At 41.6% G+C, this 144,179-nt stretch overlaps 5 protein-coding genes across 12 annotated transcripts; 2 read left to right on the forward strand and 3 right to left on the reverse strand.

Moving 5' to 3' along the window:
* Positions 1–13,381: 13,381 nt before the first annotated feature.
* On the reverse strand, positions 13,382–21,706 carry tbx18 (T-box transcription factor 18). Of its 2 annotated transcripts, none has more exons than XM_053888041.1 (8): positions 21,353–21,706; positions 19,935–20,097; positions 19,715–19,816; positions 17,518–17,689; positions 17,276–17,443; positions 16,521–16,585; positions 15,308–15,402; positions 13,382–14,688 (listed from the first exon to the last, which is right to left on the reverse strand). In XM_053888041.1, exons 1-8 carry the CDS (start codon positions 21,576–21,578, stop codon positions 14,165–14,167), a joined length of 1,515 nt encoding a protein of 504 aa, XP_053744016.1. In that variant the 5' UTR covers positions 21,579–21,706; the 3' UTR covers positions 13,382–14,164. The 2 variants fall into 2 exon arrangements, with proteins under 2 accessions (XP_053744016.1, XP_053744015.1); XM_053888040.1 differs by having other exon boundaries at positions 19,935–20,100.
* Positions 21,707–23,706: 2,000 nt separating this feature from the next.
* On the forward strand, positions 23,707–55,959 carry LOC128746842 (hormonally up-regulated neu tumor-associated kinase homolog A). 4 transcript variants are annotated; one of them, XM_053844204.1, is made up of 12 exons: positions 23,707–23,835; positions 24,498–24,622; positions 49,705–49,827; positions 49,892–50,061; positions 51,922–51,977; positions 52,051–52,189; positions 52,272–52,399; positions 53,621–53,756; positions 53,843–54,020; positions 54,620–54,706; positions 54,770–55,016; positions 55,086–55,959. In XM_053844204.1, exons 2-12 carry the CDS (start codon positions 24,539–24,541, stop codon positions 55,760–55,762), a joined length of 2,025 nt encoding a protein of 674 aa, XP_053700179.1. In that variant the 5' UTR covers positions 23,707–23,835; positions 24,498–24,538; the 3' UTR covers positions 55,763–55,959. The 4 variants fall into 4 exon arrangements, with proteins under 4 accessions (XP_053700179.1, XP_053700177.1, XP_053700180.1 ...); XM_053844202.1 differs by lacking the exon at positions 23,707–23,835 and adding an exon at positions 23,853–23,973; XM_053844205.1 differs by lacking the exon at positions 23,707–23,835 and adding an exon at positions 23,956–23,973 and having other exon boundaries at positions 24,498–24,617.
* A 3,847-nt stretch (positions 55,960–59,806) lies between these two features.
* selenoi (selenoprotein I) lies at positions 59,807–68,178 on the reverse strand. Its single transcript, XM_053887796.1, has 10 exons — positions 67,981–68,178; positions 64,878–64,946; positions 64,027–64,135; positions 63,631–63,705; positions 62,704–62,966; positions 62,538–62,646; positions 62,199–62,247; positions 61,946–62,126; positions 61,699–61,878; positions 59,807–61,631 (listed from the first exon to the last, which is right to left on the reverse strand). The coding sequence occupies exons 1-10, from the start codon at positions 68,035–68,037 to the stop codon at positions 61,524–61,526; spliced, it is 1,200 nt and encodes a 399-aa protein (XP_053743771.1). The 5' UTR covers positions 68,038–68,178; the 3' UTR covers positions 59,807–61,523.
* An 838-nt stretch (positions 68,179–69,016) lies between these two features.
* ost4 (oligosaccharyltransferase complex subunit 4 (non-catalytic)) lies at positions 69,017–69,435 on the forward strand. Its single transcript, XM_053843710.1, has 2 exons — positions 69,017–69,169; positions 69,313–69,435. Exon 1 carries the CDS (start codon positions 69,017–69,019, stop codon positions 69,128–69,130), a length of 114 nt encoding a protein of 37 aa, XP_053699685.1. The 3' UTR covers positions 69,131–69,169; positions 69,313–69,435.
* A 20-nt stretch (positions 69,436–69,455) lies between these two features.
* Positions 69,456–82,546, reverse strand: agbl5 (AGBL carboxypeptidase 5). Of its 4 annotated transcripts, XM_053843705.1 has the most exons (18): positions 82,334–82,546; positions 81,302–81,455; positions 80,237–80,434; positions 79,984–80,155; positions 79,733–79,899; positions 79,488–79,665; positions 79,238–79,416; positions 76,772–77,294; positions 76,536–76,705; positions 76,331–76,466; positions 76,045–76,262; positions 75,265–75,455; positions 74,614–74,787; positions 72,132–72,265; positions 72,005–72,057; positions 71,735–71,916; positions 70,484–70,614; positions 69,458–70,402 (listed from the first exon to the last, which is right to left on the reverse strand). In XM_053843705.1, exons 3-18 carry the CDS (start codon positions 80,422–80,424, stop codon positions 70,355–70,357), a joined length of 2,844 nt encoding a protein of 947 aa, XP_053699680.1. In that variant the 5' UTR covers positions 80,425–80,434; positions 81,302–81,455; positions 82,334–82,546; the 3' UTR covers positions 69,458–70,354. The 4 variants fall into 4 exon arrangements, with proteins under 4 accessions (XP_053699681.1, XP_053699680.1, XP_053699682.1 ...); XM_053843706.1 differs by lacking the exon at positions 81,302–81,455 and having other exon boundaries at positions 69,456–70,402; XM_053843707.1 differs by lacking the exon at positions 82,334–82,546 and having other exon boundaries at positions 69,460–70,402; positions 75,265–75,452; positions 81,302–81,901.
* Positions 82,547–144,179: the final 61,633 nt, after the last annotated feature.

The raw sequence follows: 144,179 nt of genomic DNA on the forward strand, positions 1-144,179 counted from the left end.
ATGTATGCATTAATATCTTAAACATCTGAACACCGGACTTAAATGAACTTGTGGTGCATGGATTTGAGGCGAAACGTCTATGCATGTTGAAGGAAAATAACCTTCTGATGGTGCTCCAGATCCTCACCTGGATAACTTCACTTCACTGCATGTTCCGTTGGTAGCCTGAGTGTTAGTGGAGAGGCCAGTAGGAGGACCTGGAGAGTGGGAGATTAAAAGCCGATTACTTGTCTTTGGCGCCGGTCCTCACAGAGTTGAAAGTGGCGAGTAAGAATGCCTGGAAATTGAGTCATTTTTGCCTTGCAATTTGAGGACAGGTGTGAAGTGGAGACGTGGTGGTGGGTTCTTATCAGGTCAGAACTGTTCCTGGAAAACACTTCTTATCAGACCATCTTAAAAGCAGAAATGTAAACACTGCTATATTATCGCTACACTGTTTGTTCGGATGCTGCAGCAGCCAAACGTTTTGCATATTTTCTTTGAATTGTATCACACCATGCAATGTGAAGGGTAACCAACCCTGAAGAAGCCTCACCTTCACTTGCTCACAATGGCTCAAGCAAGACTTACACAGAACTGTGATGAAGCTGGGGGATAGATCATCCATCAGAGCTCGATTATTTGTGAAACTTATGACATGTTTTTTTCCCAGTATATAGAGCAGAAAGAGCAAAAATAGTTTGACCTTGCATTCCGCTAAATTGTCGGCTCCTTTCCTGGTGCCACTTGAAAGAACAGGTATAGGTAAATAACCCTCGAACAAAGTGAAAGTCGATGTTTAGGACCTGAATCCTTGTGCATGGAAGTAGCCTAAAGGCATGGTACCAAGGCAGGCCATCCTTGTTTCTCCCAAACACACACTTTCATGAAACAATGGCACATTCATGAGCTATCAGAGTGACACTTTAAGGAGGCGGAGCAGCTGCAGGGAGACGTCTTCCTGTGCAGATAAGACAGGCACATGGACACTATGGCTCATGCGCTCAATGAAAAAGGAGCAACAACACTCTAGCTTTGCAAAGGGTTGTGTTGCAATTTCATAGCTGTAAAATTGTATGTAAATGCTTTATTATTATATATACACAGTTGTATATGTGTGTGTGTATAAGAGATGAGTATTGGTCTGGTTTATATAGAGTAATTTAATCTGAAACAAAAATATTTAATATCAGCATTTAATGTTGATTTCTCAATTGCTTGCAGACTAAAGGATAATTTTGCCTTGTGCTGTTGCAAAGTGGTACCTTTTATTTATTTCATTTTTTGTTTTTATATTTTAAATGTATATTCATTTTTTTCTTACTTCAATTACAATTTCTACTCTACTACTATTATTTTATAATTAATTTTATATATTTATTTATACTACTTATATATATATATATATATATATACTTATATATATATATATATATATATATATATATATATATATATATATATATATATATATATATATATATATATAAAAGCTGGTGAGGCCATTGCTTTACGTTAACATTAAGTGTATAATTAACATAAATAGTCAAACATTGTTCAAAGCCATGACCAATGATGACAGATTCACATTTAATGAAGTCAGAATGTCAAGTTATAAAGCATAACTGATGGCCTCGATGATTTATGTTGACAAAATCTGTCCTCTGTAATTACACCTGTGTGAGCGCATGTCCGTGTGTGTGTGTGTGTGTTTAGCTTAACTGGCTCATTTCCGCTGGTTAGAATCTGGATGTTTTTACAAGCTTTAAACTCCTGTGGAAATTCAATCCATGCTTCCTTTCTTCAACCCTAACAGTCAAAATACACTTGTTTAGACTTCATAGGGATTGGAAAGAGGGGAGCCTGGGCTGGAGCAGAGTGAAGGGCATTACAGAGGGAGCCTGGAAAACACATTTTATACGGAATTCAGAGGACGTTTTATTGACTTTGCTAATGTGTTTCAGCAAAACAACGGAATGCCGCAAACATTACAAAAAATATTTGGATCTGCTCTGGCAAATTCTATGATCTTTTTTTTCTTCTGATAAATGCAGTGTTTGAGCCTAGTCTAGAACACAAGCAGTCAAACATCTCACCACTCGCACTACAAGTCCCATACTGGATTGTACTGCATTACTTGAAGGTCTATAACAGATACAAGATAAGGCTTTTATTAAGTTCATATTCCTGATTAAACATGACAAATAAATTAACTTTAAAGTTCATATTCCTGATTAAACAGGACAAATAAATGTACTTTTAAGTAGTGGATTAATAGCCCTGAGAGCATGTACTTGTATTTTATTCAACGTTGATGCTGCATACTGAATTATTAGTACAGGATCATGCCATCAAGTACCACAATATTTGAGTGAATCAGTATTCACAGGAATAGGAACTGTGGAAAATGGATAGATGGATGACTCTGAAGTTTGAAGCAAGAAACTTTTCTCATCACTTCTATCAGACCTCTGACCATTTCAAATGAATGTCTCTGCCACCACCCCCCCAACATAAAAACCCTACATTCCTATGTAGCATATAAAGGGATTTTCATTGCGTCTTTTCAGGCACCCAAGAAATGGCTATTCCAGTGCAAGGAGAGCCTCGAACACTTGCGTCCCTACCCTTGCGTCCAGATGTAAAAGCATCATCTCCACGACTAGAATAATCTGACTCACAGGTACTAGGTTTCCTCTACTCTTCTTGACCCGTCTACAGTGAGACCTCCTCACAATGAAGCAGCAACATGTTGAAGTCTGACAACGGCTTGCTCCCACTGTCACCACTGTTCTCCATTTTCTATTTAAAACAAGCAAACCAGACTGGAGGAAACTCCCAATGAACCTCGACCCACTGAAAGAAATGTGTAAATATGACCCTGTCTGGACGTTGTGGTGCGAGCAAGCTGCCGCGCCGTGTGCTGTGGGGTAAATTAAGCGTATCACAGACTAATCCCTCTCCAGGGTCATCTGCTGGGGTCAGGCCTAAAAAGAGAGAGGTCACAGCAACATCCGGCTCGACACGTTAATGGCGGCTTCATACTGTAGTTCGGGGAGTGAGCAAGACGGAGGGGATTGTTCTGGCTTTTGTAACACCAGCATTGTCTTTACATCTCAAAGAGAGATTACGCTAAGACAATGACATGATGGGAGGCAGATGGTCGAGTATTGATGATCGGCTTTTGATCACTCTTATTGATCAGTGAGAAAGGATTTACTGTATTCAGAGGCAGGCGCTTAAACACACCAAAGCAGCTACTGTAGCCCACGAGGGACAAGCTGAAGCGTGTGTGTGCAGCAGTGTGTGACCAGTTAGCAAGGGCAAGGATTAACACACACACATTGGTACATACAAGCAAGGACACAAAAATCCTAAAGCTATTTTTAAATCCCGTAGCTACAGTTAAAAACATTTTGCTATTGTGTAAACACATCCTAATATGCAGTAACCCTCCGCTTAGTCCTGTTCAGATATAATGGGGAAAAACTTAAATGGTTTTTAAAACACGATACGCAATTTCGAGTCCCTACTGTCTACTATAATGATACTACTACTACTTCTACTGCTATTATTATTATTATTATTCATAGTAGTAGTAGTAGTAGTAGTAGTAGTAGTAGTAGTGTGAACTGACTTATCGGCCAACAACTTGAACCATGCACATGAACATCGACAGGGTCGCAGAGAAAATTCCTCAACAAGGCGAAGAAGTGAAATGGATCGGACGGACTCCGATATGGCAACGTCTGAAGCTTTTTTTCCAGTAAACTTCCGCAGTAGATAAAGAGCTACAATTCAGCCTCTCTGATAAACCTGCCCTCGGTCTCCACCTGACTTCCACCGGGTGGAGACCTGTTCAACAGATGAGGCTCACTAAAGTGTTATTTGACAGAGGGGTGGTTGAATAACTTTGGATCGATGCTATTGTTGACTGCGGTCTCATTATAAGACATTCATGAAAGAGAATTTTTACAACTTTTCAACAACGTTCTGCCAGTGTTGCGTGACCCCCTGAAGAACTCATGTTTTACTGTTGACACATCAACAACCTCCCCCCACATGAAGAAAACCGACAGGCACTAAAGCTAAGCCGGCCTTCAAGGACGGATCTGGATTGTTTGGCAGCAACCACTGGAGGTTTAATGCTGTAAATAAAAGGGGTAATAAAGATCTAATGATGTGATTTAAGGTATGACGCAATGGAGGGTGAGCTGCAGCGTGATTTAGAATATGTGCGCCGCAACTTGTGATGAAGCTGGTCGGGAATACTGATCTAAATCTTGAGCTTTTTGGAAGGATATGATTGGTGGCGGAGTTGCCCGACGGCAGGGAGGCAGGGTGATTGACAGGTCTACCTGGGTGGCAGGAGGCAGTGACAGCTCTGTCACTGTGGAAACAAACACTGGCTCTGGCTCAGCCAATGAGGGCCCGGTCTGAGCCCCGGGGATCCATCGTAACACATGCTGAAGGCCCAAAAACACATCTCCTTCTCTGTGCTCCGCCAGTTCAATGTGTTTGAGTTTATTTGTGTCCGAGCGAGTGTGTGCGCGCGAATGTGTGTGTGTTCTCTCTGTGTGGTGTGAACTTCTGTCGACACCGTCTTTCGGGTCGTTGACGTCCATGTTATGGGAGAGTTCTTCTTGGACCCGCGCACAATTCACATGGAGGTGTCGGGCGTCTCATTGTAACGCAAAAACAAATAAATGAAGCTTTCCACACCAGCGGTGGATTGGAAGAAGAGGTGGGACATGGAGGCGATTGGAATATGTGGCAAATGTTGCATTAAAGAGGAAGTATTTTCTATTGTTCATATCTCTTCCTGCAAAAAAAAAGCTATGAATGGGGCAATCATTTTCTTACAACAGGTTTATAAGAAAACAATTTTCAGCTTCCTGACTAGAGTGAAGCGATAAATATGGCCAGCAGGGGTCATAGAATGGCACTCATTGCAGAAATTTTTTTTAAAAAATCTTGTTTTTGTTGTGAGTTCTTGTTGAAAATTTAAAAACAAAAAAAAAATCCCTCTAGTTTTCCACTAACCACGAAGAAGTCCCATCCCCTTTCTTCCTCGAAAACAACCGGTGAGATCATCTCTTTGCCGTAACACACTGTGACAGAATAACTGAAAAAAAACTTGACTCTGACTGACAAATCACAATCCAGTCGATATGAACTGCTTCATTGATAGGAATAGAAGATGCGTTTACAGTTTTGAATGGTCCACAGATGACTTGACGCCCATTTATGCTCCCTTTACATACAAAATTGTACCTGTCTGTTTTAAACGTCACTGCTCACGTGTTCTTTATGTTGCTGTTGACCAATATATCCACCAGGGGGAGCAGCACTGAGTCAAAAGTTTATGAGAACAGCAAATTTGAAAACCAACATGGCGACTGTGGAATAAGTATTGATAATGTACCTCGCACAAAAGAGAAAATGGAGGCAGCGTTGTAGGAGGCGGTGGTTGGTGAGGCTGTTAAATATATCGCAAATGGAGGACGGAGAATTTCTGTCTTGTTCATGTCTCATTAGAGCTACGTATCAGATAGTAACAGCAACACTGCCCCCCATGGTTTCTAGTGGTACTGCTCCATTTGGTCCGTATCTGTAAGCTTTGCTGAAACGTAGCGTAAAGTAGGAGACTCCGCGCCACCCAGTGTGCAATTCAAGATGGCTTCCCTTAACGTAAACAGGAAGTAAAGTTTTGGATCAAACAAATAAACACATTTGTGTTACATCGTCTTCCTGCTGGTTTTCTAGTTGCAAACGTTTTTATGTGGGTAGGTAAAAAAAATAATGATCGCAGTGAAACAAATCTTCAAGAACCTATTTTCTGAGCTTCTTCTACCTTCTTTATCACTTCAGTTCACTCCTTCTCATGTCTCTGTTTGTGTCACTTTTCTTCTTGTTTACGTCTCTTTCTCCCATGTCTCTCTCACATCTTGCCCAACATCTTTTTCTCTCGCTCTACGGTCGTCATAAATCGCTCTCTTGTTGGCTGTTGAAGTGTGAGGAATGGCGGATCTGATGGTTTCTCACAGCTGTTGCAGGCTCTCCCAGGTTCACCTCGCCGCACTGCCCACTGTGGCCCTGGAGCTCAGACGCCCAGGCAAAATATACAGAACACCAGTAGGGTTTTAAATATTTGAACCTCTTTCATGTGCCCTGTGCTTGTTTAGTCTTGTCAAATAATCGAACACATTTTTGAAAAGCCTCAGCCTTGCTTGGCAGCGCGAGGTGTTTGTCATTAAAAACAGCAAAAATGTTAGCTGAGACATTTTTGCTGTTTTTAAAATGTTATTATTGCAAGTCGAGACTGGCATCATGTGACATCAAGTTTCACATTGGCAGTTTGCAGAACAGTCAGATGTGGCGTCATAAAAGCGGCATTAGGGGCGTCATTCTGGTGTTGTGGATGTATCTTGGTTGTTTCAACAACAGTTAATCCAGATGTTAGTTACTGTGTTAAAACATCTTTGTCATAACAGTGTTTTTATTAAAATATTATAATAAAATATATGTTAAAATTTTTTGTATTTGGTATCAAATATATTTTCTTTTAAATTGTTTTGGTTTCACCGATTCTTTTTTCCATGAATATTTGTGACCATAATGGAGGATTTTAAAATATATTCAGGCTGTAGTTGTTTTTAAGTAGGGAAAAAAATGTACATAGTATTGTTTGCTGTTTTTTCAGAGCACAATTTTGGTACATTATAGTAAATTTTAAGTAGAAATTATTACAGAAAATGTGATGTTTATGGACAAAAAAGTACCTTTGACCTGCCTCATTTATTGTACAGATTTAAACCGATTCTGAAAAATAAAAGTATACCTGCAGTACTTGATATCTAAACCTTGGTATCTCTGATAAGTGAGTCACGTTTCCTCAGATTGTGAATCCAATTGTACCGTGTTTATGTGAAGATGGTCGACGTGAATGTTTGATGTCAGAGCCCTGTCTTTGCAGCTCGTGTCTGGGGGTCCGTTGTCGTATGAAGACGCAGTGTCCTGTGTCAGCGCGGCCTCGCGCCGCATTGCTAAATATCCTCTTGCCATTCCCCAGCTCTCAGCAGACGCTCACTCACAGGCACAGCCTGCGGACCAGCGTGATCTATTGCTGAACGATCAATGATACGATTCCGAAAATAATGCAGTTCATTCTCGCTATTATTAGCCAAACTTTAATATCAAAAGCAGCAGGTGGTTCAAGGCTGATAGGAGCGGGTGAAACTATAATATTAAATTCAAGGATGACATTGTTATCACGGCAGAGGAATAAAAGGCCAGTGACCTTTGTCTGTCTCATCCGCTCTTGTTTACTCCCCCCTTCACTTTCCTCCCCCGTGACTCTCCGCCCGCCCTCCTCCATCTCCTCACCCCCGCTGAGTGAATAGTGATCATGTCTGGCGTTTCATCGGCTCTTTGCACTTCTCGCCTCTATTAAGATTGATGGGCTGCTCGGCTATAAATGAGCACGCTAAGTCTTGGGACCATTCATACACACATAGTCTCAGAGACGCACATGCACTTTTCCGATTAGCTGGCGAGTGTGGAGGCTGGGGGGCCTTGAAGAGGCTCTATTTTGGATGTGTGAAAGGTGTGTACATGTAGACACACAAACGCTTCATTCAGTGTCTTCTGATTTAAGCATTTAATTCATTCATTAAAATTGGGGGAATAACAATTTTTAAACCCTATTTTTGCAACATTTGCAACAAATGTTATTTACTTTTTTCCATACTTAGAACATTTAAATGATCTTTTTTTAATTTTTTTTCTAAAATTCCTTAATATTTTATTGACCTTCTTTTATGTAAAAAAAAAAAACAGATTTAAAGTGTTTAAATTGAGAGTTGTTGGAATTATTTTTTATAACATTCAGTATTAAGCCATTAAAAAGGAGGTCAGAAGGACATGAGATGGAGGTACCAGGTAAAAGGAGAGGATGAAGACAACCAATGAGGTTCATGAGGACATGTGGTGTGACACCGGGGTGGGGGGTGATCCAGATAGCTTTAGGTGGAGGAGGTTGAACTGCTGTGGTAAATTACATGAGGGTTGATACCACCATTAATACTTGCTTCAGTTCCACAGCAAATCTATTGGATGAAGAATACTAAATTACTGTTGCATTCTGCTTTAAATTTCTGCCTTAAATAATTTAATTTGTTTGCTACGTAAAAACAATTATCAGTGGACAGTGTCATGGGCAAAAGTGGCTGCAAAGATCAGGTTTATTCAACGCAGTCCTGTTTAGGTTCAGGACCATTCAATTATCTAATAAATATAGAGTCTTTCATCAGTAAATGGTCTTTTTTTGAGGTTGTCCTGACTGAGCATAACTTCATTCTTTAAGCGCCAGAGTTTGATATCACTGTTTATAAAAGGTTGTAGCTTGAAAACTGTTCGAGAGGAAGACATACTTTAAAAGAGAAGACTGTTCAGTCTGACCTAAAGTTCGAGATAGAAGTAAATTCATTCTTCTCATTTGTATATGACAACAGATGTTAATCTATGAGAGATACAGTGGTACCTCAGTTCTCGACCACAATCCGTTCCAGACAGGCGTTCGAGAGGCGAATTGTTCGAAATCTGAATGGATTTTTCCCATTGCAATGAATGGAAAAAGAAATAATGCGTTCCAAGCCTTAAAATAGGCTTTTGTAGGAGTGAATGTAGAGTGTCTGCTGCAGGTGCGCTGTTCCTCTATGTGTGTGGCCGCTGCATGTGGGAGGGGTTGCCGAGTGAGTGACGTCTCTCCAGAAGTGAAGAGGTGCCCGGTGCGTGTCCAGCTCTGAATGTGCGCTTCTGTGCAGTCTGGCTGTGACAAAGTCATAAACCAAGTCACGCTCTGTCCCAGACTCGCCTCATCCCTGTCTCCAGCCCACAACAGGACATCAAACCCTGGAGTGAGCGCTCCAGCCTCGGAGGTGTGGAGAGCGAGCGCCTCCCCTGAGACACTCTACCACGGTCCAGTGTGGAGACAGGAAAGGTTTTACATCTCAGTATGAAGAAAAAACAGTCAGTAAATGTAGCTAACGGGACACGTCTGCATACAGAGGCTGCGTTATACACAATAACAAAGCGCGTCGTGGGTCAGCTGATCGGTCCATGCGGCTTTTTCGGGGGCGTTCGAGTTCTGGATTTTCGTTCGAAATCCCAAGCAAAAAAATCTAGAAATTTTTGTTCGAATTCCGAGACGTTCAAAAACCGAGGCACCACTCTCAATACTCGTCCTCATCTTTCAAGCAACAGTGATGATGGCTGGTCATCAACACTGTCGTTCACAGTGGGACCATGAACACCACTATCCGCACTGTATTTTCTCCTAATCCCTTTCTCCTTTTTTTCAGTTTTCAATTTAATCCGTAACTTTCATATAAACATGCCCTCAAATGTTGCTCATATTGATGTTGCAATGACTACATCAGACTTCATATTTGCAGCTTGGCTTGTTTAAACACCGAAACGCTGCCTGTTTCTGACTTCAGGGTCAACTGCAGTCATGCTTCAGTGTTAGCTACCTAAAGCAGACATCACCCGTTACTGAACTCAAATTATCAAAGCACAATTATTTCTCACTTTATATTCCTTGAGAACGCTGCATACAGCTGCGCAGCACATCTTTACTTCATAATTGCGAAATAATTATGGTTCAATTTAACTTTTGCTGGTTTCACTGACGCCTGGCGACGATTCTGCTTTTTTATGTCGCAGTTTCACTTTTTCCTTTCGACCGCGTTTATAGCCGTTCTGGTTTCTGTTACGATATGATATTGACATGTTGTCCGGTTTATACGCCACAATTAAAAACCAGAGCTGAGCACTGGAACACAAGTCATATTCCAGACTTGTTTTGGGCACCCTTGCTAAGCAGGTGTTTTCAGCCCTGCTTGAATTCGAGTTCCCAAGCAGCCCTCAGCCTTTAAAACTGTCTCCCTAAGGCAGCTGTGAATAGCAGCCACAGATCACATGGTTAACGGAAAGACATTTACAAGACGTGGAAGAGCCTTTCCTTTCATTTTGGCTCGACACTCTGTCTATCAGACCTTCTCAGTAACTCTCACAGGCTCAGCATGGTACATACTTTTAAATCAACCCTTTCAAGTGCTGATGTGAGAGAAGTGTTGAGATACGAAGTGGTTGTTGCCTTGGATATAGTTTGCAATAATATGCCTTGATTTGTCTCAGCAGTCGGGGGTCAGAGTTTCCCGCTGTCTAGCGGAGGGTAAAAGGAACCTGCACAGCTAGCGGTGGAAAACGGCTGAGCAGAGGAAGATTTGATGACAAAGATTTAACAGCTGTAAAGGACACCCCGAGCCTACGATTCTTGCAACTGTCATCAAATACCCGGCAGGCCATTGACGGGTCACGCAGTGACAGCCGAGCTGAGCCTGCAACATCCCCAGCACACCCACTATACCCCCCTCCTTCCACTTGTCACCAACTGAAGCCCCCCCACAGCACAGGTGCACCTTCTGGATGAGGACATGTACAAGCTGCGGTCCCAACAAGTTCACTGAACCAGCTTAGTTTGAAAACCTGAAGAACGTTTTGTCATCGTCCAAACATGCCTCAGAATGAATGTATGCTCATGAATGTTTTTTTTTCCTCCTCATGTAACCGTTATGAAATAAGGATAAAAAAAAAAAAATAGATTCAAACCATTGGCTCTCAACAACAACAAGAGTGTCAAGTGTTGCAAATGTCTGGTCATGTAAAAAAAAAAAAAAGTTGCTCCTAGATGTGACAAAGCTTTGAAAACAACACAGTTTTCAGGGGATATATTCCCTATTTATATTCTTACACAAATATATGAAGTGTTATGTTATAATACAGTGAGTATATTGGTTTGCAACACAAACTTTTTTTCAGTTGTTTTAACCACTATCTGTAATTCCATTATGCTGGGCTTGTTTTTGCCTCCAGGCAGCAATTTTCTTGGCCAAACCGTCCGTTGTGCTCCAGGAAACTTTCCTGCCTCCACTCATCATGACCTCACCTATGAAGTGCGCAGGTTTTATGCTCCATCATGTACATCAGACCACAACTTCACCTCCAAGTATTCATAGCGCTCACGCAGGCCACTTGCATGTTAATGGAGACTTCCCTCCTGATGAACCCAAATACCACGCTGCTGGCTCGCAATGCTATTACGAACCACTGAGTGGAGAGGTCAGGGTTAAATGTTTCATGGGGATGAAGTGCGGTACGACAATGACACAATGGAACGGGAGGCATTTTAAACCCGACACACCAAGGCAGAGCATAGCGCAGCTTCATTTTGTTAAGTCAAACGCAAGATGTTTTCGGTTCGACGTCCGTGTACAAGATCTCACTTGATTCGCCTGTGCAGTATGTTGTTGTCATGTGATGTTTTGAATCCATCTGTTTTTCACAAACAACTTATAAATATAATAAACATAAATATGACATTATAGTAAACATCAGACTAGCAACCTCATGCTGTTTTGAAGCTTTAACGCCAGGGCCTGACACTTGTTCTTGGTTCGAAACAAAAATAAAAAATATAAAATTCGGTCCTGACTTGTCCATCAAAAATGACTTGGTAGGCCAGACTTGGACCTCAGGCCTTGACATTGACAAACCCTAGCCTGAAAGCCACTAAGCTAATGAACTCTGAATCCATCTCTGAAAAAAAATACATTTTCTTATAAGAAATTGAACAATGAAGAGCAGCCAGCCATCCTCAGTTCTATTCAGTTAAGCTCTAAGCTCTTAATGGCATCTGCTAAAATCATCCTGGGCATTTCTAAATAAAAATCGGCCTTACTATTGCATGCCTTGAACGCACCCTGCCGCTGCTTACTGACACCCTCCACCCTCTCCCTCCTCCTCCTCCTCCTCCCCTTCAACGACCAGATAGCGTGACAGATCTGTCACGGCGACACCTGGTCATACACAAGTGTTAATGTCCCCACCTCAGCTGAGAACCAAGGGGGCGACTGTCACCATGCAGGGGTACGTCTGGAGGCAGATACAAGTGTGTTTCAGGCAGGAACTAGAGAGCTGGTTTAAAGTCTGTGGGAACCTTTTTATGTCATCGGAATCTTCTGTTTTAATCTATGGCTGCCTTTACTTTACTTCTATACCTTTGACTTTCGCCGTTTGCGTGTGTGTGGTACAGATGCACCAGGCAGGGGTCCCGTCCCCTGTCACTCAGAAACAACAAGGCAATCATTCCTGTGTTCTAAAATAAGTCCCCCCCCCCCCCTCCGCCTGCCTCCTCTGCGCTTCACATGGCTCATCTTGTCAGTACCTCTCACCTTCAGTCTGACAGGAGACGAGCAGGCAAGAAGTAGCCGTGGAGGAAATGAATGACGGCAGGGGAGAATCTACTAACTGTTGGGGGCAAAAGTGTGGAATTAGGTCGACAATAAAACAGTTAAGAGGTGGCAACCCGTGATTTTACCAGTGACACCGTTGTCATCACCCTACCCACCTTTTATTTAATCTTATATTTCAAAATTGACTGATACGCAAGAGAGGCACCTGTATTTCGGTGAGACTCCTTCGTCCTTGCTGGCGATAGTTTCCCATTCCATTACCCCCGACAGGGTTTCAAAGGAGTTGGTTTGTCTGTCCAAGTTCAATATAACTTTGCCGGAAGCTTTGGATGGAATAGGTGAAAATTTTCAGGAAGATGTTTCCATATTGGGGCTGATCCGGGTCACTGTCTGGATCCTGGGATTTTTATTTATTTTATTTTATTTTAATGACATATCATTTTTGTAATTTAACAGCAAGTTGTTCTGGTTATTTTTGAAAAAAAAATTATGTTCAATACCTCGAGAAGATTTTTTCTTGACAGAAATAGTCCAATAACTTCAGATGTTTGTGAATGTTTAGAGACTACACTATGAAGTTAGAGCTGGAGGTAAAAGACACTTTGTACACGTAAACAACATTAATATTAGAACCCTAACTAACTGCATTACTATCTTTTTTTTTTTCTTTATTTCAAATCTCCATGCCAAGGGACCTCTTTGGGAGGTACGTTTTTGGGTCCAAGTGAACTTTGAGACAGTGAGGTCACGCAGCTCTCAACCACCTGTTGCAACACAAGCACACAAATGCACGAGCGCACACATATTCACACCTTCACACCCTCCGTCTGCATCCACCACACACCCTTTCTCATGAGAGCTGCCAGTTGGGACGAGGTGGATTTAAAGAATATTTTTGCTGATGTGTTTCTTCAGTGTAGACTCCTGTGTGAGTCATAATTATATTTAGTATCATGAAATGCTATGCCTCATTGAGGAAAGATTTCCTGTCACATTTCTCACTTTTCTGTTGCAACAGCAGCTCTTGATGAGATCAGGCTGAACGTTCATAAGATACAACCAAACCTTCTAGCATGGTTATATAGATTTTATTTGCACAAAAACACAACGTCCTTGACCATCGGCTGTGCTACAATAATTTGCAAAGCGTTCCGTCCAAGTTCAAGGTTGGCCCTTGAGCTCCTGACCTGGTCTAAAGAGCAGAAGCAGGTGCATTGGGGTTTTAAGTGCGAAGGGTCACAAAAGCCCTTTATATACACATCTCTTTCCCCCTCTATATACAGAGTCATCATGTGCAGATATGTAGCTGGCACATAAGGAGATGACATCAGCAGCTGCGTCCATCATACTCCTGTCAAACATATGGATCAGTCCGTCACTCATCACCTCTGCTGGCCTGTAAGTCACACCCTGTGTGTTGGCCGATCTGAATATGCAACAGTCTGATATTGAATAACGTCTGTTAACTTAGTTACAAAGTGACAAAGCCAAGTACATGTTCGATATGGGAAAAATCAGCAACAAAACAACGGTAAAGTACACAAGAAATGTAATGAAAGTTGGCTTCATTTAAGTGTGAAGGCCTCTGCAACGGACGGTCATTGACCAACTCTTATTTTTGGGTTTAAGTTGAGGTGAAAAGTTAAGAAGTGCTTTGCCATCCAAGTGTCCCAAGTCTTGTCCCTGGATTTCACAGTTCATGTTTATCCACTGGTCTTTGATGTGGCGATACATGTCTGGTTCGGATAGTCCTTCCAAAGTTCCCCATTCTTGCATGTCCAGGGTCTGAATTTGTGTTCAGCACTTGAATGATTTATTCACAGAACGTTCTGTCTTCCACGTCGTGACAGCTCTGTCCAGGGTCAAATTCAGCTCATGTGAGCTGTGATCTGCGAGGTCCCTCCTCCGGCCTGGCTACCTGCCAGTCCTAAAGTCCGAGAGTCAAACAAGAAGCCCTGCTGTCCTCCGCTGATCAGACCCAGACTGTCCGTTAGCGTCCCACTAGGAGACGAGCCAAGGAAGGGACTCTGGTGAGTGCCAGCGGCGGCCATTTTATCTGGGCTGGCTGCGAGGCGAGGGGAGGAAGGGAATGTGTAACCGTACAAGCTGTAAGGTGGTGTGTGGAGGCGAAGGCCAGCGTAGCCTTGCGCGGTGGGGTTTGAAAGGTAGCTGAGTTGAGACGCTGGCAGAGGCAGGGAGCAGAATCCTTCGCCGTCGTATGCGGAGGAACCTCTTTGTGGAGGGAACGCGTCTGTCGGGCTGCCATACCGATGGAGGGGGTGCGTTGGTCGGCTGCAGGTGTAGTCAGACGGACTCAGAGGGCACACCTGGAACGGTGAGGAGCATGGGGAGGTGGACAGCAGGTGTGATGCTCCATGAGCTCCCTGGACTCCTAGAGGAACAGAAAAAAAGTTCAGTAAAACTTAAACCGGAAGCTCAATTCAATTCTTTCAGATTCCTTAACCGCAATGATTTATTCTGACTAAGACAGAATATTGTGGATAAAATGGGACAATAATCAAACACCGAAATATCTTTTTTTTTTCATGTGTGAGACCACTGACAGATGTAAAAATAGAACTAGAAAGAAAAGGCAATTTATAAGATAACCCTGTCCAAAAAAACTTCAATTTAAATATGTAAAAACTTTCATACGTAGAAAACAAAATGATGGTTTCAGAAAAAGTCGCGGTGCATCTGAGCTTTGACAAAATGTACTTGTAAATCTCTCATTTGTCTGAGTTGGAGCGGACCAATCCTTACGTCCTGCTCATAAGGTCCAGGGCTTTTAGATTAATGCTAGCAGATGTCCAATGATGCCCCCAACTGTACTCACATAGACACATAGCTTTAGCGTAGAAGTGCCTCAGATGAGAGGAATGTAAGCCAAATGTTGGCGTTTAACATTCAGATCTTAAGACTGGAGGATCTGCAATTATCCCCAAGCCAGCTTTGAGGTTCCAAAATAAAGGCACCGCAACGGGAAGTCAATTCTTTCACAGTGACTGTACCTTGTTTTGTCATGCCAGGGATGTCCTCAAACGTAAGCGTCCGCAAAGATGGACGCCAAAAAGCGTAAGACTCCACCAAAGCTTCCAGACCCATCCTGCGGAGGACATGGAGACGTCAGCAGCGGCAGTAAACACATCACCAAAGGAGCAGGTAGTTTTGCTAGACGCGGCTTTTGCTCCTCGATCGCGGGTCATAGATCAACACCAACCGCCTGGCGGCCATCTCAGTCACTTGTGGGGCCTCTCTTACTGTTGCTATGGAGACCACAGGTAATGAGGGGCATGGACGCCACGTTGCCATTGGCTGCTGGCAGCCGGGTGCTCGGAGGTAATTGCTTTCACACGGCTTTTACAGGCGAATCAGGACGAAGGAGCAGGAAGCTGCAGCAACGATTTACGAGGTGGGACTCCCTCTCCTTCCAATCTACATCGCCCCCTCCTTCTTTCAGTGGGGCAGAGGGCTGCTGTGGCTGGGTAATGCAAGTCCTCTGTTACCCCTTGTTAGCGAGAGGATAAAAGTACTCCCCCCGCCGGGTTGTAGCTACGGTGATAATTTAGACAAGATGCCCGGAGCGGCTCTGTGAGCCTCAAAGCAGCCAATCGGGGCCCAGGTTTGTTTAGCAAACTGCTTAACTCTTCCTGTAATATTTAAGGGTAGAGTTTTTGGGGGCCTTACTTTGAAAGGGTCATGAGCTCTGAGCGATCGCCCCGTCGACTTTCTCAAATTTTCTGTCTCGCACCACCCTTAATGATTTTTGTGAGGCCTCCAGGGAGGAGCTGTTTGGAGACGGCAGGGGTTTTACTGCTGTGTTGGTTTAATGCTGTGTTTATATATGTTTAGAAATGTGTTTATACAGATTTTCCTTGGGCCACTCACGACTTTTATTATTTGGCTGTTGATGTTTATGTTCCCGAGGCCCGCTGGAATCTGATGCTCCATTTGGGTTGGCCGTGCAGATGCGTCACTAATTCAAGTGAAACTATACATGCCACATCTCTAAGGTTTCAATCCAGGACAGATGTAGGTGCCTTTAACACATTTTGCCTCGAGGAAAAAAAATAAATAAATGCGTAGCTTTGCTCCCCATAAAACCCGAGCGGAATAGCCGAGACAAAAACCACAACCAAGCCAGGATATAATGCAGTCAAGCATCCCACATTACTCCTAATGCACTAGATAATGTGAAAATCTCTGTGGTTGAAATGAACTCACCGGTTTCTGCCGGAGTCTCTGAAGCCTTTGGCGAACGGGTTTCGGTCGATTTTCAGCCTTGTTATCTGAAAAGCAAAAGGGAAGAATGAATGTTCACCCTCCAGATAAGTTACGGAATATACGTGTTTATATAACCACGTTAGTTAAAGCGTGATGAGTGTTTCCGAGCTGTGGGTGGTGGCGAAAACCCGACTCTCTGACCCGCATCTGACGGGACTTTTATAGCAGGCGCTACGGTGTTTTGAACACTCGTAGGGTCCACACACATAAATGTCACTCAGCACCGCCTATAAAACTATTGAAACTTTTACCATCTTAGACTGGCCCCAATTAAGTGTCAGAAGAATGTCTCAACTATATTTATTCACCACAAAATAAACAACATAAACAGAAAAATAAGTCCTTAATGAATGTATCAAATAGTATTCAACAGCCTCTCAGTGTGTTTCACTACCTACCAATAAAGAACAGTCATTCGGGATTATCACTGTTCCAACACTGATGGACTGAAATGTGCTAAAATGACACTCTTTGATTTAAAAAAGAATTTATTTAATTGAGGTGAAAAATAATTTGAAAGTACGGGGGAATAAAATAAATAAAATAAATATAGCATAATAATAAATGAACTAGATCCAGTCAACTGTTGGAGTTATGACACCAAGCCAAACAAATAAACAGAAAAACTTTTTTTTGAGTTGCGAATCATTTTTGTTCAATATGCTGTGCTATGCTGTTTAACTTGGTACCCTTACCTGTTGGTTCTGGTAGGCAGTAACAGTTGTGAATACAGTTTCGGGGAAGGCGAAGGTGCGGGTGCCTTCTCCCGCAGGAATGGCTCTGACGGGCGATAGCTCCTCTCCACACTCCTTGCGGATCACGTGGACCCGAGGCTGGTACTTATGCATTGAGTGAAGGATAATCTGTGTTTAAAAATAAATAAATAAATAAACTTCTCTTGTGAAAAGCCAATGAAAGATCATGGAGCGCAACTCACGTGTCCCTGGTCGTCCAGTTCATTATTGGTCAGCTTGAGTTTGTCAAAACTGACCACCTGCCGCATCCACGTCTCCCCCGAGGCAGGAGAGTCCGGGTGGATGTAAACTCTAGGAGGGACTGGAGAGTCTGCGTTCCCCGCCACCATCCACTTAGAGCTGTGGTACACGTACCTTCAACCAAAGTGGAAAGGGCATTTTCATTACTTTTGTTTTCCATCTCCACTTCAGAATCCAGTCAAACCCAACGAGACCAAGCAGTGAGGATTTATTGTGGAGTTCTTTTGCGTCCTCACTCTCCTCTCGCTGCTCCACGTTTTAACAGCTCCACCAATATCATTAGTGGAAGTGCCAAATGTGGCTGAAGTGGGAACGATGTTAATGATCTGGTTGTAAACGGTGATCACGAGGTGTTTATCAACTGGGTTTGTACTGCACATCATGTAAATAACTGGATTGGGACGCATATAAAGGTTCTCCCTGTGTTTACAGACCAGGAAATTACAGATGATTCCACTCTTGTTCACCATTTAGGAAATGCAGTTTCACACAACAAGAGTTTTCTTTAGTTTTTTTTTTCTTTTTAAATCAATGATGGATCCTTCTAAATAAAAACCATGTAATTATTATTATAATTATTTGGAGTGAGATGTGATCAAAAACATAGTTCAACCTGCAACACCTCAAACTTCCTCCTCCACATCTAATGAAAGCATAAAGCCAACCACATGCTCTCCGCCTCCACTTGTAAGCACCAGCTCATTTTGACACCTTAACCTGCTTTGGAGGATTTTAAAAAGCCGCCTCCGGTTCAGGACTAATTAGTTCCTTTGAAATAAAACCAGCGCCGTACCGTCAGCAGCAGAGGAGGAACGGCGTGTCCTGCCTTGTCACTCAACGCTGCCACTAAAATAGTCCCGTGTTCACATCACAAACACAAATGACAGACTAGCGCGTGGTGTGATGACTCGGCTGCACTGGCACTTTAGCACGGACGGCGTGTTGCTAGCATTGTAGCATTTGCCGCTTCGACCCCTCCTGGTCCGGAGGAGCTTATTTACCCAAAAGTCAGTCCAAATGGACGACAAAACCGCCGTGATGAGAGATGTTGCCACAAGCCATTTGTGGTGACGGAACTGGGATTGTACAGTTGCAAACAGAGGAGTTGATGGCTAAAATAAGACGCCATGATGATGGAGATGTCTGTCATAATCCTGCGCCAGCATTCTTTGCTAGCTAATGTATCATGAATCCAATTCTTTAATCACAACACAACTTTGTTATGGTTAAATACATATATCTTGAGATCACTTATATTTTGTTTATTTATTTATTCATTTTGGTCATGGTCTGTCCCTTTAAGAAAGGATTTTAAACCTTCTAACTGGCAAGGTTTGTCCCATCTGACCACATGAACAGTTCATTTCAAAAGGAGAAAATATTTCGATTTTTTCACTCTTCGTGTTACCGACATGAGACCAAAAAATGTAATCCTAATAATCCAGTTTAATCTGCAAAGTAAAAGCAAATTGGAACAGAGATAAGTGAAAGTAGAGAATGAAAAAACTCAAGCACAACTGTGCATTTATGACTCATCCTCTTGACACAAATCAAAAATAGATACATGCATATAAAATGTCTTTGATTTTTTTCTATGGTGGTCTTCGCACCTTTGGCCTCCAAAACACTAGAGCCACCCCTGCGGTTCGCACTTTAATAGTGCCAAATGTAATATCGGGAAAACGCATAATAAAGTATATTAATTTCTCCATAACAGCAAAGGTCAGAATTTAATCGATTTTAATAGGAGAAATTCAGAATTTAAGATTTCAAAAATGTATCTGTATGATGCTTTTCAAAACGAAGCATACGGAAAACATATCAGGACCTTCACTCCAATATAAACTTTAATATTTGAAAACACTCCTTAAACATAAGAGTTTTGATTTTTGTTTTCTAAAATAATGATCGCGCTATATATGTATATATATATATATATATATATATATATATATATATATATATATATATATATATATATATATATATATATATATATATATATATATATATATATATATATATATACAGCATTTGAATTTCAACAAATGAATTTAGCGTGGGATTTTGATATAGTCTCTTCTGGCGCCACAGTCACGTGCATGCGCGGGACCTCCACATGCTGTCCAACTCGCTTACCTATATCTCTTGTTGTCCACTGGAATTATGTCCATGGCGATGTAGTACTGTTGATGTGGGTCCAGGCCTGAGATCTTGACACGCATCGCGGGGAACATCCGCCTGGTGGGGAAACCAAATAAATCAACCGAGGGCCATAAAGTTTCATCCGCGGCGTGAATCCGCCGAAATCATTTCCATTTTCCCAACTATCCATGTCCATTTGACACCGTCTACTTGCCTTCCAGCCTTGGTGATGATCATTTCTGTCCCGATTTCGTGGAACCGCTTCCACAGGTCTGATCCTTGGAGGTCCACCCGCGTGTCCTCTGCGCTCCCGGTGACCGAGGCCGCGCACTCAGCGCCGGCCTGCGGACTCTCCAGCAGCGCGTCGTCGCTCTCCGCTGCTTCACACATAAACACAAAATTATCATCCAAGCCTTTCATTTCAGCCTTGTTGTCGCTTAACGGCTGATCTCCATGAATTAACGACAGTTGAGCCAATAGTCCTGAAGTGAATGCGCACATTTAACACGCTTTTGCTGTTTTGCAAAACAATTTCTTATCCGTTAAATCGTAGCTCACCCTTTAATAAATCTATTTTCCTCACGTCAAATGTGAATTTACAGACATTACACTTGGACCTCAGCGCAATGTGAATATATTCTTAAATTCGTGGGGGCCAGTGGGTTTAGCAGCATCATCTTTCACGCCACTTTTCTTCGTCTTTACGCGCGGCTAATTGGCGTGTTTATGATGGCAACACAACTCATAAAGCTTCTCACATTAGCTACACTGGCAGGAATTGTATTTACAAGGCTTGATATTATTTTGCATTCACTTCAGTCCACGCTTGCATTTGAGAGTTACACTCAGCGTATTGAATGACTAATGAGAATATACTGCCAAGATATTTCACTCCACTGGAAGTGTGATGCGGAAAACACGATTTGATCGCGCAAGTGAATTGATTTTAAAAGCATAACATCACGTCAAGAATTAAATAAGTGTGTTCATGTGTACATAAAGTGACTTTAAAGTACGCAAATTTCATTTTATTTCCCTTCATACTGCTAAGTTCGATTTTTTTGCGTCATGAAATAAAAAGCTTTCAAGGAGCTTGTGGGATTCTGACATTTCTTTTTTTTTTTAATTTGGAAAAAAAAGCATTAATACTTCGTGTTCTGAAAACGAATACAAAAAACAGCAAATATTGTAAGCTTCTAATACACGTAAAATATTTTTAATATTAGCTATGTCATTCTCCTGGTACATTAAGTCTTCGAACACGCTGAAAAGAAAAACATTCATGTCCAAAATGCAACTTAACCAAAGGTTGATTTTATTCTAGAATGGAGTCTCCAAAATATAAGTAAATGGAAGCAGGTGTCTTTGGGGTAATATACTTCTGTATCAATTCCCAAAACGCGTAAAAAGATCATATATTTAACATTTTTGTTTACGTTTTTTTTAGAATGATAAGTGCATTTTTTATGAAGCTGGATTTTCGTAGAGTTGAGAAACTCAAAAAGGCCTCGTGGTAAAACTAGAAAAGGAAAGTGAAGTATAAAGAGATAATTTTAACATTCGAATTTTCATTGGCATAATATGCATGCGCCATTTGGAGTCCAAGCAAGCCTTTGGTTCATCGACACTTACTGGATCCGTTACTGGCAGAGTCCACCGGGTCGCTGCCGAACACTCTCTCAGCTCTCGGCCGGGGACTCCCCGTCAGATCGGCTGCCTCAGGGGCATCCTCGAACTCCGGAGAAGCAGCGTCCTCCTCGCTGGTTTTGCGCCGCTTCTCCGCTCCGATCAAGGCTTCCACCGAGAAAGCGTGCGCCTTGACGCTCAAGACGCACGGCGACCTCCGCTTCTCTGCCATTTCCCCCGACGACGTTTAACTAAAAGGTTATTCACTGAGTGATTCTTGGAAAAATAAATCAAATAAAGCTCGACTCTCTGTCCTCGTTTCCGCGCCCGGGACGTGTTGGTAAAAGTCCGTTATCCGTGAGCACCGCGCGGACTTTTGGGGGAGTGTAAACACCCCGAGCTTAGAGAATAGAGCCGGGGGAAGTGGAGCTGCCAATCACAAAGTAAGGCAGCCAATCGGGAGCGACCACAACCCCCGAGGAACCCTCTCCACGTCCCGCCTTCCGCGGGGGTCGCCTTATGTGGTCAACCCAGAGAGCTGGTGAATGAATCATGTGCACAGGCACCAGAGCGCGCGGTGCGTTTTTGCGCAGCATTGTGCGCATTTTCACACACTGGATCGACATGCTCCGCATTGCTGCACCCAAGTTCCTCGCGCACCTTTTTAAACAGTCCCAAAAACGAATAGTTAATATCCAAATATTGACCTCAGATATGAGTGGCCCTCCTTATAACACTATTAATGGCTTTAATTCCCTTTGCTGTCCTGAGAACAAGATACTCCTGAGATTATTTCATGAATCTAAATCAATGCAATATGCTGCTTAGTTTTTCCTATTTGAAGTTTCACATCAATTCACTCGCTCACGCGCGCTGTCGTTACCGTTGTTGCACTAGTTTATCTATTTATTAAATTATACAAGGACGCTGATTTGTCCATAACTTATGTCTCACCAATACTGTAATTTTAAAGGCTTCATTTTAGTGTACATTATTTTAAAGCTTATTTAATTAAAACAAAAATGTATTAAGAAATGATATTAAGAAAAGCGAACGATTATGTAATATTCTGCTTATTGCTGGGGCTAGTAAGAATAATCAGAATAATTGCCACTGATGATCGCGAGATTATGACCATTATAATGTAGCTTTCATAATTATTTTATTATTATTAATATGACAATATGGTGATTTTTTTTCGTTGACAGACGTTTAAAGCAATTATTTGAAAGCCGTAATGAAACTATCATAAGAACACTTATAAAGTTGTTTTTCAATAATAATTATTTAAAAAAACCCTGGTAAACTGCAGGGTCACCAAGATATTCCCCCCCAAAATATCCGTCGCCGTCTCGTTTTACTGGATTTCGCGCTACATCGCATTCCTGTCAGGATAGTATTGAATGTTTAAATTAGTGCCATTAGCTCCTTCCCATCGTGGTTCCATTAATATTGCTCCACTTCAGTGAGTCTGAGCTGCAGGCCTCTGGTGGATTGTTGCTTAAATAAACACCATGTCTTCGTCGTTTACAGGCTTTCATTTCACCCAAACGACAGGAGAAACAGCCCGCGAAATGTTTCCGCGTGGGTTATCTGAAGGACGCTGAAAACGTCAACCACGTCACATGGGAATAGATCAGACCACCACATTAATAACCACTTTTCTGTTTACCCCATCACACCCCTGAGTTCTTTTCGATCTAGATGCACTCTGTTATTGATAAATCCTGCATTTTCCGCACGTTTCTAATACATTTCAGCATTTATAAATCAGTTAAAAACACAATGGTATGTATAATTGTTATTCAATTATAATACAATGATAATAATAATGTTATTACAATACGATTCTCACTCATTTTAACGAGGTTGTTAATAATTAATGATAACACAATAGACATATGAAATATTATTCAACGTCATAACAATCTACATCCATTGCTAGACACATTAGAGAGGTACATCTGTGTAAATGAGATATATGATAATTTAGCATTAAAACAATGAATCAAAAGGCTACATTATTTACGACGGAGCGTCATTTCGCATGAATTACATCAATAATATTATTCAGAGCGTAGTACTATACATGTATTCTTGCGCTAGCTTGTTCATAATAACAATCTGGAATTACCCACTATATCATATATATATATATATATATATATATATATATATATATATATATATATATATATATATATATATATATATATATACACACACACACATATATATATATAATCAATTACACTATCAAGCAATTAAATACGGACAATAAAAGCACGCAAGTCTGCGCGTGCACAAGCAGGTGCGCCCGCCGCAGCCAATCGGAGTCGCGTCTGTTTGAGTCGTCGCGTAGAAGTAGTCCGCAGGAAAGCAGGCGTGTAAACCCCGTCGGGCGCTGAATAGACTGTTTATTAAAACACCTTTGACATTATTAGCTGCCATCTTTGAAGACGCGGCGCTGCTGCAGCGTTGCACTCTGGGTAAATCACTGTTAACACTTCTTTCGCGCCTGCTAATGGCCACGTGGCCTCCTGCCAGGCCTTTTATGGCGGAAGTGGCACCGGCTCGCGTGCGTGTCTGCGCGTGTTGTTTTGTGTGGACCTGTTGTTGTTTGTCAGGTGAGTGTCTGTTTTCATAAATGTGTGCGTCATCATTTGTGTGCAGCAGTATGCCTGAATGTGTACACACAAGCAGATGTGTGTCTTTGTTTATAGCTAGCAGGTGTTTTGGATTGTGTCTCTAATAACGCATCGGTGTGTCGAACTTTTGTGAGGAACTGTTCCGTTTGCTGAAACATAGATTGAGTTGTGCATGCGCTTGTTGCATTGCAAGAATGCCTGTGTTGTTGCCCGTTAATGTGGGCGTATGCCCAAATGTGCATAGCTGTGTTGTGTTCAAGCAGGTGTGTTGTTGTGCATCAACGTGTATGTTTGTACAGATGCAGGTTTGTAGCTGCCAAAATGTATGAAGAACTTTTTGTGTTACTCCACGTTTGTGTCTCAAAGGGCAACTTATGCGTGTAAATGGAATTCTTTGTGTGACTGTGTTTATGCAGGCGGATCTAGTATGGTTGTGAGTTGACTCGAGTGTTTCATTTTAGAGGTGTGTAACCTTGACTAAGGCATCTTTCTGGTGCCCGCAGCTCATCCCGAAGGTCTCGACTGGGACACATTAGTGAAGCTCATGTCCCGCCAACTCTGCGCGAGCGGCGCCCCTGAGAGCACATCCTGCTTGTGCTGGCCCGGAGTTGCTCCCCATCCAAGTGAGGTGACCCCTGATCTGCTTCATAAAGTTAACCTGCCAGTGAAAACCTGCTATTTACAGACGTGCTTGATAGAAACTGATGGATCTTTGACATTTATTGAATCTTTTTATGGGCCGGTTCTGGTCGCTGGACGCTGCTTACTCAGGCCCTTGGTGAAATTCGGATGTTATTCAAGTTTAACCTTGTGCCAAATGCTCTCAAACCGGACCCACACACAAAGACTTTTCAATATACATCAGAATGTTTTTGAGAAACAATTTGATGCTAACAATACATGGATATCAAATCTAATGTAGCATATTTATAGATGTTAATATACGGATTTACTTGTATTTATTTGCAGTGTATGATGTCTATATATATATATATATATATATATATATATATATATATATATATATATATATATATATATATATATATATATTCAAAGTGTAGCAAAGTGTCGCAGCCTGAAAGTGTATCATTTATAGTTCCCCACAAACTATTATGCATCAACATGCCATTTTTATTAGTCTTAGCTTGTGGGTATATTTGTGAAATGTCATCAGTCCAGGTATGTAGGTATCAGACCAGGTATGTATTTAAATTGTGTTCTCTTGATACCAGCAATGCAGCAAGGTCCACTCGCACACAAGAGGCTGAGCATTATATTTGGAGAGAGCGCTTCCCTAATCTGGTGCAGGAATGTGATGGCAAACTTGGTTATCGTGACAAATTTCTAGTCTGGCTGTTTTTTTTTTTTTTTTTTTTTTTTTTTTTTTTTTTTAACATACTTGACTTTTTGTGCTGGTATTTGAGACTCTTTTGTTTTGAAAAATCAGTTTTTTGTATGTATATTGAAGTCAAAGAGGTGAAACTGAAGAAGAGAATGATAGCATGTTTTCAAATCCAATAGCATAATATTATTCCTCAGTTTGTTGAATATAAAAAACATACAAGTCCCCTTTAGATCTTGTACAGTATATCATAGAAGAAATTTCAAAGTGCTGAGATCCGAGATGGTTCAACATTAGTTTTTGGGTGTGCAGAACAGCACAGGTGCACCTCATTTATACTTCTAAAGTTACTTGTACTGTATAAGCTCTGGCTGTTTTTTAGTGGTGGGAGCATCGAACACAAACTTCTCATGCGCTTTGTGTCACAATTAAAGGCTGGAATATTTCAGGGGGAAAACTCATGAAAGACTGAGAGTGCCTGTCATCTAATGACCTCTCACCTTGGTTGGCCAGCAGGTGTACTGAAGTAGTGGAAGTGATGAACAGTGTGACATTGTGTGCAGGTGCTCCTAAATGAAACCCACATGTCGCCATCAGAGAGTGATGTATGAGCTCTGAAAGGCTTTTTTTGTGCTTTTGCAAGTGTGTTTGACAGTGGATGTGAAATGACTTGATGCTGGTTTCCATGGCTACACACTTGAGGTGTTTATCTTCAGTTGTTGTTTTGCAACAAAATCTACAAGGTCGTTCGTGTTATCTCAAGTGGAGTGAGATTCAGTGCAGAAAATGCAATGTGTGCATGTTGAAATCATCTGTTTGACAAACAATGTATTCCTGCTTGTGTTTGCTGATATCTACACTGCATTATATCCAGACTGTGCTTCGGCACATATGAGACTGTCAATCAAAAGTTCAAATGAACCTCCCACTTCAATTGTGTTGATCCGAATTTGACGGTTGTGTGTGCTTTCATTGCTTCTTAGCTTGACCAGCACTGTGCTCTTGGGTCACACTATTGCAGTAATTGAGTAATTGGTTTCCAAATACGGAAAACCAATACAAGGACAAATTCAGTCTTCCCAAGTACAAGTAACAGCCGACTTCCGACCGAGATGGGTTCCGACCAACCAGTCGTAAGTCCGATTGGACATAAGTGGAATGCCATTCAAAATAGCCGAGGCGAGGGTTATAGATGCTACTGTAGTGGTAGATGGCTGTGTGAGAGTGAGATGCTGGGATACTGTGCTGCCGTAACTGTCGGACATGGTGCCAGACAATAAAAAAAAAAAAGCATCTGCAGGCTGTGGTTGTAAGTACGGGCGGACGTAAGTCGGATGTTACGTGTGTCTGATTTAGTCAAGAAGTTAATGGTGAGGACATTTGAAACTAAAATGTTTTGAGGTGTTTTTGCCCTAGGCGTAAAGTGAATGTATGAATATGAGTGATGTGTAACTGGTGCATTGTAACCGAGCAAGAGAACACGGGCTCTCATTATGTCACTGCTGCTTTCTTCTACGTTCAAACAAGAGGTGTGCTGGACGGGGATTTGGCCAAGCAGGTGTTGTTTTTATGGCTTTCTCATCAAGCGAAGTAGAGGTGAAAACATTCTCTCCTTTTCATAACCTGTGAAACCACATGAAGCCCAAGTGTGTGTGTTTATTTGTGCACGTTGGGTCATTAGTGGAGAGCTTGTTGCGTTTAAGGGCTTCTTCTTCTTCTTTTTTTTTTTTTTTTTTAAATATATATCAACTTGCTTGTTTGCATCTCCATGTCAAATGCTGTTGAAATGAACTATGTGATTTCTTGTCTGTATGAGATGCTGGTGGAAACAATGGGCAATTGTATTGTATTGTATTTGAGCCCTGAAGTCGATGTTCTTCGATGGTCCCCTTTGTCACCTAGTCTCATTCGAGCACAAACTACTAACAAATGCAAAGCTCATCCTGGAGTTTCAAAATATCAATAATGATAAAGAAAAGCGTCCAGACATCTGCAGCTCGTAACGGTCGTCTCAGGCCAACCCCGGCACACGTGCCTCTTAAAACAGCAGAACAACGGTTATTTTCATCTCTCAGATCTTGAGTTTTATTCCTTTTTCTCTTTCTCTGGCTCAACTGGAACCGTTTAAGTGTTTTTTAATCAAAGAACAGAGTCGTTAAAAATGAAAACTGGCGTAGCAAGAGGTCCCGCCTCCACCCCTCCAACGTGCAGCCCATCGCTAACTAGCATTTAGCACGGCTTTCTTTTACAGCTGTATTCAAGGAATGCCAAATCAAGTCCAAACATGCTCATGTATGTATAGAACGCGTTTTATACTGTGACTGAAATAGTTTCGTTTCTTTGCGGCAGTGCTGGTTGCTATTTTCGTGGATTTAATTGGTGGTAATGAGACAATTTTAACCGTGGAGGGAGAGAATCCATGCTAAATGAGACGGGGCGCAATCATCAAAGGACCAGGAAGCTATAACGCTCAGTGTAAACATACACGCCCTTTTATTTACATCCGTTTGTGTGCATTTTTAGACACCACAAGCTGTTTATGAGTTCCATGTTCACTTGTGCCTCATCATTCATGCTTCCTTTAAACCAAAATTATACGTTTTCACTTACTGCCTTCGACGTTTTAGTACTTTATAAAATAAACATCATATACAAGACACAGCAAGATCATATTATGGCACTCGAATTGGCATCTCCTTTTTGAAGAGAAGCCATTGCAAATGTCCTCCATTTGTCACGATAAAAGGAAATTCCTTCATGTAACAACAAGTGGGTCCAAATCCTTCAGATGAACATCATTTCTAGACCATGCCATTGTGTGGTAGGTGAGCCCAAGTCCAGGTTGTAATATCTTACCATGCAATGTAGATTAATTATATTCATAAGCCATTGTAGAGCTTCCTAACCCTCCAATCCCATAATGCACTGCAGCAATTAAAAATTGTCAGATGAAAAAATGAAGTTTCACATTGACCTCCTGTAGGTTGTGGTGCATTGGTTCGATGCCGTTCCATTTGCCATGTGTTGCTCGCTGCTGGGCGATATCAGTGAGATTTTAAAGGGCACCATTTTTTTGGATAAATGTAGGGAAATGATATTTAGTCAATATCTTCAACAGTGAAAGGTCTAACCAAGTTGTTTAAGAACTTAAATTACCATCAAAAGTTCAGTCATCCAACATTACTGATGGGCCTGAAAGATTATTTTCCTCTTTTTCCGTTCACATTGACATTGCAATGTAATAGAATATGATAAAAAAAAAAAAAAAAAACACAATGTTGCTGCTGAGATGAAGTCAGCTCCTCAACACTGTGTCTGCACCAGTCACAGAGGCGTGGCAGCGTGACCTCAGCAGTGCAGCACCACCTGATGTCCGACTGTCTGACCCAGGGCTCACGTTTGCTCTTTATTCAATCGCTTTCCTCATTGTCCATCAAGCGTTGGAACTCTGCCATGGTGACACTTCGGCTTGAAGTGTGGTCCAAAGTTTGCTTACAGTGTTGAACTTTGAAAATGTACATGAGCCACTTCGACTGGCTCCTTGTCGGGGCGATCCATTGCAGGCAGAGCCCAGTCTAGACAGTTTGAAGTTGATAATTATACTACATGTTTACAGATCTTGAAGTAACTTTCTATATCATTCCGCCATGATAAAGGTTTTTCTATTAACAGTTCAATAGTAAAATAAGTTACTGAATAAGGCCTGTGAGCCTCTCATGACTCTTAAAATACTTCTACTTTACTTTTATTTCATGAAACATTTCTTAACATAAGATGGACTTTTGCTAATTTTATACTACTACTCCTACCTTGCACTTGAAGAGATAGAATTGAGCGTACTGTTGTCAGTACTTTACCCGATCGCCACCTTGCGTCAATTGTATATAAATCGCAGGCATATTTTGATGGATGCACTTCTCCTTGTACGTCCGTCCATCTGTGCATGTGTCTCTCTTTGTAGCCTTTCACCGCAGTGATACAGCCTGGGGGCAAAATGTGTTTTTGATACCGAGTCTCTTCCTCTCTCTGCATGTCTTTAATACTCTCCCTCTTCCCAGGATAACAGGGTCACAGCATGGAGACCTCGATGACTCCACACCTGGAATAACACCACCCAGAATATCCGCTCCACTCCGCCGGTGTGTGTCTGTATGTGTGCGTGTGTTGCATGAATGACACAAAGAAATTGAGTCTTGTGGTTCAGTCAAGTCATCAGTCTGGCTAATTTTCTCCCTCTGTCTCTTTGACACTTACTCAGGGCCAAACCAGCAACTCTGGTGCTTTGGTCTGAAATATGAAACACCCCGTGGTATTTGTTGAGTGGTCATTTGTTCTGGTTTGCTCACGATAGGCGATGTTTTAATGCGCGTTCTCACAAACCGGCGTGCGTCACTGCCCCTGCTCCTCCTGCGCTGTGGCGTGAGTCACAAAAGATGAATGGAAGGGAGGTACGCATGTTTTGATATGGGTCAGTAAAAGAAGGCATGAAAGTGGGAACCAGAGGTCCACCGGAAATAAGAAAAAAAAATGTATCATCCACCACGAGTGTAACTATAGCTCTCGACTTCACCAAGCTCTTTCCCCTTCTCACTGTTGGAGCCTTCTTCTTATCCTCTTTTTCCACCATCACTCCCTGTTTTTATATCCGTCGCTTTACTCTCTTCCTGCTGATCTGTGCCAACCACCATGAAACCACCGCCACATTAGAGCCTTTAACTGGCATGGCCTGGCATCCTGCACAACCTACACGTTATACCCTGGTAGCCCACGCTCACACACAAGCCAGCATGTCTTATGAATTCATAACTGAACCGTATATTAAGGACTTGCGGAGCCTTTCCCAATGCTGCCATGTGTCACCGCGGCTCCGTCTCAGCTTGCAAAGAGGTCGACTGCTTTGAATGAATCTCTGCTTGAAAAGCAACGGTTGAAATAAACTGAAAATGGTACAAACGCTCGAACAATTTACAAGGAAATGGTTTGGGCTGATGTTTATTGAGTGGAATATTATGGTTATAGCATTTTCTTCTTTACTAGTCTGCGCTGGGACAGAATAAAAGAGGTTATTTTTGCTTTGAAAATTTATGGCCTATCTACATCCAGTGGTAGTTAAATAGCAAGTCTGCGTGTCTTGGCCCATGTGCTCATCCATCAACCGTTTATCATGTCAAGGATATTGACTTCATTTCGCCCACACACCAGTTAGTCGTGTATTACACATCCATCATCAGTCAAGCCATTTTCCTACACTGTCATGAGCACTAAACCGTTGAACAGTCACTGTCATTTGAGCCATAATAATCACCTTTCACCACCACAACCACTATGTTCATCTGGGGTGTCAAATTCTTCACATATGGAAATGCTATACACATGGGCCAACAAAATTAACATTTGCTAAGTTGGTTGGTGTTGGAGGTGACCTGTGTTTTGCGTATGTAAATTATTGTTGTATCTCCAGAAATAAATACAAGTAACATCCGACTTACTACCTGCTCGACTTACGTCCACCTTTACTTACGACCGCGGCCAGCAGATGCTGGTCAGCAGATTTTTTTTTTTTTTTTTTATTCAGCGCAGCACATAGCAGCCAGGCAACACGTACGACAGTTATGGCAGCACAGTATCCCAGCATCTCACTCTCACACAGCCATCTACCACTACAGTAGAAGCTATAACCCTCGCGTCGGCCATTTTGAATGGCATTCGACTCACGTCCAATCTGAGTTACGACTGGTTGGTCGGAACCCATCTCGGTCGGAAGTTGGATGTTATTTCTTGTAGGCCACCAAACTACTTTGGTCCCTACACCTCCAGTTTGATACTTGTTCCTCATGAATGTTACTTGGATTGTCTTTACCTTCATCGCACAGTCTAATCCATTTCGCCTTCATCGCACTCATCGCAGTATTATTACTCATCAGTATTATAATATTCATGCCATCATTTTAAGCAACATCCTCTTAAAATCGCCACCCACCGCATGAATATCATCTTGTCGAGGTCATTGTCACTGTTATACATGTACGTTTTGTCCATTGGTGCTTCCATCATCACTTTATGATGCACTATGGATAGTGCTAATTTAATATAGCTTTTCTCACCTGTCTCTTTTCAGCACATTCTGCATTGACTTTTCTCTTCCAAGAACCCACTTCAAGAGCAGCTTTCTGATGCATAAGAATTTTAATCGTGCTTTAAATCTGCCCTCCGAGGAAGGCTTTTACACCCCTCCATTTCATCTGGTCGTTCTGTTTGCTTGTTGAGCGCAGTCAAGCGTGACGTTTCGTTGTTCGTCGAAAATAGCAGTCAGCATGTCGTAAGTGTGGCCGCTCTGATTCTCTTTAATGAGGTCTTTTCTCCTTCACTTATTGTTTCTTCACAAGGATCGATCAAAGTTTCAAATCTCGCCCGCTTTCATCTCGGGTTTTTATCCGCATCCACAGCGAGGAACGTGTTAGTTTTATGTGCGTTTGGAACGGGCCAACTGGCCTTGTGATGTCCATGCCAAAGGATGACGACGCTGTTGCTGTCAGACTTCGGCTCGGAACCAATTCGACCGGGTGAATTAGGGGGAATAAATAAGTGTAAAGAGGAACATGTGATGGAGAGATGCAGTTTATCTGTCATTACCATTTGCTTGTGTCGCCCCGCGGAGCGAGTGGAAGGGAGGAAGGGGCGAGCGTTTGCTGTGCAGTTTAAGCACGAGGGATTTTTAATGAGGGGTGATCTCGGCAGGTAACTTCCTCTCCTCCTCACCCTCCCACACTCTCCACCAAGTGTGGGGGGGGAAGCCCATCTGGTTGGACTAAACAGCAGATTAGCACATTAGCACTGAAAGACGGGCAGGCAGGCACCACAAAAAAGACCCGAGTTAACGTATGACATGGGCGCACATGCTGGACGACTCATTAAAGGCAGACATAAAAGTTGCACTAAATTAAAGGCAAACTCCATCTGCCTTTGTCAACAGATGGTGAAAGTTCAGCTCACAATTACAGCCCCGACACAAACCTCCACTGCACATATCTGAAAAGGTATCATTTGTTTTGGACTAAGGAGGACTAAACATGAGCCACATCCAGGAACTCAACATGCACCCTTTTATACACAATAATCAGAAACCAGCACGACTACGTCTCCGCAGATGTTTCTGGTTCCATCTGGCGAGCTTTTTAAAACATTCAGGACAAAGACGTATGTCATTAAACACATTGAATCAGATGTGGTCTGTGGTGTGAATTGCAACAAATACCTAATAATCCATGTTTTCTGCTCTTGACTTTTCTTGGAAATGCTTATTTGCTCCTTCGTCTTTTGTAAATACCTTGTTGCTCCAGAAATTAAACTGGTAAATCTTGATATCAATATGTTTCTTGAGCCGGAACGGGTACATTTCACTGCAGTGGAATGTACAAACTGCAATATACTGTATGTGGCCCCAGTAAATCTGTAAACATTTCTGCGTAGTTTAATTAAAATTTCTCATTTCAACCTGGATACATGAGAAACTCAACAAACTAAGTATTGCTTCAGTTGTAGTCCCTGCAAGCACTGGAGGATATATCTGTAATGACATTTAACACCACATAAAGGCAATATAATCTAATATACCATCTGAAATCAAAGCAGCATTAGCAAACACAGTAAGTAGCATTTTTACCACGTCCGAATCCATAAAAAATAAACAAACCACATTCCGTATATGCTCTGGTGTTGCAGTGACTATTAGTAACAATAATAATTTTTATTATTTGGTCGCCATTTAACTTAAGTTTTTTCATTGAAACATTCCAATTTGATATCAAAAGGCTGCAGCTTGGAAATGATTTAAAATGGACCCTATATTTGGGATGAAGTAAAATCACTCATTCACCGCACTGGTCTACAAGCCGCGGGTGCAGTGTTGCTGTCTGTGCCACAGAAAATGCATGAGGATCACTTCTAGAGATCCTCTAGTTCTACAGTAGTTTTGAAAACGGGGTCCAGCATCGAGACTGACTCATGAAACAATCTCTGCAATGTTCTGAACTTGAGTCAAATCTGAACTCCTCAAATCTTATTTACATTTAAAGTTGATCGTCTCTGTTGGCAGGCAATAAAATGCTTGTGATGTCATCGGTTTGATGTGACCAGGCTCAATATTTTTGCCAGCATGATGCTCTTTAGACTGTAAAAACTAGGGATCCTCCGAGAGACAGGGAGAGCACTCGGTGGAAGCAGCTGTTCTCAACCTTTCTCAACCTTTCATGAAAGTTCCCACTCTGGACATTTGCAAAGGTTCAGATTCAGGTGGCCAAAGAACGCTGCATCTGACACACACAAAACGGCAGCGGATTCGGTCACGGTCGATTCCGCCTTAAAACGACACACGAGAAAGGCTGGTCATTTGGCTCGGTGAAATGAATGATTATTTCTTGAGCAATATGCTTCGTGTTCCGTATGTCATGCTCAGACCGGCGAGTAACAGCTACAATTTCACTTTCATGAGCACCAGAAAACTCACAGTGCTTCATCAAGTGCTAGTGGTTTAAATATCGTATTGAATTTGTGGCGTTGTTTTTTAATGTGCATGTGCTGCAGGATGCAAAGTTTACATGACAGACTGAAACAAACTCTGCAGTAGACATGTCGTTGCCACGCGGGTCGGCAGGGAGGGAGGAGTGGACGCATCATAAACCGTGGGCGGTGCTTCATCAGAGCGCCGGCTGTCGCATGATCGAATTTTGTGATCACCAATGACAGATCACGCCGAGATCAGCCTTTCATAATCGGTATATAGTCGTAACTACCTGTAAATCAGGCTCCTTTTTTTCAGCTGGACTTGTTTAAATGCAGCAATATGTTCTGTTGCAATTTTGGCACTCAATGTGGTAGTTCTGACACTTTCTGCTAGAACAGAGGTGGGCAATTACATTTCCAAAAGGGCCACATTAGAAAATGTCACTATTGTGAGGGGGCATCATCAAAAGAAAGACAGCGATGACTACAAAACATATCCCAAATATGTACTTGAGTAACAAGGACAGAATGCAAGTAAGGATATTAAATGTAACTATGCCATGAAACCTGTGGACATATTTCATTTCACATGCGTTTATTTGAATATAAATCTACATAACTATAGACAAGATGTTCAACATAAAAATGTATTTCAATATATATTTTCAATATTCCTTCAGTGTATTTTGAGGGTCAATATCGTAAACATATCAGTTATAGTTTTAGTCTGACGTCAAGGGCCATGAAAACACGGGCACCGGGTAATATTTTTTCCTTTCCTTTCCCCAATTCTGGGTTTTATTTGCCATAATATGAGCGGATTAGAAAGTCAGTCCAACTTTCTTAATAAATCTGGCTTCTATTTTAATGAGAAATGAGGGTGATTTTTCAACCAGACTATAGCTCCCATCTTGTCACAGTCCTCGGTGTGAAGAAAGGTTGAAGCTTGTCACTGATTCTCTGGTGAAACATCTCTGGCCATGTTTTTATGATCGCAGCAAACCAAGCTGTGAAAAACTACAAAGCTGCCAGGCAGAAGTGTGAGGGAAACTGTGTGTAGGTGTTTAAGTGTGTGTGTGTGTGCACGCACTAAAGTAGATCTTATTTGCAAAAACGTGGAGTTAGGAGCTGCTAAAACAGTCACGTCTGAAATCACAGCTGTGTGGAGCTGTAAGAAACACATCATCATCTGTGCTGCTGGTGGTGGCCAGAGTTGGTGGGGTGGGTCCTGCTTTTTGGAACAGGTCCCACCTGAGGTCACACAGGATCAGTGTTGTCTACTATGACTTAACCTTGTTGGAGGTCAGCTGATGACTCGCAACAAGTAATATGCGTTCAAATTAGTTTGAGGATTTACGGTGAAGTGGTGGAAGAGCCTGTGGGAGGAGTCAAGTATTATGCCTAGACCACAGGGGGGATGCAAAAATGGTGTGTAGACATCCGTTCTGGGTTGTCCATCAAGCAGTCCAAGATTTGTTCTGTCACCCTCACTGCACTGAGGGAAAAGTTGGCATAGCAGTGGTAAAAGGGAAGCCATGAGAGTGACTGGTGCACAGTAGAAAAGTAGGGCAGAGCAAAGTCCCTTGAGGAACTCCATGTGCGGAGAGGTATCCACTCCGTTTTTTTTGAAAGTGAGCTGTGGTCTGAGGCACCTAGATGTTGAATGGTAGAGCTCAGGGTCAAACCCAGCTTTTCAGGGATGACCACAGACAGGTGCTCGGGCAGTTCCTCATTCACGGCAGGAGGGCAAGCGTGATGCATCAAACAAAAAACCAAACCAGAAATGTTATGTAATTGTCTTGCAGCTGTGTGTTCACACACACAATACACTTCCGCACTAACCTTTAATACACGCCTGTGTCACTGCAGTCGGACTACACAAGCCACAGTTGTACACCACTTTTACGACCTCATTTTTTCTCAGCCAACGAGGTGTGCTATTAACAACATAACACATGCTTAATGAATGCGCACAAACTCACACATGCCCCAGTGTATGCAGCCCGAAACGCACAAATATTGCCAGACACACATGCAGAAACACAAACTAATTTCACCAGGCCGTTTAAGCCTGCGCTAATGAAAGAGAGCAGAGTTTATTAGCTCTCTTTAACAGCCAACACCCCATATACTCGATCACATTCACACAGACGCACACACAGAAACACATGGGCGGGTGCGAGGCAAAACAAAGATGTTATAGATGTGCAAGTCAAGAATTAGAAGCTGGAAGCTCTGTGAATAATCACCCTTAATTCCATTTCCTGTTTGGTCGAGGGGGAAGTACCGGTGCCATCCAAGGACTCATCTGGATTCCGTTTGAGTCCCGCTGACGGCTTCACTGCCGGTACAGCCAACTGATCATGAGAAATTCTCATTATTCATTTGAAACATGGGAATCGGGCTAGATGACTCATGAGGGTAAGCTAACCATGGTTCCCCAGTCCTTTTTGTGGCAGAGATGTAGGTTCTCAGTCGGAGTGACGAGAGAGAATGTCATCGCAGGGACAAATCAAGTTTGAGACAAAGCCACAGAGGGCAGATGTTTGGACGAAGAATGTTGGAGAGGGAGATTCTAGGTAGACCGCTATTGAGATTCATCGATGGAATAAAGGAGGACAAGACAAGGATAGGTGTGACTAGCAAGGATGATCAGAAGGTGGTGTGGCGCCCTCTGTTGGGAAGAATTTATTCTGTCACACACCGGGTTCGCCCCCTGCTGTGCAGCCTCGCGCCTCTGCGCATCAGGCAATGTCCATTCTTGCTCTTTAGCTGGCGGCGCTCTGCACAAAATAGCTGGTTTGTGACTCAGGACGAAGCCTGTCTCAAGGAAGTCGACATCAGCCACGTGACAGCCGCTCTCACAACACGTTGAACAAAGTGAGAGGGATTACTGACAATCGAGAAGATTTTAGTCAGTGAAGTACCGATCCAGACGTCGGAAATGATCAATGAATAGTCTGGTGTACTTGAGTAACTTGGGGAAAAATCAGTGTCTTTGCACTTTGCACTCCTCATGCAAACAGTTGCTCAACTGCGAGATCACAGCAGTGGAAACAGTTACTGTGGCACCTCCCGGCTGCACACTTCAGTGTTCAGAGAGTTCTTAAGGTTGTTTTTTGAATGATGTTGTCCACCCGGCATTTATCATGTTAGTGTGGAGTTGCGCTGTACACATAGAATTTCCTGAGACTAGATAGATAGATACTTTATTAATCTCTGAAGAGAAATTCCCCTTTTTTTTTTTTTTTTTTTTTTTTTTTGACAAGGTGCAGCTCTCCAGCCGTGATCAAGTCCACGGCCAAAACCCGACTCGCTCTTGTTCACATCTTGGACTTCTGAGCCGAACGCGCAGAACCCGTAGTGTGAAAGTGCCCTCAGTGTGCCAATGATGTTTTTCACCAACAATTGAAGTTGCACAAAGAAACACTGTCCTCAGGCCACAGTGTCACTATGACAAAGAAGTGTTGAGTGTTTTTCTCTGCGTGCGAATAGACTTTATAGCAGTGACAGTAATCATTGTTTGTTGGCCCTGGCAGCGTCATTTACTGTCCAAATTAAAGCAGCAGAAATCACCGCAACAATGGAGAACAGATTTTCACCAGCGTGCCTTAACAACACTGTCTGCTCATTGCATGAACTCACAAATACCAACGGCACAGCTACAAACAACTCTGCAAAACCTTTGGGGCGATCGCATCAGAAAACAGGTTGTAATTCATAATTGTTCTTTAAAGTGTGTGTATAGTTGTAGTCAGCAAAAGAAAACACACCCGCTGCTCCAGTGTGTTTCCTCTCCATAAAAAGTAACACTTAGCACTTCATTCTCAAGCACTTCTGACAACTACACACCGGTTTGAGTGAAAAACAGAGAAAGAATCTCGAAAGAAAACAAGTGAGGAGGGGAAAAAAAATGCGGAAGTCTGCTCAGTCACCAGAGAGAATTGAGTGAAACTTTTTTTAATTACTTAAATAAATTCAGTCCCTCAAATTAGGTGGGGAGGGGGTGAGGGGGGGAGACCGGGAGGTGGATTTGAAGTGTTTGGCGTGGTGTTGGGAATATTTTACAAGCTGCACTAATGGCTGTTCTTAAAACACCGCTATTAAGAAACGGCCGTAATGTTGTATATCATGGGCGATTATGTTCACACACACTGGCTTACACAGCTAAACACATTCTCATTACGCACACTTGCGCGCACATGAGCCGAAAGCAATTATACGTGTGCTGGTCCGACACCTTTTTGTGTAAATAGTCGCTGGCCAAATAAACTCCTCCAGTGTAGGGACGCACAATATGTGCATTGATTCTTGCGCAGGTGAGCGTTTGGAAAAGATAATGGATGGGTCAGTGAAAGGTCTGGTGACTATGGAGCAGAGCTTTAGCTTTAGCCTGCATGGCGACTGCATCTAGCCACGGAATCAGAAATGGTGCAAGGACAGTAAAAGGCCGCGCTGGGTCCAATGGAGGCCACTGCTCATTGGTGCATGTGGAATAAATGTTTTTACATTTAGTGCCGCATGTCATTGATGGTTGTATCACTTTGACTCCATAGTAGAAAACCCATTCCCGCCCAATTCAATGTTTACTGCTAGTTACGCTCTGTAAGAGACTGCATTGAGAATGAGTCTATTGGGTCTGTCTTCATGATGGATCTAGCTAACCCCCCTGGTGTGTTTTGCATGGTGTTGCCCACTTTCCCTGTGTCTTGGTACGAGCCATGGGATGGAACTTGATCACTAATCGTATTGAGTCAAACTCTTAACTATCCCGTGATACCCAACACCCATTCCACCACATACAACAGGCTCAATCCCATTCTGCACCGACAGCAGTACTCAGGCTCTTGCGCCACTATATAATGGTCTTAAATCCCCACAATTTATCGCCAGAATACGAAATGATGGACCATGGTCCACATCGCTTACCCCATCCAACACCTTGTCAACCTTTTTTTTTTTTTTGGTGGGGGACACCTTGGTGTTTGTGAGTCATAAACTCAAAGTTAAACTTAATATTTAGCCTGGATGTTAAACTTGACTTCTCTGCAGAGCATGTCTTCCCCACCGTATCCCCCGGGGATGAGCTCCATGGTTGTGTGCTGCTGTGTAGAGAGAATAACTGGCTGTACATTTTGTGCTATATACCCTATAAGATCAATAACTGTTGCCAAAAGAGTGCTGCTCTGTAGTCCGCTGTTACTCCTTTCTGGATGACATGATAGATGGGGAAAAATAATTTTTTAAAAGTTACTTTTGAGAGAATGAAAGCACTCTCCCAGCGCTGCAGTTTCAATCCTTGCTGTTAGCTTTTTGTTGACGGCAAGTTTTTGGCTGACAGGCGCTTTGTACAGTTTAAATTCAGCTTAGTAAAAGGTGAAGCTGTGCTCAAGAATTTTGAACTTGGTACACGTATTATGTTGATTTTAAAGTGAGATTTAACATTCAGTCAATTGGGATAAACCTCAGTTGCATCTCAGAATTGGCCAATATAGTCCATTTAAAGCGGTAAATGTGTATCTTTGTTTACATTGTCTGAACCCCTGACCTTCCTGGAATTGACTGAAGTCCAGCTACAGTTTCCAGTGGGATATTGCTGCAGAATCCTGACTTCCGATGAGAACCAGAACGTGCCATGAACTCTAAAAAGAGGTCTGACTCCATCACAAAACTGGGCTGTTTTAAGATGCAAGCTGTTAGTCTCATGAGCTCAAAACAGATATTGGTCTTCACTTCACATTTTGTAATAGTTTATCGCGCGGGTCAATATGATATTTGTCACATCTGTGAGGAGTCAAACGTGTCCATAAATCCATTATTGCAGTCAGTGATTGCGGAGACTTGAGCATTACAAAAGCCAGACGTTGACGTTCAGGCATTAATTGCTGGCGATATAAAAATGATGGAATGAAAACCAAACAAGCAGCGCAGTAAATAACCATGAATGTGTTTTGCTTGGACTGTGACTTTGCCTCTGTGAAAGCTCCTCAAACTCCACACAGTGATTTCCTTTTTGAATGGCTCTTGCAATAAATGTATCGTCTACCTGTTGAAAACGCAGCGAGCTGAGGAGAGCGTGCAATGCTGCCGCCGCCACCGCCGTATTTCCTCTCGCAGCTTCTTTTTTTCTTCTTCTTCTCTGCAGCCTTCTGGCGTGGCAGTCAGTGGAAACGGTCTGATTGTGTTTCTAAGCTTCAAACCATGAATCATGCATAGATGAGAACAGAAGGGCTGGAAATATTAAGACATCTGACAGTATGGAGCTGAATCTTTTCTTTGTTATTGTAGGCGCCGTGGCTCATTCTTGGAGGAAGTGGCAGCCATTGTGGTCAGCTGCTTTTTTGTGTGTGTGTGTGAGCGTGTTTAGAGTGATGATTGAGGGTGTGACCAGTGAACTGCGATGTCTTTTTCTTTTTTTGGTACTCAAGAGCATATTGCAATGAAGGAGCGTTTTGCAAAAATAAATCGATAATATATCGATAGAAAATGTTTCTGGTAAACTTGACAATATCTTTGACTTGACTCTACTTTCATATTTTTTTTTTTATTTTCGTACATTTTTGTGGTGTTTTTCTTCAGTTAGATGTCATATAATGTCAATGTATTTCTGGCTAGGAATCTAAATAATTTTAATATTTATTTTGCTTTTATTATAATTAGTAGTGACATTGCATATTAAATTCGCAAATTTAGCAAACACCTGTGACGAAAAGAAAAAAAAAAAGCCGTATGTTATGTTGATATTTATTTTGTGTTTATTTTTAAAAAATTAATTCCCCCAGCTTTAACTGAATTCCTAGTGGCCATAGTTCATGGCTGAAACCTTGTTTTTTTTTTTTGTAGTGTTGTAGGGTAATATTTATTATTAGGTTTCTCACTTCACTTTCATTGAGAGCACATTTTACATTTGATTTTAATAAAAATATAAATAATGGAGAGATAAATAAAACAATAGAAGTTTTGTTTATAATACATTACAGGGACATCAACCAAAATATGCTGATGCCATTGTAATTGGTACCACTGTCAATTATGCAACATATTTTTACAAAAAAAAAAAGGAAGTAGTATATTTATGTACACATGCGCCCACACTAAACACACGTCCCGCCCCCCCAGTTAAGCATCCAGCTTATTAAAGAGAAATGTGGAGCAGATTTCTGAAGTTCTGTGTGCGACACATCTGGCCTGGCCCTTCAGGAAACGACTGGTTCACTTCACTCTTGTCATCACCTTCCAACACGTTTCTTTCACATTTCAATTTGGGAGCGGCGCAGCAGGCAGCTCCAGCACACACACACAAACACAGACACGCACATGTAGAAGCCCGCGTAGACACATGTAGGATCCCACACAGACGCACCTCTGCACACATGTGTCGAGACACACACACACACACACACACGGTCCACATTAGCAATAGTAGGAGTGCACTCTCTGCTGATCCAAGGGGTGGGCTCTTTTTTTTCCCCCTTTTCTTTTCTGTATTTTCTGCTGTCTTTCGCTCTGCTGTCAGTGCTTTGTTGACAGAAGAAAAACCTCTAAACCATCCGTGACACAAACTCCCATTTCAGGCTTGTGTGGGATTAGTGGTGTGTGCTGTGCAGAATCTCCACGAAAGACATTTTTATGCACATATATTGTGTGTGTGAGTTGGCCCGTGCGAGCGTTTGAGTGACAATGCTTTACACACTCTGAGGCGTCTTACAGTCCAATGAAAACAGGTTGTGTTATGAAGTTAACTGGACACATCAGATATTGAAGGCTGTGCTCTCCATCTGTTTTTAAAAATACATGCTAGTAAACCGTGTTAAACTCAACTATCAAATAGGTCTCATAAGAATCTGTGAGTGGTCACTTATAAACCTTTCTGATGCTAGTGAATTTAAGCTACAGCAGGTATTGTCGGTACGTATTAAAACCTCTGTGATGAATGTCTCCTCTTCACGTTCTGCTGCCAGGATCTGAGGAATTCAGAAGCTTTGCCTTTTGGCTCAGCTCTCTCTTTAACAGACTGACTGAAGATGCTTAGTTATCAGTCTCCGCCCCTCCGTCCTTCACCCCTTTATTAACAGATGTGTATTAATATGACTGAAAAAATGCTCATTCATTCTTTAATCATAGTCTTTGTTGTCAGGTTGGAGGTGTGGTTCAACTCATTGGATGTCGGTAACATCAGCAAATCATCGAATAGCTACAATCTTCAAATGTCCTATGTTGATGCATGCACGTTTCAAAGGAGTAAAAATCTCTGTCTCCCCATGTAACGCTCCATGCAACAAGGATGGGACGAAGAACGGGTGAGAGCTTCTGTCTGAAATGCGCAGTTTGAGGCGGTTTATCCACACAAAGTGACACATCACGCTAGACAGAGCAAAGGATCCCCATAACCTCCATTTTTTTCCTTTTCGTGACATGCTTCCCATGACGTTCAGGATAAATGGAAATCACTTGAGGTAGCTGCTATTCAGTGGCTTGAGAGTGTGTTGTGCGAGCAAGTTATGTAATGCTCCTGTCCCTAGGGCTCATAGCAATATGTCATTTGCTAAAATAATGTATAGAACTAAGGGGCAGCACAGTGGAGCAATACTTAGCACTGCTACCTCTCTGCGAGAAGGTTCACCTCTCTGGGTGGAGTTGTTTGTCCCGTGTGGGTTCTCTGTTTTCCTCCCACAGACCAAGACATGCTCACTAGGTTAATTGGAGACTCTAAAATTCCCCCCAGGTGTGTGTTCCCTGTGATCGACTGGTGACCCGGGTGTAATTCAACCTCTCGGCCAATGACTGCTGGGAAAGGCTCCAGCACTCCCCGCTACCCTGAACAGGACTAAGCAATGGTTAACTTAATATGTGGTAAGAAAACTCACTAGTCTGTGGTTTACAGAAGACATTTTGTATTGTATTTGTATTTTCTCCATACTGCGATGCTGTTGAAGACCAAACAGCCAATAGGGAGCAACCTCTTGCTGGTGGAGGAGATGAGCATAACACAATTCAAAATGACAAACAAGGTTTTCATTTCCAATGACTTTAAAGTTTGCTGAAGTAAAAACTATTTTCAAATGATCACCAATGATCACATGTCAAATCCCCAAAACTGCTCAGTATTATGACGCTAAAATAAGATTTTAAAATAACTTTTGGAAGGTCACAAGTCAAGTTTAGGTTCCAGTTTTACTTTCTCTCAGAAAAAGAGAGAGATGCATGAAAATGTTTTCCAAAGTCATGTGGATTCCCTTGCTGATAAAATGTCGACAAAGTGGTTAGAAAGCCTGCATGTTAAACTGAGGCATCAATATTAAGTCCACTCTTTTGGGTAAAAATAGGAGCATTTGCATGAAATGCAAGTCAACGCTGAATCCAAAATACAACACAGACTGTCTGTAGAGTGTCATTGCTTATTTATTCAGAAAGTTTGGCTTCTGCCATTTCTACTCATGAAAACAAAGACACCCCTCTAACTCTTTAAGGAGGTCTTTGCGGCATCACTTTTGGCCGAGTCCTCAGCTGGAGAAACCAGATATGGTTGAAATATTTCAGGGCTACAGCGGTTTCTCTCTGACTCCGGCTGCTACGGTGTGGGAACAGTGAAAGTTGTTTAGTAGCGACGCGCAGTCATTTCTAATCATCGGTGCTGAAGATAAACCGTGGAATCCACCGCAGCGGCGTGGATGTTGATATGACGGCGGGTGTCGCTGACGAACACGATGTCAAGAGGGATGAGCCCAGAAGAGCTAGATCTAGATCTTCTTTGTTTGTTTCACTATTTAATTCAGCTCGGTTTTATGATTATGCAGTTGCATGTTTTCTCAAAACGTGAGCAGAATAACAAATGGTAATCCTGTAACAATTCAAGCTGTGTCGGACAAACCTGAGGCAAACTGGAGTTTTATCGCAGGCCAAGTTTATCTTCTTCTAGCGGTGATATTTTTGTAGTCGTCTGTAGCTTCTTAGTTTGACAGCACTAATGTTTCCTGCCCCGCTCCAACTTTTGGAGATGCTGCTTAGGTAGGATCTAGCTGCCTCCTTTGTCTTGAGAGGAAGAGCCCCTTCTCTCACCTGCCTTTCACCTCAGTTATTCAACCAGAAGAGTTGGAGTTTCCGTGGCTGGTGAGGTCGCCTGCTACCCTTACACACCATAGATGGAAGGTCCAAAGAAAACTACAAGTCAAATTCCAGCTGATGGATGAACGCTCATGTGCGGTGTCTTTCTGACAGACTATAAACTGTATAGTTCCGATGTGCCTTATATTTGATCAAAAAGCAGGCGAGCTGAAACACAACTTCAGTTGAAATCGCCTCCCTCCCAATCCATCACTCCTCCACTAATGATTTCCCAAAACGTGTTTGAAAACAAGTGTTACATGAGAAGCTTGTTTGTTTGCTAGATTTATAGGCGGTAAGAGTGCGATCTTGTAAATCCAGCCTTTAATGGCTGACCAAATTTATGTTCCTCTGCATCCAGACTTCCCATCGTGACTTCAAAAAGCATGTTGTTTTAATGTAGAGGGACTGAGAGAGCGAAGAAGTTCTCATCTGCTGTGTTGGATTTATGTCACGCCTTTTACATGCAAATGGTTTGTTTTTCTGAAACGGAATAGCTGTCTAATATGCGGGGAGGGAGGGGTCGAGTGTGAGCTTGTGCAGCTGGGTGGGAGGTCCACTAGAGGGCAGTCAGGGGTAACAACTTGGCTGAAGCAGACACTGGTTCCATGCTTGGATTGTTTAGGTTGTGTGTATGTGTGCCCTGCAGTGAACTAGTGAACTGGAACTGAACACTATTTAGATGATACACAATAACGTATGGGATTTGCTCAATACAAAAATTAAATTGGAGCTCAGAAGTGTAGCGATAGCTCTCCACTCTCAAATAGATGGACCAACGTTCAACCCAAGAATCTTCTTTTAATTTCTGTTTTCTTTTGAAAAGAGTGATGATTCATAGGAAGGAAGTTACCAAATCCTGTGTGGAAAGTTAGTTAATATTAATATTAGATGAGATATATGATAAAAATGTTATAATAAATAAAAATAAATGACTTAACTAACCTTGAATGTAAAAAGTGTCTGATATAAATTGGATGTATTTAGAGGAAAAAATATTCATATAAAAATATATTTATATATTTAAAAAGGAGGTACATGAGTGTTCGTATCCTATTAAATTAAAGTGTCTGTACAAGTTGACTTATAATGTGCATCATCTTACAAAAGGCAATTGTTTCCATGAAACAAAATAAATGTTGACTTTTTCCGAACGACTTTGGCTCCACTTCACTGTTCATTCGAGTGCCACATTGTCACGTCCCTCTGCCTTATTGAATGGGTGACCGTAGTGCAGGATGGAATGACTATGACCAGTCGGTGCCAATGTAAAATTCTGTCGCTCTACAGCTTCTCATATTTCCATCTCGCGGAGAAAAACACTTCAGCCCGTTTTATTACATTCCAACCTGGTTTGTTATGGACTCCGGACAAATGTGGACATAAACGACTTCAGGGCAGTAATTCAGGTTTAGTGGCTGCTAAAACACCCCGACTGTCCAGTAACATTCTCTTGGACGAGTGAAACTAAGTGTGTGTTGAGGCTTATATTTGTGTTTGGATCAAACCCAAAAACAGATATTTAGTAGCAGTGAAAGGGATTGACAGGTTTTTTTTTTTTTAATCGCCAGCTGGATTTTCGTTGGCTGTAAATCTGTGTCCTGCTGTGGCACCACTGCCATTTTTAACGTTTCTTTCTCTCGCTAAAATGAAAGGAAAGACAAGAAAAGAAAGAAACACAAAGTGGGGTGGGAGGACGGGAGGGTACTGTCTGTTCTACTGTGGTTTGGGGAAGTAATTTGGTGTTAAAATATGCCTTAATGGTTGCTGGGGATCCATTTATTACATGCAGGAAGCAGAAAGGGGGGGTTCTCTTTTTCATTTAATGTGACCGCCAAGATGCTCGCCAAGTCCTACAGGCAAGCCAGCATTCCTCTGTAGCAGCGCAACACACACACACACGCACACACACACACATGCACGTTGTTACGCCTTGGTTGTCTGTGCATGTGTGTAAAATGTAAAGATTCATCTATTAAACAGACCTATTGGCGCGCAGGATCACAAACCTGCATTAAATGGCACACAGGGCCAGACTGTGGTCTCTCTGGCAGTGTGAATGACCTTTTCTGAACCATGGAAACACGCACACTCACACAGTTCTACAAAACATTGAAGAATGTCAGCGGCGAGGTGGAAGCCTCCCGAGGTCTTATTAAACCACATTTGTTTTCCCCTCGCTCTGCTTCTCACTCATCCTGTCCCTCGATATAGTTGTTAGCTCGCCGCTCATTTCCTCTCCGTCATCTGTCACTTTTTTTTTTTTTTCATGCATGGTTGGTGCGGACAGCTCCCTCCACCCATCGCACGGCCTTCTTCCCTTTCTTGTCTCCTCCAGTGTCCAAAGCGCAGCCAGGGACAAATTGACATGCTTTCGTTTCAGTCAGGGAGGACGTGTTGACGCTCTCGCACTGGTCGTGTTAAACCTGATCGCAAAACGGGCCAAAATCTTGTGGTTGCAATATCAGTCTGCCATTTAGTTCTTGGAGGCTCGGTCAAGCATACTTGTCACTGTTTTTGTCCTCTGTTGCAGAGGTACCTCACCCACTTACCATCCAATTCCCCCTGCTTTAACATCATGTGAAGTCCCACATAAAATGGTCACTTACCAATTGGAGCATGTACATCAGACCTGACCAACCAGCGGCTCTTTCCCCAGTTTCATGCGGGCTGGTCACCAAATGAGCCGCCGAACTGGCTGCGATTTTTGTCAAGTTGCTGTTGAGATGATCTTTTAAACAGGAAATGAGACGAAAAAGTAAGAGGTATTCTGGCGAAATGTCAAAATCGAAAACTTTGACTTGTCTTTAACTTTGAAACAACACGTGCTCCAAGCACCCACCCATGAGCCACGTAAAAAATATACAAGTCAAATAAATGACACACACATTTCTGTGTACACCACTTGATTTTTCGAGGTGGATCAAGTAAAATGTATGAATTTGAAAAATACGTGCACAAGAGACATACGCCGGATTCGAACCAGCAACCTTGTGACACACAGGGATGTGTTTTAACCACTATACTGCCACTAAGTCACTTGACTAGCTGTTCAGGTGAGCCTTACAGCCTTTTGTATTTATCGGATGTGGCTCTTTTCAGCAACACAGTAAAACAATGTGGCTCTTAGCCTCTGACTGGTTGGCCACCAATGATATACATTGCCAAAAAACAAAAACACACACTCAATTTTGGATTGTCTTGTTAGTGTTTTGGACTGTGGAGACAGAAGCCTAAGTAAGTGAAGACCGTACAAGCGCCAGCGAGAACCGGAGACCCTCTTCCTCACTGCCCCATTATGACTTTATTTATTGTCAAAGAGTCCAGATATTTTACGATTTGCCGCCTGTACGTGTGAGATCAGAACCCCCTGCCTGGTCTCCTGGTCCAGTTTCACCCCTCTAACCTTTTCTTTTCTCACATTTCACCTTAAATCAGAATGAATGATCTGCAGGGGTTATTCTTGTGCGTGCATGGGGTTAAGTTACACGGCGGATATGCGGCCCTATCCCCCTTGTCATCAGCTGAGTGGGGAAGAATTGACCGGCGACAAACTTGCAACCTGACCCTGACGTGCTCAGAGGCAGTTCTAGTTCAACGCTGGCCGTCACCATGTTTCATATTGGAGCTCAGCAGTGTCGGCAGATGAGCTGCCGGAGCTACTTACCGCGTGCTATGGTTGAGTAGCATGAACCGTCTCATGGTACTGAGCCAGTCCACTTAAAGGTCTGAGTAGATGTGCTTGAACAAATCCCTCAAATCCTTTGTGGTGTGGCTGGTGGAGGAAACTCATGCATTCCATGGTAACTTGTGCTGCAATGACTATTATAGTATAATCGATTGCTCGATAATCGACTGCTGAGTCTCCGTGACCATTAGAGCAACAAACTATTGTACCCACATTAGAAACATGTCAAATGTTAAGTTTCCAAACTGCACTTAACACTCTTTTTTACTAGTTTTCAAAAAAAAAAAAAAAAAAAAAAAAAAAAAAAAAAAAAAAAATATATATATATATATATATATATATATATATATATATATATATATATATATATATATATATATATATATATATATATATATATATATATCCTATTTTAATCTAGTTTAATTTTAATTATTTATTTTTACTTTTATTGTTATTATTATTATTATTTATTTTATTCTCTGTGTGATGCTCTTCCTGACTGCTGGAAATGTGAATTTAATGGCGGGAGTCATTCCAAAGAGATCAATAAAGTCTAGTCTAAGTCAATATATATTTAAAAATGTACGGAGGATAACTGCTTCTAAATTGTGTTTTTGGAAGTTCTGTGTCTTGGCAGTGGCCCAGTCCAAGGCGACTCCTGTCTGATACGGTCTGCATGATACACGCACAGCAGAACATGTATTGGCAACCAATGGTTCCACACCTCAATCCACGACGTTTGTTTGGTGATGCAAGTCTTCATAATGATATTTAACTCACCTTTGGAATGAGCGTAAGCTCCACTGTGTTTAATAGTAACTCATTTGCATATTGTCAAGGTGACTGGTGCGTTTCATTTCCTTGTGAAAAGTCTGGTCTCAGACTCATCTGGGCAGTAGGTAAGTGTGTTGGAACAAGAGCCACAGAAGTAAACCAAGAAGACTGGATGGATCGTTACTGTGTAACTCAAAGTAAATGGGTGCACCTTAGTGTGTGTTGGTCGGGGAGGGAGGGGCGGGGGGTGATTACGGTGTAGAATGTCCTTCGCATCGCTGGAACTGACCTGAGAACACAGCGGTTAATGATCCACCAACCAACAGAGAGAGACAGTGGGAGAAGCAGTGTTGGAGCAGGAGACACCTTGAAAAGAAGACGCTAACAACAGAGGAGACCGAAGGAATAAAGTCGGGGGGAAGATGGATCTTTTATTTTCATAGCTGTCTCAAGTGAGTTCTTGAGTCTGAACTTTGAGTGAGAGAGCGGGAGCCACATGGGGTCCAGTCCGAGATGCCAGCTGCTGGACTAAAGCCCAAGCCGGAGGGCATGGTGGCTGAAGAAGAGGGCGATGGAGAGCTGGAAGTATCCCAGTGGGAGACACCTGTGGTGAAGGATCGCCGGCTTTTCCCGGCTCTTAAGGTTCCCAAGGAGCTGCTGAGAAGTTTTCCCCACACCAAAAGAGTGGGACCCTACCTGGTGGGCAAAATGATCAACAAGGGGTCGTTCGCAAAGGTGATGGAGGGATTACACATTGGTACCGGAGAAAAGGTTGGTGTGGACCTGTTCACTGAGCTTGTATCTATTGTCATGTATTTTCTATTCAGTCTCATAAGCCTCAGCGAGTGTGTGTGATTGTGTGTGCATGCTTGACACCGTCCCTTCATCGGTCACTGAGGCTCTGACCCCGGCGTGTGTACACGACCTGGTTACCACGGTGATGGCCAAACTCATCTCCGGGGTGTTCTCACCTCTGCTGATGCGTGGGAGCTGCTGTGGAAGAGTGTCAATATTCATTTGAGCTATTTAAAGGACTAAATGTATCACTTGAATAAGGGTTCATAGCAAGTTCACTCACGCAGTAGGTGAAACAAAAGGATGGCCACTAACACATGTAACATTATGTTTAAACCGACTATAAAATGAGCAAAAGCTATCACTTTTCAGTGTCTCTGTTAACCCCCAAAATATGGAGGACTTCCTTACTTTCTTCCAATATGTATTAGTCATGCCTTCATGTTTCAATATTACACACCTGCCATACAGCACATCATCAAATATGTTGCATGTTCAGGTGGCCATTAAGGTGATCGACAAGAAAAAAGCCCGCCAGGACACGTATGTGCTGAAGAACATGAAGAGAGAGCCCCGAATCCACCAGATGATCCGACACCCTCACGTGGTCGTCCTGCTTGAGGTCACTTTAGATATTTAATATCCAACTTTACGAGCCCACGATTGACTCCTGTGGATTGTGTCAGACTCTGGAGACGGAGAACAGCTACTACATGGCCATGGAGCTCTGTTCTGGAGGAGACCTGATGGACCGCATCTGTGAGAAGAAGAAGCTGGAGGAAAAGGAGGTGCGGCGCTACAGCAGGCAGATCCTCTCAGCCGTCGATCATCTGCACAAACACGGCATCGTACACAGGTACTGACAAGGCACTCTGAAAACTCCCATCTATATGAAGCAATAGGATATTTTGATTCAAACTCGTGCTCCTTTCCTTAAATGTGCTGTTGTTTTGTTGCTGTTTACTCCCCTTCTGGCTCACTGAAAAGGTCTAAAATATGGCAGCGTTTTTTGCTAAAATTTCTGCGTCTTGTCTCCAAAATTGCTAAACATTTTTTTTCATACTTGGTTTGATATCATCACCTCAAAAACATGTGTATAGTCAGACCTAGACTCTAGAATGCCATGTTAGTCGACGCTTCAATTCCTCCTCCTCCTCTTCTTCTTGATGGTTCATGGGAAGGAATTTGTTTCAATTCTTCAAGGCGTGTTTTAGGGACACAGTGCTCCCGGCACAGTTCATTTTGGAAATCATTATTTTCCCTCCCAGAGGCTTGCAAAATTGGTCATGTGATTCGATGACTGAAGTGAAATGAATGGCGTGATGGAGATTTTTTTCCAACATTTGTCTTTGAAAGTGACACTAGGGATGTTTCTAAACAGAAACATGGCTCACTTTTTAAGCTTATCTCCATGTGGAGTCACGTCTTTTCCTCTACCTTAGACGTTTTCAGTAAAAATGACGCAGTTTCCAGCAAAGAAAGACAGCATGGCGCTGCTAGCACATTAACATAACCTATAACAAACACACAAATCAACTAAGAGCGCTGTAAAGACGGTGAGCCAATGTTTTCAAATACATTCACTTGGGGATCCAGTTTCAAAAATATCGTCTCCAGCCTCGAAAGTCTGTCAGATTCTTATCGTAAAGCGAAACTGCGAGGTATGCTAGTAGTTTATGTGAATTTTCCGGTGGAAGTTGAGGTTCATGGAGAAATGCACTAAACCCATACCGTCGGCACTTTCACAGCACGTACAACAGGAGCATTTTAGACCGAGAAAAGTCGTAAATTATGAGTCTTTGAAAATAATATTTCTTATCTTATACCGTCTGATCAACGCCGCTGCTGGTTCAGGTCTTTAAAAGACGAGGAAGAACGACAAAATCTGGATGGTTATAGTGTAAAAGTCAAAGGTTTTATTCTAGTGCCGTTGACCGAATCCTCATCTCGCATACACAGAGTCACACTGCAGCCACACAAAATATGCGCAGCACTGGGCTTCAGTTTAAGACTTTGGCTCCTCTGAAGGTGGGAATGTGATTACCAGGCAATGATCTCATCATCCTGCGCCGGCGCCATGATTCACACATCATCACAACATCATGGACTTCCTCTCTAATGAAGTCCCTCAACGACGTTGCTCTCAAGCCTTCAACAGCACCTCGCGCTCGCACACTCTCGCCGCAGACCCACACCCCCGTGATTCAAGTGAGAATGAATGGAAAATTTGCACTTGAACGCACCTCCTGCCACACGCATTCTTCACCGCATCCATTTTCTCTGCGACGAAAAAGTCCCCGCTCTCGTCGTCCTTTGAACTTTGGATCTGTTGTTTGAATGAAGGCAGATGAAAGGAGCATGGCTGATTCCCAGGACGGAGTTTATAGGGGATCTCTCAGTTCTAACCACAGATTTTCATTTAGCTTGCTAGTTTTGGAGGCGACAGAGTGATGGTGGTGAGCGTGGGGCGTTGCACTCGGGCAACTTTTCCAGGTGATCAGAAGAAAATCCTTGTGCTGCTGAAGATTAACATTGGAGACTTTCCTCTTAAAAGTGTCCCTTTTAAGATTTATAACCTCTAACCTTTTTTTGGTCTGTTCTGACCCCTTCTCATCTGGCTTTCCAAAGTTACCCAGCGAGGGCTGTGGTAATCCCCACAGTCACATAGCACCCGAAATAAAGGGCTCCAAAACGACTCTTGTTTTTCCTTCTACAGAGATTTAAAGATCGAAAACTTCCTACTGGACGAGCAAAACAACATCAAGATTGTAGGTATGTGCCTGCAGCTCAGTGACGAAGGGAGATTTGATTTCACTCTGATAAAACACGGGGTGCCACTTGACAGATTTCGGACTCAGCAACACGCTAAAGCCCGACTCTTTGTCTCTGGAGCTTCTCACCACCCAGTGTGGAAGTCCAGCCTACGCTGCTCCTGAGCTGCTCGCCCACAAGAAGTACGGCCCCAAAGTTGACGTCTGGTCCATGTAAGAGACGATCTATCGATCTGCCCTCCTGCATCTTATCTATCCTTCCTGACTCTTTATTTGTTCCGTGTTCCTTCCTCAGAGGTGTGAGTATGTTCGCCATGTTGACCGGAACTCTGCCTTTCACCGTGGAGCCGTTCAACATCAAGCAGCTGCATCAGAAGATGGTCAACGGAGAGATCAGCAGCTTCCCCAGCGACGTCAGTAAAGGTAGTTTCTGCCTCTGCAGTGAGGAATCCAGACGTCAAATCCCCCTTCCTCCAGTGACTCAATGCCACGTTACAGAGGTGCGATGTGACTCCAAACAAACAGGGCTCTTGTTACTGTGCGGAGAACCAGCTGAAACATTTACTCAATCTAAAACGTCCAGTGTCTGATCCCCCAAAAATCGGATCAATTCCATATGTACCTGTTGAAAGGGGTTCATTTGAGGTCCACTACACTTAACATCACGATCTGTTATATTCTGAATAATACTGCAATATTCTGAAGGATAAGAGACTTCAGTGTAATCTGGATTATGAGCATCTGCATTTATTATATTTACAAGACATGACAGGTAAAACTGAAGTTAAAATGGGAACAATAACAGTTTTTAAATTTTTTTTTATTTTTATATTCCACCAGATAGATTCATCGGTTCGCTAACTCTTTGTTGTCACTGTCTTGATAATAAAATATTGCAGTTGAGACAAGTATGAATAGAGGGAAAATAATTTTATATGTGTAACATTTTTTATTGAATAGATTTTTTCAATTTTGCATTGTATATGTTAAATATGTTCACTTTTTTTTTATTAAAATAGAATAATCTATAGACAACAAAAAAACAGTTGTGAAGATGCATGTAATGCCCTGAACATAGTAAAAATGAATGAGAGCAGCATCTCTTCAAGAAACCAGATCATATGGATCTTAAAAAATGGTACGAGATTTATTTAAAATATTAAAAACGCAACGTGCATCTTGTTTTAAAAGAGTGGGGGCATATTTATCTTTAAAATGATCCATATTTAAAAGTAAATAAATAAAAAAATAACCATTATTTGGTACAGAGGGCACATAGATATTAATAATTTAGGAATGATTTATTCAGTATGAACACGACAACCTAGTCTTTAGGTTGCTCCTGTTGGCCCCCGGCTCTGTGTCGCTACAGACAAGTGAGACTCGAGTTTCGATCTGACACCGCTGAGTTTATCAGAAACCACCATCTGAAGTCAACGTCTGCTTGGCCGTTGCAGGACAGCTGTACGAATCAGGTTGAATTAGTTTTGTGATCCGATTTCAGCGAGGCCACATGACACTGGGTTACTCCAGCCTCTGCACTTTGTTGGTGGAGTCCTGTCAACCACCTCTACCCTTGATCAGTTCACACATGACGGAACATGAGTTTTTTGTTGTTGTTTTTTTTTTATCCTGAAATGAAAGGCGCTGCCACGTTTGTGTTGTCGCTGCTGGAGCCCGACCCGGAGAAGAGGCCCAGCGTGCGAGCCGTGATGGAGCAGAAGTGGATCAACGAGGGCTACACCAGACGACCGCTGCACACCGTCTCCCATAAAAACAGGTGAGGTCGTGTGCCCCCCCCTGAGTTGGTGACACGCTTTGAGAAAATGTTCAGTTAGTTTGCTTCAGTTCCACTTGTTTTCACAGGTTGTGCCCGGAGGAGCTCAATCCTTCTGTGCTCTCGTACATGACGGAAACCATGAGCTACTCGCTCTCTGAAGTCGTGCAGACGCTGACCAGCAACAGACCCTCCGCTATCATGGCTGCGTATCACCTGCTGCTGGCTAAGATCAAGTGCAGCCAAAAAGCAGTCAAGCCCACGAAAGTGAGTCGCCACATGGAAGTCAGAGAGATTTTCGATAGGTTTCCTGGCATTTTGGCAGTTCATTTTTAAAAGTATCTTTTTTTATTTTATTTATTTTTATTTATTTTAAGGGTTCATTGGGAACTATATCTCTATGCTAGAAATATATATATTTAAAATACAAAATATTTTCGATAATGGAATTATTTCCTGAATTTATAAGACATTAAATAGTCTTTATTATTTCTTTAAAAATGTCAAATTTTGCAGGTGCATGTATTCCTCGAGTCAAAATGGAATATTTAAAATGGCAGCAAAAACGTCTAATTGAAATATGGGGACAAAATTCAAGAATTTAAGATTACATTTTAAAATAAAAGCAACAAAACTATACATAAATAGAATATTTATATGAGCTGAGAGCCTCCGGTCACATGCTTGCCTGTTTTGTCAGCACCTCCCAAGACAAGCCAAGATGGCGCCCCCCATATGTGGTCAATATAAGAGTAAAAGTAATTGAGCTCATACAGTTCTTTACTTGTTGGTGATGCCAGTGTGAAAGCACTTGACTTCACTCTGGCTTCTATGCTGCTGAAACCCTTCTGCTGTGTCCTGGTCAGAAGCAGGAGAGCAGTGACTGGAGTCTGCCGAGTAAAAACACGTGGAAGGAAAAAGTCAATCCCACTGAGACGAGGCATCGGCACCAGGTTCAGCGAACTTTTACACGGATGCATTAGAGGGGTTTGCCATGTTTTCTCTGCTACTTGCAGAATGAGCCGATGAGCGCGAAGAGACCGGCTCGAGGGAGGGGCCAGAGAGCGAGGGATCACTCGGGCAGCCGGAGGAGTGAGCAGAAGAAGGAGCCTGTGGAGGACCTTGAGAACCGGCCGCCTTCCCCTCTGTTACCTCAGCTGCAGCACTCCCCCTCGCCCGCTCTCCCCCCTCTCCTCCGCTCACCTTCACCCGCTCCTCTGTTTGAAGTCGAGGAGCTCGCCAAAGACCCTGTGTTTCCCGACGGTCAGAGCCGATTGAACCCCTCAGAGCTGCGCCCCATCTCACAGTGCTAATGCCTTCTCTTTCCTTCAGTGTTCGGGGATCCGGATCACGTCCGTCTCTCCCCTCCCAAAACCTCCGTGTCACAACTGTGCGACTCAGCTCCGTGCCAAGTCCCGGCCGAGCCGATCCGGGAGAACAGCTCCGCTCGACCCTCCCGACACACGCACCTGCTCAGGACCACGCAGTCTGACGGCGACGCCGGGCCCGACTGCTTCACAGACAACCAGGAGAGTCAGTCCCGTCAGCTGGGCATCAGCGAGCGCCTGGAGAAGCTGCAGACCTTCTACTCTTCAGACAGGAGTAACCTCTCTCCCCGGATGATCCTGGAGGCGGCTCGGCCCCCCGACAGACACCACCTAATGGAGATGAGTCCGCCTTCAGCGCCGCTTCCACGCCTGCGAAACGTTGGGCGTGGCAGGAAGGTGACCTGGGTGGGGCTGGGTCGCCCCGGCCCGCCCGGCCTCCTGGTGAACGGCGCCAAGCCCCCCACCTTCTCCTCGCAGAGACAGCACACTTTGATCATGAAGAGCCTGAGGCAGGAGCGAGGAAAGAGGAAGGACTTGGTTGCAGCAGGAGGAGCAATAAAGAGGAACTCCATCCAGCTTCAGTCTTCTCTTCAGCCTCGAGTGTCGGACCTGAACCTACCGCTGCTCCCCGCCGCGTTGCAGGGAAAGGCTGATCGGAAGATTCATGGTATGGACTACTGACCAGCACAAGCACAGAGTTTTGTTTTGCCAAATCTCACACGGTCATCCGGGAGAGACTCCTCTGGATCAAGAGACAGTTGCAGCGTCATCCAGGCTGGGAGGAGAAAATGATCTTGATCCTCTCAGAAGAGTCATCTCTTCCCTGTGGTCGTAATATAGCTGGTCCTCACTCACCAAATGTGTCTCTATGGTGACAGTTGTACGTGCCAAAAACATTTTTACATGTTCAAGTATTTGCAGTATTGACTGAATTAATGTGAACACTATTAAAGACGCAAATGATTCATTCATAAATGGGACGTCTTCTTTTTCTTGCGGCTTCTCCCTTCAGGGGCGGATCATCTTCCTCCATCTCACCCTGTCCTCTGCTTCCTCTTCTCTCAAACCTACAAACCTCATGTCCTCCTTCACCTCCTTCCTCTCCACCTTCTGCCTGGCAGTTCCAACCTCAACATCTTCCTATCTGTACTGTCTCTCTCTCTCCTCTGTACATGTCCAAACCATCTCCATCTAGCCTCTCTGACTTTGTCTCCTAAACACCTGAGCACCTGTGCTGTCCCTCTGATCTACTGCTTCCTGATCCTATCCATCCTGCTCACTCCCAGAGAGAAGCTCAGCATCTTCATCTCTGCTACCTCCAGCTCTGCCTCCTGTCTTTTCCTCAGTGCCACTGTTTCCAAACCATACAACATTGCTGGCCTCACCACCCTTTTGGACACTTTCCCTTCCATCCTTGCCGACACTCTTTTGTCACACATCACACCTGACACTCATCTCCAATTATTCCATCCTGCCTGCACCTGCTCCTTCACCTCTTCCTCACACTCTCCATCACCCTGGACAGTTGAGCTTAAGCACTTAAAATCCTCCACCTTTTTATATATATATATATATATATATATATAAATATGTGTATGCATATGTGTATTTGAAACGATGAACAGAACTTAAATTTGCAATGTTGCATTCTCTTGAAGTGTTTCAGTATTAGTATAATATATAATAAAACTATCAACACTTCACAGTGTAAATTCCGTTACATACAAACTATATGTTTGAAATTGTTTTTATAAAATTTATTCGAGAAAATTGAACATTAAATAAAAACAAGAATCACTGTCAGGATTTCAATCTTCAAGCTGCCATGTTCACATTTTTAACAAGCTCCTTCAACGCTCCCGACCGAGCTCCTGACCTTCCGTCCGTCTTATTCCGCTTCTCTGTTTCATTTCTGCGTCACTAGTTTTATACCGTTGATATTAGCGTGTGCTGTGTGGATGGAATCTGGTTGCTGCTAAATAATTCGTGCTGCTACAGGACACTGCTTGTGGGTGTGTTTGTCATGTTCAATATGGGGTCAGATTGTAGCCACTCAGGTGGATACAACCCTCAGCTAAAGCTAACCGTCCGCATAAAAGCTAGCCGAGCAAAGAAGTGAGTTCCATGCGTATGAGAGACATTAAAAGTTATGAGGATATCAAAACAAACACAATGGAAAAGCAGTGAATAATGCATGTGTTGCTCATGGACTTTGTCTTCCTCCGAAAGTAACCTGATGGGGGCAAAAAATATTAATGTAACATATGCTGCCAGCCAATGGTGAGGACAAGAAAATGCATACCGCCACTGCTTTGGCGTCGACTGAGCTGTTAGAGGTGCTAAAGAGGAGACTAGTAGTGGAAATAAAGTGACCTTTTTTCATGAATATTTATCCAGATTCGGCAAATATTTATGCCAACAACAGTGTTTTATCAGTCATAATGTTGGTATTGGCTAACCGTGCTGGTGGGCAGTTATATAGGTTTTGGGTCAACGCGAAAATGTATAACTTAGTTGACAAGAAATGAGGAGGAAAATAAGACTATCATGCGCATCCGCTGCCGTCATATGTGCACAGTTGGGCTCACAGTTTGTGGCCATGTTGAGACGCCCCTCAGCAGAATGCATTTTTTTTACATATTGTGCCAAGTAACATACATTAAACTCCATCTTTTCCTCTCGCAACACAAGGATTTCTGAGTGAGCCTCGTATATTTGGAGTGAAATAAAGAATTATATAACAAATGGAGAATATTAATCTGAATTATTATTTGTTGTACAATTGCCAAAGAAGAAGAGGATGTTCTCCAAATTTCCTACAGATTTGGGTCAAATATTTTTGTTATTTTCCCGCCATTCACATACATATACCATTCTAAGTCTTTGACCAACACTTCTCTGATTCAGAGATAAATAAATAAAAACAGTACCAATAAAAATATATATATATGACAACATAAAACCCATCAAAAGAAAAGGCAAAATAAGTGTCTACTCTGGTAGTTAAAGGGTTACAACTTTGTTAAAACATGCAATAAAAAAAAAATATATATATATATTATTTCAATTTTCTGTGTTTAAATTTATTTCTCCCTGAGCTAGTTAAGAGTCCAAAGCTCTGCAGGGGTCGGTGACCTCACCTGTGACCGAGGTTGAGTTCTGTGAGAGGCGTGAAGGAAGACTCCCGTCCAGACCCTTCACTCTATATTAACCTTGGTTCAATTCACTTTGCTTTGCATCTAATCCATGGCAGATTAGAGGTTATTCTCTGGTTTGATGTTTGAGTGTTATGTCATGGCACAGTGGAAAACCATTGGGTAAAAAGTAAACAGATCCATGCGGTCACACAGGGGCCGGAGGGGTCACAGGTACGGAGCACGTGGGATGGAATGGATGGTGTTTCTCTGTTAGCACTTCAATAGTTTTGGGTGTCGCTGAGAATAATCCCGACGTCCGTCACGATGTGTGTTTGTGTCTGGCGGAGCTTTGTCCCGGCGTGTCCTGTTTCTAATGATGCTCATCTATTATTGAGCCTCTCTTTGCGGGGGCGCTGCTGTCCAGTGGCTAACTGGCAGCCAGTGTGCGAGTCATGGGGCTAAGTGCCACACAAAATGTCCAGAAACATGAGCCCAATTCTGTTTTATTGATGCCACCTCTGATTAACTGTCAGCTGAAGATCCACACCAGTTCATTCGCTCAAGATTCAGAGACTGAAGCCACACAGAAGAACATTAACATTTCTACATGACTGCTGTCATACTGGGATCTGCTCAGCTGCTTTTCACACTTTATTTCACAACCACTTTCATACTTTCTGCTGACACTTTTTCACTTGTCAATTGCCTGTCCTTGCATGAAAAATGTTCTACAATAACTCAATTGAAATAACTACAGATTCACCGTTTTGTCAGACTTGTTCACTGCCTTCTTATGGAAGTTACTGTTATTTTCCTTTTGTCAACACTGTTTCACGCTTAACAATCACACTTTTTAATTCTCTGATCGTGTAAATTCATTTAAGGAAGATGCTTTTTCCACATATCTATATATAATTTACTTTTATTTTTATTGACAGAATTATTAATGTTACTTCCAATGAAGAACAAAATCAGATATGTCAATATTTCTCTGAATATTTAAATACTTCTTTTTACATTTTTATTTTTCCAAATTTGAAAGGGATATTATATAACTTAAGAAATAAAATCTACTTCTTGAAGTTTCAAAAACATGATTATATATATATATATATATATATATATATATATATATATATATATATATATATATATATATATACAGTATATATATTCAATTCTTGTTTTCTTCTTATTGTGTTATTTTCTTTAATTACGCTGGGATCTTTCTTCGTTAATTCAACAAAACATTCCAACTTTCCTACTAATTAATTTTTATACTTCATTTATTTTTTGCGCCAATCATTTCCATGGTATCGTCTTTCATACTCCGCCACTCACGCGGTTCAGTTTAAGACGTGAGCCTACAGCTCCCTCTGCTGGTGATCATGATAAACACAGAGCTAAGTTGCATTTCTCTCGTACTTTAAATCAGCGAAACGGGACGTGTATCATTGTACTAGTATAGTATTCGGTCGTTGAACTGCAGACCTTTACTTTCCGCACGTTTTTTTTTCGATAAAACAAATGCTGGCTGTATAGAGAGATGAATTTCCCACAGATGCAGCCCATTTATGGTTAAAAATTCTTTATTTTCTGGATCGTCTGCTCTTCAACTCGCCAAGATCGACATGATAAATATCGTCACACATGACAGTGCAAGTCAGAGCAGCGTCACACAACGATATACTCAAACTGAACTGCTTAGTTCATCGCTCCCGGGTTAAAAAACCAAACAAAAATAAGGTCAGACAGTCCTTCACAGATGATTTTCCTTTACTGTTTTACAAAATCCATCAGATCCTTCTCTTCATTTGGAGGTATTTCAACATACAGGTCCTTGAGAAAATAAAACTATGAAAAAAAACCTTCAATAATGGATAAAAATCGATTATGGACAGACCCCAGAAACAGCAAGCAGAGCACCACAGGCTACATTTGTTCCCTGCTCAACCAGTCCGGAAAAAAAAAAAAAAAAGACTTTTGACTTAAAAACAAGACAAAACGGAAATGATAACTGTATTTACAAACGTCCACAAATGCACAAGTATACTTCCACACAAAGACACGGGACAGTGCTCACACTGAAATATCACAGAAACTTCAACGCCTTCACAAATAATATCAGGACATTGTTGCCGGTTTCATGGGAAGAGAACGGAATCTGAGCTCCACCAGTGTCAGTGGTTTTTATCTAATAACAGATGAGAACCTGGAGGTGAACAGTTGGAGCAGAAGCAAGACATTGCTCTGATCTCAAGCCTTCATCTCAAACTTCCTCCCCCCCACACACACACACACACCGATCGTGACATTGATCTGCACAAACAAGATGGCTGTCAGATATGGGCGATAAATACGAGAAGCCGGAGCTGCTCACAACAGTTAAACAATAGCGTAAAAGAAGTCCGACGACGGGAGTCGACGGGCGCCGGCGACATTTGCGTTCTGCCCGACCGCTTGTTCCCTCAGAGTGGGTCCGCTCCATTTCTGGCTTTTGGACTCACTCTTCATTCAAGCAGCGCGGCAGCGCCGCACGTCGCCATGGCAACAGAAGATAAGTCCCAAACGAATCAGCCTGAAGACGCAACACCTCGGAGGAAAGTTAGAAGGCCATTGCTGTTACTTAAGGAAAAAAAAAAAAAAGAAAAAAAAGTAGTAGTCCTGGCCATACTTTTCAGATCACCACACAAGAATGTCCTTTGCTTTGACAGTGCATTCATGACACGCTCACTTTAGTTTGAACATAAAACCCCCGTACCTCTAAACAGACACAATTATCGGTAAAAATCTCTGCACAGATGAGGCCAAAATTCAAGTTTTGACTAACTACTTGAGGCATTCCTGCTAGAATAAAAATGAAATGGCATTTCCCAAAAGGCAGATTATACATTCATAATGTGAGTGCACCTGTGTGTGTGTGTGTGTGTGTGTGTGTGTGTGTGTGTGTGTGTGTGTGTGTGTGTGTGTGTGTGTGTGTGTGTGTGTATCAGTGGCTGAGTTTTGTAATGTCAAATGTTACATCTGCGTGGAAGCAGAAGACTAAAGCATTCGAGTGCGACTAGCTCATGAATGAAGCACATTTCCGTAGGAAACAATTGCACCTCATTGGCTGACGGACGAGCCAATCGGAGCGCTCGGCCCCGCCTCTCAGAAAGCAGAGGCGCCTGCGTAACTGGGTCAATGTTAGGGAGCAGTGAAGGGCCACAGTCTGTTCCGGGTGCGGCGTCCTCACTGGTGGAGGGGAGGGGGCGTGGTTTCCGTGGCGATGAGGATGAAGTGTTGGTTGGCAGAGGAAAGAGTGTCTACACCTCTGCCGCCTTCAGGCCGACTCGCTCCTCCTCCTGTCAATCGCTGCTGGGCTTCTTCAGTGAGAAGGCGAAGATGTTGAAGTGGTGGCTGAGTTGCTGCACCTGTCGACATATGTGTGGGTGAGACGCCAGGCGGTCGGTGGAGGACGCGGTCGCTGTGCGTTCTTACCACGGAGACGCCGTAGTGAACGTGCGCCAGCATGACGGCGCTGGACCACAGGTTGAGCAGCAGCAGCTCGTTCTCCGCCAACCCCGTCACTGCCAAGATCACCACCCCCGTCATGGGCAGCAGCAGCCAGCTCAGCGGCTGGCAGCGTGTGTTGCTCATCTGGCACACGATCAGCTTGCACTGGCAGCAGAACACCCAGTTACACACCTCCGTCTAGACCAGCACGACGATGGAGGAGGACACTCACCGTGACGTTGGCGAAGGCGGTCCCCACCATGAGGTAGAACATTCTGGGCTGCTGCTCCAGGATGTCGGACGGAGAGAGGGTCACCCACGCCGTGGACAAGACAAACAGGAGGACGGGAGAGAGGAAGGGCAGGAAGGCTTCGTACAAACTGCCGTGCTTCAGAGTGTTGTTGCGATACGCCCTGTGGAGGGAGGGGAGGCGGCCGTGAGGACAACCGCTGCCGTCACGCTGGATCTTTGACATGTCAACTTACTTGAGGACGTTGTAGAGGCTCATGGGTAATGTCACAGCAAACGAACAAGCTGGGGACAAACATTCAAGTATGGATTTAAATGCATTGCAGACCTGACCTGAAATACTGGCCAAAACTAGTGATGGGTCCATGAGGCTTCATGAAACAGTGTCCTGATTTTCAGAGGCCACAAGATGGCACTGTCTGCTGTAAAAGGTTTGGACTTGAACAAATGAAACCCCACATAATTTCTAAACCAAGAGCGCCATCTAGTGGCCGCGGAAGATTACGACCGTGTTTCACCAACATTGCAGTACTGTTTCATGATACCTCAGCTACCCGTCACTAGTAAACACTCACCGATGATCATGAAGGTGAACAGGTCTCTGTAGAGGAAGTGAAAGAAGATTGGCTTGTACCAGGTTTCCACTCCGACCACAGCAGTGACCAGGTACACCAGAGAGATGGTCTGGAGGGGAAACAAAAGCCATCACCTGCCCAGCTCTCTGGACTTGCAAACACTTACCACTTGGCTGATGTCGTATCCCCAGGGCAGAAACAAGATTCCCGTGTTGTATTTCTCCCAGTGGGAGAGGATGAAGGAGAACAGCACCACCCACAAGATGTAGTAGAGCGTGACCACTCCCACGCCGCTTGCTCCTCGCCCGAATATTGAATAGACGGTGGCCACGAAAAAGATGCACGCCCAGCTGTCGAGACCGTGGTCGAACAGCTCCCCAAGTGGTGTGGAGGAGTTGGTGCGGCGAGCCTGCTTCCCATCGACCCCATCTGAAAGTATTCAAGCAAATTATAGGTTGATCTGACAATGAAAATAACCACAAAAACAATGAGGAAGAGGACGAAATTGAAACATAATTCTCATGCAGTTTCATGACTGAGGGTGGAAAATAGGGCTGCGACACATTTGACTATTAAATTAGTTGTGGGCGGGGTCATAGGTCTTCTAGTAATGACATCATCAGAGAGATGGCTGAGGTCACATGACCATAGTTATCTAAAACATCGAAACTATAGGACCATCACAGGACTTCGGCACCACATTTTGAGTCAATGAAATTCAAACCTGAAGTTCAAAAACACATACTTAACAATAGACAATACATTTATATTCATATTTTATTTACAGCCATATTACACATATTGCTGTGTTCCTCAATCCATACAAGTCGTGAAGATAGTTGGTGACTATAAAAATAAATTGTCAGTTGCAGCCCTAGGTGAAAACAAAGGGAGGCTGTAATACCGAAAAGTGCCACTTCATAAAAGCATTACATGTAAAGAACATTGACATCATTGTTTGGTTTATTGAAGTTGATAATATATGCTTGCTGAGACGCTGAATGCAACGTTGGAAAAAAAAAGAAAAAAAAAAGAAAATGGTGGCCGCAAGAACAGAAAACAACCCCGGGAGACTGAGACTCATTGAACTCACCAAGTGTATAGGCCAAAAAGTTGAAGATCCCTGCAGCAACCCAGACCCAACTAGGCACATGTTCATGTCCTGCAGCTGCGAACACAAACAACAGTGACATGCAGCAACAGACCGACACACACATCTGAAGGCCGGAGTCTCAAAACGTAAATGTTCTGAACTGTTAAAAAATAAGTAGCAAGCACAAACTCAAAACATATCTCAGATGAGCAACATTCTAAAAGAAGAGTTCAGCATAGTGTTGGGCATGTGGTTGGTTAGTAATTACCTCTGTCATGGTGCAGCGAGTAATGGACTTTGCCTTTCACAATAAAACGTGCAAAAATAGCATCCTACAGTTTGTTCAGTAAAAGCCTTGATGCGACAGCCACACAAATAATTTATGGATGAACATACCTGAGGCAGTGAAGTCGAAATCGTAGAAGGTCAACATGAGAAAGTTTAACACCAGAAACATAAAGCCTGTGAATGTAATAAGATTTGGAGCCAGCCATGTGGGCAGGAACTGTTGGGAGACACACAAAGACGAAAAAATAAAAACATTATTTCAATTAAAAATGCTACCAAAAATATGCAACATAAGATGAACATCCCATTATGATCTTTAGATACTAATACATAAGTCACGGCAAAGAAGATATTTGAGTGACTTCACTATTTGTCTGTGGGGTTTTCTACAACCCTCCCTTTAATGCAATACTCATTTACATAGTAGCCCGACAATCACTGCAATAAGAGTACAATGCTGTGAATTATGGGGGAAAAGGACTGACTATAATTCAAAATAAATAAATAAATACAATGAGAGGTGTTGTAACAATCCAAGTATTTAAACTGGACAAGAAAAAAAGTTAAGGTTAAAACATTTTAATTCAGGTATTTCAGAGCAAGGTCAACACAACCAGCTTAATATGGATGACTAAAGCAGGAAATATACGTACTGTATACTCATGTAGGTTTCATGGATGGTGGGTGAGGTTTCATGAAACAGTGTCCTTATTCTCAGAGGCCACCAGATGGCATCGCCTGCTGTAAAATGTTTGGACTTGAACAACTAATTCAATGAAACCTCACATCATTTCTAAACCAAGAGCGACATCCAGTTGCCACTGAAAATAAGGACACTGTTTCATGAAGCCTCACCTACTCATCACGAGTGTGTAGTATATTTCCTCATACCTCATCAACCCATCAGTACAACAAGTGCCACAAGTGTACATGAGGTAAGTTGTGCAGGTTTGTCTCACCTTCACTACGAAGTTCCAAAAAGGATGCATGACATAGACAGACAGGGGATTGGAGTCCACGGCGCTGTACTGCAAAGACAAGCGGGATGGTGTTAGCATTAGCAACCTGATAAGGTTAATGAAGTCTATAATACCATGCACTTCATTGATGTAATGTACTTGGTTAAACAAGGCAGGATATGGTTATTTGCTGTGTGTGTTGACCATTTGACTCACTCGGATATTATTAATATTATAACAGTGTAATAACCTTGAACTCAAACGGCATACTTTTTTATCCACCCTAAACTTGTTTGAGTTACTATGATAGCAAAGCAGCATAGTAACCCCCCCCCCCCCCCCCCCCCCCCCCAAAAAAACAACTCAACATAATTCGTATGAAGATGCAAGTTGCATCATGCAACATACGCCGTTGAAATGCAAACAATGTTTAGTTGTGCCAGTGCACCTTGGCATTTAAAGACCATTCACAGTTGAACTCTTTTTAAGCACACAGTCAGAATGGTCAGGTTTTATGGCTAACCTGCCATTAAGTAAACCCTGCTGTACTCTAAGCAAATCATGCTATTTGTCATGTAAACAATCAATAGTGCGATTGAACTCAGACACGATTTTGAGCAAGAGAATACTGAATTCAAATTAAGATGTCAAATAAACCAATATTGAAGCACTTGCTGTTTAGTTAGCAACATGTATTCAATAAATTCTGCATCAAAAAAACAGCAATTTCCTAACTGTTTTATCACAATTGTCTAATAAATCATGTTATATTTATTTTTATATGAAAGAATTTCTTACTGATTCTTACTTTGCTTATTCTACTTTTGTGATACAAGCAGTATTCGGCAAATATCTAGCGCAGCTACACCAGCGTCCCTCAAACAGCAACAATTGTGTACAGTGAATATCTGAAAACTGACTACTTTGTGCCCAAAAAATGTATTGAAACAGTTGCCCTTTCCTGATCGCAAACAATCTCCTTGGGTGAAAATCCATTACGCTGCGTGCCCTCATGTGCTTTTTGGATGCTCTCATGCTCATTAACAGCAAATAAGTACTGGCTTTAAATCGTTGTTTCTCTGCCCAACTAATCTTCCTCAAGCAATAACAGCATTACAGTAAGCAAGAGATAAATTCTAAATAGAGCTCAGTGTGAGGCACTTTCCAGATCATCTCCTCATCACAATTCATGGACAGTTGACAAGTCAGCAACAGTTGGGTCAGGAGTTAAGACATGCAACTATTCCACTTCTCACTTATGGCACTGTGTTCCACGAACACGAACAGTCGACAAATACTTTGAATTCTACACCTATTACTTCTCTCATTTGATGCACAAGTGACTCCATCAACAAGGGCATTGTCCAGTCAGGCCTCATATATGAACATGCTGGTCCGTCTACTGAGAGGGATGTGTGAACTGTGCCACACTATGAACCAGGGACAAAGCTATACATGCAATACTGAGACCATATATGTTGATATATACTAATATAAAGGGATTTAATCAGGAGTGAGCAATTACATTTCCTCAGGGGGGGACTGTGAAAGAAGTAAAGGGCAGTCAAGCCAAAATACTGAAGGAAAATAGCTATGAATTGAATGTAAATTTTGTCACTTAAACATAAAAGAAGGAGAATATAGAGAAAAGTGTAATTACTTCATGACACTATACAGTGGTACCTCGGTTTTCGAACGTCTCGGACTTCGAACAAATGGGAGTTGGAACAAAAATTTTGATTTTTTTTTTTGCTTCGGATTTCAAACGAGTCACAGGGGAGGTGCTCGCTCTCCACACCTCCGAGGCTGGAGCGCACACTCCAGGGTTTGATGTCCTGTTGTGGGCTGGAGCTGGGACAGGGATGAGGCGAGTCTGGGACAGAGCGTGACTTGGTTTATGACTTTGTCACAGCCAAACTGCACAGAAGCGCACATTCAGAGCTGGACACGCACCGGGCACCTCTTCACTTCTGGAGAGACGTCACTCACTCGGCAACCCCTCCCACATGCAGCGGCCACACGCATAGACGAACAGCGCACCTGCAGCACACTCTCTACATACACTCCTACAAAAGACTATTTTAAGGCCTGGAACGCATTATGTCTTTTTCTATTCATTGTAATGGGAAATATTTATTCACATTTTGAACAATTCGCTTCTCGAACGGCTGTCTGGAACGGATTGTGGTGGAGAACCAAGGTACCACTGTATGCTTAATATATCACACTTTATTCACATTTTATGAGAAGATACTCTGTATAAATCATAAAAGTTGGATTATCCTGGTAAGGTAAATTACTTCAGTCATTTATTTCTTCTATTTAATTAGTACCTTTAGTTAATTATTTCATTAATGAACTATTAACAGCAGTAGTGGAAGAAAAACAGACACAAAATGTGGGGGAAACTAATAATATGATAGAATTCAAACACTTCAGTATGAGTGATGAAAAAGGGAACATTTCCTCCTGAGGGCCACAAAAATGCAGGCAAAGGGCCACATGTAGCCCCCCCACGTCGGGATCAAATGAAGTGATGACATTTTGGGTGAGAAAATGCCTGTACTAGTTCACAACTCATCATTTCAAGAATGGCTCAACCTATTTTCTGTCTTCCAGTGAACAGGGTAAAGGGGCAGAGGGTGTGGTTGTGTCAGCAGTGACAAATAAACTTCAGTTTCAATTCATTCCTTGCATGTCTTGGAACTCCCTTCGGTATGTATATGTATTATTACATTACAATTTGCTCATTTATAATTCAAGAAAGGTGAAGTGTTTGACGCCTGCCAGTCACTGAATTGCCCTGAAGCACACATGAAACAATGACACATTACCTGACCATAGTACTAGGCTTCAAAAGCGTACAGAGTTGTGTACTATTCATATGGTTTCGGTTTTTTTTCAACGGGAATTCCATCAATTACGGACAGTCGCTGGTCATGTAGCAGCGCAGGACTCAGGTGAAACTACGCTTACATCGGGAAATTGTATATTTTAAGTTCCATGGGCTGATAAATAACCAGGAGCCCATACATGAGCACATCGTGACAGCTTAAAGACACAAGGTCCAATGGCTAGTTGCCTGCTAGCTGGGGCAACCCACCTTGTATTTGTCGAAGCCTGCAAGCTGCTCCTCAGTCACGTACTCGTAAAGAGCCATGGTGGCGGTGTTCGGCTCTTCACTCAGGCGAAAGGATTCGTTCTCCCTGGGGTAGTTGAAGTCTCAAACGTTATCTCCCCGGTCGACACAGCATCTAGCTTAGCCGCGCCGTCGATCACGCCGGGTTATGATGAGGCGACGGTCGTGCCACTCCTACAGCTGACTCGGGCTCATTACCGCCCCATCTGGTCGGAATGGTTCATGGCATCGCGTCATCGTATGATTCCGAGGCGTGACGCCGGATCGATACATACAAATTTTGTGTTCAAAATGTAAAAAAAAAAAAAAATACATTCATGACTCGTTGATATAAAACTTTCCGCGTTCATGATAAATCGCAATGAGCTGACGTTTTATAAAAAAAAAAAGAAAGAAAATGGGGGAAAAGAAAAAGACATGCAACTGAGACACATTGAGAAATAATGTTAATATAAAAAACGTTTTAAATAAAAAAAAAATGCATTTAACAAATACTGCGATGATCGTCCGCTTAAAGTGACGTGGCCTTCCTGTGTAACCGGAAGAGACCGTGTCACTTGTGCCTGCAGAGGAGCAGCTAATCGTTTCAGCTTTTTGGAGCTTAAAACTCGTCAATCTCAGACAGGTGCGTAACAGTCACATTTCTTATAAGTTGCAACAGCTATGTCGTTATCCTTAGTAGTTGAGCTCCTGCGATTTTTGTCTCATTGACCCGTCCGTCTCACTTAGCATGATAGCTAGCTTTCTGTTTACCTTCTCAGTCGATTCATGACGGTTATTATCACGTTCGTACTGAATAGCGGTTATTGCAAATGCATAAATATAAATCCCGTGATGCTGCCAAGTATTGACATTTGTCAGATTTAGCTTCCTAAAAAAAAGTAGAATCTGTTTGCATGAGCTAGTTTAGTATATCTCACTGTTCTAGATAAAATATGAATGTAAATTTAAAAAAGATTGTTCTAAAGAATTCCATTGATTTCTCAACATCCTTTTCAGAATGGTGACGGACGTGCAGCTGGCCATATTTGCCAACATGCTTGGTGTGTCTTTGTTCCTCCTGGTTGTGTTATACCACTATGTGGCTGTCAACAACCCCAAAAAGCAGGACTAGTCATCCAGGGTGTCTTCCTGAGGACGACTGCAGATGCAAGTATGTCCTCACCTTGTGGAAAATATCCTGCATTATGGCCTATTTTGTTGTTGTTGGTTGAAACTACGATAGTCTCTTACTTACAGACATGTTTTGGTGAGGTTTTACTGCATGTACGCTAACTGTATTTTGCCCACCTGCAGGTCAGATGGGGAAAAGATGCTACCACCATGGAACCAACATTCCAGCCCGTCTTCGTTGCAGATTTTCATTGTTAAAATTGCACATTAGGTTTCTTTTTTAAATAAAAAAAAAATGCCACACTACTTATTTGCAGTCCAGTCATTCACATGATCAAATTTCATACACCAATTTAAATTAAAACACACTCGTTGAAGTTTATTGGTTCCGAGTCAAGTTACAAATATACAGTCACAGTTTCATTTGGTCGACATGAAACATATTTTTCCTGGTTTCCTGCAGTAATTCCATTACATAATTATACATACAAAGGTTATAAAGGACCTGCCATTATATTGGTTCACAGCCATCAAGGAAGTAATGTGAATAATTCCATCGAAACATGATTCAAATATTTGATGCTAATGTGGTTCAGGGAAACTTCACGTGAACTATCTTTCAGCCTCAGTATTGCAAAAAACCATTTTAAAAAATAAAAACACAAAAATGTTTTATTTAAAACAAAACCATATTAAGACTTAAAAAGGCAAACTAGATAGCGTTCCACCTAATATATCCCTTTATCACTTCAAATACATCACAAAAAATATCTTTAAAAATGTACACCTAAAGTTGATCAGGATTTGAGACATGTCCTCTTAAATAAAGCCTCTTAAATACAGACACACACTAGAGTTTCATAAACTAATATGCTACAAGGTGCAAATACTTCCAAAAGGAGTGACATAGACTACAAACAATATATCTGGATATGCTGTTGAATCTGTGTTTGGAATGTGCTAACCAAGGTGCTCGAGTGCTTACTAGAGATCGATAATGAGAAAACGGGTAGTACAGTACTTTGTTACAGAGTGAACAGGAGTAGTTCAATGTAAAATGCAATGTATGGTATACAACAATTAAAATGTGGATTGCGAGTTTCTGTCATTGTGCAAGGCACTTGACTCCAAGCTACAAGTCGACTGGAGGTGGGAATGTCACACAATCTCATACTGAATAAATCATATTGCGCTCCTGTTCATGTCACCAAAACAGATCTGTTTCTCAAGCGCTGACTTGCTCAGCCATGGGCAGCAGCGGAGTCTCCACAACCTAGACGCAGACATTTAACAGTCATTTGAATTATTCATGAACAGCATGTCTTTAATTCATTAAACATGAATCCATGCTCACCTGCTGCAGTTTCTCCTCTTCCTCTGCTGCTGGGTTGATGCCATCATTTTCATAGTAGTGGAAGCTCCCCTCAGATGTCATCGTGGCTACTTTAGGGCCCTGCTTTTTGGCGGCCTCCTTTATTGATGTGCCTGGTAGTTTCAATATTTTAGGTTAAGCAGGATCTTCGTGAGATGTGAGCCTGGTCTTTGCAGCCTCTGTACCAAATTCAGTTCTTATCCAACTTATTCAACAGAACTTGAAAATGAATAAAAGAAAAAAAAATCTCCACTCGACTTTCAGTATAGAATTATTTTTTACCTGGTGAATTTTGAGAAGAAACTAGCATGATGGTCCGCAAAAAGCTACTGTCTAACCTGAGACCCAGTTGAGAGACTAGACCATACACAAACCAAGTCTAAGACCAGGACCCCGGGTGGGCCTGAGACTGACTTGAGACCAAGACACAGACTAAACTGAACACTGAGTCTGTGTCAAATAGACACATGTTTATTTCTTACTGCAAAAGGAACTGTCATTTTTTCTCCAAATAAATCAAGAACTGAAACGCTATGACTGGAACAAACTAGCAGTTTTGTGTTCACTCAGGTTTCAGTGTTGGTCTAGGTCCTTGCCTCAATAATTGGTCATTGGTTTCACCTCCGTCTCTGGCCCTCAAAGACTTGGTCTTGGTCTTTGCATACTCTGGTCTTGGGTGGGATGAACTCGACTACAACACTACTATAAATACAAAATGAGCTAGCACATGTAGCCAAAATATTACTGTTGAAATCCCAATAGATACTAAAGAAGAAGCTGTAGGTACCTCAACATTTTAATATAATAGTTGAATAAATTCATATATATATTTATATACATATAATATATTTTTACACCCAGGAAAAGGCCACTAAAAGTAGCATTGTGACCCACTTTTTGGTATCAACACACCAGTTTAGATCGAATTCACCCACATAACAAATGAAACCTGATGTTTCAGTCAGCACTTTACATACTTTTTTAAGACCTTCTGCTCAAATTTCAAGTCAGAAACTGTGATTTTCAATTCATATTTTCAACTGGAGTTTGGTTGTATCAGCAGGACTAAGTCAACTGGACTGCTTTGAAGCTTGAAAACCTTTACTGCAAAAAGCTACTCCAGTTCTGCTGAAGGTTCAGTAGACTTTATGAAATCCTACGTAATACCACCAGGGTGGATAAGATTTGAAACCAGAGTACCAGAGTAGTAGTAGTAGTAGTAGTAGTACATGCCTGTTAGCGTCAGTTGATGATGGAGTCCTGGTCTGAGTAGCTTCCAAACTCTCATCGTGGCTTCACCTTTGCACGGGAGCTGCTTCCGGCCAATCAGAGGTTTGCTGCCTGGAGTTGAAGGGGTGTCCAGTGACCCTGCTCTCCGGACGGGGATGCGGCTTGAGTAGGGTTGTAAATCGCACCTTGAAAAGCAGCAGGAAATTTTGCTGTGTTCAGTCATCACCCAAGTAAAACTGACCCAAACATCAACTCGGTCACCAGTGGACCTACTTGCTAAACTTCACGGAGGAAAGGATGTGCTCAGGGCCCAGCTCCTTTGCAGTCTGCCAAAAAGATATATTGTGGAGTTTAGACCTTTAAACGCAAAATAAAAATACCACACAAAGAGCGGGCTGACCTCTTTTGCCGGCTGATGCATGTTTTTAAGATTCCGAGCCACTTTGCCAACGCGTGGCGGACGCATGGGAAAAGATGTGCCGGGCCAGACTGTTGGTTTGAGTCCACCTGCCTGAAAATCTGGACAGCTGTTGCCTGCAAACCAAACGATGTCAATAGTTACAACATAAAAAAAAGAGAGAAAGAGAAGAGACAGCCCAAAACACTACTTGCAGAGAAACAGGCAACAACAACAACAACACAGCTGTACGCCCCAAAACCATCTTTATTCCATCTATAAATGATTGGGAATACAAGATACACACTCAAGGCAGGAACTAACCAACAAACACGGGAAGTGAAAGCTTGGTTCATAACAACACAGATGGTGATCAAGTTCTCGTGTGTGTGTGTGTGTAAGTACAAGTTAGAGAAGCTCAGAGCTGCCAGCTGGGCAAAACTGTTTTTGGATCTGCATCACATTATTTCTTGATATTATCACGTTATAATGTGACATGGGATCGATGAGAGCTACTGAGAAATGGGGGCCACAGTGCAGGGCTCCTCAAGTCCTCAAACGCGGCTTCTCATACTAAAATGAGGGTTGATTTACACGGCAACTGAGGACGGTACTTTTGTGATGTTCATATGACACAACGGAGATTTAAGAAGCACACAAGCAGAAGGTTCTGATGCCAAGGACAGGAACTAGTTTAGTAGAAACTAGACCTCGACCACAGTAACTGTCAATTACAGGAATTTAATTGCCCCAAATATGCCTCTTTTAATTCACTTTCCAAGCACATAATCACAAAATACTGTGAGATTAGGATGAAATGAATAAGATGAAATGTAATAAAACAACACGATAAGTATCCTGTAATAATAACAACGTGATGTTGTTTGTCATGTTATTTTCTGAAAAGTATCAGGAAATAGTGAGACATCACAAAATAACATGATGTCATCACAATAACTTGATATTTTTACATAACAATGTGATATTATAAAACAATAATGATTTAATATCACAAAACAATGTGACATTATCAGAAAATAACTGGATATTATCATGGAATAATGCGATAAGTAATAACTAATTTACCTCATTCTGATCCCAAAATAGTTTCAGAGCTCTGAGCTTCCATAAAATGTAACTGTTAACATTTATATAAAATTTACATAAAGACAGCCAAGTGTTTTCCTAACTATGAACACGACAATAATTCTCTAGAATTTTCTCAACAAGGCAGAAAATACATAGTGATATATTAATATCTACGGATCATTTCAAAAGCAAAACAACTGACACAACATTGCTATAAATATATTTCATTCAATATCAATATCATATACTGTTTGGCAGTTAGTTAAGCATTTGCTTTCCTGAAGGAAGGAAGGAATGATATCAATATTGTTCCGACAGCTTTGTGACGACCAGAAGCGCTGTTTACAAAACTCCAGTTGTCAATTTTTCTTGATAAATTTGGACTGAATTTCCTGGATTAGAGTCGCACTAAAAGTTTGCAGTCGATGCTGACATTAATAGGAATCTAACAGATCCATCACTGCATTTGCACAATTGACAAACAAGACGTTCATTATGAGGACCAGGTACACATGACAACACATGTAGAGGACACGACAGAGCCACGCTTACTTCTAAAAGAGCGACGGTGTAAGTACGAGTCACAAAGTGACAATAAATTACAGGCAAAAATAGTTTTGGTGATAAAACAAAAGCATCTCACTCATGGACATTGAATATCAATGTTTAAAGGAATGAGATAACAAAAGGCGAATCTGGTTTTACATCTAAAAGTGGTCCGTTTTGGAGAGTATTTTTGCAGCCTGTTTCAAAGTGTCTTAAAAGGTTCATTAAAATACATTTTGCAGTATCAAACACTGAATAAACTGCAAAACACGGGAAAACGCAAATCGGAGCCAATTGGATCAGGCGTCACTTTAGATTTTTTTTAATACTCTCAGAGGCAGCATGGTGTTTCGGTATTATTTGTAGTAAAATCAGCAACAACAAGCAAAGAAATATTTGGCACATAATTATATATATATATATATATAATGAGTATGAATTTGTTGAAATGCATATGTATTTCAGTCGAAATTCTACATAATCAGAATTTAAAAATTAAATCAAAATATCAAAATGAAATTAAACAACAGAATTTCAAATGACCCCATTTAGTTTGCCTTCTTTAGTTGCACAACATCCATTGCAGAGTCTGTTTACGCTCAGCCATTGCAAACCAATGTCCATATAGATGTGCAGAGACAGAGGTAAAAAAAGGGCTAGCACCAAGTAAACACCACCACATGAATATCATTGAAAGCTCAGTCCTGTGTGGACCCAGTTGGCGTGTTGGTAGCTGGTGGTAGCCCTTGAAGAAGCAGGGGACTGAGCTTTGACAGCAGCCCAGGGCAGGGCAGTGCCTGCAGGGAGGGGAGCAAGGTGGAGAGGCTCGGGGGCTGGAGGGAGTACAGACCTGTCATACTGACGGAAGCCGGGAGAGGACAGGAGCTCGCCGCATACACGGAGGAGGACGAAGAGGAGGAGGAAGGGGGGGAGACTGGAGGGCGAGTGGGAGCGTGGCTGTTGCCGGGGGACCGCAGGATGGTGCGGTAATGGGGGGCACGTCTCTTCTCCTGGGGCTTAGAATCTACCGAGACACACACATGCACACCTGCTCAGAGGCATGCGGGGCCGAGGGGGGAACCAAGAGCAACCTGTTTCTCCATGCTAAAACAAAAGCCGAAAATCTAACCAGGACAGAAGCGACGCTAAATGAGTATATTTAGAGTAAGACACTAGTCGTTTTCATTTCACTAAGGGCATTGCGTGTACTGGAATTAACATGTTTTTTGAATCACATTAAAAGTATGTGAAGAACTTATTAAATTCTAGTAATGACACTTTTAAATATCCATTTGTTCCCTTGCTTTAAAAGTATGCAAATTAAATGTTGGATCAGACATTGGAGTGGAGTTCAAAGTCTTTGTAAACCCCTAAATCATTGGGGTAAAATTCTTATGAGCATGTATTGCCATGCTGTTTACACATAAAACCACGAATCTTACAGGTTGAAATTTCATCTTTCGAGGTGGAAGCATCTGACCACTAAGTGCTGGCTACTTACCCTTCACGGACATCTTGTTCCCTCGTCCGTTTGTGTGCGTGCCGTTCTGCTGAGTCCGGGGCGGCGGGCAGCCGAAGGTGAAACTAGGAGAGCTGTGCATCTTGGGAGATGGAGTCTGGCTGCTGCTGCTGTGGCTGTGACAGCGAACACGACTGATGGTGTTCTCCGACGCCGAGCCAGTGAGGCAGCTGCTGCCAACATCAAGTCAGAAACAGACACAAATATCAAATCTGCAAGTCTCATTTCCTGAAAAAAATACTAACAATAATTCAGCAAGACTAGAACTGGAGAACTATTGCACAAGTTTATTGCATGTTTCCCTGTAGATTCAAGAGGCATTTAAATGATGCCTTTTTGGGAAGGAGCTTCTCGTGTTCGAGTCCCACAACAGCTTGCTGTACTCAAAGCCAATTTATGAAAGCAGTGCAATCCTTTCTTCACGCCTCTTCTGTCTCTGCAAAAGCTTCACCAACTTCTGCCCCAGTGACTGCAGACATGTGAATTATTGGCAGCTTGTGGAGTATTAAAAGGAGCCACTTGGATCCATCTGCTGCACTTCAGCACGCCAGAAGTGTTGAAACCAGTCACCTTCAGTGACTCAGCACATGAGTCAGAGTGTGATGGTGCCTCAGTGCTACCAAAAATGCCAAGCGGACTGTCGCTCTTGTCAATAACTATCGAAGAAGATTTTGTATTCTGTGAATCTGTAGCTGCAAAACCAATAAAGGTAGTGGAGTCATTAAAATGGCAGCCCCTGAATGGAGATTTCTGTGGACTGACCGGGTGAGGGTCTTCGGCGGCGACGCCTTGCTTCCATGACTGTTCATTCTGGGTGAGGGGTTGGAATTGCCGTGTGAGTTCAGAGCTTTGTTGTTGCGCAGATGTTTGAGGATCACGGCGCGGAGATTGGTCAGACAGTTGTGCTCTGATAGCACCAGCCGGGGCCAAGGGTTGCACTCCTCCATGTCCAGGGCTGACACTGCCACTGCACTTCCAACCTGATACAGACAGTAAAAAGTCACAAATGCTGAACAGAAGACTTTTGGTGGGAGGAAGATATTGGTACCTGATTATATATATCTGGAGTGTATTTAGGAGGTAAGGAGGACGGTGGAGGCGGCGTTGCTCGTCCATTGTCATGACAGGCTGGCGGGATAATGTTCATGGACTTTCCTGTATTGTAGTTGCATTCTAAAGTGTAACTATTGGGAGACAGGAAAAGTCATGAATCACTTTAATGTGTCGAGTATTTTTGCGTTGCTTCATGGTACCTGTGAAGCAGCCCTATGGCCTTGTGAATGGCCACCCGACCGCTCCCTTCCTTGGACAGTCCTCCTTTCCGGTCCCGAGCATACATGTTCTTCTCAGTGAAGTTGCAGCCCGAGAAATCAAAATGAGCTGAGTTTAAAGAAATCAGTTTCGGAAAGAGCATGTTCTCCACCTGAGGACATAAGAACACGTTTAGACTCCTTCAAAAACGGCCTTGAAAATGGCCTAAGAATCTCACCTGCTGGATCTCATTCGGAAGGTTGTTCCCATACATGAAACACCCACGTTTGGAGGCGTGACCGTGCAAGTCCACATAATATGCCACGCCCCCTTCTTGGATTTTTATTGACTCCGGTTCTTCGCCGTGTGTTTCCGCTACTTCAATGGTAACTGAATCTGGAGTGTCTGAAAAACTTTGGCTTCTCTGTTCCTCCTTCTCAAATTCCGTGGTCAGCCAGTCATTTTCCTCCATCGCCATGGAAACCTCCGTCTCGCTGGAGTCCGGCCCATCACTATTCCGTTGGTTGAGGGACTCCTCCAGAGCAGTGAGCTGAGGTGACTGATTTTGTATGGGTTTCGTGTTGAGGGGAGGAGTCTCTCTCTGTTCCGGGCTGTCGGAGGGAGGGCCACCGAATGAGGCGTTGGAGAGGTAGTGGGTATGGTAGTAAAGCAGCAGTGTTTTAGCTGCGTAGATGGAGGGATGCAGCTCAGGGCTCGGGTTCAGGTACTGCCTGTTGAGGTTCACACCTCTGGAATCCGTCCTGCAGTAACAATAAACACAATTTACCAATGATGACCACCAAGCCCATAGGACAAATGTTATTTCAACTAAATGTCATTTTAACAAGGTAATGGAAAATACAGAGGGAAAAATGTTGAATGATCAATATCAACTTAGTCAACAAGTTAGTCACTTGTTATGACAAGTTTCACAGCTTCACAGAGAACTTTTTAGTACGGATATACATATAATTATCAGTCATATTGGAAAAAAATGATCAAGTCACCACAAGCTACAGCAACCTCAGACAGAAAACAGACCATTGGATTAGTGCACTACATAACAGGAACATGTGTTTATGTAGCAGAAGCCTGAAATACTATTTCACTTTTTTTTCAAGCTGATACTTGCAACTTATCTATATAGTGTTAAATGTCAGTGGGTAAACACCAGCTGTGGTATTTGTGGTTTCATGGCGCTTTTGAATGTGAAGGTTGCCAACCCCTGACATACTGTAGGCTACTGGTGATATCGGTAGCGTGTGGATATCGAAAAAAAAAACACCCATTGTGTTTCTCTACTTAACAGGGTTTATGATGATTTTTGGGTAACTATCTGTGTGTTGAAGAACCCCTTTACTAGATAATTTTATGCAGGTTGTCTGTTTTTTGGGGGGTTAGAATTTAGGATGTTGCATTTTAACCATTTTAGAACAAATTCTAGGTTATCTAGCAGTTATTTTATATTACTGTGGGGTTTATTTTTGGACAGTAATAACAATGGTCTTGGAAAAAAAGTTATTTTATTTTTATTTTTTTTATTAATTCAGTAAAATGATCCAAATTCACCTGAATCAATGACCTGTTATGATGAATTTGAACTAAACTATTTTACAATAACAAGGTTCCACTTCCATTTGAGAAGTGCTATTTACAGAAGTTTTTCCGCTGGTGTATAGCAGTACTAAGCAGAGAGGCAGAAACAGATTGGTTCTGAATAGTTCTACAGCTCAAATGAAACTGTTATCCAACTCATTTTCCAACAATTAAAATTCAACAACTGGTGCTGCAACACCGCTCTCAGTTTGTGTCACTCCCACATTATGTAGGCCATATTGCTTCTGCTTTCCGACACCGTTCAGGACTTCCTGTTCAGAGAGGCCAACAGAGCTTTTGACACATGTAGAAGAGTCCAGCAGAGAAGCTGGAGGCTAGATTAATGACAGTTGTACTGACGCAAAACCCAAGGATCTTGTGTTTCACTTGATGAATTTTTAAGATAGAAAAAACCTAGTAACAGTAGGAGTAACAGTAATTGTAAATGTGCATGAGGCCCATCCCAGCAGAAGCACTATTTGAATAAAGAGTGGGTATATTTTAAGTAGTGGTGGGACTTTATTATTTAATTTAATTTAATAGTTTGCTCTCCAGACAACAGGGAACCTTTGTCAGTGCAGCAGTTCCTGGTCCACTGATCACACTGATGCACAAGACACATCGCAGCTAGGATGGTAACTGAGAATATGCTACTTGGACTTATGGGGGGCAAGTTTCACTTTAAGACAAATATTTTCAAGACAATTAAAGAGGGTGATAAAGATTATATAAAAACTTGAATATAGCCACCATCGTGATTTATTGTGCTATTGTCCAGCTGATACAAAATAAACAATATTTTGTTGTTTAAATGTATGTATGGGTCCATCCTTAGATTCGGTAATATACCAAATTCACTCAAATTGAAAAATGTGGCTACCTGTGGTAAATATGCTTATACCATTAAACTGCAATTAATTGAATTTTTTTAATCCCACTGCAAATTTTAAGCAAATTCTAGCAACTTATAACCTGAAAAATTATGTATGTAACATAACTGTATTAAAAAAAGATGTATATATAAAGAAATACACTGACACAAGTCAGTCAAGTCATATTCAAAAAAGGATATTGATACATACAGTATATGTTCCGTGCACCTACTTACCTGTAGTGACCTCGGATGACTCCGTCTGGATTGAGCATGGGGATGAGTTTAAATACAAACATGTTGCGTAACATGTGGGCACGTGGGTCGTCCGTCCGGAGAATGAAGTTCAAAAACCCATTGAACACAAAAGAGGATGGGGTTTCTCCAGGGTGCACACGACTGCTCAGGAAAAACACCTAACAGAGAGGACACCAGTTGAAGAAAAAAAGGAAAAGGTTCTCTGAAAATCCTCATGCATCTTTGATACCTTTTTGCCAGTGAAGCAGTGAGGTCTTGCAGTGTCGGAGTCAGGAAATAGCCGAGCCAGTCTCGGTTCCCTTTGATCTTGCATCCCGCTGCAGTTGGTCACAGTGATCAAGTCCACCCTGTTTCCATCGAGAGAGTGGCACAGCAACTCTCTGTGGTAATAGACCTCATTGGGCGGGCTGGGAATAAGAGCACCACAGATAATGTCAGATGAGGCTGACCATCACTCTCGACATGTCGGCTCACCTGGTTGGACTCAGTCGAGAAATGTTGGAGAATCTTTCCCCCAGCCGCTGCAGCATCTCCTGACACTCTGTGTACGAAAACGGATAACAGAAGGAAAAGTAGGTGGTCGCCCCTCGAATCTCCGAGGTCCGATGCATGAATGACAGGACGAACGCATCGTCTATCGTCTGCAAACAAATACATGAACATGGTGAAGTGGTTAGAAGTGGATATGGATGTTCCGCGGTAGGAGTCAGCAGAGGTGTTCATACCTCGCACGTGGGCCGGTCCCGTATCCTCTCCCAACACTCTTTCCCAGGTACAGTGCGCACAAGAGGAGCCATGCCTTGGTTATAGAGTATCCGCTGGTTGTTCATATTCATGACGTTTATCTTCATGAGCTTTCCAGGCGGTACACCACGTACACTGAAGTAAAACCACGACCTGAAACACAACACGTTTCAGGCAAAAGCATCAAACACAGGTGGTAAAAATGAGTTTGAAATGAAAGCAGGAAAACGTCACCTGTTGCCATTTTCATATTCTGTTCCCTCACAGTCTGGTTTGACCCACACGTTGAATTCAAGCTCAGGAAGCAAATTGGAGCGCAGTGACGCACAGTCATTGATTAACTTCTCCACTTTCTCCACCCGGGCTAAGTTTCCACTTTCAAACTTGGAGGAGAACACCACTTTACCAAAACAAACCTCCATTCTTCAAGGCCTGCAATGAAACAAGTGAGCACCGTCAGTCAAAAAAAAAGACAGTACAACAAAAAATAGCATTTTAAAACGAATGTTTATGATTTTTTTTAGGTGTAATTCATTGTGTCTTGTTGCTGATTCACCACCAGAACCAGTAGGGAGGACGTACAAGATAAGTTTGTGCGAGAAGTTTAAGGCGGAGGAGGATAACAAACAGAAGAAAACTGCCTCAAATAGAGGAAATTATACACGAAAAATAAAATAAGGGTTACTGATGCCCAGCTGACAGATATAAAACAATAAAGAAGACTCATTGTTTATGAACTATGACACCATATTGGACTAAATATTCCGTTATGTTTGACCTAATTTACGCTTCTCAAGAAGCATTGACTGATGGCGACCTCTAGCGGACTGATGCGACACTAACAAACGAATGTTCTCAAATAAATTCCTTCAAGTCAACGCTGGATTCTCTCGGAGACGGACTTTGCTTTAAACAGCAAGGTACGATCTATAACATCTACGATGTTTGTCTGCCACGGTCAGTCAGCCGACAAAATGCTGACAAACGGGTGTAACAATAGCTTGTTTGACAACAACAGCTGACCGGCCGAACTGGATAGGAAAGATAAACAAAAGGTTGGGGCTGTAGCAGAGTTTGGTAACTGTGGTCGACACGGATTTTCTGACGGTTATAAAAAAGCCAACCCAGTGTTCAATGACAGGCGGACTGTTGCTAACAACAACGCTAGGTTAGCTACCAAAACCATTATTTTGGACGCTGTCGACACACCTTCTCACACGCATACGCCGGAGCAATGACGTCTCTCATCGCATTGCGCTCTACAAACAACGATATAAGCAGACGAGTGGCCAGCTTTACCTGGATCCTGTCGAGTCCACGTCTATTTTTGTTTTCGTCGCCCTTCAGTCCTCTCAATACGACGTCCGTCGTGCTACGTTCAGGCTCTTCAGGAAAAACGAATAATTCCGGAAACTGCCGAAGGCTACAGGTTGCGCTTCCAAGGAGGAGCCCACTCAAACGGGTTCAAGAGAGGATACAAATTACGGTTTATTTATAGGCTCGTGTTGATAAAAGGCAAACATAAAGGCTCCATAAAGAGAAATGAATGCACAGATTGCCCTTGATGCTTCCATGGAGCTTTATAAATAGTGTTAGCTACGACAAAAAAAAAAGTTAATTTGAGCTTACAGTTAAAGTGTTTTTATTCTAATGAGTGAAAACATGATATTAAAAGATGCATTTAAAAAACTCTCTAATAAACTGGTGGTTAATTCCGTGAAATTTCTCCTTGACAAGGAAAACGTCTCCTCATGAGAATTATGATTAAGTCATTCCCACGGAATTTTTCTTGGCATCAGAAGAGTTAATAAACAGTTTTTTTTAAAGGTAAACAGGAATTATTATTAACACATTGTTTCCTTTGGATTCTTTAATTAGTACTTTCTGAAATAAAATGATATACAGTACTATAATACTGGCATAGCTCCTCACTTAATTATTGTGTTGTTGTTTTATAAGCATATTGATCTTTTTAAAGTTCATTTTACTGCAATACATGTGCTTTGAAAATCACAGCTCACATTAAATGCAGACGGCAAAACGTACCGCTGATTTCACGAGACTAAACCATGACTATATCTTAATGAAAATAACAATACGATTTTTGAATATTTTAAAAAATGTAGTAGTAAAGTATAGTAAAAAGTACACACACTCACACCAGCAGACAGTTTGGAGTCATCCATACACCTCAAAAAAGGTTGTGGGGCTGCAGGACGAACCACTTTGACACCGTGCCACTTATGGAAAACATATCTCAAACACACATGTATCACAGCCTTCATGTTTTGTGAATAGAAATATCTTCTATTTTTGTGTGTTCCATCTCACCTGCACCTCATGCTCACACTACTCAGCCATGATCTGTCATTTGGGGGCTTGACTCTTACTGCGATGGCACAATATTGGCCACAAGAGGACAGTAAAACCCTTCTAATGGCCTTCTGCTCCTCCAAGAGCAGTTGGCCACACTGAAGAACCCTGCACGCTGTGAACAGTGAATTACCGACCGACCGATGGACAGTTGTTTGACACCACCGTGGGATATTGGGCTGTGACAAAAGGCAGATCGAAGTTTCACCAAACATTTAACCTGGCAAAAGACCCTTGTTCTCGCTCATTTTCCTGGAACATAAAGTGAAGCTCATTGACCGCTCAGCTCTTTGAAGAGAAACGCTTTTAAGAGGTCCGCTTTTCTCGTTTAGCTTTATACTGACAGCGAGAGACAAACATTGCTTATTATTAAATTGTAATGACTTCAATATGGTTTAACTAGGAGGGAAAAATGAACTTAATTCTCTCAGCTAAAATGATCAGAGGACCACATGTATTTAGAAAACGCCCTCTTCTGCTTGAATATGGAAATAGAGTTGTGCAAAAATAAACGTGTCGTTCCTTCATGAATTATTTCCTGTAATTCCATACATTTAACAATAATTACATTACTGTAAAAAAGGGCATGAATTCTTGTACCGATAATTTTAACGTTTTAAAACCATTCTTGTTGTCTGCAAATAATTGTATGGTTGAGAAAGCTTTCATTTATATGCTGCTATATTTATTGTCATGTAGCGCTTTGCTGAAATGAATTGGTCAGTATTTTAATTCGAAATGTTAATGAAGCACATTCTTATTCAATTAGATTAGATTACATAAGATTAGACAGCCTTTATTTCAAGGAACTTTTTTTTTTTCCTTTTCATTTCAATTCTAAAATTCTCACTCTGTTTATTCTATTTGTGATTTGTTGTGATCGCATGAGTCAGTTTCATTTAAAATATGAAAATATGATATTGTGTGATGACTTTTTTTTTTTTTTTTTTTTTTTTTGGTCGTCGTGTTCATCGGTATTTGGGCGGGTCAGGACCTTAAATAATGCGGCATGTATATCAACTTCACGGTGGCGTTGGGGTACTTACTTTTGCCGCTAATTAATCATAGACAACATTAGGACTTCATCCAGAGGTTTATCCACAGGAGGTCCGGGCGGGGTAAAGGGCTCCTCTACTGTTCTGGCCCCTTTTACTCCTGTGGTGTGCGCAGTGTGTGGGGTGTGGGCTCAGGGCATGGTCCCCCTGTCATCCTGCTGGGCTTCCATCTGCTGTGGAGGTGCTTAGGTCCCCAGATTGATGGCGAGACAATGAGTTTATGACATGTGTCGTTGTGAGTGACAGAGAATCTGGTCCCAACTGGGCCTCCTGACATCCAAGAATCCCACATTTGTTGTCGGCTCTACGCCAAGGCTAATGGGAGGAGTGTTCCTCCTGCTGTGGGAAGGGACTTGTAGTTTACAGCTGGCTGGTAATTCAGGACAAGAAGGATACCTCAGTGGCTTTGGACTTAATATTGTTTAGTGACTCGCATGCACTTGAGCCAAGTCTTTGTCTAAAAGTATGATTATCTGTGGTGAAGGCGTCCAGAGACCTGAAGGAAGTTTTGAATTGCACAAGGCTGCTGATGCCGCCGAACCTTTGACGGCTTCTAAACCGATGTCTGACGTTCCCCGGTTGACCCAGCAGTAGTCCTTTCACACACCTGTCAACACGCTGTTTCTTTCCACTTTGGTGGTTCCAAGTTAAAAAGAAATCTCTTTCTTCATCTCCCACTCTTCTCCTCCTCAACCAAAACAGAATGATAAAAGCTCCAGTTTCACATCTGAGCAACTGCAACAATGCTACTGTACCTTCAAAGGCAGGGTGCCACATTGTGAGATGACAGGCTATTGATATGAAGCTGTTGTCTCCGGAGATCAGAGGAGGCGGCAAGATGTGCACGGGTTTGTTGCTCTGAGTGATCTGACCAGAGCAGCGGAGGAGTGCCATGGAGGAACAATTCCAAGATTTTTTGCTCTGTCTCTTTTTTTTCCTTAATAAAAAAGGCTTGATAGGTTCATGATTTTTTTTTTGTTTCATCCTTATCTCTGACTTGAGTCAGTGCTAGCTGATGGTGATACGTTAAGAAGATTCTGGCAGCATCCAGATTCTTGGATGTTGACACAGATATATAATTTTATGAATATCACTGTTTGAGTTTGATGTCATTTATATTGTAAGGTGGGTCATTTTAATGATTATTATTGTATGAAATAAAAAAACGGAGCAGAGTAAAGTGTGAAAGCCAAACAAAATATTGTAGAAATATGGTCACAAAGGTCAGTTTAAAGGTCTCCTAGGGTGAGTTGACACTGTTTGATGTCCCAGGACAGGCCTCCATATTCATTTACTTTGTGCTGCTCATTCCGCTATTGGCAAGACTCAGGTTGCCGTAACTGTCGAAGTGAACTCAGTTACTCCCTGAGTACGCCTTATGTGGAGTATGTACATGATGAGGAAGTCGGCATCGTCACCAAACTCAAAAGTTGTTGGATTCAAGCAGCGCCTGCACCGGCACTGAACTGAGGCGGATTTTGTCATTTCTGTGGAGCTTTCATCCTTGTGGACCTGAACAGCATTCATGCTCAAAAAAAAGTACTGCTGCAGCATGTCTGTCTTTTCCATCTCCACTGCAGCCATTCAGGGCTCTTCATCCTTCATCCTAAGTTCTTATGAAAACATTTATATTTGATACTGACTTTCATTTCACTAAAGAGAGAACGACACTTTCCGGTTTCTAATTAACACATGTAAAACAACGCAGTGAGTCTGTATGAAAAGTCAAGGTTATAGGTAAAGTCTTGTAATTACAGCCTCGGAAGTTAAAATCACTCACAGCTTCACTCCTGTACCTCCTTACTCATTTCTGAGATTATTCTGAAGAATGGTTTTGACATGTCTGTCATGTAGGGTAGAACTTTGAAAAAACTTGCTACAGTTAAAAACAAAAAGTGCGATTAATTTGCGATTAATCTTGAGTTAACTGTAGCTGCTGCTGCAGTATGATTAATCGCAAACGAAAAATTGCCCTAAGTAAAGTGTATTTTTAAATTCCAAGAATCATCAGTTGCATGGTATTTCATAGCCGCGACGTTAGCATTCTGGAGCGTCACATTGGTACATCAAAGGACACACAAAGGGTTTCTCACCCTTCATCTCACTTGACAGCATCCAGGATGGAAATGTGTGAAACAAGTGGCGAAACCATGTATATATTTGGCTATATTTCTACTCTAAGGCATATACATGAATCCCTTCCCATGTGTGGATGTAAGGGTTAACTGGAGAGGAGTCTGTCGACGGAACTAGCTCTGATGATGATCTGCTAATAAGACATAATAAGTGCATCTCTCAAACAAAAGCCTCCTTCTGATTGGATCAGCTCTGTGCTCAATACAAGATAAACATGTCTAACTGAGTGTTTAGGGACCAAACTATTATGTTAATCACATCAATAATATGATTCCACATTAATAATATGATTCATGCAATTATAGACAAGTAAAAAAAAAAGGTCTCATCTGAGATGAGGAGAGCGCTCAGGCAAGAACGCCGTCTTACATTTGTCAGCTACAGACAGTAATGGGAAGCCTTTTTGAGAGGTAGCCCTCGACTGCACCCGGAGTCTCTGGCACTCTCCTGGTTTAACTGCAAGCAAGAGGCTTTAATTGAGGCCTACGGACAGCATAAGTGCGACATGGACGAGCACCTGTTCCTGGATGGCATCCTGCCACAGCTCCCTGTCAGCCTGCTGTGGAGGCCAGACACCCACTGATGGGGAATTACTAAGTCATTAGGCAACACAAATAGCTGGATGGCGCAGTCACAACGAAGTCCACACCAAAATATGACTTAATCCTCACCTCTATCTATCTATCTGTCTGTCTGTCTGTCTGTCTGTCTGTCTGTCTGTCTGTCTGTCTGTCTGTCTATCTATCTATCTATCTATCTATCTATCTAGTTGGGCAGCCAGCTATCTAACTAGCTTTCATTTTTGGCACTACAGTGGTACCTCGGTTTTCGACCACAATCTGTTCCCGACGGCCGTTCGAGAAGCGAATTGTTCGAAATCAGAATCGATTTTTCCTATCACAATGAAAGGAAAATAAGCTTTTGTAGGAGTGAATGTAGCGTGTCTGCTGCAGGTGAGCTGTTCCTCTATGTGTGTGGCCGCTGCATGTAGGAGGGGCTGCCGAGTGAGTGACGTCTCTCCAGAAGTGAAGAGGTGCCCGGTGCGTGTCCAGCTCTGAATGTGCGCTTCTGTGCAGTTTGGCTGTGACAAAGTCATAAACCAAGTCACGCTCTGTCCCAGACTCGCCTCATCCCTGTCCCAGCTCCAGCCCACAACAGCACATCAAACCCTGGAGTGTGAGCTCCAGCCTCGGAGGTGTGGAGAGCGAGCACCTCCCCTGAGACACTCTACCACGGTCCAGTGCGGAGACAGGAAAGGTTTTACACCTCAATATGAAGAAAAAACAGCCAACGGGACACGTCTGCATACAGAGGCTGCGTTATACACAATAACAAAGCGCGTCGTGGGTCAGCTGGTCGGTCCGCGCACGTTATGTTTTTACCGGCTTATTTCGGGGGCGTTCGAGTTCTGGATTTTTGTTCGAAATCTGAAGCAAAAAAATCTAGAAATTTTTGTTCAAATTCCGATTTGTTCGAAAAACCGAGGTACCACTGTATGTCCTTTCACAATTGTGACTTTTTAACAAACCATTTTGTAAATATTGAACATTAGTAGTGTTACTAGCGTCTCTTAAAAGTATTAGATCAGTGATTCTTAACCATAGGGCCGAAGCCCATGGTTGGGCTGCGAGCGCCCCCTAGAGGGCTGCTAGAAGTTTTTTGTTTTACACCTCTGGACTGTGAGTTGCTAAGTTTTAATACACTTGCCGCATTTGGTGGCAGTAATGTGGCACTGAATTGACCTGACAGCTGCAAATTTGTGATAGCCACCAACTATGGAGTTTCTTGAAAAGAAAAAAATGCTAAAGACAGTGATAGCATTCCCAATAGTAAAAACGTTTTTTTTTTTAATTAATTATTTTATGGCGATAATTTCATTTACACTTTTCTTATCTTCTTTACAGTTCATTTATGAAAGAGAAAATATTTTATGATAGTTAGATATTGTTTTATTTGTTTTATTCAGAATTGTATTCATGACGTACAGTTTTTCCAACTTTCTCAACAGTTTGCATCATGTGTATTTTTTTTCTTGAATAAATTTGATGAACATGACTTGCACCTGGTTCTGCTGCTGCTTGGACTTTTCGATGACAAATATCTTTGCGCTGACCACATGGTTTCATCTCATTTCACAAGGTTCTCGATTTGTTTACATTTAAGGTTATTGAACAAATGAAATCAGCCATCACAGTAATGAATCACTTCTATTCCTTGAATGGGCCCCGGAACCATTTGTTCTGGAAAAGGTGGGCCCCGAGAACAGAAAGGCTAAGAACCCTTTCATTCTTTTAAATCAAATGACATCATTGCTAGTTCTAGAAAGGCTTTGGGTGATGTGCTTTCTCGTGATGTGGACGACTGCGCCAGCAGCTAACTGCTAATTGCTACCAAGCGCAGGGTTGTAAAACGCTATTAAGTGTGTCTTTGGTGAGTCGTGTTGTCTTCCTCTTGTAAAACTGGCGCCGGCTAAAGTGACAACCACCCACACACTCTTAGTTTTAGTAGATAAAGTAGATAATTGTGCCAAATGGTGGAGTTCTACTACCATGTTTTGGTTCAGTGGCGTCCTTTGATGTTATATTTAGCCAAAGCTAATTTGTTCAATTGAATATTTCATGTAAATATTTGTAAGTACAGCTGAAATGAAGCACTTTATTTCAGTTTGGTACTTCATAAAGGGGAGGATTGAATGTTGAAATTAGCTCAAGTTCACTAGCAACGACGGTGGTCCCATAAAGATTCATTTAAAATGTCATAACTCCTTTTAGGGTCCTGTTGACTAATTTCAGGACAATCTATGTGGTAGGTGTTCAAATAATTTGTCATCAGATCAAAGTGTTTTTTCGGACTCGCATCGCCATCCCACCACAGCTGTATAAAAATAGTGCTTCTTTGATATGAAAAATTAGCGCAGGATATCAAGATGACATGTCTGATCTGGGTTATGGGGAATTAACGTTTCCCTGGTGCCATCTGTCTGCTGCTCAGTGGTTTCACTTTTCCTCCACACGAAGCTGGAGATACCTAATTAAAGCATTCAAATGAAGTTTTTCAGCCGTCTCCACACAGTTGGCGAGGCTGGCGACACTAACTACACAAGTTCAGCTCAAGGGCAATTGTAGCCTCCAGTGAGCACCGATGGTCAAGAATAACTTTCTGCGCAGGAACAAACAATGGTTTTGGTTGGGTCCGCTGAGCTTCTCGTTTAAATAAAATATATAAAAAAAGAATGAATAAATCATTCAGGAATACCTTGAAGTGGCTTCAAAGGGTCTCAAAACAGGACCTGGGGTTCACACAGTGTTTTCAGCTACTTGCCCAGATGGTTTCCAGGACTCTTAGTCTGGTATTGACCGCACAAACCTCTCCGTTTTCGCGTTTCTGACACCAGATCAATTGAAAAAAGGAGAATTTCCCTCCTCTGATTGTGAACAGTGTGCGCATTACATTGTACCAGCAACATAATCCTCAACAGTGGTGCTTTTTTTTTGGCAAAAGTCTTCAGTACAAGCTGATGTTCACCACCATTTATTCAGCTAGACAAAGGCAGTCAGAAGTGCTTCACCCTTTAATTCCTGTCTGCCAATGCTGAAATGCAATTTTGGATGCACTCGCACACTTGAGTGAAAGACGTGGACTTTCTTCAAATAACTTGTGAGAGCCATTCTTAGTTGGCAAGCAATGGAAGACACCTTGAAGGTTTTCATAATGAAAAGTGAACACAGGATTCTCAGCAGATCAAAACTCAACAATGCCATGGCTGCTCTATTTTTTTTTGGCCATTCTCAACACTGTTCCATGGTCCGGGTAGACACCACAAGCCGAGTCCTTTCTAGTCGCCCTGTCAAATTGTTGTTTTCGTCCGCCACCAAGCGCTGAATCCTGAAATGACTGAAACTCATGGCTTTACGTTTGTTCTCTGTCTCAAGATTTCAAATATGGTGGTAGTACTGACTTAAAGGCCCATTTATGGTCCCTTAACTTAGGAAAATTAGAAAAATGTACCAGTCTATTTCAAACAATGTTACGTCACTGATCGCGGACTTCCATGCCTTACGTTGGTATTTCTGTTCACCAATATATCCACCAGGGGAAGTAGCTCTGACTCAAAATGACAACTCCAAAACCAACATGGCGACTGAGGTATGTGCCTCTTGTGCAAGAGATGGAACAGAGGCAGCGTTGTAGGAGGCCGAGGTTTGTGAGGCTGTTAAATATGTCTTTAGCCATGGTGAGATGAAGCTTCTTGAAGCACTGAGGCATTTAGAAGAATTGGTTCAACTCGTAAGTTGGCTCTTCAAGAAGGTTCATTTGCGCTCTGTCACCACCAAGTAGACATTAAATATAAGATTGTGTAAGCATGAACTTTTGTTGCCCAAAGTTTTCAGTAAGATTGTCATCAACAATATAAGACATAGCTGGGGCTAAATGCTATAATGGTGTTTGAGAAGACATGGTAAAGATGTACACACACAAAGCAAAATTTAATTTCAATTATTTTTATTCAAAGGTAGAATTTTTTAAACTATTTTTTGACTGAGCCTGTTTCTTTTCTTTGAAATAATTTCCCCTCTATATCTGTAATACATCGTACTAGTCTTGTTGGCAGAGATAAACTGGGGAAAACGTGGTTCCATGACAACAGTTATCGATAGTCGATACACAGCTGCTCACAAAACATGCGTCTTAAATCTGGAATTGAACTGCGTAATCCACTTCCTGAGCTGGTCACGTGGTACGGCCAGTTCCAGGCTTCCACCATTTTCAGCTACGTCATTGGAGCATTTCTCTGTGAGCTGTTCATATACTCGCGGCCAGATTACTCACTTATCACTATATGTCTTCTTCGTGTCTCATTTGAGCTACATATCGAGTAGTAACAGCAACACTGCCCCACATGGTTTCCAGTGGTACTGCTCCCGTATCCATAAGCTTTGGTGAAACGTGCTGAAATACCGATGAAATGGACGCAGCGCACGGACAGAAGGATCTGTCCGTATATGTGGGTAACATTGAGCATAAATGGGTCAGGAGTGAGAATGTGTTGCCTTTGAAGCCTCCTGGCTGCTAACGTCTCCACTGGTAAGTGACCAAGCCAAGGAAAATTGTATTTGCCTTTCAGAATCTCTGAGACTAGTAGTGTGCGTTTATTCGGCTTATTCATCGAATGTCTCTTTTGTAAAAGCTCTCTTTGAACTCAGGAACCTCCCATCCAAAAGCCCAGCTAGTTGGTGTTCAACCACCAGGTTTGCCGCTGTGTCGTAGAACACAGCAAATGCATCATGTATTGTGAAGCCAAACTGGATAAGGTGGACGGGAACTTGACAGATGTCATGAGCACTATTGTCTCTTCCGCGTAAATTGTGGTGCGACAGTGCATTGCACTTTGAGACTTACCCTCAGGCTCACTAGCCGCGCAAGTCATTGACACACCAGTGACTCCAAATGCACAGTCAATTACCCTTATACCTTTCATGGGCCAGCGGAAGACGACACGCGATGAGTTCATCCATGCATTCACCCTACAGCAGCCTGCCCACACCAGAGGTGAAGCCCACAGTCAAAACCAGGAGGATATTGGTTTAGTTTTTTTCCCTCCCGAGTTAAATAAAGGTTAATAACAGTCCTTTCTTGTGTCATATTTGACATGACCAGTCATCGCAGTAATTACAATCATTACACTCCAAAAGATGTCTAGTTATCCCTCTTAAACACAGGCCACACAAAGGAAATCAATTATTCAATCAGAGCTCTCCCATTCAGCGCTGCCTGAGTTCACTTAATTTTGGGCCTGGGTGAATCTGCCGCAAATAAACCTCACGACCGCAGAAGAAAAGATGAACAGGCCCCTAATTTGTACCCTTTCAGACGGTCAATCACTTTTCAAAGGAATGCAAGCTTATTCTGACAATCAGACAGACTTTCAATGGGAATGGGTTTCATCTGGTACTTTACATAAGTTATCTGCTGATAAAGAGGGCAGATGAGGAGAAGGAGGTAAGGGGGGGGGGAGCAGACTTTGGCCCCCATCGCTTCCTTCTGCTTCTCCCCTTTCACCTCATCCCTCACCCATCCTCCGCTACTCATCTTGCTCGTGCCCACTAGGATTGGCAACGTGTAATTTAAGAGCATGGGCACAAAGACCAAATGCCAAGCCCATAATGGAAGCTGGATGTGTTCTGATTTAAATGGGCTTCTCTGCTCACGGCCCAGGGCCTGTAATTAAGATCACCAGGACAAAGAAGAGGAGACAGTCTCACAATGTAGTCGAGACCTGGCTGAAGCACGGGGAACGAAATATTAGCTCTTTGTACCAAAAAATGGAAGACAAACTTTACGGAGGTGCTGTAACCAGGGTCTGTTTGATTCAGGAACGAAACTCATTTTGTTTTGGAGAAAATCTACCTGAATAATTTGCGAGTTGGGATTTAATACGTCAAGTTGGAGCGTGTGAAGCACCTCTCCATATTTAAATGACTTTTCACCCAGCACACTCCGCACTCTTCATACACTGGAAGCAGCTGTTTGGCAGAACAAGAAAAGATAGCGCTTACAAATGGCTGACCAGTGCTACAAGGAGTCTGCGTTCAGTCCCTGCGCATCAGTAGATATAACTGCAATTGCATCATGATTCAGAAGAGTTCAGGTAAATCATTAAACGTTAAAAGATACATCTAGTAATGTTTTTACACGTGAACATTCTAGATCTAAAGACAATTTTATTGTAGGTGCTTAATACAAGTGACATCCGACTTACGACTGGGATCGGTTCCGACCAACCGGTTGTAAGTCGGATTGGACATAAGTGGAATGCCATTCAAAATCTCGAGGGTTATAGGTGCGACTGTAGTGGTAGATGGCTGTGTGAGAGTGAGATGCTGGGATACTGTGCTGCCCTAACTGTCGTACGGGATTGAATAAGAAAAATAAGCATCTGCTGGCCGTGGTCGTAAGTACAGGTGGACATAAGTCGAGCAGGTCATAAATTGGATGTTACTTGTATAAATTTAACACAGGTTCCTCGTTTGAAAACATTGTGGTCCGTTGGAAATGTTGAAGATAGAGTAAAATAATATCATTCCATTGATATCACATTATTTTGACTCCTTTTTTATTTTTATTATTTTGTTATTTTTAATTTAGCCTAGGAGAGCAGGGGGGTAAAAGCGCGGAAACCTGGCGCCAAGCTTGTCTCAAAATTAAACTTCACATTTTTTTTGTTTTATTTTTGCATTTTACATTCTTCATCATTACAGTGTTATTAATAAGGTATCCTGATGCTGCATGGTCAGACTCTTTTACTGTTTATCTAGAACCAAGCAACACATAGGGGAGTGGTTTTCAACTCATGGGTTTGCACCCATAAGTGGGCCACAACAAACCTTTTTCCTGGACAAACTATGACTTGGCTTAATATGTTAAATGCAAGGTTTAAAGTGTACACTTATTTCCCTAAATATGTTTCAGATTTATTTTTTTTTTAATCTTGGTTTGGGTCATTTCGTTGGGGTGGTGGGCCCCAAATTGAGACCTGTTTGGAAGCACTGGTTTATCATTTTAAAAAGGCGAGAATTTCAAACATACATGGATGTTTATTACAATGAATTAATTTGGAATAACGACATAGGAGCAGGGAAATTTGACTTACAACTTTCAAGTGTTGAGAGAGTAAAAGGAGGGGTGAAAATGAGTGCAAAAGCCACCTATATGTGAGTAATATAGATTTGGATTAGTTTGTTTTCTAAAGTGGGGTTTTTAGCTCTCAAACAGACTGGTGTAAAAATGAGGTGCAGATCTTTATAAATGATCTATATTGGGTCATTCTAACATTAAAGCTTGGAATAAGAATGAGAGGAAAAAGAAAAAATATTAATTTGTCATCTGTGAGAAAGACAGCATATTTAAATATCACCCTGGCTTCCTTTCAAGGATCCACCACAGCGCCTCTTTGATTGCTTATGGAGAGTGACACGCTGCAAAGAGCAGCTTAACTTTGTAGAATTACTGTTAGCGTGATCTGACTCCATCAGCATTCCTGTAGGGGCATTTGATCAATCTGAATGATGAAAAGACTCAGAGAGGCCTTCATGAGTGCATGGAGGACGAGACTTCCCGTCCTCCATATCCATACAACCTCCATCACTCTCTCCTGAGCGTGTTTTTTTTTTGTTCCCGAGGACACACTCTAGCTCCTAGTGCTCTGGGTGGCTGTGTGTTCAGACCTTTTTCCGTTTAATTAGATTTGTTAAAACAATTTTTGGAGTGCTTTATTCGGTAAAAGCTCTCAGGGGTTAATATCCGCAGAACACTTCTGTTCAGCTTCTTTTCACCAATGGAGCATAAATTATTTAAATTATTCAGAATTGTGCGACCTTTTATCTCACCCCCTTTGAAGGCAGCAAATTAAAAATGCAAATGGGCGAACTAATTAATATGCAAATGCATTCATTCCCAGTTAACAATTAGCAATTAAACCTGCAGTGTCTAGAAAGAGCACTGGCAAAATTAGCAACTTGATTTAAAAAAAAAAAAAAAAAAAACACGGGTCCAAAAAAGGAAAAAAAAAAAAAAAAGACGAAAATGACTTTTAGTGACAACCACCTGCCAGGATATAAACAAAATTAATTCGATGTCAAGTAGCAAACATGAAAAAAGACGAGCGCTTTTTGACGAGAATGTAATGTTTCAGTATTGTTCCACAGTTGTAGTTTTCGGAACTTAATAATACTAATTGAAATATTAGATCTGGGTGACAATGTGGCCTTGAGTGAAAGATCTTTAAGCTCCATTATCCTGCATTTATGATTCCTTTCAATAGGTGGTGACATTTTCTGGCTCAGTCTTGGCCTGTGTCTTTATAGTGACCTTTGACCTGACGCACAGTCCATTTTAAACACTTTTTATTTCGTATACATGACACGTCCAGTCTTAGGGGAATTAAAAAGTTTTAATTTGAGGGAGCAGATATTGTTAAAATGATGCAGCTTTTTGTGGACTGGTCAGTACCCAGTTTTGAAACAGCAGTGCACTTGATTTAAAGTGAAGAAAAGGACTTATTGTCCTGAAGGGGTCCATGAACAGGTCACCTGGTTCATCCAGATGAAGATGGACCACAAGAGCTTGAGGCTACTGGGAAGAAATAATACGAAAAAAAGAGAAACAAGGACGAAAGATGCAGCTTGGCATCTACCTTCATTGACCACAAAAATTGCTCTTTGGCTTGATAAATGGAATTGTTAAAAAATGAAATCCTGCTGCAATGCATGTCTCTTTATAATCCTAATAAAGTCCCACAATTTTTATCCCTGACCAGCCCTGTAAAATGCCGTATCACACCTAGACTTAAAATTGTGTTGTGCTTTTTTACTGAAATGTAAAAAGGAAGTGTATGACAACAGTGACTGTCCTTAGATATATAAACCTATTGTCAAATTAGGGAAAAACTGAATTCATCACCCAAGAAAAGGATTAGATTCGACTATATTCTCACCAATTACAATCTAATGCTCCATTCCAGTTAGCTTGGTTGTGAGTTCCGTGTGTTCCAGTTGTCAAACAAGATATACAAGATAGTATGTGTACTTAATTTTTAAAGAATAAAGTATATTTTTTAAAATAATAATGATAATGTTTCGGAGTGTTTACTTCCTTGTTACGTTCAGGGAAGCCATCTTGGATTGTGTGCTTGTGTGGTCAGTATTCGTCCACAGCTCAACTGGAACATAAACCATATCATAAAAATAACAATCCTATAATTCAAATATCATATCGGGGAATTAATCATAACTAGAAAACGTTGCATGTTTTTAAATAAATGTACGAATTACCGGTACATGTTTTTGTTGGCACTATAGTTTTTTTTAAGAAATGATATGAGATGGTTTTCGTTGAATTTGTTGTTGAAATCCAAACACCTTACAGCAGACAGTGCCATCTGGTGGCCTCTGTAAATCAGGAAACTGTTTCATGGAACCGTTTTGCGGGGTTGATGAAACAGTGTCCTAATTTCCAAGGGCGCTCATGTTTTTTTTTTTTTTTTTTAGAAATGATGTGAGGTTTCATTGAATACACGAAGTCCAAACATTTTGCAGCAGACAGTGCCATCTAGTGGCCTCTGAAAATCAGCACACTGTTTCATGAAACCTCATTTACCCATAGCAACACTGACCATGTTTAATAGACATTGGGAAGTCATTTGGATCTTGATGCCAGTGTTTGACATGTGTGACCCAAAACCTTAACATTGAGGACCTAAAGGGAACAAAAAAACACCACATTAATAATAACTGGGAGCAGATATCTAGCTGAAAAAAAATAAATAAATAAATAAAATAAACAGCATCCTGTTGCTCTTTGTTCAGTGTTGGCCAGATATCCGGGAAAAAGGATCAAAAGACACCATAAAATACCAAGATCTGTCAAACAGACTCCAATTTTCTTCAACACGCTCAAATGCAATCTTACACTTCATGCTATCTCCTGTATTACACCTAATGTTACAAACTCGACATCAATCATGCATGCCACGCCGCCACTGTCTCTCTGGTCTCGGATTTTAACCATATCCAGATTCTTTGATGTGATAGTGCGAAGGTGCTAGGGCCGGGAGGCGCGAACTACACCTCCTTGTAAAGGTTATCTGTGATACACAGACCCGGGGGCACCTGCCTGATGCAGGGTTCACGCGCGTTGCAGCTATTCAGCCGAGAACATACAAAGTGATGTATGTGAGAAGATCACTGTCAGCTGTGGAGCTATGACAATAGAGGTCAGTCAGTCAGTCAATCAGGGGAAACAGGAAGCGAGCGGAGAGAGAACAAGAAAGGCAGCGATTCTACATCCCCAGCTCATATACTTATAATCACTGTCAGTGTCGGACTTGATCTCCTGTCAGCCGGCGACTGCTGCCAGAGGGCTGAGCAACACCATCATCACCTTCCGACAAATGCGCCGACAATTACCGCGCCTTTAAACACAACCCCGCCGTTTCATTAAGTTGCATTAAGTGCCCACTTCCCCTGACGCCCGAATGCTATATTGCCAAAGAAGGCTCATATTTTATTTATCGCGGTTTAATATTGTTTTTGAATATTTGCGCTGCCTTAAGGCCGGGCTCGCAGACGCATTACCCGTCTTAATTTCTCTTTGGAATTGATTTCCTATCGCTTCCAGTGACATTTGATTAAAAACATTTTCTTGCATAAAAATGTAAACAAATGTGGACTTATTTGCAACGCGGCGGCACTTTCATACAATAACTTTGAATTAGTCGCCGGCTTTTATTCAATCCACGAGCCATAATAAATTATTATTATTTTGTCTTTTTTTCTGTTCAAGAGTATCAGACTTTGCTGACCGTTTACGCCAAATGACGCCCCAGCGGTTTTGTTTCCTTCACCACTTCTCGTGACCCACCAGCAATGACTGCATCATTGCCAAGTTTTGATTTGAGGGAACAGATATTGTTAAAATGATGCAGCTTTTTGTGGACTGGTCAGTACCCAGTTTTGAAGCAGCAGTGCACTTGATTTAAAGTGAAGAAAAGGACTTATTGTCCTGAAGGAGTCCATGAACAGGTTACCTGGTTCATCCAGATGAAGATGGACCACAAGAGCTTGAGGCTACTGGGAAGAAATAACACAAAAAAAGAGAAACAAGGATGAAATATGCAGCTTGGCATCTACCTTCATTGATTTATTTAATCCACAAGCCCTAATAAATGATTTTCTTTTTTTTTACTGTTCAAGAGTATCACACCTTGCTGACCGTTTACGCCAAATGACGCCCCGCGGTTTTGTTTCCTTCACCACTTCTCATAACCCACCAGCAATGACTGCATAATTGCCGCACTCTGAGCAGGACTCTCCACATGCATCTCTTTATCCACTCACTCGCGGAATAAATAGAACTAAAACACAAGAAATGCAGGCAAAGAGCCTCTTTCGAGCAAATAAGCTGGGGGTGGGGCCGATAATTAATTCTGAGATTAATGTACTGTAGCAGTGGTGTGTTATTAAAACGCTATTTTTAAATTACAGCTCAGAAAGCACCCCCTTGGGATTAAGAGTGTTAGCCACTGATCTCTGCTTAAGTTATGGGCGGATAGAAAGGGGGGTATGTTTTATATACCAAGGTCCCGTCTTAATGGCTGACACTGAGAATCTTCTTGGTGTTTGCTCGCCTCACTGACTAAAAGTCTTTAGTCGTGTTATCAATGGAGATAGAAGGTACACGTTTCAATTAGAGATTGAATTAATAAAGTGTGATAGAGAAGGGCCTCTGCCCGCGCTCATTGACATTCAAAAATGAGATTGAGCCGTTTCATCTGTGGAACACTTGTTTGCAGAGCAGAATGGTGTGTGTGTTCGGCGAGTTAAGCGAAATGCAGTGCTGTTGACTGAGTTTTAGTGGATTTAAAATCTTCAAGTTAAATCAACTTATTTCAACCTCAGTAACCTTTACGTTGTCAAGCCTTTAACTTTAAGCTAACTTAACCTTTAGCTTATAGTAGTGATGAGTAGATGGGGTATCATGAAACAGTATTGCAGGGTTGATGGAAGAGATTCTAATATTCAGAGGCCACTAGATGGCGCTCTTGGTTTAGAAACGATGTGAGGTTTCATTGAATTGGTTGTGCAAGTCCAAACATTTTACACCAAACAGTGCCATCTGGTGGCCTCTGAGAATCAGGACACTGTTTCATGAAACCTCATCTACCTGTTACTAGCTTAGAGCATTGGACTTGTGCTGTGACGATTTGACAAACCAATTTTGGATGAGACACTCAAATATAGATGAAACGTTTTTTGACCAAATATAATTGCCCCACATTTAGTATTTCTATAGAATGACTTGAAATATCATTGATAGCACTGGGCTCAATGGCACACCAGGTGGCGGTCATGTTCCAAAACTTGCATGCTTAGTCACAGTCATGAAGAATGTGCTGCTGCTCTCTCCACAGTCCTTCAAAAGATGAGTGGATCCATCACAAATATTAATTATTACATTAATATTCTATCATCAAAATTTGCTGAAAGGTTTCATTGTTATTTTGTTTTCAGAAAGGCATCACAGAAACTCTTTCGCTGAGGTCACAAAGACACAAGGTTCTCCATTGTGGCAGTGAGAATAAGAGAACAATAATCCTATAATTTCAGCTTGTTGTCCCATTATTTTCACATTCATTTTTTACCTCCATTAACCGAGATGCTACTTATTGGGACTCTGTTCATCATTTTCAACATCATAACTCCAAAACTGACATACATATACAATCCTGTGTACATGTAGTGCAATTGGGTGAAAAGTCAACTTTAATAAATCATTTATGTATTCAGTGATGACATACTTGTTTCACACGATTAAAAAAAAAAAAGTGCAGATCATATGAAGTATTGTCTGAAACAAAATAAAGCTGGTCAAAGTCCCATACTGGCGGTAAATTATCCGAACAGGCTTCATAAACCCTGAGGTGTAATCTCTTCCGTTTATGTGACCATTTTTAACTGTTACAAAGGTCTCGCAAATACTCGTCCTACTAGTTACTTGCAGCCACGGGGTCGGAACAGTATCTCAAAGCATTATCCCTCATGGGTCTTTGTCTACTCTCTTGTCCTCAATGGCTCACCATTGTGCAAAATGTTCTGGCCTCTGAAGAGACAACACAAGTTACTTAACTAAGTAAACACACCCTTGCATGTCTACACCATCTGGAACTGTAAGCATTATAATAACCTACAGTGTTTGATCAGCCTCAGGCGTAAGGTTTCAATACAATGGTGATGGGGAGGTGCACCAAATGACAGGGACAACCGCATGTTTTATATTCATAAACATTACAAAAAATCTGCTAGAAGATACTTTCTTGAGCTTCCAATCGATCAAGTCTCAATGACCTACTGCTAAAGCAGGGATGAACACTCGAGGCAGCCCTGTCCAACAGGTGGCCTGTGGGCCACATTCAGGCCTGGCCAAACAATCTCCACAATCGGATACAATAAGTACAGTACTTACTCCACTGCAAAAGGTGGCTTACAATCAAAACAGAAAAAGTAGAGCCTGGCCATAGGGACTATAGCTTGGACATGTAAGTTGTACCTGTTTAGATACACCTTGAAAGATTTGAAAAAGCATTCAAAATGTGGCTACAAGTGAATAAAATGCAACTTTCTCCCTTCCAAATTGCTATCTTCAAGTGTAAATCTTCAAGTATCTTCATGCTGACTAAGTAGTCCACCTTTAGCGTTGCATGTTGACGCATCAGGCTTTGAAATGAAGTGCATCTTCTGCCTTCCACAGCATATAATGCAAAAGAAAGACAAAGCTTGTGGTTAGGGTAAGCAATGGGATGGTGCTCCTGTTGCTCTGTATATATGCAGTGTGTCACTTGGTATATGAAACACCTGAAGGGGGAGAGACATAAGGCGACATCGCAAATAGAATTACAGGTGAGAGCATGTGACCATCTCCCCTTCGCATCCTAAAGGCCCACTTCTGCTCCCGTTACGTATGTACCGTGTTACTGTCACTGATGTCATACTTCTATGCAATGTTCTCTTTAAGTCTTGCACAATTGCGCACTGCTGATACAATCTCAGTGCACAAAAATATCTGCGCTATGCAACAAAAATTCATCTTGAATCCAGGCCGGCAGTTTCCACGCTTCCTCCGGTGAAGTGGTGCTTAAGAGCATCTTCCGCCAAGTGACATCGCGATATACACGATGAAACGAACAGCAACTAGAAGAGCTGGGTATTTGAAGAGAACTATCGGAGCTGGCTGATGTTTCTTAAAGTTGCTTGTGGTTGGTCAGAATGTGTGTATGCACTGAGCCAATTGGGGCAGCAGAGTTATGCAAAGGAGGGAGAAAAACAAGAGAGAGAATCGTTGAGAGATTACACACTAGTGAAGTGTAGGTGAAGAAATGAACAGTGTAGTCAGTGAAAGAAACCTGTTCCTTGTTCATTGTAGCCTGATCCACACAAGCGCCCTGTTCCATTACCAGTGGTCTCAGAATGCAGTGGGCTCAAGTGGACAAAATTAAGTCTCACAACACACGGCTTCATGAGCCTTATGAGAAAGGATAAATGTTTGTAAAAGTTGCTTGAAATAACTGGCATCCAGCGCTTTCAATGGTGTAATGTGACTTCAATGACTAGAGTTAGTTTACTTGTTGTATTGGAAGATTCTTGATATATGTTTTGTGAATATATTACATGATGATTCAGATATGTAAAGAATCTATACAATTCAAAGACAATAGAAAGGCTTTTATTTCTTTTTTTTTATTTCAAATTTGACACATGCTCCATTCCTCACTGAGAAATATGCAAATAAACTATTACAGCTCGCTCACAGTGGTCCATGTGCCTGCTCAGAGAGTTTGTGCGTTTTCTCAGACACATGAAAAATTGGAGGGAACATTGCGTCCATGTGTATTGCTATTCACCTGTTCACCACTGAAAAGTTTACATGACAACAACAAACTCCAAAACCAACATGGCAACTGTGGAAGTATTAATAATGTAGCTCATGCACAAAAGAGGAAACAGAGGCAGCACTGAAGGAGGCAGTGGTCGGTGAGGCTCTAAAATATATCGGGACTGGAGGACGGAGAATTTCCATCATTGTTTTGTCTTCTTCGTGTCTCATTAGAGCTATGTAATGGGTAGTAACAGCAACACTGCCCCTCTTGGTTTCCAGTGGTACTGCTCTGTTTGGTCTGCATCCGTACGCTTTGTGGAAACATGCAGAAATACGGACGAAATGAACGAGCATTGGACAGAAGGCTCCGTCCGTGTTTGGATCCGTAGGGAACGTTGGTCATAAATGGGCCTCCCCCCCCTTTTTGGAGTATCACATGAGAATCAAAATTGCTTACTTTGAAACACCTTTGCAACGCAGAAGACATCAACATAGGACACAAAAGTCACTTGAATGAGTCACTATTTGGCGCCTTGGAAGTGAGAATTCAGAGAACCGTCTTTTGTGGGTGGAACACAATTGATAATTATGTTTAGAATTGTGTTCACTGCTTTTTAAAATCCAATTTTACATTGCAGAAACTCACTCTTACATAAGTTCATAAAACAAAACAGTCATCTTTAAACAATCATTTTCACCACAGTTGGGCACTACTTTTGCAGGGACAGCTGGAATCTTTAGTTTGTGTTTCTCTGTGTAACAGCGGCACATGCCGCACCCCGTAACTCTTCAATTGATTCCAAAACTTTTTCACACTCTCATTCTGAGTAAATCCTCCTCAGCTCCGAGGGCTGCTCAGGATGGGTTAACTCTAAATGAAATGAACTTAAAGGAAGAAAAAATGTGGTTTATTTAGGGTGATAGGGATTTTGTGGTTTGGCACAAAGTGGAGTGCACCTGTAGCTCCTGGCAGGTCGTCCAGTGAGTTATGGTCCTGAGGGACCTTAAGCCTGTCCTGCTAGCAGTAATTAGCAGAGGCCTGTTGATTCGCTGATAATGAGAGGGATGTTCATTAGCGCCGCACTAATTGCAGCCTACTTCACCAACACCACCGCTGCTGCCGCTGCCGTACCAGCCCCGAAAACCCCCCAAACGCACACCCACACTCCCAAAAAACTTTTCCAATTTATCACATCAGGGATGAGATAAAAGCATAAAAATCAGTAACCTAGCAGGAGATAGGAGTGGAAACAGATGGAAGATTGTGTTTGGATTAGTTTCGACTTATTCCAATGTGCATGTGTGAGACGGGAGGGAAAACAGCCGAAAGGGGGAACCGTTCCGCTGCGATGAACGACAGGAACCCGCTGAGGGGCAGAGTCATGCTGCAACACTACTTTGTCCAAAAATGTTTTACGATTTAAATGAAAAGCAAACAACGGAATGAACCCAAACGACTGCACAACTGTAATATTCAACAGTAACATGTAAAACATACGAGATGCTCTTGTAGCGTCTCACAACACACACACATACGTGAGTATGCCAGTTAGAAAATATAAATTTACATTTCCAAACTGGAATTTCAGGCAGCAGCGATTATTATTTCTTTTGAACAAGCAAAAATGACTGTCCATACATACCAAAACAAACATCTTCTGTGCTCTCACATCATCACCCAAGGCCTTTGTTCCTTTTCCCAAGTTTGCAGATCTATTTAGGATCTTCCTCGGGGGAAAATGGACTAAATCCAAGTTAAATTACACTTATCTCCATTTCCACTAGCTGACATGCTCAGGCACGGCCAGGTTTTCCTTTCACGAATAGTAACACATTTGCAGGAGTCAATTTTGGACTTAGCTGACTACCATTTTTTATGATTTTCTCTGGTTTGTTGACCTGAATATTGGTTGCTTTGTTAAAAATAGAAGTAAAAGTATAGATATTTTCACGTCGCAGACTACCTGTCCAAAACTGGCCTGGAACAATGGTCTTCCGAGGGAATAACTTGCTCACAGACCTTGCCCCCAGAGCACTTGCTCATCGGTCCCTCAGTTAGAAGGTATACCAAACCTTGTGGTGGTGTTCCGTTACATGCTTGTTACCATCTGGTGAACATACTCCATGCTTCTTCTGGTGGCATTTGTCTGTTCCACGTCCCTGGTCTTTGATGGTGAAAACATTCTTACAGACCTTAAAACACGAGAGCTGGCCTGTTGGTATGGTAGTACAAGTAACATCCGTCTCACGACTGGGATTAGTTCCGACCAACCGGTCGTAGGTCAGATTGGACGTAAGTGGAATGCCATTCAAAATCTCGAGGGTTAGAGGTGCTACTGTAGTGGTAGATGGCTGTGTGAGAGTGAGATGCTGGGATACTGTGCTGCCGCAACTGTTGTATGCGTTGCCGGGCTGCTACTTGCTGTGGTGCCAGACATTGAATAAAAAAAAACAAAAAAACATCTGCTTGCCGTGGTCGTAAGTTCGGGTGGACGTAAATCGAACAGGTCGTAAGCCGGATGTAACTTGTACTATACTCAAGATTGCAATGGTGGAAATTAACAGTTTTCCGGTAAGAACAAAAAAAGGAGACATATATTTCTAACAATCAAATGTTTTCCTTTTGAAACTTCCGCTATGACGTCCATATCACTGACACAGTCAGCGGCTTGTACTCCCCTGAGTGCGCTTCATATTCCACGTGAGGCATGGATGGATGACTAACCAGTGCAAAAGTACCATGGTAATATCCGTCAGTATTGTGTATTTCTACATAACAAGTGTCCATCCACAAGGCAATCTCACCTCAAGAGAGAGATCTTTCTCTTCTTTCCCCTGGCTAGGAGGCGGAGGCTTTATCAGTGAGGCCGTGATGAATTCTCCGCAGACACCCACTCTGTACGGGCCCTGAGTGAGCATGCATTTATATGAACCCTCTCTGTCGGTGTGCAACACAACACAAGCAACTCTCTCTCTCTTGTCAAGTGCTACATCAGACATAACAAAAACAGCCGTTCACACCTTTCTTCATCCCTCTTTCTAGTCATTTACTTTCCATGTTTTTTTATTAACCAAACACAAGCTTCATTTGCCTTGTATGATGGAGTCATTTACTTTTTAAGCACTTGGTGGAATGAACAAGTATATAACTGCACTCATACTTCATTTGCTGGTTAACCCCACCTCACGTTCTTACTTATACTGCTCTTATATTTTATATTATTGCTTCTTTTATATTTAGATTTTTTTTTAGTTTTCAGCTATTTTAATTTTTTGGTGTTTTTATGTAAATTGATGCTTTGTGGACGTCTTTGATGTTTGTTGTTTATCTTTAATGTCTTTTTTATGTCTCTGTTTTCATTGGTTGCGGTGACACGATGAATTTCCCCACTGTGGGACAATATCTAACCTGAACTTATCTAATCTAAAGAAGACCTAGTTTCAAAGCTATTAAACAGCCCAAAGGCTGGGTACATCACTATTGCATTCCGTAAAAAAACTTGCTATAACGTTTGTTGCAGTCCCTTTGTTATTATTATAGTAGAAAACCTCTTTGAACTGAATTTAAGTGGAGATGGCGGTGAGTACAACACTATCGCTGTAGTACTCAAGATTAGTCTTAGACTGGAGACTGGCCTCAAGACCACTTTTTAAGGTTCTCTGACTAGGGATTTCTATTCAAGATCAGTCAAAACTGACAGAAAAAACAATACTCAGCTGCCTTTCCAGCGTCAACACAGTCGGGGTGACCACGCCCCCCAGAAAGCAGACAACTTTAAATGACAACACCTGAGAAACTCATAAGGGAAAATGTTAAGATTAAGCCTAAATTTGAAGGTTAAAACTTACCTAGGTCATTATAAGGAAGTTTAGGAGTCCTGGTTAAGGTTAACCATTTGTTTTGGATGGTTAAGTTTAGGGGGAGAAGCTGGGGAAAGCATTGTGGCAATGAGATACTTCACAATATCCCCACAAGGAGAGAAATACAAACTGCCATTTATTATTACATTTAAATTTGCGTTAGAAATACAAATGTATATCTGTTTTAGCATTCAAAATAAAGCAAATGGCACCAGCGTTCCGCAACTTGTTTGCACAACACACACAATAGGTGTGAGGAACCCTTCAAAAGATTCATGGATCTCCACCAAAACTTTCATGAATTAACTTTGTTCCATGATCAATATTCTGCTGAATTCTATTTACTCATCTGTGAGTTAACAGAGAGCCCCCAAAAGACCTGGACAGAAGGCTAAGTTGTGGCTCCAGGCTTTGCACCGTCTGCTGCAATGTGCCTGAGTATGGTCCCTCGTACTTTAATTTTATTGCACAATAATAATAATAATAATACAAGAATAAACAACGAGGACACAGCTTCATACAGAAATTTCATTTATTATCTGTTCTATATCGAACATAGGGTCTGAGTCTTGCGCACAGAGAAGAAAAAAAAAACGTTCAAAGCTTTATTTTGGATGGTTCTCAACTCATCCACAATAGTAATTGTTTCATATTAATTTGAGGAAAAGTTCCAGAAAACAGGCTGTAATTAGTCACAATCCCCAACAAGTGTAGCTCCCTCATTTGGCGCAGTAATTTAGGCTTTTCTGAAGATTTCTTGCATACATTTGCACATTAATGTGGTCCCGTCGTATGCAGGGGGAAAGCATTTTCCTGTAAGATGTCTCACGCAGTGGTGCAGCCCAGTCGGGAGGCTGAACCAGCTGAGACACAAAGATTGGTTTTGTTCGTCTTCTTCAGTGCGGGATTTAACTCAACTCTGTCACCTCTTGTCAACGTGCTTTGTGCTTAATGACATTAAAAGTGTTAGCAGGCGAGTTTAGCAATTAGTCGGTCGAGTGCGACGGCGATGCTCATCCCACCTGTGACACCAGCTAAGGATAATCTTATCTTCTCATAATCACTTCATCTCATATTGGACATCCCTCTGAAAATACGGCCCGCTATGTTCATAGTCGGCCCTGCTTTTATGAGCTCTGCATTTCCGCTATCTCCCCCTCTATTGCCTCCCTGTCCACATCTTTCATGTTTCACACGTTTTCCCCGACTTTGTGGCGCGGCGATATGACCACCAATGTCTGTGGTCGGTCGACTCTGTGTTGTGCTGTCTCGGTGAGATTTGCATAAATAAGCTCCCGGTCCCAGCATGCCCACGCTGTTGCCCAGGTGCAAGGACATTTGCATATAGAGCTGTGATAGGGCTCCCCTGGGTCCCCTCGGCAACTGCTGAGTGGGTAGGGGGCCGGCAGCTTCACAAATGAGTTCTGAATTGGAACCTCACCGCTGCCCTCCATTTTATGTGTGTGCAGGCACAGAGCAAGACAGCGATGACCAGGAAGAGATCTGAGGAGAGGAAGGGAAATTAAAGAGACATGAGTAATAGCATCCATCGGTGAGATTCAAGGAGCCATATGTTTGATCTGTTCCTTGCTATGTCAGTGATTATTGACAGCAGGGAGGATCAATCAATTTGTTTGTCGACGCCATAAAAGGATTCCCATAATGGCTTTCAACACCGCTGACACATTACTGCATATTGTGTTGGATATCAACCAAAGCAATATCAGTAACAATATTTCTTGACTTTCTCTGATGGCCCCATCAAGCTTTTCCATTACCATGGAGTCTCAGTGGCCTTTTGAATCAGCAGAATATGGTTTGGGAGGAAGGGAGCGGAGCCCAGTCCGGATTAGTCACATGCAGCCCCTCTGACAATACCCTCACCATCTGAGCACCATTGAGGCGTCTCTTATTCAAGATGAGTTCTGATGGGACACCAGCCAGAGGAGTCTTTTGGGATGAGCTAAGAAATGCTACCAGAACGGATGAAAGGCGTTGTGAAAAACACAAATATTTCACTGCAAAATCAAAGTGGGGGGGGGGGAGAAAAAAAAAAAAAACTGTCAAGGAAGCAAACTTACTGCAAAACAGTCATTTGTTGTTCTTTCAAAATTACACACCTCCCCTGGAGAGCACAGTCTTGTGCTGCAGCGAGACGGCCCTTAACCCCTCCCACACTGTACTGCACTCACATTATTCCTGGCTCAACAATTAAAAAAAAAAAACATTATTTCCTTCTGATGATAGATTTCATTTACCTGAGAACAATGTTTTAGTTCTGTTTGGGCAACAGCATGAACATTTCTAATGTAAATAGTGTGTATATGTATCTGAGTGTCCTGGACCAGCCCCCGGGCCTCATCTTTAGGATGGTCCAGACAAACTTATAAACATCCAACTTACGACCGGGATCGGTTCCCACCAACCGGTCGTAAGTCAGGTTGGACGTAGATTGATGTTAATAAGATATATACATGTCATTACTTTCTGGTCGCAGACTACCTGTCCAAAACTGGCCTGGAACAATAGCCTTCTGAGGAAATGCTCACAGACCTTGCCACCAGAGCACTTGCTCATCGGTCGCTCAGTTAGAAGGTATACCAAACCTTGTGGTGGTGCTCCGTCACATGCTTGTTACCATCTGGTGAACATACTCCATGCTTCTTCTGGTGGCATTTGTCTGAGTGAGATGCTTTGATACTGTGCTGCTGTAACTGTTGTATGCGACGCCGGGCTGCTACTTGCTGTGGTGCCAGACATCGAATTTAAAAAAAAAAAAGCATCTGCTGGCCGTGGTCGTAAGTTCGAGTGGACCTAAGTCAATTACAATTGGATCGAGGGCATAGTCTGTTCTACAAAGATTCTGGCTATACTGTGCTGCATGTCGGAGTTTCATGACACAGAGTCCTGATTTTCAGAGGCCACCAGATGGCAACATCTGTGTAAAATGTTTGGACTTCAACAACAAATACCTCGCATCATGTCTAAACCACGAGCGCCATCTAGTGGCACAGTTTCACCAACCTTACAATACTGTTTCATGATACCTCATCTACCCATCACTACTGAGAACTACGTCTACACGCCTGGTTCTCTGATGCAGAATTCAACCATGAGATGGTGCTCACTCACATTTGGGCAATGAGAGCTGGAGTAAAAGCTGAGACAAACTGTCATGTAAGAAACAGTAATGCAGGAGAGCTTTAAGCAGCACTCTCTCCATAATGGTATTGCATATCCATCCAAACACGAATGATCGAACATCAGTAATTTCAAGGGTCAAAATTCAATATCGCATCAAAGGATTTTTGCAGTACTTTTTTGACGTATGTCACATGTTTTTAGTTTGTCACAGAAGATGTTCTAAGCCAAAATCAAACGAAATTCACAATCTTCCGTAACTTCTTTGCCTCGCGCTCACACTCTTTTGTGTGCGTGCATCGTCTTACAAGAACTGAGTCGTGCGTTGTGAAGGGTCACCGAGACACTGCGACCTCAATTACCACTGGGAGACCTCGCAGAAAGACTCAAGGACAAACAATATCTTCCTTTTAAAGGTGCTTAGAGGGCAACTAAACCTCTCATTAAGTAAACCTTTGTCATGGAATGGAAATATTCTGCCAGCAAAACTCTTCCGTACAAGTCAATGACCGCTCTTATCTAAATGAAGACAGGGTCACATCTGTGCGTACAGCGCCACCATGACTTCAGGACAACATCTACAATAGACACATAACCAAACCTTTGCATTATAATATCTTTATATTTTCCAGTTTTTAAATAATAGTTGTTCAGGTGACTGATGGGTCACGGCTTTCGGCAATATTTCAAATCTTTGAATTGAAACAACAACAACAGAAAAATATATATAAGTATGATTGGCTTTTATGAAATGACTTATGAAATTGGAATTAAATGATAAACAATTAGAAAAGCTCGGAGAGTGCATACCACCGGCAAGGTGCTCCTTTTACATTGATAAAATCTCTTCCATGACTCTTTTCTCACACAAAGTGCCGCGTCTTGAGCAACACATTCTCACTCATAAGACGCCAGAGACTTCGTATTTTCAAGTGGACTTGACAAATGGGCCTTCCATGTGATATAAGTTGATGCATAGGTGTTTCAAGGGAGTCAAATTTAGAGTTAGCCTAACCCTTGGGCTTAAGCTATCCGCGTGATGATCATTTTTGAAAGTACTTCAGTGAAGATGCAAGTACAATATTGCCCATTACTCTTGATGCCACTAAGTGGAGTCCAAGTCTCAGAATCTCTCAACCTTGAAGAAGTTGGGTGAACAGCAACAATACACATTGTCAACACAGTCACATGAAAAGTTTGCAAAGTCATGGCTTGGACATTTAAATGTAGAGTGAAGAGGAAACATTTAGCTCCAGGGATGTGGTAATCGTGGACATGAAGAGGGTGTGAGTGACTCGGGAGGATGCACAAGAAAGGTTGAGGTGGCTAAGGGTGACTTGCCATGGGACTTGTGTGGCAGAGAGAAGCTTCTTCTATCTAACTATTTCACCACTGTTTAAACAAATCATATAAATTCGGTGAAACCTTCCTGAATCCAGATTGCCTTGTCATGTCACTCAGTCTGGGCAGCAAAGACCAGCGTGACACCAAGTTCCCAACGCTGAAGAAGGTGAATGTAGGAAGCTCTATTTCTCAGGGATGAGCTTGTCAGCCCGCAGCGTTGTACTCTTTCTTTACTGCGAGGGAGAGCCAGGGTGAGAAGCCAGAAGGAGGAATGTTCCTACACAAATTACTTGAAGAAAGATAGTGTCAACAACTCCTGAGGTCGTCGTCTCGGAGGCTGGTACTTCACAATTCAAAATGCTCTCAGGCTGAAGCACTTTGTGCTTCCAAATGCAACAAGTACAGTATGGCCGAAAGAATTTAGGTTTCGCCAGACGGCAGGACACAACTGTGTTTCTGAGTTTGTTTGGAATTACACATTCTCACTCCTAATAGCGACTAGAGCCATTTTACGTCCCAGAGTGACACTAAAGTCAGCCTTCCGCACCAGATGTTGAAGCAATGGGCTCAAGTTGAACCTTCTGAGGTGTTTCCTGATGCCATCCACATTGTGTTTTGTGTCAACAGTAGTTACTTATGTCACCATGTGTTTCACTCATGGCACCTACTGGAGGCGCGGCCCCCAACCCCTCCTCTTGAGCACCAGGCAGGAGGGCAAACATCTGACTGTGTTGCGTGTCAAAAGGCAATGTGGTGTTGGACAGACATCAGTCAATTGAATGGGCATTTCCATTGTACACACCATTCTATGGACCAGCCTGCGACTACTGTTCCTGTAAGTTACATCAACATACATCACTTGGAGAACTTTGCTGTCAATATTACGTGACTTTAAGAAGAGTTCCACAGAAGACAGTTCCAGAAGCTTAACAATGAAAGCAGCTTGATGGTTGAGCGTAGGGTTACAACAAAGAGGCAAATAATATTTTAGCAAATGTTTGCTGTGTAATTACAGTTACGGGCAGATATGCCGCTCATTTTTGTTATGTTACGTTTTTATGTTATGTTTTGTTATGTATGTAACACTGATTCTTTTCAGTATCAAAATAAGAGAATCATAAATGCCATCACATTTCTACCACTGATATTGTTTCGCCTCCCATTTTCTTTAACTTAAAAATAGATTCCATGATAAAAATAAAATTCAGTGTCAAAAAAAAAAAAAAATTGTGATCAAGAAGTTAAACACAAATACACACACTCAAATATAAGAGCCACACGGTCTGTGTATGATTCGTTCATTCAATTTTTGTTGTGAAACAAAAATTTAAATTATACAAGTAAAACCAAATAATGGCTAGTTTTTAAAATTATTATTCTTTTTATAAACAAATACCATAAAACAAAAAAACTAATTTTGTGCTGAAAACAGAATACTAGTAACATCCGACTTACGACCGGGATCGGTTCCGACCAACCGGTCGTAAGTCAGATTGGACGTAAGTGGAATGCCATTCAAAATGGCCGACGCGAGGGTTATAGGTGCTACTGTAGTGGTAGATGGCTGTGTGAGAGTGAGATGCTGGGATACTGTGCTGTCGTTCGTACTGCCGTACTGCTGGATCATGCTGCATCCTGCCATGCCAGACATTGAATTAAAAAAAAAAAAAAAGCATCTGCTGGCCGTGGTCATAAGTTCAGGGGGACGTAAGTCGAGCGGGTCATAAGTCGGATGTTATTTGGAACAAAAACGAAAATACTATCGGGATGGGTCATTTGAACTGAAAAGTTTTTCGCACAGTCGTTTGAACCGGGAGGGAACCGCACGAGCAGAACGCGTCAACGGTGATGATGGAGTGGTTCGTGTTGTTCCGAGAAAGCAGACGCATCACAGTTCGCAGAGTAGACATGACCACAGAGAGAATCTGGACTATTTTCCAGGTATTAATCGTCAAATAGGCACACACATAAAAGCTATTTCTCTAAAGTTAATTACCGCCGGTTATTTTTTACATAGAATCGTTGACACACGTATCGTGTACATCACTGATGGCAACAACGTGGCAATATTTCCGGATGGCCACGGCGACTTTGGCCAAGGCGAGCTAACAATGAGGGGGCACTATGAGGTGCACGGGGACGGCTTCAAACCACTGGGTTAAAAACCAACTATACAACTCAAATGACCCATTCTGATAGTATTTTTGTTTTTGTTATTCTGTTTTCTGCACGAAATCCACTGCACAAAAAACACCTTGTTTTTTTGTTTGATGGAATTTGTTGAAACGAATAATAAAAAACTACCCACAAGACCACTTCGCCTCTGTTTGATCATTGAGTCCAGCGTTATACGTTAACAGTTTGCTGTTTAAATAAAGTTATGGACAGATAGAAAACAAAATGTCATTAAAATTAAGTCTCGAATAAAGAGGAAAACAAGCTTCTTAGCCGGAGCCTACTGGCACTTGTCAATGGATGGTATGTGCAATGAAAACAGAGATGTGTCTGACAATATTTTAGAACGAAGCCCTACACCGAAGAAGCAAATATTCTATAATTATTTGTGTCATTAAGAGTCTCTTTGGAAGGGAATAGAGGAGAATATAGCTGTATGAATTATTTTCCAAGTGAGTAAACACTGGTAAGCCAACATTCAGCTGCCATGATGGCGCCGCGACTCCCCACTGGGAGACTTTGTCATGCTAAGATTTTGCTCAAAATCGAAGTCAAACAGACAATACTCTTCTGCAAGAACGATTCCTACAGTGTGCTCACATGTTGCTCCGTGCTGATTTGTATTGTGCCTCTTTATATTTGATGTTCCTTTTTTTTTTACGGGAACTGCCAGGAGGAATTTATATGAAATGCTGTGTGTGATCAATCCATTTACTGCGCATGATTGATACAGTATGTTTTGGCTTGTTAAAGTCAGCCATGCTGCCAAACAGGCAGCGCTCAGAAGGACACCAAAAGAATCTTGCTGCGGCTGGCGTGACCTCCACTCCAGCTCCGTTCCTCGGCTTTTGTTGGGCTCTTTTGTTTGGTTCCAGGCTCTAATGGCAATCAAAGGGGACACGGTGGCCGTCCCGAGTCCTCAGCATTAATGACATTGGCACCGAGGCAGACAGAGAGCGCTCATTCAGACCGCCGGCCTCCCGACTCAGAGGATACACGGTCTCTTCGGAGGACTCTCATTTAGCCATTCTCTGTGATTTTCCTCTCAGGAAACAAGCGAATCATTTTCTCATAGACACGCTCATTAGCTGACAGATCCGTTTCTTGCCAGATTCAACATTTGAATATCCCTGTGTGTACCTCGGGAAAACATCGGAGGTCTCATCATTTCCAACCAAAGTCGGAGTGCCAGTAAGTAAGACACTCCGAGGATGGAGATGCCAGAGCAATAAACAGAGGTGGGGAAAAAAATAATAGCTCAAATGTTGTGATAGTCGGTGACATGATGAGAATGTGATTGAACGCAACCAGGCATTTTCATTAAATGTCTGAAAGATGGGGCTAATAATGAAAACACTGGATATTTGGCTACCGCGGCTGAGACTATTATGTTTGAGGGATGTCGAGAAGAAAGGCTTTCATTCACGCACGTATATGAATGCCATCAGTTTCAGCAAGTTTACTGCCTTAGACTGACTTTTATTTGCCTAATATGTTCTGCAGTAAATCTGCATTGTCTGTCCGCCATTGAAATACAGAGGAAAAAGAGATCAATATAATAGGTTTGGCACCTGGCCAAAATCATCCCCGACAATGTGCGAGGCAGGCATTTGAAATCATTGGTGCATATCCGCGTGTTTGGGGGATAAAAATAATTCCTCGCCTCTTTGCCAGGGAGCGGGAGGCACAATGCCCAGGTCTGAAGGGAAGGGTGCCACATGGGTCTGCAAATTGGCTCAGGCGATCAGACACGGGCATCTCATTTTGTAGAGGAGAAGAAGGCGGAGGGAGGAGACGAAGATGGGAGGTGTGTGTGGATGTGTGGTGGGAGTGCAGGCGGGGGGTAAACAATCCCAATGATTTCCCCGGTCTGGCACAGTCCGGGATGTGGATGGCTGCACTGGAGAGGAATTGCAACGGGTTTATTTGGCTCAGTGTTTGTTTCTTTATTGGGAATAGAGAGAGGAGGAGGAGGTGGAGGAGGGTGTGTGTGTGTGTGTGTGTGTGTGTGTGTGTTTCTTGTCAGATGATGGGGGACGTTCACAAGAAATTATTTCATTCAGATGAACCGAAAATTGTTCCTGTGCATTTGCAAACATTTGCTGCTGGAGTTGGCAGTGCCGAGGAGAAGCTGCATTCTGGTCGTGTGCTTGTAATTTCTCTGCGGAGGCTGAGTGATAATATTAACCTCTGGTGTGATGTCAATTTTAATGTCAACCATTTTAACTCCAGCCAATTACAGTCTATCGCAGGCAAATATGGAACAATGTAGTCATTTCAAAGAAATGGGCGCTGAAGGAATCCCGATGAATCTGGCCCTTCACATGAGTACGCTCGCCTTGAATGTTTGTGTCCGACTTCATCCACACATTATTGAAATAAAAAATACAAAATGAATGCGATTAATTTGCGATTAATCGCGAGTTAACTCTGGAAAAGATGACAGACTTGATTCTAACCAATTTTAGTTTGTGCATTGCATCTCAGGTGAAGAATAAAATAGATATTCATATTTTGTTTGAATGTCTTTTTCTATAGTAACCTTAAATATATCCTTCGAGAGTATCATTTATGTTTTGCAATTCCATGCTGCACTGGGGTAAATATCGAATTATTTATCTAAAATACATTTGACATTTAAAGTTTTTTCTAAAGGTTTATGCTAATCATTTATACAGCTAAATAATAACAAAAATAATATTTCAACATCACCTAGGAAACTGGCAAAAATGTCAATACAATATATGTTTACAATACACAAGCACATACACATAAGTATATTTATGGTTATATTAACAGTTAAAAAAACAATTAAAATACTATATACTGAAATATATTGATGTATTAATAATGTATAATGTATTAGTGTATTAAATGATTTGTTTCAAACTTAAGTTAATGTGCATGTATTGCTGTGATGACGTTCCTTAGGAATTATAGCTTTAATACATGTTTAGTTTGAACTATATGATTGTTATACGTATATTTCATTTTGGGAGCCCAGTTAACTTGTTTTATTTCTATACTGTAGCTTACTTCCTACAGTATAGAAATAAAACATATTTAGTTTAATGATTTTCCATCCATTCTTATAGCAACAGCAACTTCTGTTCGCTCAGCAACAATTCCTTCTCTCCCACATTTGAGCTGACGTGCGTGCGCTCAAAGCAAATTGCCCAACTGTGGTGAGAGAAAGTGCCCCAGTCACTTTGAGCGCCCAGTTCTGCGCCATAGACTTGCACTGGAGCATCTGTCCAGGACTTCATGTCGGCATAACTGCATGTCAGCATATGGATGTTTACCAACACATGTTAGCTTTCATAGGAAAGCACATGACACACGCCTGGCTGCATATTGAAAGCACATCCACTTGCACACATAAACTGGAGGTACCACTGGCACCCTGCAGATGAGACTGCTGTCGAAGAAATCACAGTGGGAGCTCTAGATTAAAAATGACAATCACTCGGGGTGCACGGCAAACACCACAGGAAATGCAGGTGCCTTTGTTAAGAGACACCCAGCGCTCTAAAAGGCCTAATTATCTGCTGTTATTTTGGCAGTTATCAGGCAGAGAATAACTCCCCTGCTCAGACTCTGACTCACACAGCGAAAAATTACTCACTCGCTCACAGTGAGGTATTATATTGCGCCACTGACGAGGTATGCATATTATATGCCCTGTTGGAATTTGGCGAGAATGTGTTTTGTACCGACTGGAAAACCATTGGCATCAGCACAATCGTGATAAAAGGCAGTGCAGAGGACATCTCCAAACACAAATGACAGGTGACAACTAACTCCAGTTTCTTATGATGAACGTGACAGACAGCATGTCGTCTGCCTTCTCTATTCATACTCTATTTCATATTTTGAGATTAAACTTCTTGAAAAAATATAGGTTCATGTAAGGAATTATATTGTTATTTCAGATTTGGATGACGAAAACAGTCAAATGTAACACCAAGATATGCATAGACTTACATGCAAAATGGTGCATACTTTTGTGTTTTCAGATCTAAAATATTCCATAAAAACACAAGTTATGATTTTGTAAAAGACTAATCACGCAGCTTGTACATCAACTGAAACAAAAGAACAATAAAATTACCCTCTCATTTACTGTCAATGTCTCAAAAGGCATGTAGAAAAATAATCGAGAACGATTTCATCAGTTTAAAATTCATGTCTTGCTTTGATGATTATGATATTAGGTGATATTCATGGGGGGAAAAAAAGGCCGGGGTGAGTTTCACTGCGCTGAAAACACGATTAAATTCTCAATAATAAACAATTTTTAAATGCCAGATTTCAAGTGCACTAAAGGTTGGGAGTATTTCTCAGCATCGGACAATAAACCTTGTTTATTTCTCTCTCATAGACTTCTTGCGTCACAGTGCTGGTCACGAATAAGCCTCTGCTCATTTTCAGCACTTCATGATTCCGAATGTGACGTGCGCTCTCCGGCTCTCCGGGGCTAGGTGGCACTGTTGGGCATGCTTTCACACAGCTGCCTCCATATCCCCTCAGCTCATGAACAGATAATTGGACAGTTTTATGGAGGATATGAACTCTGAAGGGGAACTTAAGCCATCTAATCATTGGCATTCAGCATATGCTATTCATATGCATAAATACAAATAAAACACATTCTCCATCGCCACAAAGAGAGCTCTTCTTGCCAAGGAAATCGCCCTAGAAAAAAGCCATTTTCCTCATAAATTGAACTAAAGATTAAAGGAAGTAAAAGACTTCAGGTAGAATAATCTCTAAATGTATCATTTTCCTCTAAAGCAGGCGGAAGATTAATCAGAACGCTGGAGTATAATACATAAATCATAAAGACACTGATACTCCATTTGTGTTTTTGCACTTGAACAATACACGGCACTGCACTTGTGTGTGTTTTTCTGTGAGAGAGAAGACGAGGAGAAAGTTTGATAAAACATCTGTGTCTCAGGATTTTTTTTTTTTTTTAATGTTGTGAAATGCTTTGGGGCAAAAACATAAGCGGACGGAGTATTACTTTAAAATGAGGATAAAAGCTGCAGTCTTGTTTTCCTGCCTGAAACGCGTCACATGACAGGATGTTGACAAATCCGGGTATCTGTGGCTCCTGAACCAGGAAGTCAGAGCTGTTGTTTTTTTATCTTCTTTTAAAACATATTAGATTTTATCTCTTTCATCAGTAAGATTTGACTGGACAGCAGCTCTCAGGAAAATGTCCACATAAGCTTGATCCTATGTTACATAGGTACAGCTGCTTTGTGCATTATATGCGGACGGCTTCTAGATTTTACTTGCTGAGGATGATGTGTCAGAAAACCAAAGGATATATTGAGACACTGCAGTTAAGTTTATAAGTTTAAAATGAAAGAGTATACAAAAGCTTGAACATCAGGGCGAAAGTGATGCCTGAACTTGTGCTTCTATACTCACATTCCACCTGTCACGTTTAGTCTCCTACACAATAGATGTTTTGGTTACAACATCAACCATTGTATAATGTGATGCATCTGGAATTCCGGAGCAGAAAAAAAGGTGTTTCCAATTTATTATTATTGTCTGCAAATAGTTAAGAAATGTATCTCTGGTAATTACACAGCCCTAGTGTTATAACATGTGTATTACTCTGAACCTACATGTTGACATTTTGAGGCGCATAGTTTCTAGGTTTCTATTTCTGGCAATAAACCATACATTTCATTTAATGAAATTCAGTTTATTCCTTCAAACTGAAATTAGAAATAGATCAGAAACACAATGGTGTTTCAACAGTGTCGCTGGAATCATCATGGAAACTTGTATCGGAATATTGATGTGATAGTTTTAATTTTTTTTAAATCTAACAATGCTTTATGCTGTTCATTAGGAGGGATTTTCAGAGTTTCTTTTTGAAAGCAAACTCCAAAATGGTCAGCTTGGGAACTGTTTCTATTTCTGGTGTTCTACCTTGAACCAGCAGCAGGTTCTACTCCAGGTCAGAGGTGCCGTAGCAGCGAGTGGCCCTTGATGCTTTTGGTCAAGCTGAAGAGTAAAGAGGGTGGAATTGCAGTGAAGACAAGTAAAGTCAGTCTCAGTTCCGGAACACCATCTCTGCAGTCAATATTGCAGGCTCATTTATGAACTCAAGTTGCTTGCTTCCAAAGTTGGGCATCGATGAAGTGAATTTCGAATCGCACCTTTTGAAATCTCTCCTTGTTTACATTCGTCACTGTTTTCCGTCCGTCCTCTCAGGAGGCGTCCTGCCTGCCCCACTCTCATGCTTCATCCAGCCCCATTTAAAATGCAGATAATGGAGCATCCGCGTAAATTTTCCATGTCGCCCTCGCTACATTACAGCAGATCACACGACATGGCCTTGCCCTGCAGGAATACAAGCTCCTTGTAATTGAAATGAATAAGAGAGGGAGGAAGCGGCCTACCGAGAGCCCAAACTTTGCTAGTCAGTGTATTCAGCAGGGACCCAGCCTTTAGTTGGCACCGCCAGTCTCACTGCCTCTGTCGTGGGGGCTCGTCTGCTGATCGGAAGTGGCACGGTCGAGGAGTGGAGCTCTCAGCGTGAGGTGCAGGAATGGGGACAGTCCCCCACGGTCTCCGGCTCCCTCTGCCTCTTTTCCGCTCCCCCTCTCTTGTGCAAATCTCCCTCTTATGATCTCTCGATCCTCTTCTCTTCCCTTGCTATGATCTCCCTCTTTCTGTTTTCCTCCCACTCTCTCGCTCCCTCTATCTTTGTTTCTCTTACGGTCTGTCTCCCCCATGGCCCGTCCTGCCTTCATCTCCATCCCTCATCCTCCTTGAGTTTGCTCCTCTCTGTGCTTCTCTATTTTTTTTTTTTTTTTTTTTGTCTTTAACTTGAGAGGTGAGTTTCAGATTTTTGAGAAGAGAAGACGTCCTGTTGTGGGTATTGCAGCACCTGTTAAACTTTTGCACTTGGAGAAAAGAATAAATTAGACTTTTGTAAGTTACTCTTGTTTTGGACACACACTTTTGCAGAACTTTTAAGGGTGAACTTTTCCCATCTCTTCTCTTGTCGTGTGACTTCCACAATTATTCAGAGGACAATAGGCTGATAAACACAGTGTCCCAATACCGACCAAAAGCTAGCGCTTGTTAGCTTTCCAGCATTTGTGTTTGGAATTCAGACTGAAGGACTTGTGTTTCAGTCCTATCATAGTTTGGATTTTGAGTTAGAAGGCTCATTTAAGTGTAACCAAGATGCTTCAAAAAAAACAAAAAAAAACAAACAAAAAAAACCCCCAAAAAACACACATATATATATATATTTTTAAAGAGCTTCTAAATGGATCAATAGAAAAATGAATACAAATAAAAACAGAGGCAATACAAGATGTATATAATATTGAATTAAATTAAACCTATCTAGGAACTATTCATTCATAAATCTGATCTCAAATTAATACCTTGTCAGTCAAAACAAGGTCACATATTGCAAAAAGTACTGTGAATTAAAGTCAATAATTTAATTAAACATTTCAATGTAACTTTTAATAGCCTTTGCGAGAAAACTGGTGGGAAATGTTTATAAGGAGATTAAGCCTTACACATAGGGAATATTAAAAGTGCTGTTGAAAAGGCTTTGAAAAAATCATTTAAAATTATAATAATGATTCAAAAATTAGAAATAGAAGTCCTCAGCCACAAGAGCTTGTTGGAACACAAAGGACTGAAGTATTTCTCTGCGGTGTAGTTTCACTTCTGAAGGCCAGGAAAGGGCAAGTGATGGGCTACGGGTGGCCCCCCAGCCACGCTTTTGTTCATAAAGACACTCCAGATGAGTCAACTTTCTTAAGTGCTGTGGGAGTTTGTTTTTCTTATGTGTTGGTTGCTGATATGTGGAGCATTATGTGTTGTTGTTTTTTTTTTTGGCAGACAGTTGGGGGCTGGTTACATCAAGCACCCACCGGTTCCTATTCATACACCAGAACCCTAACACTCAGACGTCGTCGTCACAACCGCATGCTGCCTCTTTACACTTCACCCGTCTGTGGGGGCAGTTGTGTGCCCTCTTTTATCCCGCTGCAGCCGCACACACTCAGCCAAGCCGCAACCATCCGTCAGTGCACCTGCATCCCTCATGTTCTGTAACAGTCCCACAAAGCTTGCCGCCGTCTGGCCTACAACGCCCCGGGTTCCTGTGAGAGCAGATCATTGTCATCTTTCTCTTTTCCTCCTCTATCTGCACCCACTTTTGTGACACGCACATTATTTATTTTATGACTGAGGACTCAATTTAAATTTCCCCTTCTCTATCAGTCACCTGCCACACAATGGCTTATCGACTGGGGTGTCCTTTTTACAACACATCAGGGCGCTGAAACACACCAATAAATCCCACTGTTTCCGCACACGCTGAAAGTTGCCGGGGTGGGAAAGTGGCCATGAAAACACATTATTTCTGTTTCCCCGTCTGTGGAAACAAGTCGCTCCTCCCTTCATTTTGAAACGTTTCCTAAGTATTCCCGCCCGCTGGAGCCGAACTGATTATAATGCCTTGTTATTCCGACTTTGCTGAGGACACAACATGCACGCAAGTTGTCGGGGTGACATTGCTGACCATGTCCAGCGGCCCAATTACCTCTCCCCAAATACAGCGTACAAAAGCCCGTAGACGCGGTGTCGCTTACTTCCCAATTATTCCTGCATAAGCAGATTGTGTGGAACATCAAACTGGGGATGTGATGGCTCGTGTGCGGGCTGCCTCCAGCAGAGTGCTCTTTCTTTCCTATCATTTGATCTCATATTGTAATCCCAGGTGCTTTGAATAATTTATGGGATACAGCTTCTCGTTAAACAATAATTTATATGTGTCTATGAGAATTGATTCCACAGGAATGCACATCTAAATAATGAGCGAAACTGCTGCATTTCATCTATAAGCAGAAGCAGAGGGATAATAATAGCATAACAAAGGCTTCTCAACAACAACAACAACAACAACAACATGGGTGGTAATAATAATAATAATCATAATGGCGGATAGTTATGTGGATTTCTAGTTTAGCTGGAACTTGTAACGCTCACTGTAGTGACATCACTGCCTCAGATTTAACCCTTGCGACGCCACGTGGACACCGTCCCCCTCCCGAATAATGCTGCTCGTAGCCACTCATCTGAAGAGCGACCACACTCATGCATGATAAATTTATTGTTAATGCAAAAGGCTTGTACCGCCCAGTGCTTGATGCCCTCAGAGAAGTGATGCAGCTTATTCCTTCTGAGGCGGAACAATCCCAATGTTCAGCAGAGGAGAAGACCAGGAAGGGTGGGGAACTGAGCCTGGCTCAGACTCTCCCTGGTTATTTAGATTGTAAAACATGATAACGTGATATTGCATAACACCGTCTTTTAGCATGGAAGCGTGTTGGTACGTCCACAAACGTTTGGTTAGGCTTGTAGACATAAATAACTAGACAAGAAAAATAAATAAAAAATGACAGTCATCAAAATCTTAGACTGCTTTGAAAATATATATGTACTCATATGACATGTTTGTGTTCGTAAAGTGTGAATTAATTTTGGAGAATAAATGATTGGAAATATTATCTTAATAATAAATAATAATAGAATACAAAAAAAACAGACCTAAAACAGTGTGAAATATCTGAAACGGTAGTAATATATAGTAATAGTAGTAATATCATACAAAATATAGACCACCATAAAACTTTTTTTCATGACATATTTCATCCAAACTACTCTTTTCCATAATATATATATATATATATTATGGAAAAGATTAGTTTGTGTATATATATATATATATATATATATATATATATATATATATATATATATATATATATATATATATATATATATATAAAACAACAATTAGATGGAAGCCAAACTATTTATTTACGTAATTCAGATACGAAACACAAATATATATTCAGATGGCGGTGTGTGCGTGTATTCTGCAGCTGCGCGTTCTGTTGACTTGTCATCACATCCGGAGCACGGTGAGTCGTCTTTTATCTCAAAACTCTGTCTTTACACCGTGTTTAGATTATTTTCAACTGCATTAACTGTCTGTTTTAAATATCGAAATTCAACTTTTTTTCATTTGCCTATTGAAAATTAGAGTTTCTTCGAGGTAGGAATTCTTGACACAGATATTTGGATAATCGCTCAGTCAGCTGGGAGATTTGTCAAGAGCACTACAACAAGATTTACACATCCTTTATATAAAATTTCACAAATTCGGATCCAGTCAACACACATTTATTCCTGATATTTCCACTGATTATGAGTGAGTGGTGGTGTGGCAGCTTCTTTATCTGTTGCTCTGCCCTCTGGTGTCCTTGATCCCGAGTCACTCGCAGAGAGACGACAGAACTCCTCACCCTCACAGCAGCCTCCCCACTGAGGACACTTGCTGTTATCAGTGGTTCAGCGTGTTTATTCAACTGCTCAAACTTCTCTGCCGCGTGTCAGATGCAGCCCTTTGACAGGGCCCACATTACTCTTTCATTTATCAGTTTTATTCATTATAGTATGGCAGTTTTCATTTTCAGAATTGTTTAATGTTTTTTTTTTTTTTTTGCATTTAATTTCTGTGATGTTTTTGTTTGCGAGCATCACCATTTTGGCTGAAATTTTTGTCGAAATTTTATTTATTCATGATCATAAAAGGAGACCACCCCGTAGCTTCCACCCCAAAGAAAAATAAAAAAATCACACACACACACACACACACACACAAAATATACCTGTCTTTTCCACCTTTATGTAGAACTGTTTCTTATATAATATATAAGATATATTATATATTGATATGAGCACAGCTTGTTGACTATCCCCGGCAAAATGTGCTTCACTCCTTTGCCTTCTGGCTCAGCTTTTCAAGTCTCTCCACTCCAGCAGATTATCTCAGTATTTAATTTTGAGACTCATTTTAATTCAGATCCGTTGTACATTTGCTTGAATAATGAAGCCACCTTTGTGCTGCTAATGTTCTAAAGTAACAGGCAATTATACTGCGGTTAATTTAACTCAATTGGATGGAGTTTGTTTCCGTTCGTAACCTCGGGACTTTAAAATAAAAAAAAATTAAAAAAAGGGGTTTGAAGAAAGGTATGCAGCACACTGAAGATAGTTTTGATTTGTATCTTCTTGAAATAGCAAGCTAATGTTTCCAACAATGACAGAGAAAAACAGTGTTGCTCAAAGTTGGATTTCAGCGTCCCTGAAGGGGGAAGTTCGCTCACTTTGTAAGTGGCGAAGACCAATTATCCGGAGGTGTCACTGACAGAAGTTTTGTCGACTCTTCTCACACCTTGCCAGTGTCGTTCCCTCGGAAATGACACTGCTGAGTTTTCTGTCTTTCCTTTCAAAGGACAAAAAAACAAAAAAAGGCGAGTTAGCCCACGGCTTTGATTTTAACTTCTTCTGGCCGTTCCATTTTTAATCATCTTTTTCGTCTGTTGTCTGACAAGCGTTCTGTGTTTTTGGTAATGATTTCACTTTTCAGATATTTTACAGTGTCTTGAACTAAAATAACTAACATTAAACGGCGTAAACGTCCCTCATTAGCGGCGAGATTTGAGCCCGCCGTCACGTGAAAATCGGAAAAATAAGATGATAAAATGTAGATTAGCATTTCAGAACTGCCTGCATCCAGTGCATCATTCTGCTTCAAAGAAGAAAAAGATAAATGATGATGCCATTAAAAGTGAACTAATTAAGGAATGCTTCTTTTAAAAACTCATTAACTGCACCCTCATTTACATAATGATGCATATTAATTAAGTTTTAATGAATCTGAGCTTCCATCAAGTCTCCTCTCCTTGGCAGTGGCGCCATCTCGACAAATGAATAAACACTTCTCTTAAGTATATTTCTCCCTGCAAATGGGAAATGGGTTTTAAACAATAGCAACAAACAAACAAAAGCCTTCAATCTGCCCTCAATAGAAATCCACGTAACTCAAGGTCAGTCGCTGTCGGATAGGAAAATGAATACACCCTACACAGCTGGGATTATCGCCGATATCAGAAACAGAAGGAGAATATTTCGGCGCTTCTTCGTGACTTTTGAGAATATCATCATTTCCAGACTGAATCTTCGCACAAAGACGCTCTCGGTGACAGGATACGGGTTCTTTCTAATGAGATGCATTTTAAATTAGAGCGCACCTCTCACATTGCCAGCTGGTGCCTGCTCAGGTGCTTCAGTGTCGTCGATGACTGAATGCACTCACACACACACACACACACACACACACACACATAATCACACACATATATAACCACATCTTCTTCATCGCCCTCCTTTCCCTTTACTTAAGAAACGCACATGCTAAACCCTGCTTTTACTTCAACTTAATTGCCACTCGCTGACGTGAAAATATTCCACCTGAACGTCAATAATGTGTGTATTTAAGTGAGATTCAATCTGTTTATTGTTTAGTTAAATAATAGTGAAGTTTTCCTTCTAAATGTGGATCATATTTATTTTTTAAATGCGCATCACATTTAAGCAAAAAATAATAAGAAAAATACATCACATTTTTAAGACAAAAAAAGAAGAAAAATACATCACATTTTTAAGACAAAAAATTTGTGATGATAAATGAAATATTTATTTACAATTTCATGTTAACTTAAAATGCAATATCATCAAAATGTGATGTGAACGTCAATTTATATATATATATATAATATATATATATATATATATATATATATATATATAATACTTAAATAAAACTAGAGTTGATGCAGAAAACAGTATTATTGTGTATAAATAGGGAACGTTGTTTTCATAACCAAAACATCCATGATGAAGGAGAGTAAATAAGTTTCAGCAACAGAACAACAGAAGCCCAAAAACAATGTAGTTTTTGGAGTCACTCATGACTTGAGCACTCTGGAATCAAATTAAAATGTGATTAATTCTAGAACATGAAATAAATTACACTCATTCTTTTATATATATACCACCAATCATTTTTACAGATAACAACTAACCTCCACTACGTATTAGGTTTGTTTGATGTAACTGAGAGCAAAATGACTCTAAACTTTGTCGACCATATGAGCATGTTAAAAGAAATAAAGAAGAAAGAAAAATACAACAAATTAATGGACGTTTTTTTGACTTGACACCTGACAAAAGTTCCGACAATTCAAGTGACTATTTCCTCAAAAGAAGTAGGGACAAAATGAAGGATAATCATAGCTTAAAATTGACTTATTAGATGAATGGTTCAAGCCTTGTGATCCGACTGTGACTCAGACAAGAGCCCAGGTGATAGTCCCCGCCCCATCCGTCATGACAAAAAAGAAAGGAGTGGGCTTTCCTGGAAAACAAATTTTGCTCGAGTGAATGCTAAAAAAGCACGCAATTGTTCTGCGAAAAACACCGGAACAATCCTGAGAATTTAACAGATAAATTCAACCATGTGTTCTGAAAGAAGCGAAAGCGAATCCTAGTTTCTGCTTTGTAGTGAATCACTGCGTGAATGAGTGGAAGGCAACACACTTGGCAGGAGAGAGTGTGTTGTCAAAGGCAGAATGTCTGTCCTCCAGATGAACACGGCCCTGTTTGTTTGTTTGTTTGTTTGTGTGCTCTTGCGTCTCCCCGCTGGTGTGTCGCAGGCAGGTAAGCAGAAAGGAGTGGTGCTCGGAGCCGGGCGAGCAGGGAAGGGTTAAAGGTCATAATGATCAGATGATTGGAACTACAGAGGGAAAGAGTGTAGCCATGTAGGGAAAATGGGGGAAGCAGATGCCCGTTAATTAGGGGAAATGTGACGGACAAGATTTGATCAGCGAGGGGTACGGCTGCCTCCTGCAGCATGGCAGCTGTTGCGAGGGGGAAGCTGGTGGGGCTGGTGTGTGCGCGTGTGTGTGTGTGTGTGCTCCATTCCCCACAGGGCACCGCCGCACTTCACAGACATGCCAGGATCCGTCCGCAGGCCAATGCAGTGCCCTGCGGAGAGAAAGACTATTTACAGCACAATGCAATTCAACTCATTAAACTCTAAAGTTCTATTCTTCTGCCTCCACTTTTAATGAGAAACTTTGTTTGTTTCTCCACATCCTCAGACTCGCTTCAAAAGCCGGGAATGGAAGTATCGATTATCAACGTTGCGAGCAGGCAGACGAAGGTCGGGATTTCTAATGTGGACTCGGAAGAAACTGTCGCGAGGCGGTGACGTTCTAGAATCGAGCGTTTTGTCAGATCATCGGTGTGGATCGAACGTGCTCGTGTGAGGGGAAGTTCCTTCAGTCGTGTTGGCGAACGCACATTCATCAATCGCAGGCCAATAACCCTGGTGTGCCGAGCATTACATAAGAGGCCAGTGGGCTGTCACTCCTGCAACATAACAAAGATGGTGCCTGGAGTTACAAACTGAGCTGGAAAAAAATACATTATTTAGTTAATAATAGCCTGGAAGTTTATCCATTGTTTATTAATAAAAGGATGGCTTCTCATGCTAGCCTAACCCTAGCTAACATATATTTTTATTCTCACTATTTTGGTGAAGCACGGTTTACCTTTTACCAACACAATGAGTCCCTTGTTTTAAGTTTATTATTTTTGTACGCAGTGGTTAAGATAGAACTCTGTGTGTTATTTAAGTTTTTGCCTTCCCCTTGATAATAAACCTCATATTATACCAAGTTATACTTCAATATTTTAATAATTGGGAGAGAAAATTATTGATACATTTCACGGACAGAATGGTACAAGGTGTCATGTACAAGTGGGGTGGGGAATATTCACTCCACACAGCACCACACAGTGATGACCAGCTCTGAAGGCTTCTCACCTTAGAGGTGAAACATCATCCGTCGATTTGTCCTGTTAAACACTCGATATACATGTGTATATCGAGTGTTTATATATATGGAGGCACTGACTGTGTTATACATGTGGAGGCACTGACTGTTGAGAACATCAGCAGCAAGTGTCAAATCGATGCAACGTTCCTCTCAATCTGTGAGCCTGAATCAAATTTTAGCATTTAAAATATGCAAGCACTGTCCGGAATAGTCCAATATTCCAAGCCTCTAAAATCTTGTTTAAAACGTACTTAAACTTTTACCTTGCACTTTTGAACCAACCCGAGTGATTGACCGAGCGATGCGCCGGCAGCGATCTTCTGACAGCCTCTTTGACGTTCTGTTTCCACAAACAGGAATATCCCACGCTATCTGTTGCTTTTGTCCCTTAACTTGTGATACTTGTAGACTTTCACCGCGCCGAGGAACTTCTCTGCTGCCACTTTGTCAAGCACGTGTCTCTCCTTTACGCCAGTTTGCCGAGGACTTTTTTTTTTTTTCTATCACAGTGGTGTCAGGTGTTCAAGCTTTTTGCCCCCGTTCTCGAAAGTTCTTGTCTTGCCCGTGTAATTAGCATGCTGTGAGACACGGTGACACTAGATGTGTTTGACAATGCTGACATGCTTTATAATACAACAAACTCAACCAGATTATCATTCTTGACTTCTTCAGTGTAAAAATAGTTCACTGAAGGTGAAGTGCTGTTAGTTCAGCTCCACTGACTTGGACAACTTTTTTTTTTTTAATACGTTCCACACAAAGGGCATTTGAGCTTATAAAAAGGTATTTTCAGAATCATATATATTTGCCAGATAAAACATTTTGCAGCATTTCAATGGAGACCAGAAATATTTTGCCCCCCAAAAAACCCTAATTTCCTTCAATATTGTGCCTGTTTTTGATACCGTTTAGATGTTTTGTGATAAGTGAATCATCTAACAAGAAGCAGACTGCGGTGTGTTAAAAAAAAAAAGAAAAAAAAACTCCACCGAGACGAACCCATCCCTCCCTCCGCCTCTCCTCCACCACCCACACCAGCAGCACCTATTAAAAAGTATCTTTCTTTAATCAATTGTTAAATGTCATAGACAATCATCATTTAACGCCGTCTTCCTGTGTGATTCTTTTTAATCTGGCTGTAAATAGGGCAGCCCTGTCTATCACTTCACTTTCTGCAGCGCACCAGAGACTTAAGGTGTTTCAACAATAGCTTGTGAATAAAAAAAAAAACAAAACAAAGAAGCACTTTTTTTTCTCCTCCTCTCAAATCCCCGCAGAGAACACCAAAGGTATGAAAAGTGAAGAAAGGAAGAAATAAATCCAGGCGATGATGAATAATTTGAATGTAGAAATGAAGCTGTTTCAGGAGTGAGTGAGATACCGCACAAGGAGCAGCCATGGGGAGCGTACAATTAGGTCACCCAAAATAAAACGCTATCCTCCAGAAAGTCTTTCTTGGAGTTGTCAAATTCAATATATTTCACTGCCAACGGAATTCTTGATTTGGCTGTGAAGTATGAGGGTAGAAGAAAGAGATGGCTCAGGACCACGTACACTTCATAATTTATGTAAAAAAAAAAAAAAAGGGACTTTTTTTTTGTTTAAAGTCAGACTATCCTCTCAGGGAGGACAATAAGGCACATTATCTTGCATATGTCTAGAATCATGATGTGCCTCTTCAACAGGACCAGCTACCTTACAACTTCATGAAACAGTGTTCACTCTCGGCGGCTGGAATAAATTTAATGACACTCACAAAGCCACGGAGCACACATGGCCGCTGTGGAGCCTCATGTTCCGGAGTGTGGAAACAAAACTTTGGGGCGGTGGAAAGTTTACAAAGCATCAATGTGGTGACAAAAGTCAACAAACAGCCACCGCACAGCCGCCGTCTTTCTCTCCCTCTCTCTCCCCCTTGACACCCAACAGGAAGGCGAGGCTTCTCCTGAGAGCGTGATGCGTCTCCAGGTGACAGATATGTCACACCACCTAAAACCCTGTGGCACAATTATACCTCTGTCGGGCTGAGGGTGGAGGAAGAGGGGGGGCGGGAGGCGGGGGAGGCGACTGGGGTGTCGGAAGACAGAGTGAAAGTGAGTGAAAAGTGGAGGGTGTGGGGTGCTGCTGATGCTTTACTCTTGGCTTATTCAAAGAGACAGCCCAAGGGATGCCTCTCGCTCTTCTAACAAAGCACGTCTTTTTTTGGTCCTTTTTTTTTTTTTTTTTTTCTTGAGTATCGCTGGGTGCGCTCCAGTCAAATCCTCTGGGTCCAAGACTTCCCCACAGCCATTTGAGGATGCCTCAGAAACTTTTTCTCACAGACATCCAGCCCGTCTCTCTGCTGATGTTTCAAATGAATAATCTAATGCCACTGTGACCATGCGGAGGGTTACTTGGTAGGGAGAATTAACGCTGGTTTAATGTCACACTTACAGCTCACCGTGGATACAGAGCTCTGCCCTTGCATAATGCATGGCTTGGGAAGTTGAAAACCAGCAGAGATTTTGGGCTGAAGAAGATCCCCCTCAAAAAAACTCTGTGGCTGATCATTGCTGGCTTGACACTTGACCGACCCAAAGGATGGAGGTAGATGTGAATTGTCATTGTCCCTCCAGAGGCTGCATCTCTGAGGACATCGGTGAGAGTTTGGAAAGATCATGTACCATCTCCTGCTGAGTGTATTCAGACTAGGCATGAAAAAAGCAAAGGTATCACACCATCAGGGTTTGTGGTCAATGGATACAACTTTTCCGGACTCCAGGAAGTTGCTTAAGGTACGGCATGGCTCTTGTGAGGTTGAGGGTACGGCCAGAAGGTCTGGCAATGTCATGCCTTATGTTTGATGCTGCGTCTTGTTGGAAGTACATAACTAAGCGTTCAGCTACCAAATACTGAGGACAAACTGAAAGAAATGACCAGATTCATGAGACAAGACTGAGCCTTGTGGTGTCAACAGTGTCAAACAGTGAATGTGGAAGGTAGCACCTGAACTCTGACTGACATAGTTATTTGACCCATTGGTTGTATTGGAGACGATGGCCAAGGGGTTACATGATTTATATGATGGTGATGAGGTCAGAGTAAAAGCATTTATTCCTTAAGTAAGTAAATTCTAATTCAACTATTGATTTAAATTACGTTTCTTCTTTTATTGATTTTATATAATTTAAACAGTGAATTATTTGTCCAACCAATTTATTAAATATATACATATATTTTAAAATAGATGAATGTGAGGATTAATAGTGAATTAATCCAGATTATATACTGAAAGATTTTAATTGTAATTTTTAAATGTAATTTTGTCTCCTTCATCATGGATGCTTTGGTATATATATATATATATATATATATATATATATATATATATATATAATTTTTTTTCTTTTTTTTTATATTTGAGAAGCAGATTTTACTGTCAAACCTGTGAGCACTTCCGTCTGCGGTGATGTGGTAGCTGCTTGGGGGAATCGACGGTGGCATAACATCACACTTCCAGCACTGAGAATGTCACTTAATTCCTTGGCATGCATAACACAGCAGGGATGGTTTGTTCCATTAGCAACCAGCTAATTTGATCCGTTTTCCTGAGTAGCTATCAAAGCCTGGAGTTAGCTTAACCCTCATTTTCTCTAAATGCTAATAAAATCTTGAACTTCTCCTCAAACGCACAGTTTGTATTAGTTCCGTTTGACATGTGATGACTGGGGAGTGCCTAATAGAGGCCCACGGCTTTAACAATGCATGAGTGAGGCAAAGAGAGAGGGGACGTGCTCGCGCTCCAACTAGGTCAAACTGTCGAAGGAACAACACAGAAGAGACCTCAAGTTTGCGGAAATCATTACAGGAAAACAAACTTGTCACCCGCTTGACACTATCGACTGTTTTTGCTTCGTGACGCGCTGGATGATAATAATAATAAAGCGAAATCTCACTTGCAAATGAGCCTGTATGGGTGTGAAGTTTGGCTGTTTGAAATGTATATCAAAAAGCTCGAGAAAGCCACAACTTACCTTGTCGTTGACATCGGGGGACGAGAGAAGAGGCGCGCCTTTCTCTTTGAGAGCTGGTTTCAATTGTATACACAAGCGCCACAAAGGAAGATAAACTACAAGCACACATTCATAAAATATACATTTGCTTCTTTGTCTTTCGTTAAGATCTACAACAAATAGTGCTGATGCAAGAAGGACAAAAAGAGAGAAGGTTACAGGGTGTTTGGAGAAGAAGCAGCCGCGGCGTGACGTTCTGTCGTACTGTACCTTCTTTATGAATTCTCATTGATCGTGAAAAACAGATTAATTCTCCCTTCTCAAGTGGCTTTAAGGGTGTTTTCATTTCGACTTGCCACACTTCCTCTTAAAATTAGAAAACACGGCCTGAAAGGGAAAGTAGGTTTTGAAAACTTCATTTCGAGGGGATCAACGCAGATGAGTTGACTTTAATTATTGTAAAGACTCTCTTACATCAGGCAGATGAAATGATGCAGTTTACAGCAAGCAGTGCCACTGACTGATCTATTATGTTGCAAAACTATGGATCTGTGATGGTGAACTAGGTGAGAGTGAACTAGTTTGGTTCTTCTCTGTTGAGTTCAGGGTTCAACATTGTTTTATTTCATTTTAAGATGCTTTTTCTGGGATGGACATCGACAGCTACAGGACACAAAACAAAACTGGTCCCAGAGCAGAAGGTCGCTGGTGGTCACTTCTTTGGACCTTCAATCCCAAATATACTTAAACATCCGTAGTATGTACTGTATTTAAGGTTTTATATACCGTATATGAAATCAGGGCGCCCTCTAGTGACATTCTCAACAATTCCTCAGATTTATGCTGTGACTAGTAAAGTTGCGTTAATAATGTGTTTCATATAACTGTTGGCCCATTTATGCTCCCTTTATGTACAAAATTGTACCCAATGTTACTGTCTCGGCTCACATCCTTCCATATGTTCTTCACTTTGGTATCGCTGCACACCATATATCCACCAGGGGGAGCAGCTCGGAGTCAAAAGTTTATGACAACAACAAACTCCAAAACCAACGTGGCGACTGTGGAAGAAGTATTGGTCATGTACCTCTTGCACAAAACAGGTGGTCGGTGAGGCTGTGAAATATCTCGCGACTAGAAGATGGAGAACTTCTGCCATTGTCTTCTATCTAGCTACGTATCTGGTAGTTACAGCAACACTTCCCCCACGGTTTTTGGTGGTACTCTTATTCAGTTGATTTAATCTTTTATTCAATAGAATTTGCGTTTGTTCATGATAGAAAGTTCTGAATATTTTCATTAATTTGCTTGTTTGAGCTCAAAAATCTAAAGAAGTTCATGACTATGTGAAGTTAGTCACTAACTTATGTTGTCTACTGCTGCTCATATACAAGTAACATCCGACTTACGACCAGGATCGGTTCCAACCAACCGGTTGTAAGTCGGATTGGACATAAGTGGAATGCCATTCAAAATCTCGAGGGTTATAGGTGCGACTGTAGTGGCAGATGGCGGTGTGAGAGTGAGATGCTGGGATACTGTGCTGCCCTAACTGTCGTACGCGATGCCAGGCTGCTACGTGCTGCCATGCCAGACATTGAATAAAAAAAAAAGCATCTGCTGGCCGCGGTCCTAAGTCGGATGTTACTTGTATTCTCTAATAAACTGCCGCAGAGGTCGTTCTCCTAATCCTGAACTTGGAAATTACCTCAAAGCTTTTTGTATATTGCTTCAAACAACTGTGGATTCCTGCTGTTATCTTTCTGAAAGCAGCTCGAGGGCACTGGAAATAAATAACGGCAGTTTCGTCGTCGACTTAAATTTTAGGTTTCTCTGTAAGAATGTGTCGCTGGAGTCTGACATATTGTGAAGAGTTTGTATATCATCTGTCGTTTCACTTGGACCCTTCATTTATTTATTTTCTTCCTTCCTTTCTCTTTGTGGTAGGCTGGAGCCTAATCCCAGCCTCACTGGGAGAAAGGCAAGGAAAGCCAGGAACAAACATTTGGGGAGGACAGAAAAAAGGGTACCTCTTGCAGAAAAATATATCATCAACCTTGTTGGGTTAGTTTGTCTCAGATACCCTGCTGTCAGATAGCAAAATACATTTGCAATGACCTTTTCTCTCAAGAATTGACTCTCATGCTCCTGTCGGTGTGTGACCCAGGAGGAAAGCCCGGGTGGTCCGTCTCAGGGCCCATGGAGCACTCAACAGAACAGGTTCACCCCTAAAACTCAAGTGTAACGCCGCTCCACCAAGCTCAGTTTGGACCTAATTCAACACACTGTCGACATAAAAAGCTTATTAGAAAACATCCTTTGACACTCCGGCGTGCATCGGTGACATTTTAGTGCTCTTCTGCTGCTTTATGTCGGAACAGCCTCATTTGCAATAAAGCATAATGAGGCTATATTGTTGTGGAAAACATTGCTGACCAACTTGCAAGCCAAAACGTTGCCCCATCTGGGTCTTTATTCTCAAACTCATCTGCAGACTCCGGCAAACTTTGCTGAAACCCTTCCAGTCCGCATCAAGACTTTCCCACGAAGTCTTCAAAAACTTATGATATGACTAAATATGATGGTTTTTATGACGACCGGGCACACGATCACTTCTCAGTCAAGCGTGTAGGACACGGGCGCCTCACCTTGTCGGGCCGAGCCTCCGTTCATGGTCGCGCTACCACGATGCGTGTGTGACTTTGTGTATATGTGTGCATGATTGCCAGTACAGGAGTGACAGCAACCCCCTCCAAGGTCACATCCAAGGAGAGTGCAGCCAATTACTATGCAGATCAGACCTGATGGCGTTTAAGGGGATTGCTCCGATGCAATCACATTAGCTGGCCAGAGAGGAATCTCCAGACTGACCCCAATCACCAGGGCTGCAGCGCCGGGTCAGCCGGGAGGGAGGACCGCCGCCCATGTTGTCTTTGCTCCAAACATTTTTTTCTTATCTCCAGCCGGCACGTGATTATCAAGCTCAACAATCCGCCTCCTCCTGCAGCCTCAGCATTGTACAGGCGTGCACCCGCATATGTCTTTACCAATGCATACAAATGCTACAGCAGCGATGTGCGCCCACTTTTCACCATTTCAACGTTTGACCCTGGCATCAGGTCACAGTACCAGCATGTTTGAGAAGAGGAGGAAAGGGCTTTCTTTTGGATTCTTTTTATTTTTTACACATTTATATTTATACATTTATAGATTTTGACTCATGAACCTAGACGTGGCTTTATAATGTGATGGAATTACTTTTTATTTTTTAACATTTATTCATCTATTCTCATAGATTTTGACTCATGAACCTAGTTATGGCTTTATAATGTGATGGAATTTTTTTTTAAAATATTTATTAATCTCTTCTCATAGATTTTGACTCATGAACCTAGATGTGACTTTATAATGTGATGGAATTATTTTTATTTTTCAATATTTATTAATCTATTCTCATAGATTTTGACTCGTGAACTTGGATGTGGCTTTGTAATGTGATGGAATTATTTGTATTTTTTAACATTTATTACTCCATTCATATAGATTTTGACTTATGAACATAGATGTGGCTTTGTCATGTGATGGAATTATTTTTATTTTTTAACATTTATTACTCTATTCATATAGATTTTGACTTATGAGCATAGATGTGGCTTTGTAATGTGATGGAATTATTTTTATTTTTTAACATTTATTAATCTATTCTCATAGATTTTGACTCATGAACCGAGATGTGGCTTTGTAATGTGATGGAATTATTTTTATTTTTTTTTTTACATTTATTAATATATTCCTATAGAATTTGACTCATGAACCTAGTTGTGGCTTTGTAATGTGATGGAATAATTTTTATTTTTTAACATTTATTACTCTATTCATATAGATTTTGACTTATGAGCATAGATGTGGCTTTGTAATGTGATGGAATTATTTTTATTTTTTAACATTTATTAATCTATTCTCATAGATTTTGACTCATGAACCGAGATGTGGCTTTGTAATGTGATGGAATTATTTTTATTTTTTAACATTTATTACTCTATTCATATAGATTTTGACTTATGAGCATAGATGTGGCTTTGTAATGTGATGGAATTATTTTTATTTTTTAACATTTATTAATCTATTCTCATAGATTTTGACTCATGAACCGAGATGTGGCTTTGTAATGTGATGGAATTATTTTTATTTTTTAACATTTATTAATCTATTCTCATAGATTTTGACTCATGAACCGAGATGTGGCTTTGTAATGTGATGGAATTATTTTTATTTTTTAACATTTATTAATCTATTATCATAGATTTTGACTCATGAACCGAGTTGTGGCTTTGTAATGTGATGGAATTTTTTTTTATTTTTTAACATTTATTAATCTATTATCATAGATTTTGACTCATGAACCGAGTTGCGGCTTTGTAATGTGATGGAATTATATATATTTTTTAACATTTATTAATGTAATGTTTAAGCCCATCAAAAATCATTTCCATTTGCCAACAGAATAGTTTTTAATTGTTTCAGTTCCCTGTCCCCGTAATTAAGAATCCATTACTTCCTGTTGACCCTGGCCTGAATAGACTGAAGGTCACAGTGTGGATGGAGACATTTGGATGCAGATTGGAGGCTTTTTCTTCTGCACTTTCTCTCGGTACGCTATTCTAATCCAAACATGTTGCTTGTAAGTGCTTCTTCACATTTTCACTCGTCTTGAAACACAGTTTGAGCTGCGGTTTGATCATGTCCTTCTGCACTAGAATATTGATCTTCCCACAGGTGGCCAGCGTTTTGGTGAGTCAGTCGGAAGATGTCTTTTGTTTCCCTCCTCAACTGTGTCAAACCATGCTGGTACATTTTGTTCCATATAACTTTCAATAATTCAATTAATTTCAGTGTAATAATAAGCATAATAGTGGAATAGGGATGTGTTTGCTAGTGTCAGTATGTTCGATATAAATAATTGGGATACTTTTATATTATTTGTTATGAGTGCAGTTTTTTTTTTGCATTATTCATATTTTTATTTTAATACTTACTACAGGGAGGTCATACAGGCAGGCGGAGGCCACACACACTACTGAGCCTCATTTTGACTTCTTTAAAGGACGTTACATCAAAGTTGGATCAGCCTGTAGTGTGTTTTTCCGCTTTATTTTTGAGTATAACTCCAAGTCCAGATCTCCATGGGTTGTTACATCTGATTTTCATTGATCATTTTTTCATGTATGTAAAGAACAAGGTATTTAATATAAAATATTTTATTCATTCAGATTTACAACATCTTACTTTAGTCTTCCCTCTATTTTCTGAGCAGTATATATATATATATGTGTGTATATATATATACATATATATATATCACTTTGCTATGCCCTTTCCTTTCTTTTTTGTATCTATATATATTTTGTTATTATTATTATTATTTTTTATTATTATTATTATTTACGATATATTGGATCGATAGAACTTTGTGTTTATTTCCTATATTTTATGACTATTTGATTCAAACTTCATTAAATTACCAATGATTTCTGATGTTACATCTATAACGCTGAATATGACTGATTTAAACATTTATTTTCTGTCCCAATTCCACTGTTTACATATTAATTTACTGAGTTTTCTTTTAGCAAAAAATCCTTTGAAATATCCACTAACAACAGTACAGAAACCCGCGCACATACATGAAACACAAACACACAAAATTTCTATGATGACTTTTAAGAACTCATAATAAATTCGTATCGAACAGCTTGACTGAAACAGAGGAACAGATGGTCCACGAGGGCCGAATAAACAGAGGGCCTCACATGGCCCCCGGGCCGCACATTGCCCAGTCTTGAATCTGACCCCCCCATGCTGCATGGACATGTCGTCCCACTTTTCTTCCCGTCCATTTCTGCCGTCTCTTTTTCCTCTCTCATCTTTCAGGTGATCATCGCCTGTCTGTGATCCTCCGCGGTCTTAGAGGGCAGATTGCAATTTACTCTCCGTGTGTGTGAGTTGTGTGTGTTCAGGTTGTAAATATGCCTCCTCTATGGCTTTTTTCCTCCCTCTGTTGCACCCACTCCGCCAGCTTTGCCCGCTGCCCGTATGGCCAGTAATGAGACTGAGTTTGATCAGGTCGCCTCGCTGTTCCTGGAAAGATCTCACTTGAGCCACTGGCCCGTAATGGAATCTGCATCTAATGCATACATAAATCACACCTCTTTCAGGACATTTTCATATGCATAATGTCCCCCACCCCCTCCCCCCTTCCATTCCTCTTTCTGTCTCTTTCCACCCAATGAGCTTTGTATGGAGATGGAAGGGGGATGCAGAAGAGGGGTGGTGGGACAGAAAAAAAAAGGTGATGAGTTCTTTTTTGGTGCCTTTTTTTTTAAAGAATGGGAGTAATTCTGTCTTGTGCTGACATGACAGACTGAGTGGCATGATGATGTGAAGATTGGGAAGGGTCTTCTTCAGGCTCAACATCTGTTCTGTGGCCTCATCTGAATAACACCGGAGTTAAAATGCATTGCTGCACATTATATATTATAGAGTACAGTGTTGTTGATCAAAATATGACTTTGTGCACCAGGGTGCCATCAACATGTCTCACCACGACGCACTACTGCCTCTTTTTTTATTTATTTACCCCAAATGAGCCCCTAAAAAAATAAAGCCTTCTTCCCAACATCTTGACTGTAACTTCTCTTTTCTCTTTTCTTTTTTCTGATTTTTACCTCCTACAAGGTGGGTATATAATCGTCAATATTTTTCATTTATTCATAAAATTTCAAACAGGTGTATATTCGGCGAATTACAATCTGAATTACCATCTGGATCCCCAAATCTTTCGGAGTATACCGTCGTCTCCATGGGGGAAAGTGGAGTTCAAGCTGCCTTTCTTGCTTGCTCACCACCGACTGTCCATTTCAAATGCGAAGCTACAAAAGCGCTCAGAGGGCGCAAACCTCTACCAAGCAACTTCATTCCACCCCCAACACAATCTTGCAATGAAAACGTATGTAACACACAGAGACACAGTCAAACCAGTTGGTCGTCTATAACGGAAGCTATTTGGTGGATACTTCCGCTTTCAAAGGGCTTTTCTAGAGTGTTGCTCTGGTCTAATCCATCAGTTATGGCAAGAACATCTTCTGCAATGACTGTCCAGACTCACTTAATTGTCTGTTGATGTTGACCTTGGAAAGACACAAGCTCGGATTTTTGCATTTTTTGCTGCCTATTACAAGGTCTCCTTCCAGCATTTCCTGTCAGGGGGTTGCCACAGGAAGTCACTTTCCTCCACCTTAGCCTATCTTGTGCCTCCCCCCTAGTCACACCTATTGTCTTCACATCCTCCTTTATCACACCCACGAACCTAAATGGTTTTCTTCCTCGCCTTCTTTTCCATTCCTCAGGCCCCCAGTCTCTCCTCCCCACATGTCCAAGAACAAGAACACCCGATCATCTGCAACTCCACCAGTTCTAACTCTGCTTCATGTCTTTTTCAGCGATTTTATTACCATAGAGATAATTGAGCGGAAAAGTCCTTGATCTTTGGTGTCCAACTCAAGGCCCACGGGCCAAAGATGGCTGTCCACCTCATTTCAGGCGGGCGACAGAGAGTGTGCTCCATGAATACGGTACCTCAATGTTGAACATCTGATAATTGATGCTGAGGGAAGGACTTTGTGTGAAAGTGAATTTTGCCTCTAAGAATTAAAAGGGAGAATCACATCGCATTCTGACTCATTTTGTTTGGCACCCCTTTTTCAAGGTGTATTTTGAAGACCTTCAAACATTATTTACTTTAATCTCATTTTACAAATAACTGTGTCTGTCTTATTTCTAGGAAATGAAAATACTTTTGTATATTCCAGAAAAAAGGTTTCCAAGTCAAACATCAAGTGGATTTTCAAAATGAAATCACGACTTGCCACAAAGTACAGGGAGAAGTTTCTCATTTCAAACCCATTATTGGAGACTAGTGTGTACTTTCTTCCTGCTCCTTTTATAGTAAGTCATCGGGGCAAATAGTATCATTGACAGTTTCCTGTCAAAATATCACTAAATTCATGGCGAACATTATGCTTTTTTTTTTTATAACCTAGATGCTTTACGCTTACTTTACTTTATTTACTTTATCCACATTAAGTTGTGATGTCATCAAGATGAGCCAGTTCAAATCCATAAGGCCAAAGTTTTGTTTTGTGGCGAAGAGTGGGAAACTCTGATCGGAACAAAATCTGAAAATTCAAATGGCAATGAGCTAAGAACTGCAGAATCAGTTCTGACTACTGGCGACATTCTTGCTGTACAGCAGCAACTGCTACATCAGGCTGCTCTGGCTTTTGAGGAGCCTTTTCCGTCTGCTCACTCTGTGCTGTCTGTGTGAGTGGTTGTGTAGGATAAGTCCAGGGGGTCCCCTACCCTGCGCTCCAACACTCTCTGGGGGGCCGACTTATACACTCATGTAAACTCAAATATGACTCAACCTGGTACTTTAAATTTCCCAGAAGAAAAGTAGTTTTGGGCAGGAGAGTATGTTTTCATTGTACGTGACGGAAGATTATTTTTATTATTTCTACGATACATGCATCACGATATGTCCAGCGACACCAAAGTCACCGAAAACGAGTGTCCCCACTGTCGAAGGGAAAATTACCGCTGATCATACAAGACTAGATTTGAGGACGTGTCAGCTCCGCGCATCATTCCAGGCACATTTGAGACGGCCAGTCAATATGGCGTCCGTCTTCATTCTTCCGCTCCTTCTCACTGGCTTTGTTATGTAAATGGCGGCGGATGCGACAGATTCACAGTGATTTTTCATCTGCTGGTGACGAGAGATAAAAGAGGAGTGACGAGGTGTCGCGATCCTCCTCACTGTTCGCCTCTCGCTCGCTAACAAGCTCCTGCATTGTACCTCCACCATTTTCCACGCGCCCCATTTGCATCTGCAAGCCTCCACTTCATGCTTCCTTCTAAAACTTTATGCCTTTTCGTCAGAGCCACGTAGGTGTGAGATTAAAATGTTGGGCACACTTTCATTTTCACACAGACCAGGCAGTGTGTGTGTGTGCGTGGGGGGGGGATCACATGTGTGTACTTACATGTGCGGAGCATTTGTGCGCGCGGGAGCGAGGATATCTACACACAACATGGATGTGTTTATTTGACTGGCTTTAAGTAGAAAGCACTTCTCTCCCGTGTTGGCTCTCTTCATCTCCTTAGATGATACAAGCTGCCATTTCAGCACAGGCTAACCCATTCTTAATCACATTTGCATTTTTATTTTGAGATATTCCACAAACGTTTGCATTATTGAGGATTTATGACAAGCTCGTCGCCTGATCCTCCATCAACATCACTCATAAAGAAGATTCTCCATAACTCACAGGCGAGCGGAAGATGCTGCCCTCCTGAAGTAATTAGATAGCAGAATTCTGATATGGAAAGTTTGAATAAATCACTTTGTTTATGAGTGAACAGGCCTTGAGAAGGCTCGCGTCAAAGAGGAGTCATTTTCCTTGGAAGCTGGAGGAGGAGGTTTTTTTTTTTTTAACCATTTTTTTCCCGTGGATGACTTCTGGCTAAGAAGCACATGATGACTTTGGTGGTTCCTCCAAATCCAACCAACCATTTCACATCATGTCAAGCACCAATATATTCCAAATGAATGCCAGCGTTGGCCTGTTACTGCACTCCTTCAGTTCAGCGATGGGTAGATGAGGTATCATGAAACAGTATTCCAGGGTTGATGAAACAGTGTCCTAATTTTCAGAGGTCGCTAGATGGCGCTCTTGGTTTAGAAGGTACGTGAGTTTTGAAGCCCAAACATTTGATATTTTTAGCCTATGAAAATCAGGAGCCTGCTTCACGAAACCTCTTCAATCATTTAGTACTGTTTCATGAAACCTCATCAACCCATCACTAGAAGTCAGACGAGACGAAACATGTGCATCGACCCTTTTATCCATGACAAAGACGAGACAATTACGAGACGACACCAATGTGGGGAAAACTGCGTGAATATGCGTGAAAGTTGACGAATAAAAACAAGACTAAAATGTTTTGCAGGACATAGAAAAATAAACCAAAACTCTCTGCTTGTTTTCATGTGTAGTCTAAAACGGCAGGCAGTGACATGTGTAAACAGTCGTCGCGTAGCGCCATGGTTTGAATGAGCGTGAAACACATAACACATCATGGAGATGGACTAGATGATGGTGGTTTTCGGCGTGTTTTAATGGAAAAAAAATCCATATTACAACATAATAATGATGATTGTTTATTGCTCACAGAACTGAACTTGTGCTTCCAGCCGGACCAATGAAGAGATGGACCGGGTGAACACGGCAACAGACTGAAGAGATCTCTTCATTAAAACCAGCGTTTTTATTGTCACCAATAAATGTCATAACTTGGTTTCCTTTCTTGAATGGCTGCTTTCCATTTCTTATTATCTTTTGTTCATCTGTAAATGCATGTTGGGTCAACAATCAAGTCAACAAGCAAAACACTAATAGCAAAGTTGCATTGAGAATTCAATCATTCGGTTTATTCAAGATGCTTCTTATTCCAGATTTTTAGTCGATATTTTAGTCAACTGGAATAAATAAACAATTGGCAGCTCTGGAATGAAAAGAGTAACTAAAATGTTTTGACTGAAACTTGACTAAATTGTTGTGACTTTTTGTTGACATGACTAAGCAAAATGATATGTGAATTACTAGTGTGACTAAGACTAAATCAAAAAATGAAATAAAAGAAATAAACAAAATTAAAACTAAAGTGAATAGGTATTAAAGGGAAATATATTGTGGGCCTTTCCGTCTCAGTCAGTATAGGTCAGTTGCTGGGCGTCTTAGATGTGGATGAGTTGTTTGCGTTTCACCCAATGTGTCAGCCATTGAGCACATTTGGGATGTTCGTGACAGACGTGTACGACGAGTGTCAGTATTAGCCACACAGCAACACCTGTGCACAGCCATTCTGGAAGGGTGGGACAACAATCCCTGGACATAAAAAACAACCTGAAAAACTTAATGGGACGGAGATGCTAACTTGTGTGAAAATCAGGGTTGACCCTCGACACTTTTTATATATATATTATATATGCATTTACTTTTCTTTTTTGTTAGTCAGAATTGATGATATGATTTTGATTTCTATGCCAGAACATGAATTTATTTTTAAAAAATCTTAAAGATACACGATATATATAAGAATTCCTTAAAATAAATAATAAAATAATCATCTTAAAAATGTATAGTTTTTTCTAACGTCACATAGGTTAGAGTCCCAAATAAGGGTTTTGAGTGTAGCATTAATTTCCTTAGTTGTAGAAGAGAATGTGGTTGTGTTGACACTGAAGAAGGTATTTGATTTCAAACGGAGAAGAGGTGTGATTGCTGTTTCAGTCCCACACTTTTTTTAAACTCAGATTTTCTGTCTAATCTTTTTTTTTTCTTTCTAAGAACGTCTTTTTTTCCTCAGTGTTTGTTTGTGTACAATCAAACTTTTAAATGTGCTTTTCATTTCGCTGTCATTGATTTGTCTCCGCTGGAACAAAAAAACAGGCCACTCATTGTTTGGCCGTTTATTCTGAAATCTTTTTTTTTCCCCCTCCATTTTTCAAGTTGATTGTCAGACTGCTTTTAGCTCAGGACTTTGTGTACAACGCTCACAATAGCTCATCTGTAGTGTACAACAAGGTTTATATTAGTATGACTCTCCCAGTATTATTAACTGCTTCCGTAGCAAATCGCAGAAAAAAAATAGCGTAATGTAAAGTGTGATCCATCCCAGCTTTTCACTTTCACCATGCACCTCAACATTCGAACACGAACATTCTACATGCTCTTGGTGGTGAAACTGACTGAAGAACAATAGGAGGCAGTGAAATTTGAACATTGAATTAATGAAAATACATGGGTTTAATTCATGCTACCGGTATCTTGTGAGGCTGCATTTTAGGACCATATACTGATACAGGCATAATCCATGCTGCTCATAGACGGAATGGCAGCCATGAGAAGTATCTCCAGGTGCTTGAGTTTATCATTCAGTGGACCTCTGCGCAGATTCCCCAGCGTGTGAGATGAAATTTGCTTAGGGAACTGTTGGAGGCAGAGAATCTTTTTGTTGGGTTAGAGGCTGGAGGTCTTTAAAAATGGAGTGATTGGTATTATATATTATCTCCTTACTGTCATAGAACACATCCATTATTGGTGAGAAAACAATTTGTTTTCTTCAACAATCGAAGAAAAAAAATACATCGACATAGTGCAGCTTTGGAACCTGAATACAATTTAAATGTTTGTACTTTGTCAAATTTGTGGCTGTTTACGTTGCATGATCCACCCAAAAGTTACACTCCAGCATGCCAGTGACACGCCCCCTGCAGGCAGCAGTGGCACCTTGACTGGCTTTTGCATCCTCCTTTTGTTGCCCTCTGTCAAAGGTATGCTCACAACATTGCCATACAGCTTGTTGTAGACGTCTAGGAGACCCTGAAATTCACTCATTGCAATCATGGAGAACAAAGACAAAACAAGCCCTTCCAAAATGACCCGGTTGGATCACAAAAAGTGTCTGAAAATATTAATCTTATTGGGAAAAAGCTGAAAAAATTGGAGAGCAAAACTGAATAACACATATTTTGACAGTTGCAAATAATGGTTACTCTCGAATTTTATTCCTTTGTAGTGGGATGCATTCACCCACATGGGCGACATATTCTCGCTCACAAGACGTCAAATAGCGACCATCTTTAATCGACTGTTGCATCCTTTGTTGATGCAGAAGTCAAGATCTTGACTGCTTTCAGTCGAAGCACACGCTCCGCCTCCAAGCGCATATCTTGTTTCCGTGAGTACAACGTCATATAAAAGGAAGACGAGAGCCTCTGACTGACTTCGGCATCAACATAAGAGTCACTTGAAGATAGTCACTATTTGCCGAGTTGGGAGTGAGAAAGGAGTGCGTCCTAAAGTGGTCATAAATATGGCAGCAAAGATGACACATTCTGAACATGACCAAATGCCCTCACCAGTGTGGCTTAGTGATGAAGTGGTCTATGTTCGACCCATGAGCCCAGATGGCTCGGGTAACCTCACCTGTGTTACCACCCATCACACACTCAAACCTACTGGCTATTAAGAGTCAACGTTTACCTCATTATATTTTTTTCAACTATGGGAAAAAACCTGTAGAAACACAAAGATAACACAGAGAGTATCGAGGTGGTCCCCAAGAGTTGCCTCGTGTTTCTTTCCTACCTCCTCGCTGTGAGCACTACTCCACCGTCCTTTGTTGTTTTCGCCTAAAATGCAGCATAATTCCTTTATTGCACCACAGACAAACTTTTGAACTATAATGAGTGTTTTTTTTTTTTTTTTTTTTGCTACAATTTCTAGAACTAACAGCTGTTATAAGAGTCGACTTTACACCTTCAGGAGAATGACGATTCAGACATTACAGCACCAACATTGAGGGAGTAGTTTTGTTGTTTCCAGCAGAGTCAAATCAATGACTGTGAAAATGAAAAGCTGAAATGTAAGCATCCAAAATCACAGACTGAGACAACATAACAGCATCTTTGTTCGAGACCACTGTAAACAAGTGTAATAACAGCTTCTTTTTTTTCCAGTATTGTGGTATCTCTTTTGAAATATGGGCAGCGCTTCTTCCTCGCTCGCCTGCGCGGGACTCAAATGATCTCTCCAGTCACCATTGCAAAATGTTAGGAAATGAATCAAGCCGGGTTTTATTAAAAAGGATTTGAATATTCAAATGAACGCTTGACTGATCTTTTGTTTAAGCCCTCTTCCTGTCACCAGTTATTAGCTCAAGAGGGTGAAAAGTTTCC

The sequence above is a fragment of the Synchiropus splendidus genome, chromosome 15 (assembly GCF_027744825.2).
Source record: "Synchiropus splendidus isolate RoL2022-P1 chromosome 15, RoL_Sspl_1.0, whole genome shotgun sequence".
NCBI lineage: Eukaryota > Metazoa > Chordata > Actinopteri > Syngnathiformes > Callionymidae > Synchiropus > Synchiropus splendidus.

Coding starts and splice junctions, on each gene's coding strand:
- LOC128746842 (XM_053844201.1), top strand. CDS start 48,924: ATGCCAGCTGCTGGACTAAAGCCCAAGCCGGAGGGCATGGTGGCTGAA. Junction 49,182..49,704: donor ACATTGGTACCGGAGAAAAG/GTTGGTGTGGAC, acceptor TTGCATGTTCAG/GTGGCCATTAAGGTGATCGA. Junction 49,828..49,891: donor ACGTGGTCGTCCTGCTTGAG/GTCACTTTAGAT, acceptor GGATTGTGTCAG/ACTCTGGAGACGGAGAACAG.
- agbl5 (XM_053843706.1), bottom strand. CDS start 80,424: ATGGAGGTTTGTTTTGGTAAAGTGGTGTTCTCCTCCAAGTTTGAAAGT. Junction 77,295..79,237: donor GTCATCCGAGGTCACTACAG/GTAAGTAGGTGC, acceptor TTGTTACTGCAG/GACGGATTCCAGAGGTGTGA. Junction 72,058..72,131: donor TGCATCAGCCGGCAAAAGAG/GTCAGCCCGCTC, acceptor TCTTTTTGGCAG/ACTGCAAAGGAGCTGGGCCC.
- ost4 (XM_053843710.1), top strand. CDS start 69,017: ATGGTGACGGACGTGCAGCTGGCCATATTTGCCAACATGCTTGGTGTG.
- tbx18 (XM_053888040.1), bottom strand. CDS start 21,578: ATGGCAGAGAAGCGGAGGTCGCCGTGCGTCTTGAGCGTCAAGGCGCAC. Junction 17,444..17,517: donor AACTGGACGACCAGGGACAC/GTGAGTTGCGCT, acceptor TTTTAAACACAG/ATTATCCTTCACTCAATGCA. Junction 16,586..17,275: donor CTGCCTACCAGAACCAACAG/GTAAGGGTACCA, acceptor TTTGCTTTTCAG/ATAACAAGGCTGAAAATCGA.